The sequence below is a fragment of the Mustela putorius genome, unplaced genomic scaffold (genome assembly GCF_011764305.1).
Source record: "Mustela putorius furo isolate JIRA1106 unplaced genomic scaffold, ASM1176430v1.1 tig00000785_pilon_pilon_pilon, whole genome shotgun sequence".
NCBI classification, from domain to species: domain Eukaryota; kingdom Metazoa; phylum Chordata; class Mammalia; order Carnivora; family Mustelidae; genus Mustela; species Mustela putorius.
The window spans coordinates 7,992,692-8,136,870 of NW_025421480.1; the positions used below are offsets into that span (position 1 = coordinate 7,992,692).

Here is a 144,179-nt window from a genome sequence, read left to right on the forward strand (position 1 = left end):
GAGGCGCCTCCTGACGGCGCTCGGAAAGGACCCCCCCCCCCCCCGGCCTGTGGCTCTAGTGGAGAAAGGAGACACGCTCCAAATTCTTCCCCTTAGAACGCATGGACATAGGACAGGGACAGTCTTAAAAAATAAGTTGGGGGGAGGGCATGACATTGCAGATGACTGGGGCCTGAAGCGTGCCTTTAGCAGAAGTGGATCACGGCTCATTCATAACTTACCTACATCTTTGGTCCAACAAGTATTGGTTTCAGACATTGGGTTATGAAGACCAGTGAGATGCGTTTCTCTTTTTGGACTTAGCTGTTCCACATGTGGATTAAAGAAAGAGCCACAGACTTTGGCTACTGGAAAATTCATGTATACGTGAGTCAAATGTCTCCTGTGTCCTCCTCCCCAAGGGAAGCCCAATGGGGTTGGTGCCATGGGGATGATGAGGCTGCTTCCAGCCACACTCCTGACAGCTTTTGACTTGAGAAAGCTATGAATGAGCTCAAACCCCAGGATAGCTTCACAGTGAGTACGGCAAGTTATGTGCCTTTATAAGACGAGGAAGAGATTATGGCCTGAAAAACTTTAAGATAGGTTTAATCAGTCCTTCTCTCTATTCAAAAGTTGGCCCTGTAGACTTTGTCTAATTTCCAGAAATATCAACAGTGTTTTGGATTTAGATTTAATTGCTCTGCTCCCGCACCTCTGGGCATTTCTCCATTCTAGTACCTTTCCTATTGGTACTGTTTCCCCCCGTCAGTGCTGAGGTACTGCTCATTAATTGAGCCCAATTATCTAGAGAGCAGAGATTCAAGAAGAGCTCAGGGATGACGCTGGGTTTGACACAGTTTCTTGAATGGGTTCATTCATTGATGAATCCAGTGTTCCCAAACTTTATTCACTTGTGGTTTTTGTCATACCCATGTTACTGGTACAATTAGGTAATATTTCCTCTAATTTGACACCAAAATTCAGTTTCATCTTAAGCCGTTTTTGGGAAATCATGGGTTTGAGATACTAGACTTTTAAGTACATATTTTAAAAACTCAACTATGTAAATTAAAAAAAAATTATGAGCCACCTGACATAGTCTGCCACTCGGGCAATAGGGGATTAATAAACTAATGAAATTTTGGACTTGAAAGTCCTCTTTTGGCTTTTCTAATCCAATCAAGAGTTCCATGGAGGTTAAGAGATTTGGTCAAAGCCACCTGCCAAGGGGACAGTTAAGAACAGAACCTTGGGGAGGCACCTGGGTGGCTTAGTTGTTAAGCCTCTGCCTTCGGCTCAGGTCATGATCTCAGGGTCATGCTCCCAGGGTCTTGGGATTGTGCCCCACATCAGGCTCCCCATTCTGCAGGAAGCCTGCTTCCCCCTCTCCCACTCCTCCTGCTTGTGTTCCCTCTCTCATTGTGTCTCTGCCAAATAAATAGATCTTTAAAAAACAAACAAACAAACAAACAAACAAAAAGACAAGGGGCGCCTGGGTGGCTCAGTGGGTTAAAGCCTCTGCCTTCGGCTCAGGTCATGATCCCAGGGTCCTGGGATTGAGCCCCGCATCCGGGTCTCTGGTTGGCAGGGAGCCTGCTTCCTCCTCTCTCTCTGCCTGCCTCTCTGCCCACTTGTGATCTCTGTCTGTCAAATAAATAAAATCTTTAAAAAAAAAAAAAAAAGGACAGAACATTGGTCTGTAGTTTAATGTTGCAAATTTAGTACTTTTGTTGTCATGTTTGGTTGCAAACTGTGCCCCCAACCAGCTGATTAGCTATTTAAATATGGGAGTTTCCTCTAAATAAGATAATCTCAGGGTATAAATGGTATGAAAGTACTTCCTCTGCAGTAGCTAATGGGTCCAACTGCTTACGATCATGAATACTTTTCTTATTTGCCAAAGCAATAGCTGTCTCCAATTTTTAAAATACCAGAAAATTAGAAAAAAATAGGATTATATTGATAGAAAATTTTGATGATGGGGAAATGGTGGGGGAGCCGAAAAGAGGTCTTTGGGAACTCTGCTTAATTTTTTTGCTCAAAAAAATAGTCTGGGGAGGGGCACCTGGGTGGCTCAGTGGGTTAAGACTCTGCCTTCGGCTCAGGTCATGATCTCAGGATCCTGGGGTCGAGCCCCACATCCGACTCCTTGCTCAGCCGGGAGTCTGCTTCCCCTTCTCTCTGCTTGCCTCTCTGCCTCCTTGTGATCTCTCTCTGTCAAAAAAAATAAATAAAATCTTTAAAATAAATAAATGAAAATAAAGTCTATTAATAAAAACAAACAAAGAATGCTACTGAGGCTTAATTCTCTTAAAAAAAATTTTTTTTAATTTAGAGGCACTGGGATGGCTCAGTCAGTTAAGTGTCTATCTTTGAGTCAGGTCATGATCCCACAGTCCTGGGATAGAGCCCCATGTTGGACTCCTGGCTCAACAGGGAGTCTGCTTCTCCCTCTGCTTGTGCTTTCTCTCTGACTCTGTCAAATAAATAAATAAAATCTTAAAAAAAAAAAAGATTTTATTTATTTATTTTTTAAAGATTTTATTTATTTATTTGACAGAGATCACAAGTAGGCAGAGAGGCAGGCAGAGAGAGAGGAGGAAGCAGGCTCCCTGCTGAGCAGAGAGCCTGATGCAGGGCTCAATCCCAGGATCCTGGGATCATGACCTGAGCTGAAGGCGGAGGCTTTCACCCACTGAGCCACCCAGGTGCCCCAGTAAAAAAGATTTTATTTATTTATTTGAGAGAGAGAGACAGAGCCGAAGCAGGGGAAGGGGCAGAGGGAGAAGGACAAGCAGACTCCCTGCTCAGTAGGGAGCCCATTGCGACTTGGGGTCCCATCCTGGGACCCTGAGATCATGACCTGAGCCAAAATCAGATGCTTAATTGATTGAACCACCCGGGTGTCCCAAGGCTTAGCCCAGTTTAAAACTGGGATTATATGGGGCACCTGGGTAGCTCCATCAGTTGCAACCGACTTGATTTTGGCTCAGGCCATGATCTTGGAGTCATGAGTTCAAACCCCAAGTTGGTCTCACCCTGGGTGTGGAGCCTGATCAAGATTCTCTCTTTCCCTCTTCCTCTGCCCGCTACCCCTACTCACTCTCTCTAAAATAAACAAACAAATAATATAAAAATAAAGATTCATTTAAAAAAAACTGGCATTATATCTAACTGATATTATTCTTTTTTTTTAATTTTATTTATTTATTTAAAATTTCTTTTCAGCATTCCAGAATTCATTGCTAACTGATATTATTCTTGTTTGCTTTATTTTTTTTTCTTGTTTGCTTTAATGTGGGGTTTTGTTATGGACCATGAAGAAGTATTAATTGTCGGCATAGCTCAAGCTCGGTCAGATAAGAGTGTAACAGTCTTAGATGGCATTTAGGTGTATAGACCTTGGACTGGATATGAAATTTGCCTTTAACATTATCAATATCCTGATCCTAACATGTTTGATCATCAAATTCTATTTGTGTTGTCACTAGATACATGATATTTCATGGAAAAGATAATAATTATCTTCTTAAGACTTTAAAGCACACGTGTAATCAAGTGGGAAAGATGTTGTACCCATTTTAAAGACACAAAGGTACAGAGGTCTGGTAAATATTCCATAGCCATTCCAGCAGTAGATATTCCTGAATAACGTCAGAGGAAAAGAGAAATAGAATTCAGGATTCTAGAGCTCTGGCTTTCTCATTATGCTGTTCATTGTTAAAGTGATCATTTTTAAAAAAATAATTAACAGCGGGGGGCGCCTGGGTGGCTCAATGGTTTAAGCCTCTGCCTTCGGCTCGGGTCATGATCTCAGGGTTCTGGGATCGAGTCCCGCATCGGGCTCTCTGCTTAGCAGGGAGCCTGCTTCCCTCTCTCTCTCTGCCTGCCTCTCCATCTACTTGTGATTTCTCTCTGTCAAATAAATAAATAAAAATCTTTTTAAAAAATTAACAGAAAGAAACACAGGGCCAGAGTTTTGGGGCACTCACAGAGTGAAGACAAGGACATTAAAAAGACATATACATAGCCTTCATTCTGCGCAGTCATCATTATTTAAGATTCAGGGAGGGTTTTATGTTTGTGGGCATTAATTTTAAAAGTATTTATTATATTCTCCGATGGTTTTTTTTGGCACATTGTTGTGTGATTAGAGCAAATACAATACAAAGCCCTCTCCTCTATGAGATAACTATAATTAGTATTATGTTTCTAGTTAATATTCTACTCAGTTAAAGGTCAATGAATTCAAAGGCCTCAAGACCCATTCGAGGCACTGTAATAAAACCATCTAGTGAACAGATTTTGTCAGATTAAATTCACAATCTCCTGCTCTTCACATGGAGGTTTATTTCACCTCTTACCTCCTGGAGAAGGACACTGTCAGTCTAATCCAGTGACATCCTTTTCCCCTCCCCACAATGACACTTTTTTTTTTTTAAAGATTTTATTTATTTATTTATTTGACAGAGAGAGAGATTGCAAGTAGGCAGAGACAGGCAGGCAGAGAGAGGGGAAGCAGGCTCCCTGCCGAGCAGAGAGCCCGATGCGGGACTCGATCCCAGGACTCTGGGACCATGATCTGAGCGGAAGGCAGAGGCTTAACCCACTGAGCCACCCAGGAGCCCCACAATGACACACACTTCTCTGGTGTTCTGGATAATTAAGAATTGATCACACCTTACAGATACAAAGCACTATGGCCACAGCACGGGTATAATATACACTATACATCATTTGAAGGAGAAAGTAGCTGTGCTGGGTGAATATTACAGTTTGGTGGGTCAATAACTTAGTAAATTTGGGACAAATGAACCAACCAACAAACCAACCATGGGATGCCTGGGTGGCTCAGTCAGGTAAGCAGCTGACTTTGATTCACGTCATGATCTCAGGGTCCTGGGATGGAATCCCTCATTGGGCTCCCCACTCAGTGGGGAGGCTGCTTTCCTTCTCCCTCTGCCTTACCCTCCACTCATGCTGTCTCTGTCTCTCAAATAAATAAATCTCAAAAAAAAATTTAAATTCAAACAAAACCCAAACAAAAAACTGCTAGCTTCCAACTACCAGGTCAAAGGGTATCTCAGCAAACAGAGAGCAGGTATCAGCTGTCACGCTGATGAAATCCCCATTGTGCCTAACAGACTGTCCTGCACACAGTAGGCGCTTGTGTTTTCTACAGTGAGTGAATCTTCCTCCTCTAAGAATGGAGAGGAAAGGTAAGGTGAACAAGACGGTGCCCTTGGCCTACTTCCCGCTCCCCCCCACCCCCAGACATTTGGGCCAACTTTTCCGGCTTGGTGGGAAAGGGTTAGGAGTATGTGAGAAGACTTAAGTAGGACTAAAGGAGTAGTCAGCCATTACCCAGGTAGTCAGCCCTCCCTTGGTGCAGGCTGCACCTGTCCCCGCTTTCCTCGAGCGTGCGTGTGTGTGTGTGTGTGTGTGTGTGTGTGAGAGAGAGAGACAGAGACTTCCCTCCCACCCAAGCCTTCCTAAAAATAACTTCCTCTCTAACCTCTCTCCAGCTGCCACCATTCACTCCCCATCTCGCACCTTCCCTTACTTTCTTGAAAATATAGCTGACCTGAAAAAAGAAAAAAAGTATGAAGAAAACCCCAGCAAAATCTTAGAAAATTTTTTTAATCTTTGCAGGTTTGTCTTGTTTTGCTTAGTGGTAGAGTCTGTTGGGGGTGGGGGTTGTAGATCCCTGTTCGGGGACAGTTACTAGGGAAGGTGGGGGGACAGAGAAGCAGTTAGTTTCCAATTCACAAGAATGTTGAGTCTCAACTGAGTGTTATTTGCAGGTGTCTTAGTAAGTGACCGTCATCATAGGCCAGGCCTGTGCAGGCAAGGTGAGGCACAACACGGAGCCCATTTCTTCTCGATTCTCAGGCTGCCAATGGCATTGGAATTGTCAATAATCCAGAAGAGTAATACCATATACAGCAATTTAAAAGTCCGTATGTACATACATCTAGAACGATTTATTTATCCCTTAGGGTATTTTTCTTTTGTCCTGTGAGAGCCACACGGACTGGTGTTCATCTGTATCAGGTCTGGGAAGGAAAATGAATTATGGTAGTGGTGGCATGGAAACAGTGGGGGGAAGGAGAAGAGCTCCATGGGCCAGGCATACCCTCTTACCATCTCAGGGACTCCGAGTAGCGAACTTTATGAATCAGGAATCACGTCTCTAAAAAATTGCTAGGATTCCAGGGAGCCTATGCTATCCTGCTATCCCCACCTGTTAATTTCATTATCCTGTCTCTTTTCTCATAGATCAGCAGTGAAACCCTTAAAATTAAAAAAAAAAAAAAAAGTTTACACAATCGTATTTAAGGGTAGCAAGACGGAGGTGCTAGAGAGATGAGGATGTTCCGGTTCCCCCTGCCCCATTCGCAGACAAGGCCTCCTTCAAGAGAGGGGAGAGCAGGCCAGTCCCCGGGAGTTGGCAGAGGGAGGAAATGAAAAATCTGGGAAGATCAGGAGAGCCTTTGGGGCACAACAGTAGAACAGCGACCTTTCTTCTCAGAGAAGCAATTTGGGGTCTTCACCCCTGGGTCTCTTCATCTTTCATATGGGAATCATACCGGCCGCCTCCTTACAAGGGGATTGTGATGAGTAGGCACGATCGCCCCCGGAAACTGCTCAGAGAAGCTCCCAGAACGCCGTTAAGTACCTCTACTGGCCCGGGCGCCATTGAAGGCTCAGCCGGCCATGGTCAAAGAAATGAAATCAGGCCAGAAGGCAAGGGAGCTGTAGTGTGGCTTCATGTCCCAACTGGCCAGTCGTCTCCTTATGTCCCTCTAACCTCCACATAATCACGGGTGGGGAAACAGGTTCTGGAGGAGAAAGAACATGTCCAAAGTCAACTAGCTGATGGGTAGTGCAATTTGAGCCTGGGTCTGTTTAATCTCCTGTTAGCTTGATTCTTCTATGCTGCATTATCTCCTTATGTAAATGTTGACATAAGTGAAAGTTAATTTTCGAAGATTTATTTTTGGGAATAGGAACTGAAAAATCATTCCCAAGTCAATTACCAGTATCGTTCTGTGCTCTTTCTCTATTTTTCACACTTCTGGCGGCGGCGGCGGTGGTGGTGGTGGTGGGGAGAGGTTATGTGAGCAATCATAAACATTTCCTGACTCTCTGGGTCAGCTCCAGCATCCTTCACCCCTCCAGTCTTATTTTCAGTGAAGAAAGAACAGAGACTCCCCCAAAGTTGCTTATCTCTGAGGGTCCCTGAAAAGTGCTGCTTAGGACAGGAAATGTTTAAGTAATGAATTAAACAGTGACTTGCCTTGTCAGTGTGTGCTTTGAAGTGAAACAGAAAGAAACATGTGCTTTTGAGCAACACAGGGCCGGGAGCGTGAGTTTTCTCAATGCATTAAGAGCTGTGGTTTCACATAACATTTACTTTCTAGCTGCCCACAAGGGCTACAGCCCCAGCTTCTTGCTCGGGGTCTCCCTGAAAAGCCCGGAGTTGTTCTGACTCTCAAAAACGCTCTTGTCTGGGGGCAAGAAGTTAGCACAATTCTTCCTCCTTCTCCAGAGGCCTGAAATCGGATTCTGCCGGGAGGAGAGGAGGGACGAGAATTTGACCAGACCACTTGCAGGAAGAGTGAGTTTTTTCTCCTCTTCTGCCGTCAGAAGGCTAGGACCTCAAGTCTTTGTCCACGTGGGGGCAACGTGTAAGGCATTCTCGGGTTCCCTCGCAGTCCCTAAGAGTCTCTGCCCCGTCGTTTTGGTTGATGTTTTGCAGTGGTTAAAAAAAGAGTCGGGGAGGAAGGTGACTAATCCTGCCCAGGACTGTTGCCCTTCTCTAAATATTCACATTACTAAACAGGATATAACAATGGTCTAGTTATTAAGAAGTGGTAGAGCACAGGGGCTCTGGAATCAGAACTAGGTTCCTAGCCAGCTCCCTTGTTGACCGAGACCTTCAGCCGGCCATTAATGGGAAGATGTAGCTTTTTCATCTGTAAAAGAGGGATACCAGTATCAGCCTCACAAGGATGAAGAGATAATGTATACAAAGTAATTAGAAGAGGTATTTTTATTGCTGTAACTGTAATGAAACCAAACCGTTATTCTGTTGTATTCTGATAAGGTTTTCGTTTTGAGATCTTAGGGTAAGGCCATTCCCGTACAGGTAGGGCTAGTATCTTTTTTTTTTTTTTGGTAGGGCTAGTATCTTGAAGGGCTGGACGGTTTTTTGTTTTGGGGGCTTTTTCCATGATTTTTAAGTCATCTGTACACCCAATGTGGGGCTCAGACTCACGACCCTGAGATCAAGAGTCACAGACTCTTCCACAGACGCCCCAGGGCTGGACCTTCTTGATGTTAATCATCTAGGGAAGGGTTGTAACCTTTTTTAGGAAACCAGAATTAGACAAACCAGGGAAAGTAACTGCCTCCCTCTCACTTCCTGCGTCTAGAGCTCAAGGAGTTGAGATATGCTTAAAGCCACTTCTACTTGAGGTTTCAAAATGGGAAGGTGGAAACCAGGAAGGGGCCGCACACCTAAGATTCCAAGCTCTAGAATAAGGACTCCAGATGTCATGGGGGTGCAGGTTCTCAAACTGAAGGGTGTGAGGCCTGGAATCAGATTACCTCCTTGTTGTGTAGGAAAGCCCTGGAAAAGCAAACTCTCCCAGTGGAAGCTGAATTCTCAGGAAAGAAGCTGGAGTTTGACCGCAGAGGGGTCCTTCCTACATGGAAATGGGGGTTTATCTCAAAAAAAGTGGATTTCCTTTCAAGTTCTTAAGCTTTCAAAAGCTTGCAAGTTACATCTATGGGGTCTCATGAAAACTCCAAGATAGGGAGTTTGGACATTGCCATTTTTTCCTGAGTTAACAAGAGTTTTTGTTTTGTTTAAAAGATTTTATTTATTTGACGGAGAGGGAGAGAGCAGGAGTGAGGGGGGCAGGCAGAGGGAAACAGAGACGCAGACTCCCCACTGAGCAGAGCGCCTAGGACCCTGAGATCCTGCCCTGAGCTGAAGACAGACACTTAACTGACTGGGCCACCCAGGCACCTCATGAGTTAACAGCTTTATTTATTTATTTAACTTTATATTTTTAAAAGAATTTTATTTAGTTTAGAGATAAAGATCCAGATAAAGACAAGCAGGCTCACGCTGAGCACAGAGCCCCATTGGGGGGCTTGATCCCAGGACCCTAAGATCATGACCTGAGCAGAGACCAAGAGTCAGCTGCTTAACCAACTGAGCTACCCAGGTGCCCTGAGATAATGGAGTTTTAAAGAGATGAAATAAATGACTTGCCTAGGCTTGTGTCAGTCCACCGTAACCGCCAAGGAAAATCCAGTTTTTGTTTTTTCAATTATTCCTTATCCAAGGAGGTTTCAATTATTCCCAGAATAGTTAAGTAGATATGGGTGAAGATTTTTTGGCTATGATTTTGCCTTACTCACACAACTTACCCTTTCCATGTCAGCCACCTCTCAGGTAACTTGAGTCGATTGTATTAAGAAGAAATATCTGTGTTCCCTCACTAGCATGGAACTGGTGCCTGCATGAACAGATTTAACTCACTATAAATGCAAACCTGCAAAAGGACATAACCTGGCCCCATTGAATAATTAATCAAGCACGTCATTGTCTAAAATCATGCCCTTGTTTTGTTTTGAATAGGCTAGTAGTTTGATTTAGCCCCGAGATTGTATAATGTCTGAGTGGGACCAAAAATAATTTTCCAGTTTGGAATTTCAGACAAACTCAGAAAAATCACTCTGAGAATCGTAAGTGAAAGAGCGCTTGAGTGCTCAAAGCCATAGTTCAGAAACAAATTATATTCTAAAGGGAAAAATTGGCTGTGGTTAATTTGCTGTTGTTCAAAACAAACTAATAATATTTTAAAAGAATTAAAATCGTAATATAATCAAAAGTCAGTTTTCCACAACCAAAGACAAGTGGAAAGTCAAGTCAGATAGCATAAAGTAGGTAATTACTCGTTGGTATTGTGGGCCTCTATTTTGTCATTTGGATAACTACTTTTTTTCCATTTTGTGGAGTTTTCCAAAATAATGATACATTTTTATGTGTAATAAGCTAGTCAATTTAAAAATATGTATTAACCTCCTAATACGTGTCCCAAATTAGGTGATGTACTGTGAGTACATAAAAGATTTATACATCAGGCTTCTGTCTTCAAATCTAACTGGAGGGAGGGGTTAACACACACTGCTTTTTTACTCATCCCAATTTAGAGAAACAGTATGGTCTTAAATCTGCTGTAGAAATTAATGTGGTTTGGAATAATCTAAATAATCTTTTTTTTTTTAAGATTCTATTTATTTGACAGGCAGAGATCACAAGTAGGCAGAGAAGCAGGCAGAGAGGAAGCAGGCTCCCTGCTGAGCAGAGAGCCTGCAGGGCTCCATCCCAGAACCCTGAGATCATGACCTGAGCCGAAGGCAGAGGCTTTAACTTACTGAGCCTTCCAGGCGCCTCTAAATAATCATTTCTTAATAAGTCATTGGAAAGACTAACCCCAGTCTTTAATTTTTTAAAACATGTATTATTTCAGATGCAAGAATTTAAGAATTATTGTAGGCACAGGGGATACAGGGACAAATAAAGTGTTCCCTGTCCTCAAGAGCTTACAGTACAAGCAAATATACAAAGTCATTGCAAATCAATCGAAGAGGCTCTAGAATGCGAGTTCTGGACTCCTGTGAGGAAAAGCTTGACCCGGAAAGCTTCAAGGAGCAGGTGACCTTCAAGGAGGTCACTGACAACTGGGAGGGAGCAGCCCCAGTGTCTGTGGGAGGGTGAATGTTAGGGCAGGGAGGGGCTGGGGGAGGGCATTCCAGAAAAAGGAAACTGCAAACAGCCTATGAGAAGGCACAGTGGGTGAGAAGTCAACCCGAGCCCAAAGCTGAGGTTTTCCGACGTTTATTTCAAAGCCCTTCATTATCTATATGCAAAGAGGGCGTCTTTCAAAACAAACTACCAGACTATAATGACTACGAAATTTAAATATTATGTCAATGCTAATGATTACTTTCCCATATTCTGGGAAGTCCAGAATTAACTGTAAACAACCGTATTCGTTTTATGTAAGTACCTATTTTCTAACAGAAGCCATTTTGTGATGATTCAATAGTTTCTCATCAGTTTCAAAAAGAGAATGCTGGTCACAGCACCAAACGAGTACATTCTATAGAAAAAGGTTATTTTAATTAAGAACAGTTGGCTTCCGGGCTTACTGAGAAATCACAGGACCAGAATAAAAGGAGAATGTTAAGAAAATCATCACAGAGTAGTACCTTGTACTCTGAAGGTTTCAACATTTACAGTTAACAGTTCATACATTTTCACACAATATCCTTTAAACTAATAGGCAAACACTTAAAAATCATCCAAGATTAGCTTTAAAATCGTGTATTCGTTTGAATCACGTAATTCAAGAAAATTATTAAAAAAAAAAATTCTAGCAGAAGGAGCTGATCCTTAAACCCAGACAAAAATGGAACACCCTGCGACAGCTGCGAAGTTTCAGAAACGCGGCAGGTACAACTTCTCAGCAGTAACCTTAGCCGGAGGTCACGTCCAACCTCACGAGCTAGGACATTCAACGTCGGGGTCGAGGCGGCCCGCCGGGCCCGTCTCCGTTGCCATGAGACCCTTCCAGGCTGTGTCAGCCACTGCCGCCTTGGCGACGCGCGTGGGCCCCGCCGGCCCGGGTCGGGGTGCCGGCTGGGATGCCCCCCACCCCGAGCCCGCCCGGCCTCCCGGCCTCTCGGCCCCCGGGGCAGCCGCGAGGTCCGCCCCCGGCTCTCCGGCCGCGCTTTCAAATCCGTCGTACCCACGGGCGGGGAGGGAGCCGGGTCTGCGAGTCCCCACGCGGGGCGGGAGGAGGGAGAACGGGGCCCGTGGCTCGCTCACTCCCTCGACCCCCCAGGCCGGAGAAGGCAGCGCTCGGGCCGCGGGAGAGGGGCGGAAGGGGTGGGGGCGCGCGCGGGGGGAGGGGGAGCGGGAGGGAGAGGGGCGCGCGCGACGAGCCTCCCCTCCGCCCCCGCCCCGGGGGTCTCCCGCCCTCGGGGTTCGGAGCCGCCGGTGCCTCAGGCCAGACTCGCGCGGTGGCTGGAAGGGGCAAGGACGCCACGACCTAGGGTGACGCCAGGCATCTCCCGGGCGACGGCTCCGCAGCAAGATGGCGGACGATAAAGAAAGGGAAGGCACAGGTAAGACCGGGGCCCGCACCGGGGCGCGCCGGGCGGGGTGGGCCGCCCTCCAGCGGAGTCGGCCCCGCGGGGAGAAGGCCCACAGGGCAGGGGGCCACGGACGCGCCCTGCAGCCTGGCGCCCGCTGCCTCCCTGCCGACGCCTGAGCCCCGCCCCGTCCTCCTCCTTCCCTCCTCCCCCGTCTCCCCCCTTCCCCCTCCCCGGGAGCTCCGAGCCGCGGCTCCGGCGGCCGAGGCCGATAATGGCGTCCTTGTTCGCCGCCGGCACCCCGCCTCCACAGTTTCGCCCCGGCCTCTGTGCCGCAGGCGCCACACCGGCGGCTACCGGGCTGCGGGCACCCGGGGCGGCCCGGCTGTGGCCGCCCGCGCCCGGCGGACCCTCGGGCCGCACGGCAGCCCCGCCCGCCGGGAACACGCCCGCCGCCTCCATTTTGCCTGCTCGGTGGGGACGTGAGGGGGACGAGGGGGGACGGCGGGGGGACGGCCTTTCCGGCTCGCGGGCGCCCCCTCCGCGGCTGCGGCCTCCGAAGCGCGCGCCCGCGGGGGGCGGGTCGGAGCCCTGGCGCGCGGCCGCGTGAGGAGGGCGGGAGAGCTGCCCGCAGGCGGCGGCGCTGGGCGGCGGAAGCGCGGGCGGAACCCTGGGCGTCCACGTTGCGCCGCGACCCTTGACGTCGTGTCCGCGCCAGCCGGAGCCCCGGCCCCTTCCTCGGTTGCTCCGAGAGAACAGCCCGTGCGTGTGCGCCCGCGGGCACCCTCCTGGCAAAACCCCGGCCACCCGTCGAGGTCAGCATCTGGGAAATGAAATTACAGTTCGTCCTCGTTTCCTGGCTGGGGAGCTGCGAACACCGTGTCACGTGTCCCTTCCCTCAGCCTGCGGCCGAGTGTCATCAGGTTCACATTCACAAGTGCAGAAACCGGCCCTGAGCTAGTCAAGTCACTCGTGTGGCTCAAATCACAGAAAATCGGCGGAGAAACCGTGGAAACGGGGCCGAAGATCTGCCTGCCTGTGGATAAGAGGAATGCGATTTGGTTTATTTTTAGGACCGTCAAGTCTGAAGCCTCGGAAGTGTGTTCGAGATGTTACCTTTACGGAGAGGCCTCATTTTTTATTGCGCTGCTTTACAAGTAAAAGGGGCATCCGAAGAAAGTGATTCCTTTTTTTTTTTTTAAGACTGATTTTTAAAGGGTTTTATTTTTATTTTTTGGAGTTTATTTTTGTTTTTATAAGTAGTTTCTACACCCAGTGTGGGGCTCGAACTCCCCGACAGGAGATCAAGAGTCACATGCTCTTCGGACTAGGCCAGCCAGGTGTTGCTTTAAGACAAATTTTTAAAAACTGCCCCAGAAAACCACATGATTTCGTCGTTATTATTATTTACAAAAAAGTGGAACAAGATAAATTAACATGTTAATTACGGATGTTTATTTTTTTAAGGTTGATTAGGTCAGCAGAGAACGCACTGGATTGTGTCTCAAATCCAACTTTTTCTTTACTTTCTTAAAAAAAAAAAAGCTTTTCTGATGTTTCACTTTTCAGAAATACTTTTCTATTTAGAATAAATCCAGAGGAAGAAACAGTTCTGTCCATAACTATAAAGTAATGACAAAGGCTGGATGTCATTCATTCTGTTGACATATGTTGAATGCCTGTGGAGGGTGTTCTCCTTAAGTGAGGATTTTGAGGGAAAAAAACTTGACTTTCGAGAAAGGTGGGATCAGGGCACTGGGTGGCTCAGTTGCTCAAGCCGCTGCCTTAGGCTCATGTCATTGTGCCGGGGTCCTGGGATCCAGTCCTATGTGAGGCTCCCTGCTCAGTAGAGAGCCTGCTTCTTCCCCTTCCTCTGCCTCTGCCTGTGGCTCTGCCTACTTGTGCTCTCTCTCTGTCTCGCTGTCAAAGAAATAAATAAGATCTTTAAAAGAAAAAAAAAAGGTGAGATCAGTAGAGGAGATAAGACATGGGTGGAGGGGAGAGAGCAGTGAGCTGGGGACCAGACTGGATATTAAATCTCAACATTGGTTGAGAACCAGTGTTATATGGTATATCTTATTTATGCTTAACAGTTTTACAAGTTGATTGTAATTGCAGTTGGTAGGACATGATGAAATGACGCCATGTTGCCTGAGGGTAAACTAGCAACTCATTTGGCAGTTACCATCTTTGGACATAACTGCACTCCTGGATTTGATTCTCAGCCCTGAAGGTTGAGAAATTACATCTCACCAGTAATCATAATTGATCAAGGCTTTGGGGTTTCACTCAAGCGAACTAATTAATTTTAAATTGAGTAGGGGTATGCTGACACTTTAACCAGAAAGCTGATCTCAGCAATGTAGTATTTTGCTTTATGAGTATTAAGCTTTTGGGGAGGGTGAATTTATATTTCAAAAGGTCCTTGATGAGCGTGGAATCACACAAAAGAAAGGATAGTTTTGGAGCATATATCAAGTACCCTGTTAGCTTTAAGAGGAAAGGACCATTAAAAAATTTTTTTATTTACATTCAATTTGGTTAGCATATAGTGTATTATTAGCTTCAGGGGTAGAGTTCAATGATTCATCAGTTTCATAGGACACCGAGTACTCACTAGATACAATGAGCCCTCCTTAATGCCCATCACCCGGTATCCCATTCCCCCACACACCTTCCCTCTAGCAACCCTCAGTTTGTTCCCTCCAGTTAAGAGTCCCTTTTGGCTTGCCTTGCTCTGTTTTTTTCTTATTTTATTTTTCTTCCCTTCCCCTATGTTCATCTGTTTTATTTAAATTCCACATATGAGTGAATCATACGGTGTTTGTCTTTCTCTGGCTTATTTTGCTTAGCATGGTACCCTCTAGTTCCATCCATGTTGTTGCAAATTCAAGATTTCATTCTCTTTGATAGCTGAGTAATAATCCATTGTATATATATAATACCACATCTTTTTTTTTTTTTTAAGATTTTATTTATTTATTTGACAGAGATCACAAGTGGGCAGAGAGGCAAGCAGAGAGAGAGGAGGAAGCAGGCTCCCTGCCGATCAGAGAGCCTGATTCGGGGCTCAATCCCAGGACCCTGGGATCATGACCTGAGCTGAAGGCAGAGGCTTTAACCCACTGAGCCACCCAGGTGCCCCTAATACCACATCTTTATCCATTTATTTGTCAGTGGGCATCGGGGCTCTTTCCGTATTTTGGCTACTGCGGACATGGCTGCTATAAGAAAGGGGACCATTTTCTGATCTGTTACACTCAGTGTCTTGAGGAGGTTCCCAGCACATTGTAGGAGCACAATATTTACTGAATAGAGAATATTTGTATTAATTAAAGATGTTTATATTTTAGCTAAAACATTACTTGCTGTTAACTAAAAATCTATTCTGTACCCAAAACTACATACACTAGTTGTGTTTTTTTGGTTTTTTTTTTTCCCTCATTCTTACAAGTAAGCAATAAACTTCTATTACTTCTGGCTCAACGTATTTTTAAAAAGATATGTTTGTTTATTTCAGAGAGAAAGAGAGGGAAGGGGCAGAGAAAATCTCAAGCTGACTCCCCACACTGGGCTCGATCCCATGATCCATGAGGTCATTACCTGAGCTGATACCAAGAGTTGGTCCCTCAACTGATGATGAGCCTTCAAGGTACCCCTGAAAAAGTATTTTTTGAGAGCCAAAGTATTCACTGGCCTGTTTTTAAAAACAACAACTACAAAAATTCTCTATGTAGAAACATGCATATATTTTCTTTTTAAAGATTTTATTTACTTACTTGAGATAGCACTAGTGGACAGGAGGGTCAGAGGGAGAGGGAGAAGCAGACTCCCCGCTGAGCAGAGAGCCTGATGTAGGACTTGATCCCAGGACCATGAGATCATGACCTGAGCCAAAGGCAGACGCTTAACTGACTGAGCCACCCAGGTACCCCACCTTAACTGATTTTCATATATTTTAAATAATTTATCTTTAATCTTGAGAAACTTTCAGAGGAAGTTTAAGCTTCTAGATTTATATCCTATCCAGCTCTTCTTCAACATTTAGGAATTAATCTTCGTTAAAGTACAGAGGACATTGGTAACAAAAATTAACTATGACAGGCTATTATGTTCTATTTATAAGTTTCGTATAAGATTATGTACACTGAAGTTGTTCTGTTCCTTTGTAGCGTTTTTTGTGGTTTAACATATTTTATTATTTTTTTTCCTAGGGGCACATAGGTGGTTCAGTCAATTAAGCTCTTTTGGCTTAACGTCTTGACCCCAGGGTCTTAGGATTGAGTCCCGCCTCAGGCTCCTTGCTCAGCAGGGAGCCTGCTTCTCTCCCCTCTGCCTGCTGCTCTCTTTGTGTGTGCTCTCTGACAAATAAATAAATAAAATCTTTTAAAAAATAATTTATTTTTTCCTAGATTAAAAAATGTATGTAGTGGGCGCCTGGGTGGCTCAGTGAGTTAAAGGCTCTGTTTTTAGCTCAGGTCATGATCTTAAGGGTCCTGGGATCGAGTCCTGCATTGGGCTCTCTGCTCAGCAGGGAGCCTGCTTCCTCCTCTCTCTCTGCCTGCCTCTCTGCCTACTTGTGATCTCCATCTGCCAAATAAATAAATAAAATCTTAAAAAAAAAAAACCCACCTACGTAGTTATGTTAGCTAACAAAAAAAAGGAATTTATATTTTAGAATCAAGTTAATTTCAAAAAGCTAATTTTGTTTTACTGAAAGAATATTTGAAATGGGATAGCAAAAATTGTTTTTTGAAGTTCTATTATTTCTTTCAAGTTTGCTCAGCCAGAACACTTTTTTCCTTTTCCTTCTGTTTTGTTTTGTTTTGTTTAGAGAATCAACTCAATTGTCGATTCTTTGAATCTTTTAAACTTATTGTCTCTATCTCCTCGAGAATTTTACATAGGACTGCAAAGAACTTCTGTTTATAATTAGAATCATGTCTAGGAAACAAACTGCTTAGGAATAAAATCCGTTAACTTGGCAGGGCAAGGAGCTTTGGAAGGTATGTCAGTTTTTTCAGTAAGCCTCAGATATTTAAAGTTTGCTTTAGGATTTACTATTTTTGTATAAAAATATTGTTTCTTTGCATTGGTTGGTTAAGTGTCTCTAATTCAACTATCAACTCCTGAATGGTAGAGTTTTACAAGTTTTTGTTTATTTCTTTGTATTGTGCCTTTCCTCCGAAAACCCAACATTTGAAAATCTAAGGTAAGAAACAAACTACAGGTGGATATTACTTTTTAAAAAGGAAACTGTTAGTAGTGCAGGGTATACAATGGAGTAGTAGAAAAGTGGGGTAAGACCTCAATTTCCCCAAGCTCTGTCTGATCTTAGCCAAGATGCTAAGACCTCAGGAGCCTGTAGTTCCTCAAATGTAAAGTGGGAAGAATTTTACCTACTTCATAATGTTGTTGTAATGGAGATGGTGTGGTCTTACTCATCTTTATATCCCCAGGACCCACCGTGATGCCTGGCAGAAAAGAAATGCTGAATAAACAGGAAGAAAAGTACTTGGCACAGTCTAGGAAATTTGTAGCTATCGGTATATGTGTGGCATGGAATCTAGAAGTTAAGGAAAACTTAAATCTAAGTCTTACCAATTCTTGATCACACATGATGCATCATCCATGCCTATTTTGAGGACCATTTAGCAGTTTTCTCCTTGTTTTAGACAGATAACAATCGACATAGAGACTAACTGAAGAAGAAAAGTTACAATTTATTTCCTCTAATTTAGAATAAAACTTGGAGAAAAACTGGACTGAATTTTATCTTTGTACTTACCTATCAAAATCAGTGAAGAAAATTCGTATCTTAACAAGTCAAGTGGACAGTGAGGCACGTCACACCCCTTAGGATGACTACGGTAAAAAAATTAGCACTGGCAAGGTGTGGAGAGATTGGAGGTCCTGTGTGCTTGTTGATGGGCATGTGAAATGGTACAGCTACTGCGGAAAATAGTATCGCAGTTGTTCAAAAATTCAGATACTGAATTACCATATAGATCCAGCAACTCTACATCTGGCTTTATACCCAAAATAATTGAAAGCAGGAACTTGAATAAGTCTTTGCACACCCGTGTTCATAGCAGCATTATTCACAGTAGCCAAAAGGTAAAAGCAACTCAGGTGTCCATCAGTGGATGAATGGTTGCACAAAATGCAGTGTGATCATACCTGGCAATATTACCCATCTTTAAAAAGGGAAAAAATTCTGACTTAATGCTGCCACAAGGCTGAATCTTGAAGATACTATTGTAAGTGAATTTAACCAGTCGCAGAAGGACCAGTACTGTGTAATTCTGCTTACATGAGGTACGTAGATTTGTAGGAACAGAGAGTAGAATGGTGGTTGCCAGGGGGAAGGGGAAGAGGGAGCTTGTTAGTTAATGGAATAGAGCTTCAGTGTTTGCAAGATGAAAAGTTCTAGAGATGGGTTGTACAACAATGTGAATGTACCTAACACTACGGAACTGTATGGTGCTTGAGCTGGTTAATGTCTTAGTCTGTTTTATCATAATTTAAAACAGATGAAATGGAGATATTGAGTACATCCAAAATACTGTTAAGTGTGAGAGACTGCCCGGGAGCCTGTAGTCCTCGGAGATGCCACCTATTGGCCTGGGTTTTGCTTCCAGAAACCTGCCAGGTCATCTGGTAAAGAGCCAAGAAAGACCCCATGTTGCTCTAGCAGGGGGAGGGGGAAGGTAAACATTTTGAAGTCTCAGAGCATTCTGCATAACAAAGACCCACCCTTCTGGTGGAAAAGACTTTCCCAGAGCTTTGTGCTCCCCTGCCTGCATTTAACCAACTCGGGTCCCCTGTAGCAGTCCTATCTCGTCTGAGAGGGCAGAGAGAAGCCAAAAAACACTTGTGAAGGTCACAGCCCAAAGACAAGTCCAGTAAAAGACTGAAGTTTGATTATGAGGTAGAATGCTTTCCTTCGCTTAACTTGACCACCACATCACAGAGTTGTAGTACAGTAATCGTGGATTGCCGCTGAACTGTGTGTGGCGCACATTACTTCAGGACTCCTTAGAGGAATACAGCTGTGGCGAAGATTAAATACAGCCCTGTTCTTGGCCAAATTGTTATGAAGCCTCTTGACTGACTGTCTTAGGTCCTATAACTTGAGCGGTATGCCTGGCTTTCAACAAAAAATTAGAAGGCATGCAAAAGCAAAAACACCTTCGGAGACCAAGTAAGCATCAGAACTAAACTCAGGGGGCGCATGGGTGGCTCAGTGGGTTAAAGCCTCTGCCTTCGGCTCAGGTCATGATCCCAGGGTCCTGGGATCGAGCCCCAAGTTGGACTCTCTGCTTGGCGGAGAGCTTGCTTCCTCCTCTCTCTCTCTCTCTCTGCCTGCCTCTCTGCCTACTTGTGATCTCTGTCTGTCAAATAAATAAAATTAAATTAAAAAAAAAGAAATTTAAAAGAGCTAGGATTAATATGTTGAGGGCTCCGATGGAAAAAGGCAACATTCAAGAACAAATGCATACTGTAAGCAGAGACGCGGAATCAAAGGGAAATGTTAGAAATTGAATGCAGCGGAACAGAAGAATACCTTTGGTGGGTCCGTCAGCAGACTCAACGTTGAGGAAAGAATGACAGAATTTGATTATTTCAATAGAAACGTCTCAAACTGAAATACAAAGAGCAAAAAGAATGAAAAAAAACCCCAGCATGAGAGCTGTGGGACAGTTTCTTGAAGGTGTAAAAGACACAGTGGGAATACCAGAAGGAAGAGAATGAAAGAATGGAGCGGAAGAAATATTTGTAGTGGTAATGGACGAGTTTTCCCCCAAACATCCCAAGATACCAAAGTAGATCCAGGAAACTAAGAGAAGAAGACCAAGCAGGGTAAATACCAAAAAATATTGCCAGGGCATCTCCTAGTCAAACTGCAGAAAACCAAAGATGACAAGAAAATCTTGAAAGATGCCGGAGGAAAGCAGTCACCTTACCTGGATTTTGTCAGAAACCATGTGAGCCGGGTGAGAGTAAAGTGAAATCGTTGAGGCGTTGAAAGATGCGACCAAGTTATTTTTTTAAGTAATCGGTATTGAGGAAGGTACTATCCAAGGTCGCTAGCTCCGTCGTGAAGCAAGGGCTCCATTCAAGTCCGTCTCCAACACCAATGTCCTTAGTCTCTGTGTCTCACATAGAGAAGTCAAGTTGAAATTTATATAAGAAAGAAAAAATAATAATAAAAATAGAATTTACCCATCATCTCATTATCTAGAGCAGTACCCAGACTGCAGTGAGGTCAGAATCACCCAGAGGGTTTGTTGAAACATAGATTGCTAAGCTCTCAGGCCCGAATTTGTGTGAGAATTTGTGTCTCTAACAAGTCACCATAGGATGAGGATGCTGTTAAAAACCATTGATCCACAATCTAGAATAAAGTTTGCCATTTTAACGTATTTTTTTTCTCGGCAGATTTGTTTTTCGTTGGTTTCATATAGTTGGTATTGTATATAGTTTTATATCTAACTTTTCCACTTTAAGCACTATTAATGAGTGCTTTCTCATGCCCTAAGTGTCTCTCACACACATCGTGTTATAGCTGCGTGCATCGTTGTTTATGGAACATGTGAGTTAAGCTTTCCCCGACTATAGGCTGTTTCGATTGTTTCCACATTTCCCGTGCTGTAAATAATGCTGCAGTTAGTGTTGGTCCACAAAGATCTTTTGACCCAGCTTTGATCCCCATCCTCTTCCCGCTTTGGAAAAATAATTTCACTTAATCTCACCCCTGTTGGTTCTTACTAGGTACTAACACAGGGTGATCTAATTTCTAAATTCTGTGAGTGCCTTGTGATCCTCTTACACTAATTACATTAATTCTTTTTCAATTTTTTGTAATCAAAGGCACATAATTGCCAGAGTTCATGATCAGTATAAGACACATAGTTGCTTAGTTGTTTATCCTATTACAGTAGAAACTCCATGAAATCAAGAGACTTTGTTTCATTTACAGCTGAATGCCTGGAATTTGGGACAGTGTGGAGGTTATAGTAGTCCCTGTGAAAACATTGAATGAATGAGTGAACCAGGAGTAACACATGGAGTAAAGAAATGTAATGTCACCCTTCATGGTCTCATTATGGATAAATGTATTTTTCAGTTAACCTTTAAAAAACATTAAAAATAGCTCAGAGCTACCCCCATTAGGTTTGGAGAGGCACTCAGACTGGAAACATTTAATCTAACCTCATAAAAAACTAGAATGACACATCTGCTTCACCATGGTGATTGAGCACACATGTTTATTTTTATCCTTCTTGAAACCCAACTAGAATGACAGTGAAGGAATTAAAAAAGGCCTTAGACGTTACAAGGGCAGGGAGAGGGGGAGAGGAGATAGCAGTTTGTAAAAAGACATTAAGAGAAGAGAATAGAAAGATTAGGAGAGGGCATAATTTTTAAATGGGTGGACGGGTGGCCATTAGCCTAGCAGAAACAAAGGAAAGAAAAGTCTGTAGAGAAAGGAGCCAAAAAGGAACAAACCAAGTGGAGCTGTACAACCCTGTACAACCCTCAGGATTGACGCAGCAACCATCTGAAGGCGTGTGTGAGGCTAATTCTGGGTGGTTTGGATTGAAGTCCTAGGCAAGTGGTTGGGTCTCTCATTCCTTGGAAAAACTAGGTGATCCCTTCCCTTCCACCCATTCAGGAGACTCTGATTATTATTATATTTTTTTAGAGAGGTGGGGAGGGGCAAAGGGAAAGGGAGAGAGGAAATCTTAAGCAGGCTCCCTGCTCAGCACAGGGCCAGGCACGGGATCCGATCTCATGATCCTGAGATCATGACCTGAGCAGAAATCAAGATTCAGATATTTAACCAACTGGGCCAGCCAGGTGCCTCTCCCTGATGGCCTCAAATCAGAGAGACAGGTTTTAGGGATGCCAGCCCTGTGGATGGTAGTGGGTGATAGACCATCATTATTATTATTACCATGTTTGGTACAGTAGCTGAAATATTATTAAAATTGGTGTGAAACTCAAGTATTGTCACCTAGATAAAAATCTTTTGAGTAGGACCCAAGATAATAAACCTGAAAAGTGGTAGTATGTTGAGTAGGTTGTCCTACAGATGGGGATTTGAAATTCTCAGATTTGCGCTGATGATTACATTATAAGTAGTTCAAGTACTAGAAACTTCAAACGAAAAGTGAAAGGGAATCCAGAGTTTAAAAAACTTCAAGTGAAATCAGTAAATAAAATGAAATTTCATATGAAACTGGGATGTAATCAAATGCGAGGGAAGTTATCTCAAATATGGCCTCGGTTTCAATGACTTTGATCTGTTACAATTTGGCGACCCACTTCCGTAGCTAAACCAGAGATGCCCTAATCTAGAATGGTGGTACCTCTGACATCTTAAATTTTAGTCTCGGGCCTCTAGTCTCTCATCTAGAGCAGTCCATCAGTCTTTGTCTATCCCGGCCCTGCTTGCTTCAGAAGGAGTTTGGGTCGTCAGCATGACTTCATGATGTCATCTCTCTAATCCCCTCACCTACCTCCCTATTCACTCTGTAGCTCTTTTGTTTCGTATATGGGAGAGAAGATACAAGCCCTAAAATAGAAATTCTCTCAATTTCCTGACACATATATATTTATCTCTATCTACCAGATTGTGGAAGGCTCTGAAATGGTTTACTCCATTTCTCATACTGAAAATCTGGTTATCTGGTTATAAATCTTCTAAGACCCTATACTGTTTTCCCGTTGATTTAGGATGGACTAAACTTCAACAGAGCAGACTAGGATGTTTTGTTTCTCCAGGTCCGTTTCTGATCTCCTGTTTGGCACAACCCTTCGTGCATTCGACCCTTTGTCATAATGAACAGTTGGTTGTTCCCATCACAGCAGTGGTGGACCTGTGCACGTGTTTCCCCAGCATGGGCTTCATTTAACAAATTGTTGCTTCATGGTTAAGAATATGAAATCTAGTGGCACCTGGGTGGCTCAGTCGGTTGAGCGCACGACTCTTGATCTCAGCTCAGGTATTGGTCTCAGGGCCATGAGTTCAAGCCTGGTGTTGGGCTCCACCCTGGGTATGGAGCCTACTTAAAAGCAAACAAATGGGACATCTGAGTGGCTAAGTTGCTTGATTTTGGCTCAGGATGTGGTCTCATGGGTCATGGGATTGAGTCCAAAGTTGGGCTTTGCATTCTGTAGGGAGTCTGCTTGAGATTCTCTCTCTCTCCTCCTCTCCTTGCCCAGCTTGCGCTTTCTGTCTCTCAAAATGAATGGATAAATCTCTAAAAACAGGCAAAACCATGAAGTCTATAGTAAATCTTTACTGACTCAAATTCCAGCTCTGCCACTTAAGAGCTGGGTAACTTCAGGGTAGGTACTGATCTATTCTAATTTCTTTCTTTCTTTTTAAAAAATATTTTATTTATTTATTTGACAGAGATCACAAGTAGGCAGAGAGGCAGGCAGAGAGAGAGGAGAAAGCAGGCTCCCCACAGAGCAGAGAGCCCCATGTGGGGCTCGATCCCAGCACCCTGGGATCATGACCTGAGCTGAAGGCAGAGGCTTTAACCCACTGAGCCACCCAGGTGCCCTCTATTCTAATTTCTTCACAAGTCCACTGAATATAGTGGAACCTTCCTCATATGGTGGCAAAGCAGGTAGCAGAGAGCATCACGTGTTAGCAAGAGCAGTGCACAGGTTATCCGTCATTACCTGCCATGCCGGGCACTGTGCTCTACATTGGGGGAAGAATTAGATTAGAGATGATATTACTGTAGAGGAGAGAGCCATAAGAACATAATTATTTAACCACATTTTGGATAAGTACTTCCAAAAAGTTCAGGGTTTCAGAGGAGGGACACTTAATTTTTTCTTCAGGGGCATTGAGTGTAGCCCTCCCTCTTACTATTGTTCAGTGGAAGCAAAGCAAATTCAGAAGGCCGAAGCAGCAAAGGAGCCTGGCTTATCTGAGGCATTGAATGAGGGCCAGGGTAGCTGGAATGGAGTGACGTGGTGAGGAGTGATGGGAACTGAGGTTGGCAGAGTAAGCAGAGGTCAGGCCTGTTTGATGACCAAGTTGGAGGGGAGTGGTGCTGACCTCTATTAAAGAGGAAAAGGAAGCCATCGCAGCATTTTAAACAGGGAGATAACACATTCGGTTTATGTTTTTATAAACACATGAACAAATATTTTTGTTCAAGCCTGTTGTCTTGAACCAGGGGCTCCTGGGAGGCTCAGTCGGCTCCATGTCTGCCTTCAGCTCAGGTCATGATCCCAGAGTCCTGGGATCAAGCCCCATGTCAGGCTCCCTGATCAGTGGGGGAGTCTGCTTCTCCCTCTCCCTCTGCACCCTCCTGCCCCTGCTCCTGCTCTCTGTCTCTCTCAAATAAATAAATAAAATCTTAAAAAAAAAGCTGAAAATTTGCTAAATGAAAGCATGAATGAAAGCTAGTTGAGTAAATATGGTATGCAGTTTTAAGCCTGGTGTTTTAGTGGTACAGTGTCTTTGGATCAAGTTGATTATAAAATAAGAATTCATTAATAACTACTCCCTCCCCTCCTCCAAAAAAAGAAAAACCAAAAAAAAAAATACAAAACGAATTGGGTTCTTGACTTTTTAAAAACAGAGTATCTTTGGAATAGGTACTGGCGGTACTTGAGACAAACAGAACAATAGTGTTATTTGTACTTCTTGTTAATTAACCTTAGGGGCATTTCTTTACCTTCTTTGCTGTATGTTTTATGCAGTTCTCAAGGGAAGGATTCCTCTTGGGACTTATTATTTCATGTTAATTTCCTAGGAGGGGTTTTGAGCACCTGGTTAAATATTTAAATATGTATAAGATGTCTTGGGTTTAGGAAAGAACTAAGCTGTACTATTTGTTTAAAATTCCACTCTGTAGAGATGCCTGGCTGGCTCAGTCGTAAGAATGTGTGACACTTGATCTTGGGGTCATGAGTTCAAGCCCTACTTTGTTTAAACAAACAAAATGCTCTGCTCTATAACCGTAGGTGATGTGACTTTTATTTTGGTTATGACAGCTCCTTCTGTATTTATTATCATTAGTTTCTTCTTTTGAAATTAAGTGTAACTTTTTTTCTTTTTATGTTTTTTTTTTCTTAAAGATTTTATTTATTTATTTGACAGAGAGAGATGACAAGCAGGCAGAGAGGCAGGCAGAGAGGGGGGGGGGGAAGCAGGCTCCCCGCTGAGCAGAGAGCCCGATGTGGGGCTCGATCGCAGGATCCTGAGATCATGACCTGAGCTGAGGGCAGCAGCTTAACCCACCGAGCCACCCAGGCCCCCCTCTTTTTATGGTTTGATTTTAATTTGGTATGAGAGCTAATTTTTAGCCTTCGTGTTCCCATTGCTGAAAGGCAAATATAATGTCAAATTGTTGGGTTTGGTAGTATCTAATATGGAATTTTTTAAAATTAATTTTTAAACTTTAATTCCAGTATACTTAATATACAGTGTTGTATTGGATTCAGGTGTACAATATAGCGATTCAACACTTCCATACATCACCCTGTGCTCCATGTGAGTGAAATCATGGTATTTGTCTTTCTGACTTATTTTGTTTAGCGTCACATTCTCTAGCTCCATCTATGTTGTTGCAAATAGCAAGATTTCATGCTTTTTAATGGTAGAATAATGTTCCATTATATATACACACCATTGTATATACACACGCACCCACATCTTTATTCATTTATCGTTGGACACTTGGGCTACTTCTGTAGTTTGCCTATTATAAACAATGCTGCCGTAAACATAGGGGTGCATGTCTCCCTTGGAATTAGTGTTTCTGTATTATTTGGGTAAATACCCAGTAGTGTGATTGCTGTGTTGTAGGGTAGCTCTATTTTTAACTTTTTAAAGAGCACTGATACTGTTTTCCAGAGTGACTGCACGAGCCTGCATTCCCACCAGCAGCACGCAAGGGTTCCTTTTGCTCCACATCCTTGCCAACACCTGTTGTTTCTTGTGTTGTTAATTTTAGCTGTTCTGACAGATGTGGTCATTGTGGTTTTGATTTGCATTTCCCTGATGATGAATGATGTTGAGCATCTTTTCATAGGTCTGTTAGTCTTCTTTGGAGAAATATTTGTTCATGTGTTCAGCCCATATTTAATTGGATTCTATTTTTGGGGTGTTGAGTGGTATCAGTTCTTTATATATTTTGGATACTGTTTATCAGATATGTCATTTGCAAATATCTTTTCCCATTCACTAAGTTGTCTTTTAGTTTTGTTGATTGCTTCCTTCACAGTGCAGAAGCTTTTTATTTTGATGAAGTCCCAATAGTTTATTTTTGCTTTTGTTTCTTTTGCCTCAGGAGGCATAGCTAGAAAAATGTGGCTACAGCCAATGCCAGAGAAATTACTCCGTGTTCTCTTCTAGGATTTTTATGGTTTCTAGGTTTTATGGTTTACATTTAGGTCCTTAATCCATTCTGAGTTTATTTTTGTGTATGGTGGAAGAAGGTAGTCCGGTTTCATTCTTTTGCTTGCTGTCCAGTTTTCCCAACACCATTAGTTGGAGAAACTGTCTTTTTCCCATTGAATATTCTTTCCTCCTGTGTTGAAGATTAATTGACCATATAATTATGGTTTTATTTCTGGACTCTCTGTTCTGTTCCATTGATCTATGTGTCTGTTTTTGTGCCAATACCATACTATTTTGATAATGTCAGCGTTGTAATAACTTCAGAACTCAGATTGTGATAACCTCCAGTTTTGTTTTTCTTTTCCAAGATTGTTTTTGTTATGTGAGGGTCTTTTGTGGTTCCCTACAAATTTAAGGACTGTTTGTTCTAGTTCTGTGAAAAATGCTGTTGGTATTTGGATAGGGATTGCATTAAATATGTAGGCTGTTTTGCATATATAGACCCTTTAACAGTATTTGTTCTTCTAAAACATGGGCATGGAATATCTTTCCATTTTTTGTGTCCTCTTTAATTTTTTTCATCAGTGTTTTATAGTTTTCAGAGTACAGGTGAAACCCCTTTGGTTAGGTTTATTCGGTATCTTACTAGTTTGGGTGCATTGTAAATGGGATGGTTTTCTTAATTTCTCTTTCTGTTGCTTCTTTGGTAGTGTATAGAAAGGCAATAGATTTTTGCATATTGATCTTGTAGCCTGCAACTAAATTCATTTATGAGTTCTAGTAGTTTTCTGGTGGAGTCTTTAGGGTTTTCTTTATATAGAGGATTATGTCATCTGCAAATAGTGACAGCTTTACTTCTTCCTCACCAATTTGGATGCCTTTCATTTCTTTTTGTTGGGAGCACCTAATATGGGATTAAGGAGAAAAAGGAATTGCTATGTAATGATGTAACTTGCCTCTAACTGGAATTTCACCAAATAAAGTGCATTTTATATTATATTGATATATTTATTAATTTAGTTACATTTTTTATAGTAAACAAGTGTTCTGTGTGTTTGTGTAACCTAATGGAGTAGGAACAACTAAAAAATGTAAAGAGCGTTTTTTTAAAGATTTTATTCATTTATTTATTTGTTTATTTATTTGACAGAGAGAGAGAGATCAAAAGTAAGCAAAGAGTCAGGCAGAGAGAGAGGGAGAAGCAGGCTCCCCGCTGAGCAGAGAGCCCGATGTGGGGCTCGATCCCAGGATCCTGAGATCATGACCTGGGCCGAAGGCAGAGGCTTAACCCACTGAACCATCTAGGCACCCTTGTAAAGAACATATTTTTAAAGGAGTCTAAAATATACACTTTTATTTACTATTTGAAGAAAGATGATTTATTTAACCCAAAACAATAATACAGTATTAAAATATATATAGTGTTATATAGTAACTGCTATAATAATATATAGTATTTTAGTGAAATATCAACAGGTTCCAATATGGTTTATGATTTCATGGAAACTAATAATAATTCTGTGTGAAATTAAATATTTTGCCAGTTTTCTCTTTCTATATATGTTTCATGTGAATGAATAATAGAAAGCTTAGTTTCTCTCAGTTAAGGAATCAGTCCTATTTACAATTATACCATAACTCATAAGATACCTAGGAATAAACCTAACCAAAGAGGTAAAGGATTTGTACTCTAAAAACTACAGAACACTTATGAAGGAAATCGAAGAAGACACAATGAGATGGAAAAACATTCCATGCTCATGGATTGGAAGAATAAACATTTTTTAAAAAAATATTTTATTCATTTATTTGGAGAGTAAGAGTGAGTGAACATGAGCTGGGGGAGGGGCAGAGGGAAAGGCAGAAGGAGACTGTCCACTGATCAGGGATCCCAATTATGGGACTCAATCCCAGGACCCTGGGATCATGACTTGAGCTGAAGGCAGATGCTTAACCAAGGCCCCAAGAATAAACATTGTTAAAATGTCTGTGCTACCCAGAGCAATCTACACTTTCAATGCAATTTCTATCAAAATACCATTGATATCTTTCACAGAGCTGGAACAAACAATACTAAAATTTGTGTGGAACCAGAAAAGACTCCGAATAGCCAAGGGAATGTTGAAAAAGAAAACCAAAGCTGAGGGCACCACAATGCCTATATTATTACCAAACTGTGATCATCAAGACAGCATGGTACTGGCACAAAAACACACAGATCAATGGAACAGAATAGAGAGCCCAGATATGGACCCTCAACTCTATGGTCAACTAATCTTCAACAAAGCAGGAAAGAATATTCAATGGAAAAAAGACAATTCCTTCAGTAAATGGTACTGGGAAAATTGGACAGTCAAATGTAGAAAAATGAAACGACCATTTCCTTATACCATACACAAAGATAAATTTAAAATGGATGAAAGACCTAAATGTGAGATGGGAATCCATCAAAATCATAGAGGAGAACACAGGCAGGTAATAACCTCTTCAACCTTGGCTACAGCATCTTCTTGCTACGTATGTCTCCAAAGACAAGAGAAACAAAAGAAAAAATGAACTATTGGGACTTCATCAAGATAAAAAGCTTCTGCACAGCAAAGGAAACAGTCAACAAAACTAAAAGGCAACCTATGGAATGGGAGAAGATATTTGCAGATGACATCAGATAAAGGGCTGCTGTCTAAGATCTGTAAGGAACTTAACAAACTCAACACCCAAAAAACATAATCCAGTCAAGAAATGGGCAGAAGACACGAACAGACATTTTTCCAAAGAAGACCTACAAATGTCCAACAGACACATGAAAAAATGCTCCGTATCACTTGGCATCAGGGAAATACAAATCAAACCACAATGAGATATCACTTTACACCAGTTAGAATGGCTAAAGTTAACAAGACAAAAGCAACAAATTTTCCATGGAAGTGGAGAAAGGGGAACCTTCTTCCACTGCTGGTGGGTATGCAAGCTAGTGCAGCCACTCTGGAAAACAGTATGGATTTTCCTCAAGAAGTTAAAAATAGAGCTACCCTATGACCCAGCAATTGCACTACTGGGTATTTATTCCAAAGGTACCGATGTTCAGAAAGAAGGGGCAACTGCACTCCAATATTCATAGCAGCAATGTCCACAATAGCCAGACTGTGGAAAGAGCTGAGATGTCCTTCAGCAGATGAATGGATAAAGAAGATGTGGTTCATATAGACAACGGAATATTACTCAGTCATCAGAAAGGATGAATACCTACCATTTACATCAATGTGGATGAAACTGGAGGATATTATGCTAGGTGAAATAAGTCAGTCAGAAAAAGATAATTATAGAGTTTCACTCATGTGGAATATAAGAAATAGTGCAGAGGATTATAGGGGAAGGGAGCAAAAGCTGAAGGAAGAAATTAGGGAGAAAAACCATAGGAGTCTCTTGACTGTGTGACTCAAACTTCCCTTGCAGAAGGGGAGGTGGGTGGGGAGATGGGGTACTGAGTGATGGGCATTAAGGAGGGCATGTGATGCGATAAGCATCGCTGTTATATGTGACTGCTGAATTATTGAACACTGTTTCTGAAACTAATGATGTACTGTATGTGGGCTAATTGAATTTAAATTAAAAAAAAAAAAGAAAACTTAGTTTCTCTCAGTCAAATCTGTATACCTTACTTTTCCTGAGATACTGAGCAACTTTTCCAAATTAAAAAAACTTAGAAATTATGATGGGTAACTTTGATTGAATATTACTAGAGTTCCGATAGTACCTTTCAAAATAAACTTGTGAGATAAATATACAAATAAATAAATGAGATACTGTTTTTTTTTTACAGGTGAGAAAAACAGAATAGCTGAGCAGTTAGGTAATGTTTTCAAAAGGTTACAGTGCTAATAAGTGGTGGATCTGTTCTTTAAGCCCAGTCTGGCTCTAGAGTGTATGATCTTAACCACACTGTGCTGCAATTTGGAAACAGTGCCCAAATTTGTTAAAAGTAAGGTGTTAACAAAGTTTGTTTGTTTTTGTTTTTGTTTTTTTTTAAGATTAACTAAAGCCTATACTGTAGGGTGCCCGGGTGTCTCAGTCCGTTAAGCCAAGTAAAGTAGTTTTACCTGCTTGCACTCTTCTGAATCCAGCTTATTCCTAGTAAAAACAAAAAAACAAAAAAACAAAAAAAAACAGGGGCACCTGGCTGGCTCAGTTGGTGGAACGTGTGACTCTTGATCTTGGGGTCGTGAGTTTGAGCCCCACACTGGGCACAGAGATTACTTAAAACAAAACAAAACAAAAACAAATAGAACAGTGCCTGACAAATGAGGAGCACTGTTGTTGAGAACAGTGCTCAACAAATGTTATGTGTTATCGTAGTCACCTTCAATATTTTTCTTACCATGGACACCTGGGTGGCTTAGTCGTTAAGCATCTGCCTTCAGCTCAGGTCATGATCCCAGGGTGCTGGGATCAAGTCCCACATTGGGCTCCTTGCTGAGTGGGGAACTAGCTTCTCCCTCTGCCCTCTGTTCCCCCTGCTTGTGCTCTCTCTCTCTCGCTCTCACTCTCTCTGACAAATAAATGAATAAAATCTCTTTTTAAAGGCCTGTACTTTATTCAAGTTTCCTTTATTTTTACGTAATGTCCTTTTCCTGTTCCAAGATACCATTTGGGATACTATGATACAGTTAGTTGTCTCCCTAGGCTTCTCTTGGCAGTTTCTTAGACTCTTCTTGTTTTTGATTACCATTTTGACAGTTTTGAGGATTAGCGGTCCTTTAGAATGTCCCTCTATGGGAATTTGTTTAATGTTTTTTCTAATGATTAAATCAGGTTTATGGGATTTGGGGACGAAGATCACAGAGGTAAAGTGCCATTTCCCCTAACATTACATCTAGGTACAGACTCTCAGTTTATGCCACTGTTGATGTTTACGTGGATCATTTGGCTGAGGTAAGTGTTTGTCAGGTTTTTCCACTGTAAAGATACTCTTTTCCCTCCTTTTCATACTATAGCCTTTGGAATGAAGTCACCATGCAAAGCTCATACTGAAGGAGTGGGGAGTTATGCTCTGCCTCCTTGAGGGTAGAGAATTTAAATAAATTATTTGGAATCAATCTGCAAGAGATTTGTCTCTTCCATTTATTTGCCTACTTGATCATCTATATATGTCAGTATAGACTCATGGGTATTTATTTTATACTATGGGTTATAATCCAGTACTACTTTGTTCTGTTGCTCAGACTGTCCCAGTTTTGGCTATTGGGAGCTCTTTCAGTTGGCTCCTCTGTCCTTTTGATATAGTACCATCAATGTAATTTTTTTAAAAAGATTTATTTATGTATTTGAGAGAGATGGCCAGTGGATAAAGGGGCAGAGTGAGAGTGAGAGGGAATATCTCAAGCAGACTCTCCACTGAGCTCAGATCCCCATGTGGGGCTTGATCCCAGGAGCCTGAGATCATGACCTGAGCTGAAATCGAGAGTCAGGAGCTGAACCGGCTGAGCCACGAAGGCACCCCTGAATTGTTTGTTTTTCTTTTTCTTTCTTTCTTTCTTTTTTTTTTTTTTTTTAAGTATTTTCTTATTTTCTGGCAACAAGATACTCTGGGCTCATCCTTTTTATTTTTTGCCCTAGTCCTAGGACCAGCCATTTCTCAAAGAGCCTAGTTCCTTTTTTTTTGGAGAATGGTACTAGAAACCAACATGTGGTTACTAGGCTTGCTCACTGCTACAGGAATGTTACAGCTTCTAGGTGCTCTCTGCTGACCGATCAATAAAATACGTGTTCCCACTAACCTATGCCTATACATACATCTATAAAGATTTATCTCTGTAGTCATCAGTATTAACATTTAGCTGAACGTGAGTTCATAATGATATCTCCAGCTCCAGTCCACGATGACATGGATCATTCCAACCTACCATTGCTTAGCAGTAAATTTCCACTCTGGCAGTGAGAAACGTGGCTCCCACCACACACCTAACATTTACTTTATTGTTCAGTTCCAGTACCTATGCAGGGTCAAAATTGTTAACTCATACCCCTGTGGGAAACAGCATTATTAACTAGAACACAGTGCTTATGCACAGTTCCTTTTGCCTTTAGTCTTACATATCCCGCTCATTTCCAACGTTACTTAGGTCAGCGTTTCCCTCCGCCTTTTCCTTCAGTGAGATTGTTTCATACATTTTGTCATACAGGTATTTTCTTGGGACTTGGGATTGCTTGACCTCCTAAATGATTTTCATTTTAATTGGCATACCTTAAGGTTCACTCTTTGTTCTGTGGGTTCTAACAAATGCAATATCATATATCTATTCGGGTAGTAGAATATAGAATAGTTTCATCACCCTAAAAAATTCCATCATATATTCTGTTATCTTCTGCTTCACATCCTTGACAGCGACTCATCTTTTTCCTGCCTCCATAATGTTGATTTTCCAGAATGTCACATTATTGGACACCCAGGCTCCCCTAATTTTCAGTTCTTGAATGACATATGATGTTGAGCATCTTTTCATATGTTGATTTGTCATCTGTATATCTCCTCTGGTGAGGTTCTGTTCAGAACTTTTGCCCATTCCCCCACCCCAGCTTTAGTGAGGCATAGTTGACAAATAAAATGATAAGATATTTAAAGTGTACATTGAGATGATTTGATATATGTATGTATTGTGAAAGGATATTTCTCATCTAGTCAGTGAACACCATTACCCCTTAACATATGTGTGTGTGCACGTGTGGTGAGAATATCTATTTTTTCCCCCAAAGATTGATTTATTAGCGAGAAAGTGAGCGAGAGAGAGAGTGGGCTGAGGGACAGAGGGAGAGAGTGAGAAATCCTCAAGCAGACCCCCTGCTGTACATGGAGCCCCATGCGGGGCTTGTCCCCAGGATTCCAAGATCATGATCTGAGTCAAAATCAAGCGTCAGATACCTAACTGACTGAGCCACCCAGGTACCCTGAGAATGCCCATTTTTAACCTTGGGTTGTTAGTTTCCTTCTTGTTGAGTTAATAAAATAATTTTTAATGGATGATCTCTTTTTAGTATTAGTCTTCCTGGTAATCATTCTGGTTGCATCTATTGAGAGCTTGTTGACTGTGAACCAACTTTATGATTGGTTCCTTTTTTTAATGGTAATCCTTCTATGTGCATCATTACATTTATCTTCACAACAACTCTGTGAGGTATTGTTCTCAAAATAGACTAGTAAGAGGCAGGGCCTGTTTGGTCAGCATTATCCTATTATCTGCTGCTTAAACTTAATGTTCCAAGTTTCTGGAAAATTATGTAAATGTTTTAACATTGATTTAAAATCAGTAAACAGAAATCCATAAGGAAACTGTGTTTCTTCTTCACATTCGGTGTTTTTCAAGTCATTTTCATGTAGTTTATAGAAAAGAAAGAGTTTTTTCCCCCTCCTGGATTTCATGGTGCAGAATGTAAAGAAAGTTACGAACATTGTTAAAAATCGGTTAGTTTTCATAGAAGGCCATTCACATCTTGTGACTGTGTGTTTCAAAAACCATAGAAAAAACAGAGGTAGGAAAAGCTGATGGGGAACCGAAAACTGTAATAAGCTCTCTCCTAAACCATAGAATGTAGTTGACAGACATCTTTTTATAGACATGTCTGTGATTGTACACTTTTTTTAGGCTTGAAAATTTTTTCACCGAGGAAAACCTTTCTGTAATTTATAAAAGCTGTTTACAGTAAAATAGCAAACTATTACAAGACAGAAACCTACCCAGCTCACTTTGGAGCTCTCTTGGACCACATTTCCATAAAAGTGTAGACAACAGCCACAGTAGAACACAATGAAGCCTTTGTTTAGCGAGGAGATGTTTTTAAATACTACTTCTAAAATAATTTTTCAAACCTTGAATTCTTTATAATTTTGAGAAAGCGACAAAGGCAGATGAGAGAGGAAAGGAAAAGGAAAACTAACCTGATTTAGCAAAATTTGTTAAACAACTAGGATTACAGAAATCAAGGAATGAGTTTGACACAGTCCTTGAATTAGTTAATGGTTACCATGCAACCAATTACCCCCAAACCAGAAGCTTAAGCCACCAAACACTTACCATTTCACACAGTTTCCAGATGTAGCTTTAGTGGGTGATTCTGGCTCAGATTTTCTTACAAGTCTGGGGCTCACTGACATGGCTGTTGGCAGGAGGCCTCAGTTCCTTAATGGTTGTTGGCCAGAGGCCTCAATTTCTTGATACATGGGACTCTCCACAGGCCATTTAAATGCCCTTGCAACCTGGTATCTGGCAGAGAGAGTCAGCTGAGAGACACAAAGCTGGATACAGGTCAAGACAGAAGCCACAATATTTTGTATAACCTAATTTCAGAAGTGACATACCATTATTTTTGCCATATTTTATTGGTGACATAAACTAACACTGATATAATATTGAAGGTGACTGTGCAGTAGAGTGAATACCAAGAGGTCGGAGTCATTGGGAACCATCTAGGAGGCTAGCTAGCACGGTCTTCCCTCGGGCTCCCAATGATCCACTTCCCTCCCACATGCAGAGTACACCTACCGACTATCAAGGCCCACCAAAGACTCATCCCATTACAGTACGAGATAGAAGTCCAGAATGTCATGTCTAAATTGAGTCTTGGTGTGGATGAGGTTCCTTGGCTGCGGCTACTTAAGTATTGTCTCTTGATGGCTTCTCTCGAGCAGTAGACCTGTCAACCAGAGAGAGAAGTTACTTGCCACTTCCCACCCAATGTGCAATGGCAGTGTAGGTGAGGGATAACCTCCATAGACAATTCTACCAGAAAAGTGGAGGGTGGGGGGAATAGGAGGCACACAGGAGTTACTGGTGCATAAAAGCCAACTGGGCAAATGTTGGAAGGGTCTTGATCAGGACTTCATTCTACTGTTCACAAATGATTCTAGGTGGCTTTTAGCTCTACTGCCTGGGTTCTGTCTACCCTCTCTGTGCTTTATGAGAATTAGTATATGTTTTCAGCTGACCACTTTTCTAAACCTGTTTCCCGCTGATAGAATTTTGGGGAGTCCAAAGACTTTTTTTTTTTTTTTTTCATTTTGTACTGTGTATCCTCTGTCGGTCCAAGCTGGAGCTGTCTCTAGAAATATAATAATCTTAGAATCTTCTTGGGTCTCCTGTGAATCTTGTCCTTTAGACAAAAACCCATACCCAACTTTATTTGAGACAAGCCATTCTCTCCATTGGGCCTTTGCTCACACAGAAGCATGAAACCCTACTGCTTGATCAAAACGATCTGTGGGATACGCCTTCAAACTCTTGAAAAAAAAATTTTTTTTCCATTTTGCTTGGTGCCCCGAGACACTATGTTTGATCTTTCTGAGGTCTTAACAAAGGATTTTATAACCAAATACTCTGTTTCATGTTTAGACTGTGTTTTCCTGGCATCACCCCAAATTCGATCTTTGCCCAGAAGCCATTTCTTATCTTAGCATCTATTGCCATCTGGAGAGGCAGGGAATTTTCACAACTAGCAATTCCTGGCTCCTTTTTATTTAACAGGTTTTCCTTTGGGTTATCTTCCTCCTCTTGCATTTTATTACAGGCAGCCAAAAAGGACCAGGGAGCACCTTCAATACTTTTCCTAGAGATTCCTAGACCACTAGGTTCATTGGGTGTGTTTTCTACTCTCCATGTTAATAAGAATTTTTTCTGCAATTCATAAAAACGCTCCCCCTTTGTAGTTGCCACTGTGATTTTTCTCACTTGCCTTTAAGCTCTAACAGCCTACTCAAAGGCCAGCACTACCTGACTCCAAAGCGTCTCCTGAATTATTAGGGTTTGTTTTGGTAGCATCTCACTTGCAGATACCCAAATTCTGTACTATTACTGTTATCTATTAGTTATTAGAGATAGATATTTAATTATTAGAGATAGAGATAGAAGGGAACAGAGAGAGAGAGGTAGACAGTAAGACAAGAGCCTAACATCAAAAGTGATGTACCATTACATCTGCCATTTTCTATTGTCACATGATGAGCCCCAGTATAATGGGAAAGTTTGTTTGCCCTCTTCCTCCTGCCTTTAGGAATTCCGTAGTCCAGCAACTACTTATCAGTGCCTACAGGTTCCAAGCATCGTGTGAGACTATCATGTGCTGTTCACCTTGTATATACGCCCCTGAAAGGAGCTGCTACCTCCAGTTGAAGCTTAAAGAGATCAAATAGCTTATTGGAGAACTCACCAGAGAACATAGATTTTAACCTAAGTTTGGGGGGAATAAATGACTTGGGAGCCCGGGGCCTTGGGTAAGAGAGTGGATAAATATTTCATAGGATTATTGTTTTTGTTTTTAAGCATAAATTTTCTTCAGGATACTTATGTTCAGCTGTAGCTATGTGACTTCTCTTTCATATGGGGATGTCTTTGGCCAATTATATTTTCTTGTAGTTCCTTCTCCATGTGGCTCTGAACTACTTTAGCTGGCCTGTCCCATCCTTCTCCCGATGTTCTTCTCGTCACTTTCCATGGAGTCCTTTGGAACTTCAGATTTAGTCTAATTTGAACAAACTTCTTTACAAATACTCTTTCTAGAACATTCCCCTCATTTCTTTTTCTTATTTAACCCTGGCATTTCTTCTGGAACACCACTTCTTTTGGTGCCATCTTGAGTAAGGGCTGTTCATTTTCCCATGTCTTTTTGTCTTCATGTAATAAGTTGAATCAGCCCAGTTCTACTTCCAAATTACTGCTCGCCTATCTATCTATCTATCTATCTATCTATTTACTTAATTTTATTTTATTTTTGGATTATTTTTGTTTTTTTGTGGTTTTTTTTATTATTATTTTTTAGATAGCACAAGCCAAGAGAGGGGCAGACGGAGAGAGAGAGAGAGAGAATCTCAAGCAAATTTCACACCTAGTTCAGAGCCCAAAGCAGGACTCAATCTCATGAGCCTGAGATCATGACCTGAGCAGAAACCAAGAGTCTGACAGTTAACCAACCGAGCCACCCAGACACCCCTGCTCTTTCATTCTTATATAAAAATTCTTTTCCTTTGAAATTTACCCCATCTTACCCACCTCTCTTTGTCACTGTCATTTGTCATCTCCCTCTAACTTGCTCTTTGTTGAGCAAAGCTTTTGGTACTTCCTGAGCAGTTTTCTCTTCATCCCAAATTCCACCATCATTCTGGGTGGGTTCAGTGACCAGCTAGACCACTCATCCAACACACTAGTTTCATAATTCCTTGTTCTTTTCAACCTCAATGACCTTAAATCCCACTCCTTTTCAAGATCCTACTCTCCTGGCTAAATCTTATGAGCCACTTTGAAATCTTTGCTCTTCCTTTCCATCGATTGGCTATGATCTCCTAGATTTCAGGGGTGCTCTGCTTCCTTACATATAAAATCCTTGCTGTTGGGGCACCTGGGTGGCTCAGTTGGTTATGTGTTTGACTCTTGATGTTGGCTCAGGTCATGATCTCAGGCTTATGAGATCAAGCCCATGTTGGGCTCTGCACTGGGCATGGAGCCTGCTAAAGATCCTTTTTCTCCCTCTCCCTTTGCCCCTCCCCCCTAAAAAAGTAATAAAATACATGAATCTTACCAAGATCTCTAGTTTCCTTGATCCTTCTCCTTTCCCACTCACAGTTTATCAAGCAAAACTGATTCTAGCTAATGTAAGAAGAAAAGAACTTACCAGACAATAACAAGGAGCTCACAAAACAGGCAAGAACCAAGAAGGTTCAGCATTCTGTACTACAGCTAAAGTAATGCTATAAGGGCAGTCTAGTTACTATGCCACTGCTGGTACCACTGCCCCGGACCACTGCCACTAAATTCTTGCTGTTATTGCTTCCATCAGCCCCATAGGTAATTAAAATTGTCCCTCATTTTTATATTACCTCCTTAAGATTCAAAATCGTGCACAAGAACATCTGATTGGCTGAGCCTGGTTCACATGCCTGTTGCACCAGAAGACTGTGAGAGCGAAGATCTCGCCTCTTGAGCTTACTTAGTGAGAGGACATTGTATTCAGCTAACCTACCCAGCAGAGTCCACCCAAACAGGAAAAATATTTGGATCCTGAGTGCCACAGAAGTGAAGAATGAAAAGGAGAGGAAGGAAAAGAAGAGGAGTGTGTGGGGGGGAATGGAGGAAAGGGAAGAGGAGGAGGAAAAAGAGGAAGGGAAGACACCCATGGTTGTCTCCTTTAGCCCCTGCTGGCTTGGGGACAGGGTCGGGGGGTGCTGTCTGCTTAAAGCTGTCTGTTCCAATGTCCGCCTCCTTATTCTCAGTAGATGATCTTACATTGTATTTCAAAAATGGTAGCCGTACGGCCCAGACCTCTCAACTTGTTGCTTCTACCTTTAAAACATATCCTCTACACTCTCCTTTCCTGCTGTCCTTTTTATTTTAGTAAAAGAGCTGGCTGTTCCTGCTCTTGTTCAAGGCTAATTTTCTCATTTGTATTCATGATCTCATTCACGCTTGTCTTCTCCAGGACTTTTCTTCAGTAATTAAGACTTTCTTTCCTCTCTCTCTTTTTAAAAAATTTTTCTTTAAAGTAATCTCTACACCCAAAATAGGGCTCAAACCCATGACCCCGAGATCAAGAGTCATACGCTGCACTGATTGAGCCATCCACATGCCCCCCTGTCTCTTTGTTAAGATTACTAAATAATATCTATGCCAGAAATCTTTGAATGCTAGAGATATAAAGATGTATTTGATGCAGTTTTGAAGGAGTTAGTATTTAATAGGGAAAAATAGACACAAAGAGTTGGTTGCAGTGCAATTATTTGCTCATAATCAGAATTATTTGTGTAAGTCGTTTACTTTCTGGTTATCCTTTAGAGTGTTAACATCCCTTTGTTCTCTGCTGTGTCTTCAGCATCTGGTACCTAGTTGGTACTCAATAAATATTATTGCATGAACAACGAGAAGCAAGCACAGGGCTCAAGGATCCCAGAGGAGGGGTGGTTGACTCAGCCTAGAGTCAAGAGCAGTATCTTCAAGGTTTAAGGTCAGCAGGGAAGAGACGAGCGAAGAGTACCAGGCAGAGACAGGAGCAGGAACAAAGGAGGGACTGAAGAGGAGGTGGACGGCATGAGCCGTTAGGTGTTAAATAGTTCTTAACAGTTAACATTTATGGAGTGTTTACATACGCATTCTAAGTATTCTGTGATAAGGTATGATTCCCACTGTAGAGAAGAAGAATAACTTGGATTCTTAGGGGCCACTTAGCCTATAAACATTAGAGCAGGGATTTTGTTTGGGTTCTTTCTGGCTGCAAAGCCTGGTCTTAAATCTACCCTGTTCGACTCATGTGGTTCTCCAACTTGGCCAGTCATCAGATCTCCCGAGGGGCTCTGCCTGGCTCTGCCCGGGATACTGAATCCAAACTTCCAGGGGCAGAGCTTAGAGATCCCTAGTGTCATCAAGTTCTTGAGTGCTTGCCGGATGACTGGCCTGGTCCTGCCTCTGGTGTCCAGAGCCAAGTCACCGATCAGACCACGGCAATCTGGTGTTCCTCCGGGTCTTTGACCGCATCCTGTAGGGGTGGGGGCAGAGTCTGAAGGATTTTAGCTGGAAACTGACGTCTCAGATACCCAGGTTTGCACCCCACTTTGGCAGCAATGTGAAGGATAAAGTTGAGGGTACAGGTTGCAAGCAATAAGAACATTTATCTTTAGATTTCTGCCGCAACTGATCCTTCCTTTCTGCCCACAAATATTCTCAAATCTCTATTTTTTTCCTCATAGTCTTGCCAGTCTTTCAATTATGTGAGTTTCCTCTTTTTCCTTGCTAAATTCTTAAAAGAAACAGCTGTGCTCAATGGCAGGTTTCAGTCAGGTCAAGAAATACTGCTTCGTATGTTCTTCATTCTTGCCTCACCTTTAAAATGCAGCTTCCCTTCCGTTGTCCTCTGCTCTCTCTAAGGTCATCTTTCATTCAGTAAATACTGAATGTTATTTGCAAGCTGGTCCTTTCTCAGATTTTGGGTTGAAATGGGGTCCAAGAAAGGGATTAAGGGAATGAGAGTATGGGTCAGCGGCAGAGTAATCAGTCAACAAAGTGTCGTGTGCCAACCTGTGCGAGCCAGAGGCACGCACAGATGGCCCACACGCAGTTATAAGTCAGAGGATCCTCCATCTGAAGACGGATGGAGGATCTGATGGAAAATTACTTTGGTTTTCGATAGGCTGAGTTTGCGGAGAAGAGATTTGTAGTGGACATACGCACTGTCACTTGGCTGAGAACGGGTTACAAGCTAGACAAACAGATGTGGTCGGTCACAATGTGAAGTGGTAAGCCTCAGTGCCTTTTACGCATTAAATTCACAAAATGTTTCTATAATAATTTGTACCTTTGTAGTTGTTTATATCTTGAGTCAAAGTCTTCTGCTTATGATAAATATATCATGAGGGGTTTAGTTTATCTTGATGTACTATTGTTTAAAACGACACAAGGATTCAATCTGACTTTTAGATTTGGATCATAATTGTATAAGAACCTCTCAAATGGTTGCATTTTAGTAGACTAAAAAAGTACTCTTTTTTGGTATATTTTATGTACTCCTTCCCCTCATTTTCTGTTTTCTTTCTTTCTTTCTTTAAATATTTTTATTTACTTATTTGACACAGAGCGAGGGAGCACAAGCAGGGGGCGCAGCAGGCAGGCAGGCGGGGAGGAGGAGGAGGAGGAGCGGAGGGAGAAGCAGGCTCCCCGCCGAGCAAGGAGCCCGACGTGGGGCTCGATCCCAGGACCCTGGGATCCTGACCTGAGCCGAAGTCAGGCTTCACCGACTGAGCCACCCAGGTGCCCCTCTGTTTTTCTGTTTTCAATTCAAGCTATATGTCCCTCATTTTATTTTTTTCTGCTCATGCTATTTTTCTTTTTATTGCTTTATTCCCCACTAAGTTGTCTCAATAAAGAATGAACATCAACCTATTTTGTTTTTTAAAGTTTTGCATCAAATTTTTACTGCTTTTGGTTCGTTTGTTGTCGTTATTGTTACGAAATGTTTCCTGAAGCTGGGTAAGCAGAAATAACACTCAGACTTGTTTGCAAACCTTCCTCTCTGGGTAGGACTCATCAGTATCATTGCATGACCTTTAAGTTGTAAGACCCTACGAGGGGAACATATTGAAAATAGGCCATAAAACTGGCCATAGTTGGGGCAGTTATCTAAAGTAGGAAGCAAAAATTTAGGATGCCCAAGTCCTGTTTTATTATGTGCCATTTATTTAATGTGAAGTTGAACAATTTTTTGTGTCTTTTTTTTACAGCTATATACAAGTATTAGGAAACTTATAAACATTTCAGAGATTCAAAACTTTTTATGAAGAATTACATATATATCAATCTTAAATATCAACTCTATTATATATGATATCTATAATCCAAGCAATTTTTTCAAAGCAATGAGAAGCAGCATAATGTAGTTAAAAGAAGCTATGTGGACTTGTGCTTGAATCTTCAATATCCCCCTTGCTAGGTACTTTTCAAGTCACTTATCTGACTTTCTAAGCCTCAGTCACCTCATCTGTAAGGCTATTAACAGCTAGTCCAGATGATTTTTGTGAGAAAGAAAACAGCGGCTCCCATCTAATGAACATTTCTATGAGCCACAGTCAGGGTATGCCTTGTCTCTCTTATCCTCACAGAGACTTGCAAGGTAGCTGCTAGTATTATTATCATTGTTATTATTATCACAGCATTATATGTTGATGAGGCAACTAAGACTTAGGGAGATTCGGTAATTTTGCTAAAACTACCAAAATTACCAGATTTGATCATTTCCTAAGAGTTTGAGTATTGAAGGTGCCTGGGTGGCCCAGTCAGGTAGAAATCAGGCTCTTGATCTCAACGCAGGTCTTGATCTCCGGTCACAGGGTTGAGAGTTTAAGTCCTGTGTTGGGCTCCATGCTGGCTGGGGAGCCTACTTTAAAAAAAAAAAAAAGAGTTTGAGGATTCAATCCATTTTGATTTTGGTTTTGTATTGTTTGGAGGGATGCAATCAGTTTTGTCCAACTTTAGAAATTTTTTTTTTTAAATATTAATCACATTAAAATGTTTTTATTTATTTCTCAGGGAGAGAGAGCACAAACAGGGGGAGCAGCAGGCAGAGAGAGAGGCAGAAGGGGAAGCACACTTCCCATTGAACAAGAGGCCCAACATGGGGCTCCATCCCAGGACACCAGGATCATGACCTGAGCCGAAGGCAGCTGTTTAACTGACTGAGCCACCCAGATATCCCCAGAATTTTAATTTTTAAATGAAATCATCACAGATGTCACACTGAACCTTGTGTCTGACCTACAGTACAAGTATTACACTGGTTTTTCAAACCTGTTTCCCACACTCGGTAATGCAAATGAAGCTGATAGCCATCTTTCCCATCTTAGGATACAAAGTAAAGGTAATCTCCAAGTTACAAGTTCTCAACATAATAAAAATAGCCTATGTTTTTAAGTTATTGCCAAGTACTATGCATGAAGCACTTTACACGTGATATTTGATGCTCGCAGGGGCCTTATAGTATAGGGACTGTCATTAGCATCATTTGACAGATAGGAGACTCAGGCCCAGAGAGATCGAGTAACTTGCCCAAGATCACACAGCACCCAGCAAAGCTGGGATCTGAGCAGGGAGTGCCGAGCATATGGGCCACATTATTTCTATATGTTTTGTAGACCACAGTGCCTAGTGGCTGCTCAACAAATATTTGTTAGTTGAGTAAAGGAATGAATGAACTAATGAATGAAGCAAGCGCGACCTCTCCTTTACCCTTCTCCCACCAGGCCTTCCGTTGGTTACTGACTTACTGGTACCACCGTGGGATATGATCCGAGCTACTGTTTCTTCCCCATGATCCTCTTCCTTCTGTCCGCTCAAGAATTATGTAGTGGCTGTACCCAAGCTCTCACATATGGCCAGATACGGTGGTTTGGTCTCTTGTTGAGGGGCTTGGGGGAAGGAGGCTGGAAGCTTGCCCTGGGCTCTTGTGGGCCGTGCGTTGTGGGTGTTCACACCGTGGAGTGTCCCTGTGGTTTTTTCATTTATTTCCTTATTATTTGATCATATAACAAATTTTATTGAACACTAAGTACTTGCTTTGTGTCTGCTTGGGTGCTTAGGATGCTAGGTGTCCTAGTGATACGAGAGTGTTGAGAGCAGATGAGGTCTCTGACTATTGAATTGAGGGTCTAATAAGGGAGGGGAAGGAAACAGTCAAGCAATTCGGACGCTTTGGGAAGCGGAGGGTGCAGGGGGATGCGGTCGTCTCCTCAGGATCGCTGTAGGAATCCCCCAATGGGCTCTGCCTCCCACTGAGTTGCCTTCATAGCAGCAAGAGGGAGCTTCCTTGTTTATAAATCTTGCTAGATACTCACTGCTTTTTTTTTTTTTTTTTTTTAATTTACTTGACAGAGATCACAAGTAGGCAGAGAGGCAGGCAGGGAGAGGGGGAAGCAGGCTCCCCACTGAGCAGAGAGCCCGATGCGGGGCTCGATCCCAGGACCCTGGGATTATGACCCGGGCCGAAGGCAGAGGCTTTAACCCACTGAGCCACCCAGGTGCTCCAATATTCCCTGCTTTATAAATCTTCAGTTGATATCTGTTGCCCTTAGGATAAAATTCAAATTCCTTTAATGTGTCTCACACAAAAAAAGTTCCCATCCCTACCTTGCATTTATAGCTACCTCTCAGTATAAAAATGTTTAGGAGCTCAAGCTTGAACTTTTCCTCGTGTTTTTTAGTTTCTTTTTTGGAAACTGCATTGTAGTACAGTTATGTACTATTGTACAATTTTGCTTTTTATAATTTTGAATTATTTTTTAAGGAAGAGAAAAAATGGATCAGGTTAATGTAAAGGATATATAATTTTTAAGATTTATTTATTTGGGAGAGAGAGAGCATATAAGCAGGGAGAGGGGCATAAGGAGAGGAAGAAAGAAAATCCTCAAGCAGACTCCCCGCTGAGCACCGAGCCCCATGACCTTGAGATCACAGCCTGTGCCAAAATCTAGAGCAGGCTGCTTAACTGACTGAGCCACCCACGTGCCTGTAAAGGGTATAATTTTTAAAAGCACATTTAAGAATTAGTACCTTGCAAGCACCGCCCCCCCAAGAATGTTGTGGGGGGTCCACAATAATCAAAAAGCCTTCCTGCTTATTAACACTCTCAAAAAATACTTTTAAGATTCTAATTTTATCAAAATAGATAAAACTTCAGTCAGTATACTTAAAAATTTATAAGATTGTCTGAAATGAGGCTTGTATCACCGTGGTTCTTTCATAAGCGTGCTTGCTAACCGGTGTTTCTGGTATAATTTCACCATCTGACCATCTTATAAAAGTGCTTATTTTCACATATGGTCATTCCATTTTCTGCTAAATGGGTATTCTATAAAAGGTAACATTTTCTAGAGCACCTGCTGAACATGACATTTCTGTGAAATTTAATAATGTTATTGCTAATATTCTCCCCCAGGCTTGGCAAAATTGCATATACCTTACTGAAACCTTACATACTCATTTCCACTGTACTAAATTTGTGATACTCATACTGAATTAGATGTGACCATGAATTAAATAGACAGAATTACTTGGGTTTTCAACCAGTTATTTTCTCCTATATGTGAAGGTTGTAGTTTAAACATATTCAGTGGCAAAAAATTATTTCCAGAGCACATTTATTAATTATGGCTTTATTTCTATCAATATGGATCGCTATAGGAATACTTATACTTAACAAGAGTTAAGTATAAATAAGACTGTGCTTTGTGAAAAGTGACAGAGTATGGATTTTTAAAAATTTGTTAAGACTTCAGTAAATGTCATTAATGGTGATTATAGTCAATACAGTGCTTCCTTTTTTTTTTTTAAGATTTTATTTATTTATTTGACAAAGACAGACACAGCGACAGAGGGAACACAGCCCACATTGGGCTTCTTGCTCAGCGGGGAGCCTGCTTCTCCCTCTCCCTCTGCCTGCTGCTCCCCCTGCTTGTGCTCTCTCTGTCAAATAAATAAAATCTTTAAAAAAAATGAATATACACAGGCTTTTTTTTTTTTTCCCCATGATGAAAAATGTAGTTAAAGAAGTCAGGGGCAGTTAAAAATCAAAGACAGAAACACTAGCCAGAAAAGGGGAAAACAGTGCTTTAGTTTGCTTTGGCTTAACTACCTGCAACTTTCTCAGGTATTGAACCGATCTTGCTTGAGTTCCTGGGGTCAATCCCATTTGGTCAGAGTGGACAATCCCTTTTATATGTGGCTGCATTTGGTACACCAGTATCATGTTGAAGATTTTTGTGTTTATACTTAGAAGAGATACTGGCCTGTAGTTTTCTTCTGATGTCTTTCTTTGCTTGGATCGGGGCGATATTGACATCATAATAGATGATTTGGTTTCTGCCTCTTCATTTTTGGAAGAGTTTGTAAAGTATTCAGGTTAGTTTTTCCTTAATCTATGCACTTTAGGTGTGGCTCCGTATATATATTTGCAGCTTAAACTTATGATTTGCAGCATATGGCCCCAAAATGTATTCTACATGGTAAGTAGCATGTAGGAGACAGGGTCTACAATATGGTATGTAACTTTCTCTTTCTGTGTTGGAAAGGTAGAGTAGAATGCACGTACAGAATTCTGATGAGATTATTTTTCTCAATTTTCTGGTTCATTGCAGGGTACCTAAGAACTGCTTACAAGCCGTTGTACAGCAATTTTTATTCAGAGCTGATATCTTTTGGCTGCACGTATATTAACAGATGATAGAAGGGCATGAAATCATGGCACTGTATTTACCAGACAGAATTACTTGGTAAATAATTACACTCTCTCTCCTATACTAAGGCTTTTGAGTATATTTCTACCACTAAATTCCTGCAATCCACACAGGTTTTCTAGTTAAGCAATCTGGTTTGGAAAGGTTAAGATTGGGAAAGGGAATTATCATAGACAGGGTTGAGAAACTTTGGGCTATTCATGCTTTAAAACAAGCATTATATCACTACAATTTTTTTTTTTTTTAATATCACTACAGAATTTTAAGCAAACGTTTTCATGTTGGGCTTACTTGCCAGGGAAGTGAATGTCTGGAAATCTACCACTGAGCTGCTGAGATGCTGCCAAATAAAATGTTTATTTTACAGGGATGTGTTCGATTTAATGCCAGTGTATATTGCCATAATAAAAAGGATTGCTTGGCCACTCTGCCCTAACAATAGGTAAAAAGCTGAACGCATTGGAAGAGTAACAACTCTTCTTGCATCTGTGAGAGAGGAGAAGACACAGGGCCAGATAGGCGATTACAAAGAGTCCAGGGCATAGACTCCTAAGTAGAAGCTGCTGTGGGATCGAGTCCAGGGTTAGGGAAACCGGAACTGTAAGTGATGAGCTACTGAAGATGCAATGTGGACAAGTCACAGGGGGACCCCACAATTTTATGAGTTCGACCAGGTTCCTAGAGTAAATATCAGAGAAAAATCCCCTTGTGCTTTCAGTAAGAGGAGGGAAAAAGGAATCATTTTGGAATCCCCCAGAGCACTCCCTTCTTAACACAAAGAAACTAGTTAACAAGAACCTAACTTGCTGGGGTGTTATCAGAGCTTAAACTGACCTGGGGGAAGGGAAGTCCCCAACTCAACTCACTCTAGCCATCTCATCCCATTGTCCCACCTAAAGGGAGAGAAAACAACAGAGAAACACTTGTGAAGCTCCTAGTCCAAAGGCGTAGGCTCACTAAAAGACCAAGACTGAACCGCAGGACTTCTAGAACTCTCCCCCTACTCCCACACCTTACTGCTACATTACTAAAGTCCTACCTATTGCAGTTCCTTTTACCTGGTACACCATGTCCTGCTATAAAGAAAAAATTCAAGGCATCCTAAAAGGCAAAAAACAACACTGGAAGAGGCAGAACAAACATCAGAATCAGATGTGGGCAGGGATGTTGGAATTATCATTCACAGAATATTTTGAAAAACCAATTAATACACTAAGGGCTCTAATGCATGCGAGAACAGGTGGGCCATGTAAGTTGAGAGATGGAAATCCTAAGAATCAAAAAGAAGTACTGGAGGTCAAAAACATTGCAGCAGAAATGAAGAATGACTTCAGTGACCTTAGTAGTCGACACAAGGAAAGAAGAACCTCCGGCTTGAGGATGTATCAATAAAAACTTTAAAAAGTAAAAAGAAAAAAGAGAATAGTGACTCAAAAATATCAGAAAAAAAATCAGAACAAGGACAGTGGAGCAACTACAAAAGGTGTAACCTACACATAATGGGAATATCACAAGGAGAAGAAAGAAGGGAACAGAAAAAATACTTAAAACTGATGACTGAGAATTTCCCCTAAATAATGTCAGACACCGAACCACAGATTCAGGGAAGTTAGGGAATACCAAGCAGGCTAACTCCCCAAAAACTATCCCTAGGCATATAATTTTTAAACTACAGAAAATAAAAAATAATGAAAAAATCCTGGAATAAACCGGAGGTAAAAACCACTTCACTCATAGAGGAACAAAGATAAGAATTACGTACACCTTCTCCTCAGAAACCATGCAAGCAAAAAGAGAGTTGAGTGAAATATTTAGTGTTCAGAGAGATCCCCCACCAACATAGACGTCTTTATCCTAAGAAATTAGGCTTCAAATAAATGAAAGAGAAATAGTCTTTCTCAGACAAAAATCAAAGGAACTTGTTTTCAGTAGATCTGCATTGCAGGAAATGTTTTAAACAAGCTGTATAAAGAGAAGGAAAATGAGATAGGTCAGAAACTGGGGTCTATTCTATATAAAAGGAAGAGCACTGAAGAAAAATAAAGTAAAAATATAACATTTTTCTTATTCTTAACTGAAAATAGATACAGTTCAAAATTATAGCAACAATGTATTTGATTATGTATGCTTATGTATGTGTCTTAAATATGTATATATATGTATGTTTATATTTGCCTATATAAAGATGAAATGAATGACAGCAATGATATATGGGATAGGAGGGAGAAATTTGGATTATTTTATTATTATAAGGTACTCACCTGTGAAGTGGTAGTTTATTTGAAAGTGGACTTGGGTTAGTTGTAAATGTATATTGCATACTCTAGGCAACCACTAAGAAGAATTTTTAAAAAAAGAAGCATAATGTGTATGCTATCAAAGGACAGAACATGGAATCATATGAAATGCTCACTAAAACCCACAAAAGATGGGAAAAGAGTGGAAGACAAAAATAGGAACAAAGAACAGGGCAACAAATAGAAAACAGAAAATATGGTAGCGCTCAACATGATTATATCAATAATCACTTTGAATGTCAGTGGTCTAAGTGTACCAATTAAAAGAGATTGTCAAGGTGTATCAAAAACCAAGAATTATATGTTGTCTTCAAGAAACCCACTTTAAATAGAAAGACACATATAGATTAAAGGCAAATAGATGGGGGAAATATATCATGCTAACAGGAATCCAAAGAAATTGGGAGTGGGGTTATGTCAATTTCAGACAGAGGAAACTGGAAAGCAAATTATCAGGGATAAAGAAGCACATTACATTAATGATAACGGGGTCAATTCTCCAGGAAAACATAATAATCCTTAACATGTATGTGCCTAAAAAGAGTGTCAAACTGCATGAGGCAACAACTAATAGAACTGCAAGGAAAATAGATGATTTGGGGCACCCGGGTGGCTCAGTTAAGCATTCCACTCCTGGTTTTGGCTCAGACCATGATCTCAGGCCTTGAGTGGGACTCTGTGTTCAGCTGGGAGTCTGCCTGAAGATTCTCTCCTGCCCCTCTCCTGCACTTGCTCTCTCTCATGCCCTCTGTCTCTCTAAAAAAAATAAATCTTTTTTTTTTTTAAGATTTTATTTATTTATTTGACAGACAGATTACAAGCAGGCAGAGAGGCAGGCAGAGAGAGAGAGGAGGAAGCAGGGTCCCTGCTGAGCAGAGAGCCCGATGTGGGGCTCGATCCCAGGACTCTGGGATCATGACCTGAGCCGAAGGCAGAGGTTTAACCCCCTGAGCCACCCAGGCGCCCCTAAAAAAAATAAATCTTAAAGAAAAAAAAAACCCACCTCTCAGTAAGCTAGGAATAGAGGAAAATTTCTTCCACTTGATAAAGAATATCTACAAAAATGTACAGTTAACATCATACTTAATGGTGAGAAACTCAGGGCTTTCCCACAAAGATCAGGAACAAGGTGAGCATCCACCTCTCATTCCTCCTTTTCAACATGGCACGGTATGTATTAGTGCTACGGTCTGAGTGTTTGGGGTCCCCCCAATTCATATGTTGAAATCCCATCCCCCAAAAGGGATATTAGGAAATGGGGGCCTTTGGGAACTGACTGGGTCATATGAGCGTGGAGCCCTCATGAATGGGGTTAGTGCTCTTATACGGGACACCCTAGGGAGCTCTCTTGCCCCTTCCACCACACGGGGATACAGTGAGAAGCGTGTAACCTGGACAAGAGCATTCGTCACCAGACCATGTGGGCCACCTGATCTCTGACTTCCTACTTCTGGAACTGTGAGAAACACATTTCTGTTGTATGTGGCATTTTGTTTCACAGCCCAGACTAAGACAACTAGACCAAAAAAGAAAAATAAAAGGTAAACAGATTGGGAAGGAAGAAATAAAATGGATTGCCTTCACACGTAAAATGTATTATTGGGATTCTTCTGAAGCAGTTGGCAAATTTTTTTTTTCATTTTTCAGTAACTTTTTTTAAAAGACATATACACTACTTATTAGAATAAAGGAAATATTTCCTTCTGTAATTACCTTCTTTAAGAATTATAATATCCCTCTCCTCTTTATTATAGCAGCTTTATTGATACACAATTCACATGCACAGTTTTTTGAAGTGTGCATCCAGAGGTTTTTAGTCTAATAGGTGTATGTATGTAGCTATTCCCCATTGTCAATTTTATTTTATTCATTCTTTTTTTTTTTTTTTTTGAGAGAGAGAGAGAGAAAGTGCAGGCATGCACGTGTGCACACACACAAGCGTGGGAGGGGCAGAAGTAGAGGGAGAGAGAATCTTAAGCAGCTTCTACATCCAGTGTGGAGCTGATCTGGGGTTTGATCTCGATCCTGAGATCATGACCTGAGCCAAAACCAGTTGTGTTGTATGCTTAACTGACTGAGCCACCCAGGCTCCCCACCACTGTCAATTTTAGAACAATTTCATTAGAGAGGTTAGTTTTTAACTTTTATTCTTCTTTTTTTTTAATTAAGATATATATAATGTATTATTTGTTTCAGGGCTACAGGTGACTCCTCAGTCTTACACCATTCACAGCGTTCTCCATAGCACACGCCCTCCCCAGTGCCCCTCCCCCAGCCACTGCATCCCTCCCTCTCCCCTCCAGCAAAACCCTCAGTTTGTTTCCTGAGCTTGAGAGTCTCTCATGGTTTGTCTCTCCAGTTTTGTCTTGTTTCATTTTTTCCTCCTTCCCCTTTGATCCTCTGTTTTGTTTCTCAAATTCTTCCTATCAGTGAGATCATATAATTGGTTTTCTCTGATTGATGTCATTGCAAATGGCAACATATCATTTTTTGATGGCTGCATAGTATTCCTGTGTGTGTGTGTGTGTGTGTGTGTGTGTGTGTGTGTGTGTGTATGCCACATCTTTATCCTTTCTTCTGTTGATGGACATCTAGGCTCTTAACTTTCACTCTTTATACCCTTTTTAAAACCATTTTAACCATTTTCAAGTGTGTAGTTCAGGGGCATTAAGTCCATACCCAGTGCTGTGCAGCCATCACCATCATCTATTTGCAGAACTTTTCATCATTCTCAACTCCCCATGAGACAGTAACTTCCCATTCTTCTCAGCTCCTGGCAACCAACACTCTACTTTATGTCTCTGTGAGTTTGATGATTCTGAGTACTTCCTGGAAGTGGGCTCATTCATTATTTGTCCTTCTGGATCTTGCTTATTTCATTTCGCTTAATGCCTTTAAGATTCATCCATGTCATAGCATGTCAGAATTTCCTTCCTTTTTAAAGGCTGAGTAATATTTCACTGTGTATGAGTGTGTGTGTGTAAAAACATTTTGTTTATGCATCCATCTGTCAATGGACTTTTGAGTTGTTTCCACCTTTGAGCTATTGTGAATAATGCCTCTGTGACTATTGGCATACAAGTATACAAGTTCTTTTGGGTGTATACCCAGAAGTAGAATTGCTAGATCATATAGTAATTTGACTTTCAGTTTTTTAAGGAACTTCCATACTGTTTTCCACAGTGGCTGTACTGTTTTACATTCTCAGCAGTAATATACAAGGTTTCCAGTTTTTCCACATCCTCACCAGTACTTGTTATTTTTCATTTTTATGATAATAGCCATTCTCATGGTTGTGAAATGGCATCTCATTATGGTTTCGATTTGCATTTATCTAATGACTAGTGATATTGAATATCTTTTCATGAACTTAGGAGCCATTTGTGTAACTTCTCTTGAGAAATGTCTGTTGAATTTTTTTGCGTATTGTTAAACTGGGTTGTTTGTTTTAGTTGTTTAGTTATAGGAGTACTTTATACAGTCTGGATGTTAATCCCTTACCAGATATATGCTTTCCAAACATTTTCTACCATCTGTGGGTTCTCTTTTCACTTTCGATAGCATCTTTGATTCACAAAATTTCTAACTTTGATGACATCCAGCTTATGAATTTTTTTGGTTGTTGCCTATGACTTTGGAGGTCATATCCATTGCCAAATCCAATATGATGAAGATTTTTCCCTGCTTTCTTCTAAAATCTTATAGTTTGAGCTCTTCTGTTTAGGTCTTTGATTCCTTTTGAGTTCATTTTTGTGTCTGGGGCAAGATAAGGATCCAACTTCACTCTTTTGTATGCATATACAGGTTCCCCAGTACTGTTTATTGAAAAGACTGTCCTTTCTGCATTCAGTATTCTTGGCACCCTTTTCAAAAATCAGTTGACCATATGTGAGGGTTTATTTCTGTGCTTTCTATTTTTTTGCATTAGTCTATATGTCTCTCTTTTTGCCAGTATATTTGGTTACTATAACTTTGTAGTAAGTTTTGAAATCAGGAAGTATGAGTCCTTTAACTTTCTTCTTCTTTTTCAAGATTGTTGGGTCCTTTGAGATTCCATATGAATTTTAGGATGGGTTTTGTTTCTGAAAAACAAAACAAAACAAAAAACCACCACTGGAATCTTGACAAAGATTACTGAATGTGTAAATTGCTCTGGTAGTATATTAATTTTTCTAGAATTGTAACAAAATGCCATAAATTGCATGGCTTAAACAACAGAAGTTTATTGTCTAACTGTTCTGGAGGCTAGAAGTGTTAGGGTTGGGTCCCTTCTGAAAGTTGTAATAAAGAGTGCTTTCTCATTCTTCTCTCTCTCTCTCTCTTTTTTTTTAAAGATTTTATTTACTTATTTGACAGACAGAGATCATAAGTAGGCAGAGATGCAGGCAGAGAGAGAGGAGGAAGCAGGCTCCCCGCTCAGCAGAGAGCCGATGCAGGGCTCAATCCCTGGGATCATGACCTGAGTGGAAGGCAGAGGCTTTAACCCCCTGAGCCACCCAGGCGCCCCTCCCATGCTTCTCTCTTATCTTATGGTAGGTTGCTGGCCAGTTTTGCTGCATCACTCTGATATCTGTATTCATCTCCAAATGGTGTTTCTGCTCTGTATCTGTCCCTCTGTCCACATGTCCCCTTTTTATAAGGACACTAGTTTTATTTTTAGTGACCCACCCTGCTTCCGTATGACTTTATCATGTTGATAATTACAATTGCAATGGCCCTGTTCCAAATAAGATCACATTATGGGTGTAGAGGGTTAGGACTTCAACATATAAATTTTGGATACCACAATCCAGGTTTCCAGTAAGTAGCTTAACTTACCAATATTAAGTCTTCCAGTCCATGGACATAGGACATCTTTCTACTTATTTATGTCTTTAATTTTTTCCAGCAAAGTTTTGTAGTTTTTAGCACACAGGTCTTTCACTTCCTTGGTTATATTTATTCCTACATATTTTATTCTTTTCATTGCTACTGTAAACAGAATTTAAAAAAAAATTTTTTTTAAGATTTTATATATTTGACAGATCACAAGTAGGCAGAGAGAGAGAGGGGAGGAAGCAGGCTCCCTGCTAAGCAGAGAGCCTGATGCGGGGCTCGATCCCAGGACCCTGAGATCATGACCTGAGCTGAAGGCAGAGGCTTTAACCCACTGAGCCACCCAGGCGCCCGCAGAATTATTTTTTAAATTTTCTTTTCAGATTGTGTATTGTTATCAATAGAAATGCAACTGATTTTTAAGTGTTGGTTTTATGTCCTGCACCACTGTTCATTTCCTTTATTAGCTTCTGATAGTTTTTCTCATGATATCTTAGGGTTTTCTATATGTCATTATGTCATAAACAAACAGATCATTTTACTTCTTCCTTTACAATTTGGATTTCTTTTATTTCTTTTTCTTGCCTAGATCCTCTGACTACAACAATTAGTCCTGTGTTGGACAGAAGTGGTTAAAGAGGACATCCTTGTTTTGTTCCTGATCTTAGGGGAAAAGCTTTGTCTTTCGTCATTGAATATGATACTAGCTCTGGGTTTTTCATATATGACGTGTATCGGGTTGAGGAGTTTGTCTTCTATCCGTGGTTTTCTGATTATTGTTATTATTATTAGATGCTGAATTTTGCCAAATACTTTCTCTGTTTCAGCTCTAATAATTATGTGGGCTTTCCTCCTTCATTCTGTTTTTGCTTGTTTTGGGGTTTTTTTTTAAGTATGTTTGACACAAAATATTACATTCGTTTCAGGTGTACAGCGTAGTGATTAAACAAGTCCACGTATCCTACTATGTTCATCCCAGCTGTGGCTACCAGCTGTCACCAGACAATGCTGTCATGACCCCACTGAATATATTCCCTATCCGATAGGTTTTAGTCCCATGACTTACTCATTCCATAAGTGGAAGCCGGTATCTCCCACTCCCCCTCACCAATTTTGCCCACCCCCCTCCCTTCTGGCGCCCATCCATTTGTTCTCTATATTTATAGGTCTTATTCCACTTTTAGTTAGTTTATTCATTTCTTTTGCTTTTTAGATTCCACATATAAGTGAAATCATATGGTATTTGTCTCTGTCTGACTTGTTTCACTTAGCGTAATACCCTCTAGATCCATCCTTGTCACAAATGGCTAGATCTCATCCTTTTTATGGCTGAGTGATATTCCATCCATATATATGATGAAAAAAATATATATGTATATATATTCACGTCTTGGCTATTGTAAATAATAATGTCATATACATAAGGGGTGCATGCATCTTTTTGAATTAGTGTCTTTGTTTTCTTTGGGTAAGTACCCAGTAGTGGAATTACTACAGTAATGTGGTGTATAACTTTGATTGATTTTGGTATGTTGAACCAATCTTGCACTCCTGGAATAAATCCCTCTTGATTATTTTAATATGTTAGTGAATTTATCACCCACTACATTTTACTGTGTCTTATTTTCTATAGTACCTTAATTCTTTCCTTGCCAGTATCTTAGCAAACAGATCATTCTCTTGTTATACAAATTGTTCTATAATGTCATAAACCATTAAACAACACCCAGTTCCATTATGTGAAGGAAATAATATAACTCTGGTAATAATACCCAATAAAACACCAGAAAGGGAAAACTATGGAATGTCTCTGTGCATACAAGGCATGGATTATCTCATTTCCAATGATTAACTACTTAGGAAGCATTTATTGAACTTCTAGTGGGTTCCAGGCACTGTCAAAGTTATTCTGAAGGTGTTTACAAGTATGAAAGGGGAAACAAATAAATTGCTGCCTACCATAGAGTTCAGTACAGTACTATGATAGAAATGTCCATCAGTGCTACGTAATTACATTAGAGGGTATTTTCCTGAAAAAGAGGATGAAGTTAGCCTTGAAAATATTGTGTTACTCTTAAACTGCCTTGAATGGTGGGTCCTGGAGTTAGCCAGGATAAAGAAGAGTTTCATACAGAAGGACTGTCTAGAAAGCGACACTGTGAAAAAGCATAATGATTGGAAAACTACAAAGATTTCCAAATGGGAGATCTGTACAAGAAAGTGTTACAAAATGACATTTTTGAGATAGGTGGGGCCCAGTTCATAAAGCATTTTGTGGGTTTGGTTAAGGAGTCTGAGTGTATTTTTTTAAGACCCCGGGAACCACTGAAAGATTGTAGAGCCACATGAGCACATTTTTATTTTAGGAGATCATCCTAACGAAGTGCGGACTGTGATTTGAAGGGTGGGAGGGGGAGGGAGGGAGGCGGAAGGCAGAAGGACAGGAAGTGACTGTGCTAATCCCCGCCGGAAGTGGGGAGGGTCTGTACTTGAGCTTCCGCAGCAGCCGGAAGTGGGGAGGGTCTGTCTGTACTTGAGCTTCCGCAGCGGCCGGAAGTGGGGAGGGTCTGTCTGTACTTGAGCTTCCGCAGCGACGGGAGGAGAGAGACACATTTCAGAAGTGCTTCATACAAGAATGAGCGGCTGTTGGTGATCAAGAAGGACTGTAAGGTTGGGTTGTTGGAAACGGAATGAGTTGGGGTGTGAAGTTTGAAGGGCAACGACCAGAGAATCAACGGAAGACGGCAACGAGAAGGAGGCGGTGGTGGTTGTCCTGAAGGAATGAAGCTTCATGAAGTGGTAGTTTTTAACGGGGTAGAGCAAAGAAGCTCTCAGGCAAGCCTAGCACGTCGGCGTCTTGGAAGACCTTGCATTGCCTGGTCTCTTCAAACTACTTTCATGGTGGGAAGGAGAGGAATTTAGGGAAGGATAGGGAGACTGTCTCACTTTGGAAGAGACCTAAATAAATAGATAGATAGATAGATAGATAGACCAAAGCCAAAGCCCAAGTGTGGTAGACAAACGTTGATTAGAGTTTAGGTTGAAAAAAACTCTTAAGAGACAATTCTGATACAGTTGGAAAAGTTTGAAAATGGAATAATTGTTAGATCTTAGTGAATTTTTGTTAACTTCAGAGAATGTCACAGTTATACTGGGAATATGTAGGAGAATATTCTTATTTTTAGGAGATGCATGCTGAAGCATTTAGGGACGAAGTATTGTAATGTTTACTATTTATTTAGGGACAGAGACAGAAGGAGGTTTACCAAATGGCAAAATATTAACAATAGTTCAGTGGCGGTGCTGGGCATAGAGCTGTTTACAGTACTAAGCTTTCAACTTTTGTGGGTTTTTTTTTTTAAGTTCCTATTTTAATTCCAGTTAGTTAACGTACAGTGTTAGTTTCAGGTGTACAGTATACTGATTCTCCACTTCCACACATCACCTGGTGCTCATCCGACAGGTGCACTCCTGAAGCCCCGTCACCTGCATCACCCATCCCCCTACCTAAAGCTTGCGCTTTTTCTCAACGTTTGAAATTTTTCTTAATTAAAAGACTTGGAAAAAATAGGACAGGTTAGGAGTAGGGGACTGTGAGCAGCAATGGGGAGCTAAATGTTAATATTCCTTAAATCTGAGATCGTTGATGGGGAGAATGAGTGGTACATTCTTAAGTCCGCAGGGTAGCGATTCTCAACCTTTGTCACTTCCAAACAGGAGCATGGAAAATAATATTTGTATGGTGCACTGGGGTAACAACTGAGGCATCCACATGGGGCTTATTGAAAAAAAAATCATTGCATTTCCTGTATGATTTTTATTTTAATTTTTTTAAGGTTTTATTTATTTATTTGAGAGAGAGAGAGCACATGAACATGGGGGGGAAGAGTTAGAAGCAGGCTCCCACTGAGCAGGGAGCCCGACATGGGGCTCAGTTCCAGGACCCTGGGATCATGACCTGAGCCAAAGGCAGACACTTAACTGATTGAGCCACTCAGGTGCACTTCCTGTATGATTTTTAAAAGAAAATAAAATAGTATTAGGAAATTTGTAAGTGATGAATTTATATATATATATATATATATAAGTTCCAAATGTATTTAAAAATTTGTAACGAAGAACTTTAAGTGTGGGGCTTGAATTCAGGACCCAGAGATCAAGAATTGCCTGCTCTACCAACTGAACCAGCCAGGAGCCCCCCAGAATATTGTTTAATATCAGATTTTATGCTTCAGTTTTTGAGTCTACCACCAACAAAAAGCTTTGTTCATACAAAAGTGTAACTTTTGTATATTCTCAACTATTAAACTATTAAAACTGTTCTCAACTATTAAAAAATAATAACAGTTGAAATTATATTTAGATGGGGGCTCCTGGGTGGCTCAGTCAGTTAAGCATCTGCCTTTGGCTCAGGTCGTGATCCCAGGGTCCTGGGATCGAGCCCCACATCAGGCTCCCTGTCCAGTGGGAAGTCTGCTTCTCCCTCCCCGACTCCCCATGCTTGTGTTCCCTCTCTTGCTGTCTGTCTCTCTCAAATAAATAAAATCTTTAAAAAAGAAATTATAGAATCTAAAAATGTATACTTTAATTGACAAATACAATGTAGAAAATTTTGTAATAATGCAAGTTGTTTTCTAACTCGTTTGAACTTTCTCCTATCAATTTATTACAAAGTAATGATGAAGATTTACTTTATAAAACAGGTATGTGTTGTAAGAGGCATGTAGCAAGTTACTAAAAGAGCAGGTCAGCTGCAGAGGGACAGAAGTAGACTATTTATGTGAAGATAAAGATGTGGGGCTGCTACCTACAGCCATGACACCCCTCAGTCCCTGATCACACACTGGGTTGCACAGTGTGCTCCTTGGACAACTGGAACATGAACTTCTCCAGCATCCCTCCAGTCCTTTGTCCTTGGTGGACGGCAGTGCATTTGGTATATGGCTCCGGTGGGAGCCCATGTGATAGATCACCTTCTTGGCAATGTGGGGCAGTGGGCGTCTGATGGCATTTGTGGTGCTTGCCACCTGTACAGACCGAGGGCCACGCCCTCATATCCTGCACTCCTCTAAGCCTCCTTCTGGGAAGCCTTGAAACAGATCCTCTCAGCTGCGTGACCTCATCCGGCCACAGTGAAAGCTGAGAAGATCAGTATTTTTGGTGCCTCTGTCATCCATTCACATCTTGCTAATGTCCAGTAGGTGAGGATTCCTGATTAGGGAAGTCCCAGATTTCAATTAAGGCATGAATTATTCCTGGCAGATGGTAGCTGGAAAAAGAGATTGCATGATCGAGTGCCTTTGGGAAATGCCGTGTCAAGTAAGTGGAGGTATCTTTGCTGTAGGACATCCTGAAGACTTCAGTGCGAGAGCACACATCCAGGAGGAGACTTACTTACAGTGTTCAAAGTTGCCCAGAAATGTTAATCATTGGAGTCTTTTATCGAGAAGCCTTTTGAAGAATAGGTGTGAGACAGAGCACACTGCAAAAAAGGTAGAAAATACCGGAGAGGGTGGTGAAATTTGTTCCCCGTTCTTAATATGCAAAGTTAGATGGAGAAGGAAGGAAGCTGCCTCCCGCTGTGATACATGTTTGGGGACACAAGTCAGCACAAGGTTTGCTGGCCAAAGACTGGTGCTCGAATCTATTTAGTAGTAATGTTTTTAAAAACCAAAAATTACTATTACCACTGTATGCATTGAAGTGACTTTGGTAGTCAGTCAATGCTATGAGTCATGAAGAGGAAATAAAAAGTATAAATTTTGGAAGGAAGAGACAAAATGTGTTATCAGGAAATGTAAATTGACAAAGAAGCAATTTTTTTAAAAAAGGTTTTATTTATTTATTTGATGGAGAGAGAGAGATCACAAGTAGGCAGAGAGGCAGGCAGAAGGGGAGGGGGAAACAGGTTCCCCACTGAGCAGAGAGCCCAGGACCCTGGGATCATAACCTGATCCGAAGGCAGAGGCTTAACCCACTGAGCCACCCAGGCACCCAAGAGTTAAATGTATTTTTAAATTTTAGAAAAAAATATAATTGAGTTTTCACCTAATTTCCAGGAAAAGCATGATTTTCTCCCTCCTCCTTGGTCCTTTCAAAGTGTAAATTCTTTTCCTTTTCCTTTTCCTCTCCTTTCTTTTCCTTTCTTTCTAATTGTAATTGAAATGTTTTCTTCACACCCTTTGAACTGTCTTGCATACACACTGGGGTGCAGATATCTTTTATGTAGATGCAGATTAAAAGTTAGAATAGTTCTCCTCCAAAGAATTTTTGGATAGTATCAAAATCACTTGTACTTGACTTAGGGATGTGACACCAGTACAATATAGAGTAAATTTTACACGAGAACTGTGTTCAGGTGTAGGGTAGGCTGCCTGAGGCGGGGGTGGGGTGGGGAGTGGGTAGTGAGTGGGGGGCTCTCTGTGGCGCAGGGCTCATTGGTCGAAAGCTAAAGAACCGCACATCGCGCATGTCGTAGGAAGAATTCACAACTCGGATCAGGAGTTGGACTGAACCTCCAGCATTCCTCCTGAGCTTCTAACCCAGGAACAGATAGGGCGAGGGATGAGGGCAAGTGTGCGCAGCTTCTGTGGCCTCTCTGGGTGGGTCACTGTCCCAGGACCTCCACATGGAAGGTCCGCAAAAGGGAAGTTTCAGAAAGTTGAAGGATAAGAAGAAAACTCCTTGATGTGACTACGTAAAAATAAGAGATAATACACTTTTTAAATGACCTTAAAATTAAACAACGTCATGATAAAAAAAACCCTCCACAAAGTAGGTTTAGAGGGAACATACCTCCACATCATAAAGTCCATCTGTGCAAAACCACTGCTAATATCCTAAATATGGGGAAACGGAGTGCTTTTCCTGTATGGTCAGGAGCAAGACAGATATGTCCACTTTCACCACTGTTGTTTGATACAGAACTGGAAGTCCTAGCCACAGCAATCAGATAGCAAAAAGAAAGAAAGGCGTCCAAATCAGAAAGGGAGAAGGGAAATATTCCCTATTTGCAGGTGACACGATACTCTATGTAGAAAATCCAAATGACTCCACCCAAAAACTGCTAGAACTGCTAAGTTCAGTAAAGTCGCAAGACACAAAATCAATGTGCCGAAATGTGTTGCATTTCTATACACCAATAAGGAAGCAGCAGAAAGAGGAATTAAGAAAACAACCCCATTTACCGTGCACCCAAACCAGTAAGATACCCAGGACTAACCAAAGAGGTGAAAAATCTGTCCTCTGAAAACTATAAAACACCGATGAAAGAAATTGAAGGCGACACAAAGAAATGGAAAGACATTCTATACTCACGGATTGGAAGAACAAATATTGTGAAAGTGTCTGTACTGCCAAAGCAATCTACACCTTTAATGCAATCCCTATGAAAATACCAACAACATTTTCTCACGCAGCTAAAACAAACAGTCCTAAACTTTGTGTGGAACCACAAAAGACCCGGAATAGCCAAAACAATCTTGAAAAGGAAAAGCAAAGCTGGAGGCATCACCGTTCTGGACTAGGAATCATACTACAAAGTTGTAGAGATGAGAAAACAGAATGGTACTGGCACAAACACAGACACATAGATCAATGGAACAGAACAGAAAACCCAGAAATGAACCCACAACTGTAAGGTCAATTAGTCTTCAGCAAAGCATGAAAGAATATCCAATGGGAAAAGACAAATGATATTGGGAAAACTGGACAGCAGCATGCAGAGAAATGAAACTGGACCACTTTCTCATGCAAAAAAAAAAAGGAAATGGATTAAAGACCTAAATGTGAGGCCTGAAAACCAGAAGAATCCCAGAGGAGGATACAGGCAGTAACCTCTTTGACATTGGTTGTAGCAACTTCCTTCTAGATATGTCTCCTGAGACAAGGGAAACAAAAGCAAAAATAAACTATTGGGACTTCATCAAAATAAAAAGCTTCTGCCCAGAGAAAGAAACAGTGAACAGATCTAAAAGGCAGGCTACGGAATGGGAGAAGATATTTGCAAATGACAAATAATTTCACTCTTATGTGGAACTTAAGAAATAAACAAGAAAAGGGAAAATTAAAAAAAAAAAAAAAGAAAGCCAAACCAAGAAACAGACTCTTAACTATAGGGAACAAACTGTTACCCAAGGGGAGGTGGGGTGCGGGATGGGGAAACAGGTGATGGGATTACGGAGGACACCTGTTGCGATGAGCGCTGGGTGTCGTGTGACAATGTTGAATCACTATATTGTATTCCTGAAGCTAATTTATTACACTGCATATTAACTAACTGGAATTTGAGTAAACACTTAAAAAAATAAATAAAATGACCTTAAGTTTAAAAAGCAGACATCAGCTTTGTGTGCTGGCCGTGTTAAAACCAGTGAGATTTTCCCAAGACAATATTACGACTAGTTAGAACTTCCCCAGTACCCTACACAAATTCCACTATATTCAACTCTTTGTATTTCAATGAGATAATAGGACAAACTCACAAAGATGAATTGGGCAAGATTGTGCACTAAAGAATAATTATAGCAGAGGAAAATTGGAGACAACAAAAATGTCTACAATTAGAGGCTTGGCTAAGTAAATTATGGCAGAACTCTATAATGGAATACCAAGCAGTCACTAAAAATGGTGCTGTGATCGATATTCTTTTGAGAATGAAAAATGCTCTCAATTTACTGTTGAATGAAAATTAGATTAGGAGACAACAGTAACAGTAGCTAACCCTGGATGGTAGGATTCAAAGTGGTTTTTACTTAATCTAAACTCTTCCTGCATATCCTTTTCTTTTTCTCCAGTAATCATGTATCATATTGGTGATCAGCAGGATATGAAACTGGTTTTATTTAAAAAAAAAAAGAAACGCAAACAACTGACTTGAAAAATTGTTTGCAGTAATTATGACACGGGGTTAAGTCATTGCTTAAAGAGCACATACATCAGGGCGCCTGGGTAGTTCAGTCGTTAAGCGAGTGCCTTTGGCTCAGGGATCACGACCTAGGATCAAGCTCCACATCCAGCTTCCTGCTCAGTGGGAAGCCTGATTCTCCCTCTCCCACCTCCCCTGCTTGTAGTCCCTCTTTCACTGTCTCTCTTTCTCTCAAATAAATAAATAAAATCTTAAAAAAAAAAAAAAAGAGCGCATACAAACTGCTAAGAAAAAAATGGAAGATCCTAGTAGGAGTGAGCAGAGAGCAAGAACCAGCTGGCTCACATCGTAGAAAGCAGATCACATACAAGCGTTTGGATCATCATTCAGAGTCACTTGGAATCAAGGAAGTATAAATTTAAATAGTGAGATAATTATTTTTTTGCTTATTAAATTAGCAACAGTGGTTCAATGCCATATATATATTTTTAATTTATTTGACAGGCAGAGATCACAAGTAGGCAGAGAGGCAGGCAGAGAGAGAGAGAGGGAAGCAGGCTCCCCGCTGAGCAGAGACCCAATGTGGGGCTCCATCTCAGGACTCTGGGATCATGACCTGAGCCGAAGGCAGAGGCTTAACCCAATGAGCCACCCAGGCACCCCTGCCATATTTCTAATGATAAAAATTAATATCAATAAATTGTGGTGTATCCCTTTGGTGCTGTTAAAAATTGAAGGTTATGTAGGTTATGTTGTAGCCTGGAAGAGTATAACATTTGAGTGAAGAGATGAAGAGTTAAGGTTTTTAAACTGATGAGTACTAGCAGTTATGTGGGGGGGGGGGGATAGAGTGTGGGAGAGAACAGGATCCCTCTAGTGAGAAAAATCTGGTTCAGTCTAGTTCTGCTGCTTGGCAACTCTGCTCTGAGCTTTATAATTTTTTTTAAATTTAATTTTATTTATTTGACAGACAAAGGTCACAGGCAGAGAGGCAGGCAGAGAGAGAGAAGGAGGAAGCAGGCTCCACACTGAGCAGAGAGCCCAATGTGGGGCTTGATCCCAGAGCCCTGAGACCATGACCTGAGCTGAGGGCAGAGGCCCAACCCACTGAGCCACCCAGCTGCCCCTGAGCTTTATTCTTTATTTGTTTTCTTTTGTTTGTGTTTTTTGAGAGAGAGAGAGAGCCTGAGTGAGGGGAGGATCAGAGGGAGAGGGAGAGAGAGAATCCCAAAGAGACTCCAAGCACAGTGTGCAGAGCTCGAGGGAGGCCTCGATCCCAGGACTCCAAGATCGTGAGCTAAGCTGACATCAAGAGTCTGGTGCTCGGGGCACCTGGGTGGCTCAGTGGGTTAAAGCCTCTGCCTTCAGCTTGGGTCATGTTCCCAGGGTCCTGGGATCGAGCCCCACATCGGGCTCTCTGCTCAGTGGGGAGCCTGCTTCCTCCTCTCTCTCTGCCTGCCTCTCTGCCTACTTGTGATCTCTGTCTGTCAAATAAATTAAAAAAAAAAAAAAACTTTATGAAAAAAAAGAGTCTGGTGCTCAACCAACTGAGCCGTCCAGGCACCCCAGACCTCTGTGAACTTTGACTGATACATACCTTTCTGGTTATAAATGTAGATACAGCATCTGGCACAGAATCTGGTACATAATGTCTCATTCAGTAAGGTTTTGTTGAGTGAATGAGTGGTAGCTCCTAAGTGATACATGTAAAAGGTTGTGTATGAAGAAAGATTGGAGGAAAATATAGCCAAGTGATTAGTGGTTCTGTTAGGGTAATGGGAATATGAAAAGCTTTTCCTGTTTTCTATAATTTGATGGTATTGTATTTATAATCAAAAAGAGTATATGAACTTTATCTCTTTCTTTATGGGTGTCCTATGTTATTATTTGAAAAATAAATTTTAAGACTTGATTGCATTATTTTTTCTTTTACTCCACTCAGCCAAACACCTTGGAGTCAACCTCAAGAGCTTTCTTTTCCTCTGCGTCTAACATCAAACCTATCAGCAAGTCTTGTCGGCTCTGCGCTTTCGATTATATCCGGAATCCTATCATTTCTCACCATCTTCGACTGCTTCCGCCACCATCCCTGCCACCATTCGACTCTCCCCAGGACACCGCAGTGACTGGTGTCTCCTTAGATCCTTGTCCCTTTCTGGGATATTCTTAAGATTATAGCTGAGGTGACTATAAAAGCCAGGCCATGTCACGTCACTGCCTAGAACCCTCCAGTGGTTCATCCTCTCATTTAAAGTAAATGACAGAACCTTTAAAGCACTATCAGAGATCATGTAGAACCTGGCTCTACCCCAAAATTCACACTTCTCTGACTTTATTTCCTACCATTCTGCCTCTGCTGTTCTATTTGGCTAAAAACTCCTGCAGATATTCATAAAGCTGGCTCTTTCCCAGGTGCAAAAATCATCGTATTACTAAGGAGGTTTTCCAGTACCAACCCCCCCCACCCCTTTCTCAAGACCCCTCCCCCAGACGCTCTGTGTCTTACCTGCTTTATTTTTTCCAGCACCATTTGACTGACAGTGTAGTTTTACCAAATATGTATAAACTTATATATCTCTCCCAATAAAAACAGCTCCGTGGAGGTAGGCATTTTTGCCTGTTTTGTTCCTTGCTATAATGTTAGCACTTAGAATAATGTCTAGAACCTAGTAGAGACTCAATAGATATTTATTGACTAAATGACTTTTTAGATTCTTTCTTTCTTTCTTTTTTTTTTTTTTTTGAAGATTTTTATTTGACAAAGAGAAACAGCCAGAGAGGAAACACAAGCAAGGGGAGTGGGAGAGGGAGAAGCAAGCTTCCCACTGAATGCAGAGCCTGATCCGGGGCTCGGGCCTAGGACACTGGGATCATGAGCTGAGCCAAAGGCAGATGCTTAACAACTGAGCCACCCAGGCTCCTCTTTGTAGTTGTTTCTCATAAGTAAATCTTAGTCTCAAAACTAGTTTGAAAGCCTTTTGAGAGACTGTCTCGTGTTGCTTTTGCCTAGCTCCTACCCCAAGGTCAGCCCTCCTTAAGTGCACAGGCAGACACACCAGTGAGCCACAACCTATCCATGGAGCTGGATTCCTTCTGCCTCTTGGGCTGGGACTCTGTCCAGACTACTTGAGACAGAAGATAGGCTGTGTTGGAAAGCATTCTGTGTCTTGATCCACGTGGTGGCCCCAGGACTATGGACATTGTGTACTCAAGAGCACTGCGCCTCTGGTACTGTGTTGTTTGTGACTCGTGCCTCGGGAAATGAATGTTCGTTCATTCCTAGCTTAGTGGTTGAAATTTTTGTTTTTGCATTCAAAGATAGAGTAAACACTTTTTATTACTTTGTCTTTTGCAGAGCTAGTCGTAGCAGAATATCACAGAAAAATCAAGGAGGCTTTTGAAGTGTTTGACCACGAGGCGAATAATACAGTGGATGTGAGGTTTGGCAATGTTTTCTTTGTCTTAATTCTAAATTGTTGATGCAACTCATACAGTAGAAGAGGCCTCCTGTCTTTTTTTCAGTCCTTGGATTTATTATGCTATCTATGTATCTATCTATCCTTGATTTGAGAGAGTGTGGATGGGTCTGTAGGGGGGTAGGGGTGGAGGGAGAGAATCTTCAAGCAGACTCCCTGCTGAGTGCAGTGCCCAATGTGGGGCTCCATCCCTCAACCCATGAGATCATGACCTGAGTCGAAACCAAGAGTTGGACTCTGAACCAATGGAGCTACCCAGGCACACCACCTATTATGCTATTTAAATTTTTTATTTTCCGTGTTCTGTGAAAGGTCTTTACTAACTATTCTTCAGATCAATCCTGTTTCTTATTCTTTATAGTCTGGGAAAAGAATATCCACATTGTCCACTTCAACCGTAGGCTGTCAGTTCTGCGGGGGAGGTGAACTCGGCTGGAGCATTAGTGCTAGAGACTTAGCTGGTGCTTAGTAAATAGTTGTTGACCGAATGAACAGAATTTGCTTTTAAAATAAATAAGTATAGGGCACCTGGGTGGAGCAGTCTGTTGAGCCTCGGACTCTTGGTTTCAACTCGGGTTGTGATCTCAGGGTTGTGAGATCGAGCCCCGTGCTGGGCTCGGCACTTAGAGATTCTCTCCTTCTCCCTCTGCCCCTTTTGCTTGTGCGCTCTCTCTCTCTCTCTCTCAAATAAACAAATCTTTAACAAATAAAATAACTAAGTATGTATTATCAAGCCGTGAATTAGAAAGATTAATAATGCTTAAACGATGATGTGTTCCCCAAGTAAAATAACAAAAAAGAACCCAAACAAAAGAACATAAGAGATGAGAGAGCCATGAATACTGGTAAGTCAGGAGCAAAGGAGACGGAATGGTTTGAGACCAGAAAGAAAAAAAAAAAGGCAGAGGGAGACTCTCCGGGAGAACAAAGAAGCTGTAGGGTCCACACACTGTAGGGTCACGTTCCGGAGCGGCTGTGAAGCCATTCTTCCAGGAGAGCGAGCGCAGCGGTCCCATCCGGCAGGCCTGTGGCCTCCGCACACAGCGGCCAGCCTGGCTGCGGGAAGGGACAGGGAAGGACAGTCGGAGGCTCACGCGCAGGTGCCCTCGCTTCTAGGACTAGGCCAGGCTCCAAGTGCTTTAACCCGAGCTACGCTGGAGGAGCAGCCCGCGCTGTTATTGTATTTGCGACAGGTTGTCACTACACACATCGTTTCGTTTTTTCTTACATCTGGAGGCACCAGGTGTGACTGCAGGAGAGGGACGGAGAGGCGCGTCCAGTTCATGCTTTGTACCAGCACCTTGCGAAGCTGAGTTTTGCACCTCGTCTGTGTTTATGGGCCTTACAACAGGGGGTGAGGCTGAGAATTACCTTCTAGAACCGTCGCCGTAGTCAGCCCAAGTGAGCCTTGGCTCCGCTGTTGCCTCGGACATGTGCGGGTCACATGCTGGTCTCCAGGTGCTCGGGCCACAGCGCAGGTGGCCTGAGTGACCCCGGAGTGGGAGCTCCTGGGAGGAGAGTGACCGGGTTGGACCCGTCGCTGGGGCCAGGAGCTCACGTCCATGACCTCATCTTCGTCTTTTTACTTGTGTGCTAAGAGTTGGCATCTCCAGTGTCTGGAAACATAGAAAAGGTTTGCTCAAGGTCCTATCAGGGTTTTAAGATTCTAGGCCTCTGCCTGCTCCCTCCTCGCCCCCCTCGACCGCTCCCCCTTCGCAGGAGGCACCCCTGGACCTGTCTCCGGCCTTTGGGCCTCCTGACAGAAGCAGTGAAAAGAAAGCCTCCCAACCCTCTTAGAGCACTGATGCCAGGTCTTTTCTGGGTAAAAGGGCTAATTTAGGAAAAACAGACATGCTTGTGGGATGCGTCTTTCTCCCACTGAATGGGAGAAAATTTTGAAAATTTAAACATTTTACTGCGGCCCCAAGGGAAAGTATGTATTTTTACAATGTAAATGGTCTACTTCATTATGTAAAGAAGGTTACAAAGAAAACTGGCATTATTTTTCTCACTCAACGATTAATGCTATGCATATTCGAATAGTAGCAAGAGGGATGGATGTAGCTTCCTAATCTTTATTCCTTCTGTTAATTCTGAAGTTCATCACGAGTGTTCTCATGCAGCTGGTGTCATTACCACGTGCCCTGCATGGGACAGAGAAGCCAAGTGACTTGCCCAGGAGGGCACAAGGGCTGAGCAGCAGACGCGGTGCTCAGAGTAGTTCCTTCTGTTTGGGCAGCTGCCCCGTGGCCCCAGACGAGACCCTGGGAACGCAGGGATGGATGAGATCTGGTCCTGCCTTCCCCACTGGCCACTCCTTATTGTGAAAACAATTAATCCAGCTAGAATTTATTTTAGCACGTGATTAAAAGTGAAAGTTTAAATATAGACTTTTTTCCCCCGAAATTGCTAAAGTTTATTTTATTTACATCATGAATTGTTACACCTACTTTATAATATGCTGCATTTTCTATAACTGAATCTAACTTGAGCTGTGTATTCTAATCTATGGCTTTACCTTTCAGTCTTCTATTAGGTCAGTCTAATCCTAATTGTTGTTTTTTTTTTTAAAGATTTTATTTATTTATTCGACAGACAGAGATTACAAGTAGGCAGAGAAGCAGGCAGAGAGAGAGGAAGAAGCAGGCTCCCTGCTGAGCAGAGAGCCTGATGTGGGGCTCAATCCCAGGATCCTGGGATCATGACCTGAGCCGAAGGCAGAGGCTTTAACCCACTGAGCCACCCAGGAGCCCCAATCCTAATTGTTATAAATTTAAAATGTGCTTTAATATCTGATAGAACTGAGTTCTTTATTACTCTTCTTTTTAAATATTTTTAATTAATTGAAAAAAAAACCCAAGACATGGAAATAACCCAGTTGTTCATCAACAGATGAATGGATTAAGAAGTTGTGATGTACAGATATAGGTTTGTGTATCTCTATCTCATAATGGAATGTTACTCAGTCGTAAAAACGAGGAAATCCCGCTGTTCGTGACAACATGGTTCAGTCCTGAGGGATATGCTACGTGAAATAAATCAGAGAAAGACAAACCCCCTGTGATTTCATGTATATGTGGAATCTAAACACAGACAATGAAAAAAACGAACTCGGAAGAAGAGATCAGACTTGCGGTTACTCAGGTGCGGAGGGCGGGGAGGAGTCCTTGGAGGAGGACTGGGAGGAGCCTGGTGGAAAGGAGCGATGTTCAGTTATGAGCCGAGAACTGGGGATGTGCTGTGAAACGGGAAGACGACCGCTAGTGGTGCCCTATGGGCTCCAGGGAAGCTGGGAGGAAAGTAAACCCCAAGAGTTCTCAGCATGAGGAGACCTTTTCTTTCCTTTTCGTGTGTGTGTGTGTGTGTGTGTGTGTGTGTGTAAGAAGATATGTCGGTTGAACTCTTGTGGTCATCATGTCCCAACATCGATAAATCAGACCGTCTTGCTGTATGGCCTTCAACTTACACAGCGATTGATCCACGTCAAATTTTTTCTTAAGAAAACTGGGGAGAGAAAAAGAATCGAAGGCAGAATTCCACATAAAGAGCGGTGTCGAGAAGCGGATGCAGTGAGAGTCCAGAGACAGAGATAATGGCTGGGTTTGGGCAGGAGAGAGCTGTTCCTGGAGAAGCTTCTAGCACATTTGGCTGTGTCTTCCCTACCCTGTAGGTAAGGCGCTGTTTTCCTTGTAGGACAGACCCGGGCCCCCTTACAGATGAGTTTTGAGGCTACTCTCCCTTCTCCCTACCTCTGCTTTGCACAAATTGAAAGATCGAATTTGAAACTGTACCACTATGTAAAACATCACAAAATGGGTCCCTGCGGCTGTCCTCCTGGCTCTGAGGGCCGACCCTGGGGTCCAGAATCAGACTGCCTGGGCTCCACTCCTGGTTCTCTGAGGAACTTACTTTTCTCCTTCACCTCATAGAAAGGACCCTTTCAGGGGTCTGGGAAGTCAAAACTATTTTTATAATAAATCTAAGTCAGTATTTGCTATTTTCATTCTCGTTTTTTCTCAAGTATATATTGGAGTATTTGAAAAGCTACATGATGTGTGATATCCCAACAGATTGGATGCCGAACCCGATAGGAAAATCCAGCTGTCTTCTGCTAAGCCAGACATTACAGAGATTTGCAAACATGTAAAATGGTGCCGTTCCTCTAATTAAATTTGTTCTTGTGAAAAATAGTTATTTTTCATAAAATTATGTTATTAACATACACTTGTAATGAATTTATTGTTTTTCTAAATGAAAAATTTAAATATTTAAAAAAGATTTCTAAGTGAATATTTTAAAATTTTTTGAGTTCTAATATGGCAAATACAGATAAATACAACTCGCAGAAAGAAAGGCTTTCTGAGGATCTCTGTCATGTTTAAGACTGCAAAAGGAGTTCTGAGACCCCAAAATATGAGAACCAGTGTTGTCAGTGGACATTTTTAAAGCTCTTAAAACAATATCAGCTCAGAAAAAACTAGCTTGGGATTTAAAACTTAGAACAAATTAGGTATTAGCAGTGGTAGTAGTACACTTTATATTCTTGAAGTAAACAATTTAGAGTTGTTTTTCCTCGATTTTCTCTGGATTAGTAATTATACATAACAAGCCTCTCATAAGAATTTTTTACATAGCGGCGCCTGGATGGCTCAGTGGGTTAAAGCCTCTCTGCCTTCCGCTCAGGTCATGATCCCAGGGTCCTGGGATTGAGCCCCGCATGGGGCCCTCTGCTCAGCAGGGAGCCTGCTTCCTCCTCTCTCTCTGCCTGCCTCTCTGCCTTCTTGTGACCTCTCTCTGTCAAATTAACAAATAAAATCTTAAAAAAAAAGAAGAATTTTTTACATATTTCTGTGCATTCTGTTTTGATCTTTTAACTTTTGAAGCAGTTCATTTTCCTTGTTGAATAGTGTTTGCAACTTGGCATCTTGAAAAACATCGAGGCAGGTTTTTAAAAAAATAACACTAACTGGGGGCATTTTAGTGTTGCCTCATATAAAACCTAGAACATAATACATTTTTAAAAAAATATCTTATTTATTTATTTGAGAGAGATAGAGAGAGCAAGCATGAGAGGGGAGAAGATCAGAGGGAGAAGCAGACTCCCCATGGAGCTGGGAGCCCGATGTGGGACTCGATCCCGGGACTTTGGGATCATGACCTGAGCCAAAGGCAGTGGCTTAACCAACTGAGCCACCCAGGCGCACCGAACATAATACATTTTGACTTACGTACATTTTCCTGCTCTGTGTTGAGATTTCAATCAATACAGCTGATTGAAAATGAAGTTTTTGAATAGATAATATATAGACCCAGGATAAGATCCTTAAGGTACAAAAAGTAGTATTGGATACATCTTTTTGCCTCTAACTCATGGCTATCCAGTTCCTCTGTTTTCTTTTTAAGATTTTAGTTGTTTGTTTATTTATTTATTTGAGAGAGAGAACAGTGGGGGCAAGGGGTGAGGGGAAGAGGGAAGGACAAACAGATTCCATGCTGAACGTGGAACCTGACGTGAACTCCCTCTCAGGACCCTGAGGTCGTGACCTGAGCTGAAACCAAGAACCAGACGCTTAACTGACTGAGCCACACAGGCAGCTATCCTCTTTTTAAAGGCAAGAGTTGTTACAGGTTTTTTCCAGAGAAAGTCTATGCAAATGCGTGTGTGCGCGCACGCACTTGTGTTTTATTGTGGTAAGTATATACAACATAAAATTTAACATTTTAGCCATTTTTAAGTGTGTAGTTTAGTGACTTTAAGTATATTGACTTTACTACCATCCATCTCCATATTTTTGCTGAAGTTGCTATATTGACAGGGTGTTCTCTTACTTCATTTTATGAGTGTGCCTGTTTCCCTACAATCTCAAACAAAGTTAATTATCAACCTTTAGGATTTTTGCTGATGTGTTATGTGAAAAATAGAAACTCAGTGTTAATTTTCATTTCTCTAATTATGGACATCTTTCTGTATGTCTAAAAGTGATTTGTATTTCCTTTTGTTTGAACTGACAGTTCATGGCCTTTCCCATTTTTTATTGAATTGTTTACCTTTTTATATATTAAAGATCTTAGCCATAGTGCGTGAAATGTATGCCATCTGTCTTTTGACTATTTTTACTTTCTGGTGTTCAGAAACTTAAAAAAAAATGGTTAAATTACAGACCATTTGAGTATGAATTTGGAAACAAACCAAAGTCATCAGAGTGGTTTTAATAGAATAAATTTAAGTTAACCTAAATAAAGCTAGTATGGTAAAAAGGAAAAAAAAAAAAACCCACAACATTCCACAAAGAATGTCTCTAAAGGAGTGAATTAATTTTTCCATGTAGATGATGAATTTAATTTGAATGCCACTCAAATCTGAATCACAAACCAATCTAGTTTTTTGTAATGTATGTTCTTTCATCTTTGACTCTTAACGATAAAAGTATACTAGAAGTTGGTAGAGCCAGTTGTTGGCTCTATGATTGATTTTTTTTTTTACCTTATTACAATATTATTGACTAATTCCCTATGCTGTTCTTTTCATTTGTTATTTATTTCATAGCTGGAAGTCGTACCTCTTAATCTTCTTTATCTATTTCATCCACCCTCCCTCCTCCTCCTCTCTGGCAGCCTCCAGTCTGTTCCCTGAATTTAAGGGTCTGTCTGGTTTTTGTGTGTTTGTTCATTTCCTTTGCTTTTTAGATTCCATATATAAGTGAAATCATATGGTATTTGTCTTTCTCTGTCTGACTCATCTCACTTAGCATAATACCCTCGGGTCTATCCATGTTGTTGCGAATGGAGAGATTTCATTCTTTTTTATGGCAAAGGAATGTTCCGGGCTGTGTGTGTGTGTGTGTGTGTGTGTATCACATCTTCTCTATCCATTCATCTGTGTTCATCTATCGATGGACACTTGTGTTGCTTCCATATTTTGGCTGTCGTAAAAAATGCTGCAGTAAATATGGGAGTGCATCTATCTTTTTGAATTAGTGTTTTGTTGTCTTGGGATAAATACCCAGTAGTGAAACTGTTGGAACATATGGTATTTCTATTTTTAATTTTTTTGAAGGCCTCCATTATTGTTGTCTACGGGGGTTGTACCAATTTATATTCCTACCAACACTGCACGAGGGTTCCCTTTTCTCTCTCTCTTTTTTTCCCTTTTCTCTTCTTTTTTGCCCACACTTGTTATTTTTTGTCTTTTTGGGACTAGCCATTCTGATTGGTGTGAGGTGGTATTTCATTATGGTTTTGATTTGCATTTCCCTGAGCACCTCTTCATGTGCATGTTGGCCATCTGGATGTCTTCCAGGGGAAAAAACATCTAGTCAGGCCCTCTGCCCATTTTAATCAGATTATCTGGGTTTCTTGTTTGTTTGTTTTATGTGTGTATGTGTTCCATTGTATAAACACTCTATATATTTTGGATATTAACCCCTTATTGGCTATATCTTCTGTTATTCGCTAGATTGCCTTTCTGTTTTTGTTGATGGTTTCCTTTACTGTGAGAAAGCTTTTTGTTTTGGTGTAGTCGCAATGGTTTATTTTTGCTTTTGCTTCCCTTGCCAGAGGAGACAGATCTACAAAAATGTTGCTAAGGGCAATGTCCAAGAGATGACTGCCTCTGTTTTCTTCTGGGAAGAAAGGTTTAATGGTTTCGAATCTTACATTTAGGTCTAATCCATTTTGAGGGGGCTTTTCTTGAGTCGGTGTAAGAAAGCGGTCCAGTTTCATCTTTTTTTGCATGTAGCTGTCCAGTTTTCCCAATGCAATTTATTGAAAAGACTGTCTTCTCTCAATTGCATAGTCTTGCATCTCTATCCTATTCTACTGATGCATGTGTTTGTTTTTGTGCCAGTACCATACTGTTTTGATTACTATGCTTAGATTTTTGTGTACCACCTCTTTTTATTCATTTTCCTCATTCCTGCATCACTTAAACCACAGGAGTGTCAAGAGTAGCAAATGAAGAAACATGAAAGCATTTCGAAAAGTATAGGAGGTCAGATCAAGTTATATATGTTTTTAACACTCCTTTCTCATTAACTCTGGAATGAATTAATCCTCAAGAATTTGGTGAACCAAGATGATGTAGGTCCAATCCTGGAATAAACATGCTGGTCATCCCCTTTCCCCAGCTACATCCATTTGCGCCCTTGCTATGTTTCAGTGCCTTTGCAGAGTGACGTGATTGGTATTCTAGACTATTCTATATTTCCTTTACTCTTACCTCCACTGTAGGAAATTTTCCCCAATATTTTCTAGTTGTTTTCTTCACCTTTGGGCAAACTTTTTGCAGCCCAGCAGCCCCCGGTGTCCTGCTAATGCGGCGAGTCTCTTTTCCAGTGCTTCCACCTCAACTCAGCACGACTCTCTGAGGCACACAACATCCACTGTTCATCTTGTACGCTGATAAGGGGACTTGAGTTTCTTAAGCAGTTGGTAGGAACTCAGAGTGTATTAGGTCTTGTCTAAAATTCAGTAAGAAGTAGGTAGTAAGAACCTCTTTGTGATGGATTAGGGATCACTCTTCCAAAGAAGACTGGAGATACCATAAATATGATTTCTACCTCTTCAGATTTAATGCTATGTTTGAAGATAAGTTAATAGCAACCCTTCACAATACGTTTAATCAGGTAGTGAAAAACAATTATTACTTGAGAAAGCTTGAGACTCAAAAGAGCTTTGAAAAACGGTGCAGGTCAATAGATCTGTATCTGTGCACTGGAAAAACAGTGTTAAAGAGGAATGGGATTGTTGGACCCATGGACTACTTTGTAGGGAATTAATCATAAAAACTGAGGTCCATTTATACATAGTTCACGCATATGAGCAAAATGACTGATGAATTAGAATAGAGGATAACTTGGATAAATTTCAAGAGCAACGTTGAGTTAAAAATAATTACAGAAGGAAGCATATGTTCTGATACAATATATATAAATTTTAAACCTACAAAATAATGGTGTCTTTTGTTTGTGAATACAATGACATGCATGGAAATGATAAATATTATCCCCAGAATAGTGGTGTCATCTGAAGACAGAGGGGGACGGAATGGAGAGTGGGAAGTGGGGCTTTAGCTGTTTTCTGCCATGTTTTATTGTTCAGGAAAAAATCTGGAACAGATGTGGCAAAAGGTTAATATTGGTTAAATCTCAATATTGGATATATGGCTGTTATATTTTTTCTGTACTTTTTCTGTAATATTTCACAATTATTTGTAAAAATAAATATTTTTTTCTCAAGAGTGGTTTATACATTGTCTTTTCATCATCTCACTTTCCAGTTGCTTTGTAAAAAATAGGTTTGCTTATGGAGATCTGGGTGGCTCAGTCACTTGAGGGTGTTGACCGACTCTTGATTTTGGCTCAGATCTTGTTCTCAGAGTCCAGGGATCAAGCACTGAGTTTGTGTGTGTGTGTGTGTGTGTTTGGGTGGGGAGTGTCCCTGCTCACCGGGGTGTCTGCTTGTCTCTCTCTCCCTTTGCCCCTCCCCCAGCCCACCAGTGCATGCGGTCTCTCTCTCTCTCTAAAATAAATAAATCTTTAAAAAATTGGTTTGCTTATAACAACCCTCTTGATGAACTGTGATTATAACTGTGATTAAATAATCTCTTAAAGTTTAAAAAAATCACCCCAAATCCTGCCTCCTGAAAGCACAGTTGTTCATGTTACACAAGTGTAGCTCTAGATGTTTTTCTTACCCATGTGTAATAAGGTACACGGCTAGAAGGGTGGGGAGTTGATGCAAAAGGAAGGAGGAGGAATGGGAAGACAGGACAAAAGAAAACATGTGGAAGAAAAAAATCTAGAATATAATCTCTTTGAGGGAGGACCTTCTGTCTGTTTTGCTCTCTGCTGTATTTTAGCATCTAGAACAGTGTTTGCTGCATGGTAGGTCCACGGTATACATACATTTATTAATGCATGAAGGAGGAGACTATCCTGTAGAAATAAGATCACAATACCCATTCTTTAAAAAAATAAAAAGTATCAGTTTAATTTTACTTGAATTAACAAAAGAAAAAAATAAATTTAAAGTGAAGAAATTGTGGAATCTCACAGGTTTCCTGGTGATGAGCAACATTATTTTAAGTTCAGAGAAGATAATGAGGAAAACATGAAGAGTTTGTAAAATGAAAAATTTTGTAATTTGTGAGGTGAAAAATACAATTTTTATGGGTGTCTGGGTGGCTCAGTTGTTTGAGTGACTGACTCTTAATCTTTGGCTCAGGTTGATGTCAGGGTCCTGGGATCAAGCCCCACGTGGAGCTCTGCGCTCAGCAAGAAGTCTGCTTCGGGATTCTCTCTCTCCCCTGTTGCCCCTTCCCTGCTTGCTTGTTTTTTTTTTTCTCTCTCTCTCTCTCAAAATAAGTAAATCTTTAAAAAAAACACATTTTTTTAAACATAGATAATGTATTTACATGGTTAAAAATTCAAAGAGAACAGAGTACAGAGAAAAGTCTAACTCCCTTCCACCAGCCACTCAGGACCCCTCCAAAGTACTCGTTACTCAAGTACTAATTCCTAGGGATCACTCCAGAAATATTCTGTGTATATGTACACATTATTTTCTTACCCCACCCTTACATTTTTTCCTCAAATGGTTGCATGCTTTCGTTGCATGGTACTCTTCCCTTGGGATGGAATCAAGCCTGTGCTGAAGTTCATTTTAATGACGTCTCAGTAGCGTTCCGGAGTCCAGAATGGATGTAGCTTTCCAGTTTATTCTTTTTTTCCCCCAGTTTATTCTTGGTCTATGTGCATAAGTGCACTAAGTTTTAGTGTATTGGAGGGCATCAGAAAGCCCCTTAAACCATACCCCGGGCTTTATAAACGGGAGCCAAATAGGATACACGTGACAGACGAATAACTCCTGGAGTCCGACTACTCTGTTGGGACACTTAACTTGCTGTGTGATAAAGAGGATGTTTTCTGTATTTAATAGCTTCGGAGGCCGACTCACTTGACTCTGGATTATAGCTAGCTGTCTGTTGTGTTTACCGTATTGTCTGGATCCGGGGCGAATTTTGGTGTACGGCTGTGAACATCGGGAGCCAGAGGCTGGGGACCGGTGGTCTCAGAGTGTGCTTCCTGGGGCCTCTGGGTGGCTATCTTCCGTGATTTCCAGGTTCATATTCCCACAGCCTCAACCTGGTCTCCTTAACATAGGAAATACAATATAATGCAAATAAAATAAAATAATGACGGAGCAGCATGCTGATACACAGTGTCATAGGCTTTCTGGTGTCGGCCCATGGAGAGAGATCATATTTGATTAAGTTTTCATCTCCGCTTAAAGCAATTGTGCCCAGAGAAGGAGGTCAAACGGCACAAAGCAGCACAACCTGTACGTTAGGGAACTCTCACAAGGATTGCTCTCTATCTGGTACAGTTACCCCCAAATCCTGATGAGGGCGTATTAGGCCATTTCAACCCAATATATAGGCCAATAGTGCTACTAATTCTCCTCGTCCCTGGCAGTGCTAGTGATTCACACCACGGTGGTTGACTGTGGTAGAGATTGGGTAGTCTAATTTTATTATTCTTCCTGAGCGTATAGCTAAGCTCAAATTCGTGCATTCCCTTGAAGATAGAGGGAGGCTGGGAAGTAGGGTTTAGCCAGAGTTCTGGCTGGTGGGATGTAGGTGGCAATGATGTGCGTCACTTTTAGACCTGCTGCTTAAAAACCTATCACGTATGGTCCTCCGTATTTTCTCCCCTTCCGGCTGGACGCATACAAGCCGAGTGACGCTGGAAGCCGTGTGTTGAAATTGACGGAACCGCAGGATGGAGGGAGCTGGGCCCCCGGAATGAGTCTTTGGAGCAAAGCCATTCTTCGATCAGGAAGACTCATTTTGGATTTAAAAGAAGCCACTTCCGTAAGTGCAGTGAGCCACTGGCTGCTGGCGTTGGTTGTAGTGCTGTTCGTTGTCCTTGCAGAGCGGCATTATTGAATTTTCTCCTCTGGAACCCAAGGAAGCATTTGGGGACCCTAGATATCTAACAGGCTATGTCCTAGGTTGTGGCTCGTTGAAGAGGGCTGATGGGGACTAGGAGAACAGCCTTCATTGTTTGCTACTCCTGACAAGCATGATGTAAAAAACGTCTCCCTTTATGACTGACCCTACAAACCGCAAGCTGTGGAGAGCAGATATATTTGTGGTTGCATAAAAAAGCCTGGGAATTGTTTGCAATTGCCCGAGCTCTCGTTGGGGGGCAGTGAGGAGGGCATTGAGGGTTAGTAACCAGTGCTTCTGTGTCACACCCAGTGCAAGGGACTCCGTCCCGACCACAGTTCATTGTGGTCATGGAATCCAGCGTCCTACAAGTTGTACCCAGAGGGAGTGGCAGAAACCTCATCCGTTTCATCTGTAGATATGGCCAGATGTCTAAATCTGGTCTTTCCTTGGGGGAGGTGAGAAAGACGGGACTGTTCTGGACGCTATTCTAGTGGTTGTGAAAGGGAGATTCGATTACGGGAGCAGGGTCCCAAGGAGCATGGGAATTCATGCTCCTTGGGACTTTGAGGGTCTTTGGGGGAGTCTTTGAGGGACTCTTGAGGGACTCCGAAACCAGTGTTTGGAAGTGTCACTGCGTAATGCCAAGATGAAACCAGGCCAGAAGCCAGGCTGCACGTGCTGTAATTCAAGTCGGCTTCTGGTTAATTTAAAGGCCTGGTAGGTACACCAGCTCCTAACTCGAAGTCGCCTTCTGTTTCATTTTCTGAATTACTGAAATGTGACACTCAAATGTCTGATTGTTGTTGTTGTTGCTGCTGTTTCTTCCCTGAAAACTACCGGTGCATTTTGTAATGGTTTCCAACCTTTTCACTGGGAACTCATTTTGGCCATCTTTCCTTTGCTCACCCAACTCTGGAAGTATTTTTGTTTTTCACTAAGAGCTTCTTTCTCTTGCCTCTCCCGAGTTACAAGCATATTGAAGACAAAATGTACTGAATGTTTGGGTTCATTGTTGTGCACAACATGGTCTTTTTCTATATTCAGTGCCAATGATATTAGCAGAGACTATGTTACTCATTTGTGTTGTTATTGGAAATGAGTGTGTAAAGGTGAGTTGGGCTGTGCAGGGAGCGGTCCTGTTTGTGCCCTGCGAAGCCTGGATGCCGTTACCTACGCAGACAGCAGAAATCCTCAACTCAGAGAGGTAACTAATGGATTTGGGCTTTTAGAAAGAAAATGTAACTCTGGGAGGGTAGGTAGGTTGACACGTAGACCAGATCCATGGTTTCCAATTCTGAGGCCACACTGGAATCACCCGGGACTGTCTAAAAAAAAGCCCCCCACCAAGAGAATGAGCAAAGACTTGAACAGGGACTTCAGCACCCTCCAGTGACATGAAATCTTTCAGTAGCAGCTACGGACAAGGGTATGGGGCAAGAGGGATTCCCATGCTCTGCTCAAAGGAATCTTAATTAGAGGTTGGGGGGAAAATGGCTAACTCTGTGTGTGTGTGTGTGTGTGTGCGTGTGTGTGTGTGTATGCGTGTGGTGGCCTTACAGAGCTGCCCCATCACCCAGAGGGCCCAAGACCGCACACGGGAGAGCCAAGGACTGCAGCTCTCCAAGCCCTGAGAGCTCTCCATCCTAAGAGACCCAGCGGCTCTCCTGAATCCACGGCCTAAGGCAAACCGGAAACAGGAAGTCTGCACAGGGGCAGGCCTGGATGGTCTGAGTGCCTAGCCGTGCATTCACAAGTGAGTCAGCTTCCCTTGGCATTCACCCTGATCTCTGTATTGTGCTGAGTCCTCCTCTCCCTGAGGCAGTGAATGTGGAATGCACGGGTCACCTTGGCTGGGGGGAAAAAGGTACCATGAATTGGATGGAAAGGTTTTCATTGTCATTGCAAAATATCCCACTACATACATATCTTTCACGTGGTGATGCAACATGGGGGCTTAAGTGGGTATGAGAAGAATAAATGAAAGAAGATGGGATTGGGAGGGAGACAAACCATAAGTGACTCTTAATCTCACAAAACAAACTGAGGGTTGCTGGGGGGAGGGGGTTTGGGAGAAGGGGGTGGGATTATGGACATTGGGGAGGGTATGTGCTTTGGTGAGTGCTGTGAAGTGTGTAAACCTGGTGATTCACAGACCTGTACCCCTGGGGATAAAAATATATGTTTATAAAAAATAAAAAATTAATAAAAAAAAAAGAAAAAAAGGAATAAAGGTGGGTAATATGCTGAAAAAACAACAACAACAACAACAAAAAAGCTCTGACCCAGTAAAACCCCCGGCTAATAACCTGTCATTGTCTTTCTCTTCATAGCTGAGAATCTTGGTACGAAGGAGAGTTTGTTTTGATTGAGAACCTTGCCTCTGTTCATTCTTCATGTGCAATTGGTAATTTGACTTCTACCTCCAACCCCATTCCCATTCAAACTGTGGTCTCCTGAGGTCACCAGTTGTCTCTTCCCTTGTCTTCCCTGAGTTCACCTGCTGTTTTCATCCAACATCTCCAGTTCTTCCTTCTCGGCTCCTTTTGGGGACAACTGGGCCTCTAGATGACATATTAATGTCCCCAGAGGCTCATCCCCATCCCTCTTTTCACTTTATGCCCTGTCCTGGGAAATCTCATCCACATCCACATCTGGAGCTCAATCTGGAAAAAAAAAAATTAAGAATCTAGAACAACTCTAGGTCAAAGGGGAAATTTTAGGACAATGAAATTGAAAACTTCTGGAAAGTAACCATAATGGAAATGAGATATGGAAATGGAAATGGCATTAGAATCCATGAGGTACAACCAAATCAAAATTCATGAATGCCTTTATCAAGCAAAATGAACACATAAGAGGATGAACAGGATATTCAGTTCAAAAAACTAGGGAAGAAGAGTGAGCTGAGAGAGACCAGAAGACAGGGGTTGGTGAAGATAAAAGCATAATGGCCCCAGGAAACAGTAGGAACTAATAAATAAAATGAAAGCCTGGTTCCTTGTGAAAAGTTAAAAAAAAAAAAAGTCAAGTCACTGGCATTTTTGGTTTCTTTGAGAAAAGCACAAAAAGTCACCAATGACTGGGGTGAAATAACAGTCAAAACAGAGAAAATTTAAACATCATGAGAGTAGTTTGTACAAGTCTGTGCAAGCAAATTTGAAAATCTAGCTGTAAAGGGCAGCTTTCTAGTAGAATATGAGTTTGTCAAAACTCATATATGTGGATTGGAACACTTATTACCAGTAAGCTGGCAATACTCTCCAAATCAACAGATTCAGCATAATCCCTATCAAAATCCCAGCTGCCTTTTAAATTTTTTAAGATTTTATTTATTTATTTGTTAGGCAGAGATCACAAGTAGGCAGAGAGGCAGGCAGAGAGAGGGGGGAAGTAGGCTCCCCACTGAGCAGAGAGCCCCATGCTGGGCTCCATCCCAGGACCCTGAGATCATGACCCAAGCCGAAGGTAGAGGCTTAACCTGCTGAGCCACTCAGATGCCCCTAAATTTTTTTTTCAGTAATTGGCAAGCTGATCCTAAAATTTGTACGGAATTGCAAGGGACCTGGAATAGCCACAAACATTCTCAAAAAGGAACAAAGTCGAACTTACACTTGCCAATTTCAGTATTTAAACAAAGCTATAGCTGGGGTGCCTAGGGGCCTCAGTGGTTGAGCATCTGCCTTTGGCTCAGGTCATAATCCCAGGGCCCTGGGATGGAGCCCTGCATCGGGCTCACTGCTGAATGGGAAGCCTGCTTCTCCCTCTCCAGCTCCCCCTGCTTGTGTTCCTTCTCTTGCTATCTCTCGCTGTCAAATAAACAAATAAAATCTTAAAAAAAAAAATCCTGAAAATAAATAAATAAGCAAAACTAGGGTAATCAAGACTCTGTGATACCGGCATAATGGCATGAGGCTACCCATGTCCTTCAGTGCAACAAAGTTGAGAGTTTGGAAATAAACCTTTACATTTATGGTCAACTGCTCTTCAACAAAGTTGGCAAGTCAAATCCAATGGAGAAATAATAGTCTTTTCACCAAATGGTGCTAAGACAGCTGGGTATATCCAAGCAAATAAATGAAGTTGGTCACCTGCCACATACCATATGCAAAAATTATCTCAAAGTTAGATAAGAGATTACATGTAGGACCTAAAACTGTAAAACTCTACAAGAACACCGGGTGTAAGTCTTTGTAACCAAAGAGTAGGCAGTGGTTTCTTAAATATGACACAGGACATCAAGCACAGGTCATCAAGGGAGAAAAATAGATAGATTGGACTAAATCAAAATTAAAAAGTCATTTTTTACTGTAAAGAAAATAAGTCAGAAGGGGAGAAAACATTTGCAAATCATATATCAGCATCCAGAATTTACAGAGAGCTCTTAATAAGTCAGTAATAAAAACACAAATAGCCCAATTAAAAAGTGTGTAAAAGATTTGAATAGACATTTCTCCAAAGAACATATTTCGTGGCCAACATGCACATGAAAATATGCCAAACATCGTCAGTTGTTAGGGGAACACAAATCAAAACCATAAAGAAACACTACTTCAGATCCCCTAGAGTGGCTATAATTTTTTTTTTTAAGATTTTATTTATTTATTTGACAGAGAGAAACCACAAGTAGATGGAGAGGCAGGCAGAGAGAGAGAGAGAGAGGGAAGCAGGCTCCCTGCTGAGCAGAGAGCCCGATGCGGGACTCGATCCCAGGACCCTGAGATCATGACCTGAGCCGAAGGCAGCGGCTTAACCCACTGAGCCACCCAGGCGCCCTATAATTTTTTTTTAATGTAAAATAAAAAATGTTCGTGAGGATGTGGAGAAATTAGAGCCCTCATATGCTGCTGGTGGGAATGTAAAATGATGCAGCCCATTTCAGAAGCAGTTTTGTAGTTCCTCAAGAAGTTAAACAAAACAGAGTTACTCTGTGACCCAGAAATTTTATTCCTAGGCAGGTACCCAAGAGAAATGAAAAATTATGTTCACACAAAAACTTGCACATGAATGTTCATAGCAACATTATTCCTAATAGCCAAAAAGGAGAAACTCAAGTGTCCATCCACTGATGAATGAATAAACAGAATGTGGTCTATCTAAACACTGGAATGTTCTTCAGCAAAGGAGAATGAAAGAACTGGCCCACGCCGCGCAACAAGGAGAGTGAACCCGGGAGACATTATGCCAAGTGGAAGACACCAAACACAGAAGGCCACGGTGGTATGACGCTTCTGGGAAGTGTCCACAGTTGGCATCCATGGTGGGGGGCAGTAGTTAGTGATCCCAAGGAGGTGAGGGGAGGGCGAATGAGAAGGGACTAACAGGTCCGGGATCCTTTCTGGGGTGACAGACCTGTTCTAGGATTAGGTCGTGGTAGTGGCTGCTTACCATGTGAGTTTCCTAAAAACCACCGAGTTATACACTTAAAGCTAATTGACAAAAAAAAAACAAAGCAAAACAAATGAACAAAATCTGGATCCCCGTGAAAATAGAACATCTAAACATACTCACTTCGACAGAATCGATAGGGAAGTTTTCAGACAGCTCTCTCACTGAAAGCCTTCCATCCAGATGCTTTCATAGGAGAATTCTATCAAACCTGAAAAAAACTTTTGTACCAAGTTCTTCTCGAAAATAAGAAATGAAGGCAAACTTCCAAATTCTTTTTCAGAGATAACTATAATACAGATAACAATAACTTAATTTTAAAAATCCTCCAGAACAATCTTACTTTATGAATAGATTATAAGTTATTAGATATTATTCATTATTATGAATAGATTAAAAGTGATTAGACTAGATTAGATTAGATATGAATAGATTATAAGTGAAATGCCGGCAACAAAATGCAGGGTCGTATTAAAGCAAAATGGGATTTATTCCAGGAGTGAAAGAACAGTGCTATGCTGGGAGGTGTATTAATATATTTAATTATATTCATAGATCTGAGAGGAAATATCATAGGATCATCTCTATAGACACTTAGGCATTCGACCGAATTCGATACACACTCATAATTTTAAAGACTCAATACATCAGATTCTGCAGAGAAACAGAAGCAATTAGAATTGTCTGTATCATCTATACCTACATCTGTATCTGCATCTGTATCTATATATTTATATGTAGAGTGAGGGGATAAGGCGATTTATTATAGGGATCGGCTCACACAATTATGGAAGCTAAGAAGTCCCATGACTACTGTGTGTAAGCTGGAGAACCAGGAGAGCCATTGATGTAATTCAGGCTCAGTCTGAAAGCCAGAGGATCAGGGGAGCTGATGGTGTAAATCTGAGTCCAAAAGCCGGAGAAGCAGGAGCACCGGTGTCCCAGGGCAGGAGATTGGTATCTCAGTTCAAGCAAAGTCAGTAAATCTGCCCTTCTTCCACCCTTTTTTTCCTGCTCAGGCCTCCGTTGGATGAGATGATGACCACCTGCTTGGGTGAGGGCGGTCTTCTTATCTTCTTAGCCTGCCATTCAAATGCTAATCGCGTCTGGAGACAGCCTCACAGACACACCTAGAAATAATATTTTACCAGCTGTGAGGGCATCCCTGAAGCCCAACCAAACTGACATATAAAATCAACCATCACACTCAATAAAGTAGATCTGAAAATATGTATATCTTCACGTGAAATATCTCTGCCTAAAATCCAATTTCTTAATGGGGAAGGACAATCAACATTTCTGTTAAAATCAGGAACAAAATGAGAATATCCGTACTTGCCATTATTATTTAGAATTTTTTTAAGTAGACTCCATGCTCAGCATGGGGCCCAACACGAGGTTTGAACTCACAGCCCCGAGGGCAAGACCTGAGCTGAGATCAAGAGTGGGACGTTTAACTGAGCCAACCAGGCCCCCCAAATTTAGTATTAGAGGTTTTAGCTAACACAATTAGACAAGTCATACTTGCCTCCATACGTATGGAGGCATAAATATTGGGCATGACATAGTAGAAGGTAGAAAAGAGAGAAGAGAGAATGACAACTATCCCTATTTGCAGACCTGAAATCTCTAGAAAACCCAAGAGACCCAATGGAAAAATTACCTCAGGGAAAAAAAAAAGTCCAATAAAGTAGTAGGAAAAAAAACTAATACACAGAAATCAAGAGCCTTCAACTATATAACGGCCAGTCAAGTGATATAAAACAGAAGAAAAGACCCATTTATAAGCTAAAATTTACAGACATAAATATAACAAAAAAATTTACAAATGCTAGCTTAGGAAAACCTGAAAGATACAAAAATAGAGTTGAACAAATGGAGAGACATACCATGTTTGTGGGAAAGGAAGACTTGAACTCATAAAGATGTCAAGTAATCCTAAATCAACTTACAAATTCAACACAGTCACAGTTAAAATACCAGTAGATCTTTCCTGCAGCTACACAAGTGAATTTCATGTTCATATAAAAATAAATAAGCAAGAATAGCCAGGAAATTGCTGATAAAAAAGAGAAAGGAGGTTAGTTTAGCTTTAATTGATAGTAAGACATTACAGATCCTTTACAATGAAGAGAGTGTGGCATAAAAGACAATGAAATAGAACAGAAAATCCAGAAATATCCCAAGTGCGTATGGACAGTTCACTTATGGAATGGGGGAAGAAGTCAGTTAAGTGTCAGACTCTTGATTTGGGCTCAGGTTGTGATCTCCGCGTCGTGAGATCGAGCCTCACTTTGGGTTCTGGGCTCAGTGCTCACCACAGAGTCTGAGAATCTCTTTCCCTCTGCCCCTCCCCCATGTGCTCTGAGACTGACCCACTCAGCCACATCACAAAAATTTCAAGTAAAAGTACCTTCACAGAAAAGAAGAGATGAGTGACAATCTGAGAAAACGTTATATTGCAAAACGGCTAATATCTCTGTGGTGTAAAAGTGGTAAGTCTTTAAAAATATCTGATTAACCAGAACTCTCCATTCTTTGACCACAGAGGAAAAAAAAGCATTAATTGTTATTTTAAAATAGCTTTTTATTTGAAAAATTTTAAATAAATGTTATTTTAAAACTTAATCTCAGTGTTTCTAAAAACATTTTATTTTGAAATTAATTTTAGAGTTCCAGAAACACCAAAAATAGTGCTGGGCATTCCTGCGTATGCTTTTGCCCACCTTCTCCTGATGGTCAAGCCCTAACCAGATGTCGCACAATTACGGAAGCAAAGATCTGGGACTCTCACCGGCTTTCTTACTCTTTCTGTTCTCTGCCAACACAGAATCCTGGTTGCATTTAGTTGTCGGGGTCAGTCCTCCAACTTGTGACAGTTCCCCCGTGTTTCCCTTTTGTCACCTGGATACATGTGAATCAAAAGTCCTGCTCAGTGATTTTGTAGAACGCCCTTCAGTTTGGGCTTATCCAGGTGTTCCCATGCACAGATCGAAGTAATGCATTCTGGGCAGGAATGCCAGAGGAATGATTTTGTATTCTTCTCAGAGGAGCAGGTCAGGGGCACTTGATGTGGTTAGGTTTCATGACTGGTGATGTCAACCTTGTTCACTTGCTTAATTTTCCCACCGAGGGGGAAAATATAGTGGGTTCCCCACTATAAGGTTTTTATTTTTCCCTTTGTAACTAGTAAACATCTTGGGGCAGATACTACAAGACTCTGCAGAATTTCCTTCTCCTTAAACTTTGCCCACTGGTTTTAGCATTCATTGATTGATCTTATTCGTAACAAGGATTACTGTCGTGTTTGCCAAATGGTGTTTCGGTGTTGTTTTTTAAAAAGAAGACTCCAGGACAGTGAGCTTTTTGTTGGTTTTGTTTGGACAGTGAGCAGCCATCTGGCAGTGTAGAACTTGCAATGACTTAGCCCTTTCACAACAATGGAAAAATGTTTTTGTTAATGAATCTTGTAAACATTTATTAAGCCCTTATTATAATCAAAAGGTCCACGAGAAGTATTCAAAAGCCATGTTTGTTCTGTTCCACATCTGGGTCTTTTTCTCTGCCACTACTTTTCACCTCAAATCCCATTAACCACCATGATTTGTCCTAAGAAGATGTTACTGCCAAAAGTCCTAAGCGACAGACTCTGAGGAGTCGGACAGTAGAACCAACTTCCAGCTTTGCTCCTTAGGCTAGTTATGCTGCTGGAGAGTGAGTCAAATGCCTTCTCCAAGTTCTAGTTTCCTTATATTTAAAATGGGGACTATAACACGGATTGATGTGAGAATTAAATGAAAGTTCTTTTTTAATTGAAAGGCATTTCTCAATCTCTAAAGTGTTCTACAAAGTCATGTATTATTCAACAGATGTATAGTGAGTCCCTATCAAGTGTGAGTCTGTTTTAAGTGTCAGAATGTAGCAGTGAAGGGTCGTCTCTGTCCACATGGAGCTTTTATTTTATTTTATTTTATTTTTTAAGAAAGAGAACGGGAAGGGGGAAGGGAGAGGGAGAGAGGATCTTAAGCAGACTCCCCGCTGAGCATGGAGCCTGGCCTGGGGCTCGACCCCACAACCCTGAGCTCATCACCTGAACCAAAATCAAGAGTTGGCTGCTTCACTGACGGAGCCCCCTGGGGCTCACATTTGAGGGAAGAAGCAGACAATATCCCAGCAGACAGATTTCAGATAGTAACAAGTGCTCTCAGGGAAATAAAACAGGGCAGTGTCGCACATTGCTGGGAGGAAGGTAGAAGATGACATGTTAGCGAATGAGGGCGTGGTGATGTGGGATGAAACAGTGTAGACCTCTGGTCAGGGCAAGCTTCTCCGGAGGCCATTTTTGGGTTAAGATCTTTAAGATTCGAAGGAGCCAGCCCGTGAAGAACTGGGGAGCAAACATAGAGGTCCTCTGAAGGGGCCGGGGTTAGTGTTGCGAGATCAGCTCAGGAGGGTGGGGGAGCCAGGTGGGTGGCTGGGGGCCCGGCTGCGAGCCCAAGTCAGGGCGGCCGGCAGGTCCGGCTCAGGCAGAGCCTCCCAGACATCAGTGCAGTGGGGAGCCACCGGAATGTTCTAGGCAGGGGAGTGCCGTACTATAATTTCCATTTTTTAAAAGATTGTTCTGACTGCTAAGAGAGGGAATGCAGGTGGCTGGTGGGAGCCGAAGCCGTGACTATATAAGGGTGACTTCCGTCCGGGTGAGAAGTGGTGGCCGCGAAAGGTGGTGGTGGACACGGGGAGAAGGCGGCCGTCTGCGAGCCCAGGGGAGAGGCCTCAGAAGAAAGCCGCCCTGCCGCCATCTCCATCCTGGACTTCGGCCTCCAGAGCTGTGAGCAAATAAGTCTCTGTGCGTCAGTCCCCGAAGGCTGTGGCCATTCGTTGTGGCTGCCCCAGTGGACTCACGCAGTTATAGTAACGATGATGGTGGCCGTCATTTCTTCATGGTATTTCCCACTGCCTGAGGCTCGCACATAGACCTGTGTACGTGCACGCTTTCTCCCGCACTTGGTTGCCTAGGACAAGAGTAAAGATGCCCCTGAATTACTTATTTATTATCTGTGTAATGTCTGGTATCTTATAGAGACTTTTCCCTGAGATACACCGAAATCTGAATTCTTCACTTGGGGGCTGCACACTCTAGCACATAGGAGGCAGGAGAAATAATAATAATAATAAGTTAGAATAATAATAATAATAGAATAATAATAATAATAACAGGTTAGAACCCAGAGCTTTTTGGAAAGCATCTTTCAGCAGTGGAAAAATGATCCGCACTTGGTTAGAGAGACCTTCAGGAAAATAAGCACCCCCCCGCCTTTTTTTTTGAGTAGAGTCTTTGTCTGAATAAGGAGGTTTAGCCATTATTTTGGTTTCTTCATGGCTTTGCAAAAGAAGGTCAGTCTCCGACAACGCCCTCTGCCAGGTCAAGGTCCTCCTTTTGTTGTCTGCTGCCCGGCAAATGGTACCTGGCCTGTGGTAGGGTTGGGCAAATATTTATGAAATAAATGAAAAACATTTTCAAATCCAGCTTTTGTTCCTTCTTAGACATTTTTGAATTGCTTTCAACATTCTCTCATACTTAGCTGAATATCAGCTGTCCCGTAGAGGAGGTAAAGAACTTGGCCTTCTCTTCTCTCTCTCAGAATTGCGTCCCTTGTCACGGGCACGGTTTTGACCTTAGACTGCCTTTAAACGGAGGACTCTCCGCCGAGCTCCGTGGCACGGGCGCCACCTCGTGTCAGAACCGTGATACTGCACCCGCGGATTCAAGGAAGATGCCTCTACTGGGCGACTTTATTGTGACGCTTGTGTTCTGAACCGATTTTGTCCCCGTGTTTATCACGTTATCGATAGTGCGAGCGCGAAGCCGATTGTTAGTATCGAACCATAAAGACTTCTGGCGTTGGTTCGCAAACACTCGCTCCGGCAAAGGGGACGGCTCTGCAGATGCTACAGACTTTATGTGAAATGGTGTAATTGAGGCGTCAGCAATTTAAAAAAGGAAAATCCCATGAACTTGATTTAGAAGAAGAAAAATTTTCCCGAGGAGAAGTGTGTGTGTGTGTGTTGTTGTTGTTGTTGTTGCTGTTTTTTACAAGGAATGTATTTCATTTCCATTCTGTGAACGCGAGTGGGCTGTCCGGAGGGGAGCCTGTCCAGGAACCTGGGGGCCAGGAGCTGTCAGCGCAGGGGAATCCGCTCTGCAGCCAAACCACAGCTCACCAGAGCCGATGGTTACGTTTTCAGGAATTCTGCAAGCTGGGTGACTGATTTCTGTAAAACGTAAATTGCACGAACTTAGGAGGCAATCGTATTAAAAACCCAAGGCGCTCGCTGGGGCAGCACTCACAGTGACACCAGACCCGCGCCCAGATTAGCTTGACCCCTCCCTGCACGAGGACGACGTGCAAGACTCACGCAGTGACCGACACGTTTTCAGTCTGTTCTGTATAAAATGCAACACGAATGTGTTTATGAACAATGAAAAGGTACTAAATACTCAAAGGTGACCACTTCTAACTGCAGGTCAATGTATTTGACTTTATGCTTGCCAGGCAGTGAGTACGCGTGTGCCGGGGCCAGGCAGGTGCGTGTCGGGGACCCCTGGGGGTCTCTCTTCCCAAACCCTCCCCCAGCGGCTGTGCTTGCACAGCTTCAAGTTGGCCTCCGGGTGGGGGACGGTGTAGACTCGGTGGAAACGCAGATGCTGCTCGTCAGGGCTTCTCCCTTCTGGGGAGCCGGTCGGTACGAGCCCACCCACCACTGTACGCAGATGAGTTTCTTTCTGGCTTTTCCCTGAACTTTCTTCCAAAAACGCTTTGGAAGGAAGTATTAAAATCCAAAAACTCTTTTAGTTTTATTTCACTACATTGATTTCAGGAAGTTCCTAACTGGTTGCTTTAAAAGGCGACTTAAATAATTGTAAATACTTTAATGATTTTAAAATGTTACAATCGTCGTAAAAGTTAGTTTACTATTTTTTTTAGATTTTATTTTATTTATTTATTTTTAAGATTTTGTTTATTTACTTGATAGAGAGAAGAATCACAAGTAGGCAGAGAGGCAGGCAGAGTGGGGGGGTGGGAAGCAGGCTCCCCACTGAGCAGAGAGCCAGATTCATGGCTGGATCCCAGGACCCTGAGATCATCCCCTGAGCCGAAATCCAGAGTCAGATGCTTAATTGGCCGAGACACCCAGGCACCCCTTAAACGTTACTTTAAAATAATTTTCAATCATTTCACTTGATTCAAAATCCCATTTAGTAGACGTGAAATAGCTCAATCAGTCCTAATGTGGGTAATTGTGTTGCTTTATTTCATAATTTTGTTTTAATGTCCCAGTGCTCTACTCTCTTTGTTATTTCTTATTATTGAACTTCTTTAGTTTTCATCGTGAAGTCTTGGGATTTCCATTCCTTGTCTCTGAAATCTACAGTTTGCCTCCTGCTTCCCTTCCCTTTTTCTCCTTCCGAGACCCCTGCCCCTTTGTCAGGAACTCTACCCCTCACCGGTTTTCTGGCTTTGGGTCTTCCTTGCCCCTCCCCCCTCTCTGTTTTTTCTTAGCTCAGTTTAGAAGCCTCACGAGTCCTGAGGCTGACGGGTTAGCTATGTGGTGTCTTCCTTTCTGGCCAGGACCTCAGCCCCATCCTGGCACCATCTGGGGTGCTGGAGGCCCACGTGACGCCTCCACCTGCAGTCCTGGTTGCCTGGCACCAGAACCCTAGCCAGAGCAGCTCTTGGGATCGTGGGCTGACCGTGCCTCTGGTCTTGTATTTTGAAATGCGTAAGAACAAGAGGAGCTCAGAGGCGGCTTTGCTTCTCTAATTTCCCTCCCCTGCCTCCTCTTGTCCTGCCCCCGCCCGGAGTGGGTCACCATGCAGCCCTCCTCACTGTGGGGTCAGGGACGAACCGGGCTCCAGCTTCTCCAGATACTTTTACCTGTTCTGAAGCCAAAATGATAGGCAGTATATGCCTAATGGTTTTAAATAGTTTATATGAGGCAGGATTTCTGTTATTCTTATCACCTTGGTTTTCATTCTCAGTGTGCTTATCTTTTTTTTTTTTTTAAAGATTTTATTTATTTATTTGACAGAGATCACAAGTAGGCAGAGAGGCAGGCAGAGAGAGAGAGGAGGAAGCAGGCTCCCTGCTCAGCAGGGAGCCTGATGTGGGGCTCGATCCCAGGACCCTGGGGTCATGACCTGAGCCGAAGGCAGAGGCTTTAACCCACCGAGCCACCCAGGCACCCCTTGTTTGTTTTTAAAGTACATTTATTTTTTAGTAATCTCTGCACCTAGGGTGGGACTCGAATTCATTACCCCAAGATCACAAGTCAAGCCCTCTTCCAACTAAGCCAGCCAGGTGCCCACTCTTGTATGTTTTGTTTTGTTTTAAATGAAAACTTTTTATTTAAAAAATTTTACACTTACAGACAAGAGATGCACCAAACAAGAGATGCACCAATTGTGAACATTTTGCCACATTTGCTTTTGCTTGTGTTCTCTCTTTCTAAAACACACACACATTTTATTATTATTTCAATTTTGCTGGGCTATTTGAAAGTAAGCTGTGGACATTATGACTCCCCCCCCCAATACTCCAGTGTATGCCTTCTAAGAACTAGAACCTTCACTGACATAAGCCACAGGTGTGTGTGTGCGTGTTTGAATATAATGGAATCGGAGCAGCTGGGGAGAACTTAAAGAGGTCATTTGGCTCCTTCCCCTGCCTCTTGCAGATAAATGCCTACAGTAAATGACTGTTTTCCAGGAGTGATAAACCCAGATTTCCACAGGGACCAGGCCTGTGACACTTCTGAGGACGCGTACTGGTGGCCCACCTAGAGAACATAACCTGATCTGCCGGCCAAGTCTGTCCCTCAGGTCATCAGTTTTGAGCCCTGGATCTGTCCTCACGGCTCCCACGGGGTGGAGCTTCTGGTGTTCTTGGGCAGCACCTTGTTACACTCAAGTTCACCTGGAAGTCTCCGGAAATCCTCGGCCAGGTTTCTTGGAGGTGGAGCTGCACAGGGGTGAGGGTGGGGTCCCACGGCCACGACTTCCTAGGATTCTGGGGAAGTTGCCTAACCCGGTGCTCCTGTTTTCCTCCTCGGTAGACTCAAAGCAGGCGCCTTCCTCCCCGGGCGGGCGGTCGTCAGGTGTAAGCAGGTAAGGATATTTGAAGCGCTGAGGGCAGAGCCAAACCCTTGCCCAGCTACTTGCGGCCGCGCCGCCCTGCAGCCTGCCGGTGGGCATGCGGTGAGAGTGAGCTGCGGGGCGATTCCCGGAGGAGCTGTGGGTTCCCAGCCAGGTCAGTTAGTCTGCTGACTGTCTGTCTTGCTGTCCTGCGTCCGGGTCCGACCCGCGGCTCGGGCCTCCTGCTCCTGGGGGAGCCGCTGCTGGAATGCTGTGTGGCCCCGGGCAAGTTGCTGAATGTCCCGGGTTGTCTCCTTGTGTGTGGGATGGAGAGAACACGGTGCCGCCCCCCAACAAGGGGCTGCCGCAAGGAGTGAAGAGGTCCGTGGGGACAGAGTTTGAGCACAGAGAGTGCTGGCCAGGAGCGGGGGTGGGGGTGCCCCTCCAGAGCTGCCACCTTCCCCAGCTGTGCTCTCTGTGCCTGCTCCTCAAGTCCGTGTCCCCAACCTACCCCCCCACCGGCACCCCGCGGGCACGACTGCAAAAGCAGGGGGAGCTGCAGGCTCCCCACTGAGCAAGGAGTCCAATGCGGGACTCGATCCTAGGACTCTGGGATCGTGACCTGAGCCGAGGGCATCCTCTTAACTGACTGAGCCACCCAGGCTCCCCTCTGGGAACAGTTTTAACAGTGAGGTCATGTTGCAACCGGGGGTCCTGGTCGGGGGGCCGTGGCAGGCAGAGAGGATGGAGAGGCTCCCAGAGGCAGGACAGACTGACTGACTGGCAGAGAGCTGGGCATGGCCGGTCTGCGGCGGCTGGGCCTGGAGCTGGGCCTGGAGTGGACGGGTGGGCAGTGGGCTGACTGCTGCAAGAGGAGGAAGTCAGAGCAAGGGCTGGGGCGTGACCGAAGCGGGGAGCGTGCTTGGGGTGTGGTGAGGCACCTATTAGGAATGTCTCCAACCTGAGGAAGGAAGGTAGCTGAACATTTTAGGGCAAAAGAGGAAGCAACTGGTAAAGGACAGGATGAAGATGCTGAGCTGGAGGCACGTGTGTCCAGAACAAGAACCGAGACTGAGGGGCTTACAAGTACACTTAGCAAGGTGAGCGCTCAGTGGTGTCTATAACCGGTGGGAAGAAAGAGCCAAGACTGCAGCTCCAAGACACCAAGAGGGGTCAGCTTTCTTAAGGAAGGGAGTTTTTTGTGTCTTAGAGGCTGAGAGGGACAAGAAGGGAGGGACGTCCGGACTTCTAGCATGTACACGGGCAGGGTCTGTCACGGCAGTGCCCCCACCAAGGCTGTGCCTCCCTCCCCGATTCATAGAGGAAGCCCGAACCCCACGCTGTTTGGAGGTGGGCCTCTGGGAAGTGATGAGGTTTAGGTGTGATCTTGAGAGTGGCACCCCACGATGGATTAGGGCCCTTCAAAAAGAAGACAGAGACCCAGAGTGGGCTCACCGTCTGCCGTGTGAGGACACAGAGAACGGGGCCGTCGCAAGCCGGGGTTCTCAGCAGACACGGACCCTGACGACGTCTTGGCCTTGGACTCGGCAGCCTCTGCAACTGTGCGCAACGGTGCAAGGCTTTCCTCCGCCCAGGCTGTGGCGTGGAGCTCTGCTGCCCGCGCTGCCCCGGCAGGTGGGTGGGGGGTGGTCAGCGGTGGTGCCCAAACCAGCGGCGTCTGTTCGGGGACATAGCGGTGCGTCTCAGGGCTCTTCCGCTGAGATGATGTGCGCATGTGGTTTAGAGCTCGAGGCAAGAGGTGGCAGATGGGTAGAGTGAGCAGAGTGGAAAGTTAAGGGGCCCCGAATCTAGGATGGGGCAAATGGCCATTTTGAAGGGTTGACGGAGAATACGGAGCAGCCGGGTGTAGAGGAAATGACCGCTAGACGCAGCTCGCGGGCCGGGTTGTAGGGGTGCAGGCGCGTTCTTGAGTTCTGTGTCGCTCTTTAGGTCACTGTGGACTCGTCCGCCGTAGAAGCTTTGCCTTTTCCTCTTAAGTCAATCAGGCCTTCATGTTTTAGGGGTAGAGGAAGAAGCAGCTTGGTTCTAGCTGGATTCACTCAGAAAAGGCAAAGAGGGCGAGTGGTCCTTCAAAGGGGAACTGAAGGGGAGAGAGAGAACTTCCTAGGCAGAAGGAAGGACCTGCCACCCTCTGACTCAGAGCAGCCTGCTGCTGCTGCTGGTGGGACCTGGGCGGGTGGGGGCGGCTGTGCGCACACTGAGCACCGAGCACCAGCACCCGCACACTGAGCACCGAGCACCAGCACCCACACACTGAGCACAGAGCACCAGCACCCGCACACTGAGCACCAGCACCAGCACCCCCGCCCCCGGGGAGCCAGGCCCATCCACCGCCACGTGCGCTCCCCTCTCTCTGGTCCTACAGAAACTTCCTTGACCCCGTGTCCCCTCCAGTCATCACTTCCTCCCTCTCACGTCAGCATCCACCCCCCCGGACCCAGGACAATCTGGTTTCTGCACTGCCTTCGACAGCAGCTTCCCTCATCAAAAAAATCACCACTGATTCCTTTCCTAAACCCAAAGGGCACTTCTCAGAACTCGCTGGAAGTCTCAGCAGCACCTGACACAAGATGCCGCCCACTTTTCCCCATGTCTTTCCTCACTCCCTGGACACGGCCCTCGGAGGATCCGTGGAGTTCTCGCCTAGTGCTCTGGCACCTCCCCTCTGTGTTTAAGGCCGGCCCTTGGACCCCTGGGTCAGGGCCGGGCTCTGGAAGCTTCTTCACTGGACCCTTGGCTGGTCTCTTCCCGCCAGCACATTCTTCTCAGGGGAGCCCTTGTGCTGCTGTGGCTTTGTTCCCAGAGCTGTCCCTGGCCAGACCTTCTTCCGAATCACAGTGTGGCAGGTGTCCTGTCTCAGGGGAGGTCGGGCCCTACCCCCAGCTAGCGCTGTAGCCCTTCCCCTGTCCTGGGCTCAGTTCACTCTGGTTTGCAGTTTCTCAGACAGGCACCGGGGGCGTGGATGACCTTGCTGACCCGCGCAGAGCAATTCTTCTCTCGCCGCACCTCTCTCCTCACACGCTGACTCTGATGCCAGCGGTTCCTCGCCATTTCCAGTAAGAGGGGGTACTAGTAATGTTCTAGTACTGTTAAAACAGGGAAAATTAATTGTAACACTGTGTTTTATACAACCCCATTGTCTAAAATAGAGTCATTTCAACGTGTCAGTTGAAAAATGATCAGTGAGATATTTGACATTTTTTTTGTATTCGGTTTTTTGAAATCTGTGTGTATTTTACACTTACAGCCTGTTTTCACTTGGACTGATCACATGCCCGGTGGTTGCTGGTCAGATGGAGGTGGGGGCCACTGTCCCACACACGTGCCTGCAAGAGCTTCTGGTCCCCGTCATGCAGGGGATGCTTCTCTGATGCACATAGACCTAGAAGGTTACAGAGGGTCTAGATCTGTGAATACTGACCAAGTCATGCTTTCGTCTGTGCCTCATTAACCCTTGGTTCTAACGTGCACAGTAGGGGTCTGATGTTCAATGATCTATTTACTACACTGCTGTTCGCCGGATTCATGGGACATCTTTGGGGACTTCTTGGAAGTGGCGTCTTACAGGATGCTTCAGCGTCTCGTCCACCTGCACGTTCACGTCCTGCCTTCATGAGGGACGGGGGCGTGGAAAGCAGTGCATGGGTGTCAGGACTGCGGCGGTCCGGCAGGCAGGGAACAGGAAGCCATGAAAAGCAGTGCACGGGTGTCAGGACTGCGGTGGTCCAGCAGGCAGGGAGCAGGAAGCCATGACATGTTCACCGGGCCCTCATTTATGATGAAGGGAGACCAATAAATGAAAATTAATCCCATTCTCCGCAGTTACTGACTTTCGGTTTTCCTATTGATACGTATCCTTCAGCCTCTGTAAGTGAAGAACCCGGACGTTCTTCTTTAAAAGGTTTTCTCAGTAAAATAGTGACTGAATATACACCACCGATACTATCCAGAATGGTAAAGAAATGAATTCAGTGAATATTTGTGAAATTAAGTACACATCCCGGTACTGCAACTTTAATTTTAGTAATTTTAAGTGGAAATATTTGATAATCTATTGCAAACCCGGTCTTAGCATCTAGAGAATACCGAATGTAATTCATACTCTTCTTAGGCTATTTGCTGAATTAAATTACATTATTACAGGGGTCAGGGGAGTAACTAATATTTATGGGGAGCTACTCAAGAGCTATGTTTTGTATTATGGTAGTTCGTATTATTTTACTCTGAGGCTATGCCCAGCCCCCTTCTAAGTATTTGAAGGAAGATGCTGTGTTTTCCCCACCAGGTCCGCCTCCGTAGCCAGAGATTAGCCTGCCTGGCCTTGAGCTGGGATCTGACTCTAGCAATCAGACACTAGAGGCCACGCTTCTAAGTACTCTGCCACGAATGTGCACTTCAGCACAGACCTCTGTCCCCATTTTACAGATGCAGAAACTGAGGTGCAAAAGAGTTAACTAACTTAAAACTTGCCTAGTAAGTGGCTGGCATTTCTTTTTCCTACCCCACCCCCCTTTCTGTTTTCTAGAACTTCCTGGGTTTTGGCTCAGGCAGGGCTTGCATTTGCTAATCAATACAAGCACTTATTTCTTCTCCCTTTGGTTTGCTTGGCTGCCTTTTCCTTTTCCTGGAAAGTATATCTTGTCCTCACAAGGCTTGCGTATCGAGTGCACTGTTTGCTGGGCGACCTCCGCCCTGAAGTTTCGAGGGACACCGGGCATGCTTTTCCAAGTTTGTATTCTGAAACTTCTGACCATTTTTCCTTGCAGAGAGATCGGAACAATCATCAGGTCACTAGGCTGCTGCCCGAGTGAAGGAGAGCTCCATGACCTGATTGCAGAGGTGAGTTGGGGGGGGCTCTCTGCTCCCCCTTGCTCCTTGTAGCTAAAAACCCTTACCTGCAACTGGGCAGGTCCTAAACTAATGCGTGTGCTTGGCGAAGACATTGGGGCTGCTTTGCGGATTGGCCCGGCAAACGTTCTGAAACAATATCAGATCTGCAAGAAATGGCTTTGACGCAACAATGGAACGGCTCAAGTAAGGAGCCCGCCTTAGACATTATCTACACTCTTTAAAATGGATTATGAAGACGGATACCTGGGGGGCTCAGTCCAGTTAAACATCAGACTCTTGGTTTTGGCTCAGGTCCTCATCGCAGGGTCATGGGATCGAGCCCCGCGTTGGGCTCTGGACTCTGGACTCTGCAGGGAATCTTCTGGTCCCCCGCCCTCTGGCCCTCCCCCTTCTCATCCTCTCTTTCTCTCTCTCTCAAATAAATAAATAAAATCTTTAAAAAAATAAAATTAGTTGGAGAAAGGCCAACAGATTCAGGGGACTAACTCTCTGCCGAGAGAACACTGACAGGTGAAAAAGGAATGGATTGAAGAAAGTCATCTCAGAGGGGAGAGAGGGAAGTAGAGACCAGAGAAAATCTATGTTTATTGGTGGAGAATAAAACTAACTTTTAGAACAAGTAGTACACATATAATAATAATAGATAAGATAATAAGATAGTAAAATAATAAGAACGAACCTGACATTGATTGAACCGTCCAAGAATTGTAAAAATGGTTATTTGTAAGAGTGTAGATGAGTGTCTGGAGAGAATGATCCCATAAAGCAGTGAGATCGGAGAGCTTCATGCCCTGTTTGGTTTTCCAGAAAAGTGTCTGGTCTCACGTCATGCAGCTTTTGGTTCGACAAAGCAGAAGCCCGAAGGGGACAAAGCTACCTGGGCCCCCACCAGGAGATGAATCTGTTCAGAACTGCTAATCTAAGCGTGTGGGTTTAGATGGAGGCCAGGCTTCAAGCAGGAGGAGACAGGAGGCAGGCAAGGAAGTGGGATTTGGTAGAGTTTTGTGCCTAATTGGGCATCGACTCGAGATGAGTCACCTAACCTCTGTGTCAGTTTTTCCACGATGATCCTCCCTCAAAGAGAAATGAAATGATGTATTAGAAGACGTGTTTTAAATCCTAAAGCACTATATAGAGTTACGGAGTAGAAGACGGAAAGATGGCTCTGTTGCCTGTGTATTAGCATCTCTGTAACTAAAAGGCAGGACCGATTTTTCATTAGCATTTAAAACTATTCAGTAAAGCACAGAATATTTACATTGTTTTTCCATTTTGGGGTCCAATAAAGCTATTTTTACTCAGAGGAGAAAAACCTTATTTTTTTCCTGAGTTGGTCCTTATTTTAAAAAAAGGTGTTGGGGCACCTGGGTGGCTCAGTTGCTTAAGCGGCTGCCTTCGGCTCAGGTCATGATCCCAGAGTCCTGGGATCGAGCCCTACATCAGGCTCCCTGCTCAGCAGAGAGCCTGCTTCTCCCTCTTCCTCTGCCTGCTGCTCTGCCTACTTGTGGTCTCTCTCTATCTCTCTAATAAGTAAATAAAATCTTTAAAAATAAAAAAGGTGTTGATCACTGCTTGACATTGTTTATCAACAAAGCTAGAATTTGTGCTAGGGAAAGAGGAAAGTTGGTGCTGTGGAGCAGACAGGAGCAGGAAGGTGAATTTACAGTGAAATCGTAATTAGTGCATATAATTCAGTAGGGTAAGTGGAGAAGCAAGGAAAAATGCCTCTGGAAGGATAGAAAAGTAGAACCTGTAGAGCCCAATTCCTTCTGTCTGTTTTAATCAGCCATCCACAACCTCTGGGCCAAACCCCGCCCACCACCTGTTTTTATAAAGTTTTATCGAAACACAGCCAAACTCATTTATTTACATCTTGTCTCTGGCTGTGTTCTCACTACAAGAGTGAAGTTGAGTCCTTGTGATAGACAGAAACTCTATGGTTTCCGTATAGTTACTGTCTGGTCCTTGGCAGAAGAAGTTTGCCAACTCTTGATCTGAAAGTTTTTCTGGCAAAGTAGAACAAACACCGCATCTCAGGTATCTGAATCCCAAAGCCACCACTTAACAGCTGTGCGGGCTTGGCCGAGTAGCTGAACCTTTTAAAGCCTGGTTTCCGCAGCCACAGGAGGAATGCAACAACAGCAAATTGTTTCTTTATGAGGATTAAATGTGGTAACTGTGAGGATTCACGTGTTACTTGGTGCGCACCCAAGGCATATTTGGTTTTGCTTGCTCTGTAGGTGGCTGTCTACCAGAGTGACGCCGCGGGTTTGGGCAGTTGATCATAGTAAGTGCTTGGGTCCCAACGTTTTACTTTGTCTTTGGCCCTTCCTTAGGTATATTGATGCAACCTTGGAAAATTACACACATTTAGAGCAGCTGGATCAATAGAGATCACTGCGCTGTCGAAGCCCTATACACATTTTGCTTTACGCACATAAATTGTCCTTGTGTATAATTTATTCAAATTAGAGCGATATGCATAAGAACTTTGGGGTATGACTCTCTTTTTTGTGGTTTCCCAAATGACTGAGGGGAACAAAGCACATAGATATTTATAGGTATTGAATACATCTAGAAAATCAAAGCTCGAGGGATGAATGTCCCATTGCTGAGTGCTCTGCGGTAGTTTCAGAAATGAAACGATTTCTTCTTTTTTTGCTTTAAAATGCAATAATGTGACAATGCTCTAAAATTCAATAAAACATCAAAACCTCTGAGCAGGTGTCTAGTCACCATTTGCTTGAGTTTTAGTCCAAGTACTAACCCTCAGCCCCTCACTTGGGAAGAGTGGTATGAAATCTGACGTTGCTCTTGAAATAGATCATTTAAAATCACTCAGCATTGATCCTACCACTTCATATTCTACAATTACCAACTTGCCCCAGATAATCTTGGCACATTTGGAATATCACGAAACTCGACAGCTGTGACAGGGGTTAATACCCACATTTTATTGACAGACAGGTTACCAAACAATTCTTCCTTTACTAAGAAGGCCTGTCCTTCCAGGATCTTCTGTGTGGGAGCCGGGAGCACAGGACAGTGTCTCAGTACCAGTGGGAAGGGCGTGGAGAGGTCAAGAGCCTTTGAAGGTCAAACCTAAGTGGAATCGTGGAGAATTTAAAGTATTTGGAAAGGAGAACTAAAAGAACTTAGGAAAATAAGACCTATGTGAGTGAGATTTTGACATTATACAGTGATTTTTTTTTTAAGTTCAATTCATCAGAAAGGTATAAAGATTTTAAATGTCTGTGTACCTAATAACAGAGCTTCAATGGACATGAAGCAAAAATGGGCAGATGAAAGGAAAAACAGATAACTCCTTTATCATAGAAGAACTTCTAACAACCTTCTCTAAATAACTGATAGAACAACTACATAAAATGTCAGCAAAGACGTAGAAGATCAACCGTCAGTCACTGTGGCCTATTTATAGGACATACACCCACAGATGCAAAATACGTGTTCTAAGTATACATGGATACTTCAATAGGATGGATTAAGTGCTGGACCATAAAACAAGTCTCAGTAAATTTTAAAAAATTAAAATCATATAGGACATGTTCTCTGATTTTAAAGAATTAAGGGGCACCTGGGTGATTCAGTCAGTTAAGTGTCTGACTCTTGATTCCAGCTCAAGTCATGATCTCAAGTTCATGAGATTGAGCCCCATGTCGGTCTCAGTGCTCAGTGTGGAGCCTGCCTAAGACTCTCTCTCTCCCTCTCCCTCTGTCTCTCCCCACTGTTTCTGCTCTCTTTTTCTCTCTAAAAAAGTAAATTAAAAAAATTTTAAAAATTAAAGAAGTGATCAAGTCAGCAATCAATTGAGAATAAGATAATTAGGAAATCCTCACATATTTGAAATTAAGCAACCTACTTTAAAAAAAAAATTATTTATTTGACAGAGATCACAAGTACGCAAAGAGGCAGGCAGAGAGAGAGGAAGGGAAGCAGGCTCCCTGCTGAGCAGAGGGCCTGATGTGGGGCTCAATCCCAGGACCCTGGGATTGTGACCTGAGCCGAAGGCAGAGGCTTTTTAACCCACTGAGCCACCCAGGCTAAGCCACCTAAGCAGCCTACTTCTAAATAATTTACAAATCAAAGAAGAAATCACAGGGGGAATTATTTTTCCCTGAATGTTCATAAAAATACAGGATGTCAAACTTTGTGGGATACAGGTAAGCAGTGCTTAGAGACCCATTTAAAACTTTAAATGTTTATACTAGAAAAGAAAAAAAAAAAAGACCTAAAATTAATTATCTAAATTCTCATCTTAACAAGCTGGAAAAAAAAAAAAGAGCAACATAAACCCAGGATAAATGGAAGAAAGAAAATTATGAAGAGCAAAAATCAGTGAAATAGAAAATAGAGAAAATCACTGAAAGCAAAAAACTAGTCTTTTCCAATAAAATTGATAAACCTCTAGCTAAGGTGATCAAGACATATCACCAACTTCAAGATTAAAGGAGGGTTTATCATTATCCTTCAGACATTTTAAAAGCTAATAAAGGAACAACTTCATGCTAATAAGGGGCAACTTAGATGAAATGACAAATTCCCCGAGACACACAAATTACCAAAACTGACCCAAGAAAATCTGGAGAATTTGAATAGCTCCATATCAATGATGAAAATTAAATTTATAACTAATAACTTTCCCGTAAAGGAAACTAGAAGTTCAGATGGCTTTTCTAGCAAATTCTCTCAAATATTTATGGCAGAAATAGTACCAGTTCTACACAAAACTTGTTTTGGAAATGTCACAGGAGATAACACTTTCCAGTCAAGCATTACTCTAATATTCAAACCAGGCAATCCTATTATAAAAAAGAACAGACCTTACTGACATAGTTGTAAAACATCCTCATAAGATTTTACCAAATCAATTTCAGCAACATGTTAAAAAGAATAATACATTATGAGCAAGTGGAGTTTATTTCAGGAATTGAAGGTTGGCTCACGTCAATCAATGTGCTTTGTTATTTATTACATCAACAGAACAGAGTAGATAACCCATATGATCATTTCAGTAAATATAAGAAAAGCTTTTGAAAAAAATTCAATATCCATCGAAGAGAAAAATACTCAGCAAATGAGGAATAAAAGGAATTTGTCAAGCTGCTCAAGGGCAGCTACAAAAATTCAAGCCTAAACTCATACTCAGTGTTTTCTATCTAAAATCATGAACAAGGCACAGATGCCTGCATTCACCACTCCCATTCACCATTTACTTGAAATTCTAGCTGGTACAATAAGGTAAGAAAAAATAATAAAAGATATGCAGTTTGGAAAAGAAAAACTGAAACTCTTTCTGTTTCAGACAAGATTTTTCATGTAGGAAATCCAGAGAGATTTACCAAAAAGTTGCTAGAACTAATATGTGAATTTAGCCAGATCACAGGCTACAAGGTCAACATGAAAAAATAAATTGTATTCTATACTTAGAAATCAACAATAAGAAAAATGAAATTAAGTAAATGCCATTTAAAGAGCATAAAAGTAGAATAATGAATAAATTTAACAAAATGAAGGCAAAACTTAACCAAAAGAGCAAACACTATAGAGAGAAATTAAGAGTTAAACAGATAGATATATATGTTTGTGGATTACAAAATAACATTAAGAGGGCAGTTCTTTGATTAATAGATTAAGTACATTCTCAATCAAAATCATAAGAGGCTTTTTTGAAGAAGTTTATGAGCTGATTCAGAAATTTGCATGGAAAAACAAAGGAGCTAGAATAAACAGAATAATTTTGGAAAATCAAGGCCAGGGCGGACTGTTACGACCTGATTGCAAGATTTACCATGACACCACAGTAATCTTGACAGTGTGACATTTGTGTACTGAGAGACCTATAACCAATGGAACAAACCAGAGGATCCAGACATAGAAGCACACTTCTGTCTTCAACAGAGGGGCCAAAGTAACACAACAAAGAAAGGATCATCATTTCTATAAATCTGAATAGAAAGAAAACAAACTTCAGCACTCTTTTACTCCACACATAAAGTGGATCATAGACCTGAATAGATGAGCTAAAACGATAAACTTCTGGAAGAAGGCAGAGAGAAAACCATGTGATGTTGGGTTAGCCAAACATTTCTTAGGTAAGACACAAAAAGCATGAACCATTAAAAAAAAAAATCACAACAAATAATGATTTCCTTCATCAATATTAGAAAATTTTACCCAAAATGACACAGTTAAAAACCAAACAAACAAATGCAGATCAAAGATTGGGGGAAAATATTTGCAAATAATTTATTTGACATTGTATCCAGAATACAGTAACATCTATTTTAACTAATATTAGGAAGGCAACAACCCGATTTTTAAGCTGGCCAAAGATTTAAATAGACATTTCACAAAGGAGAATGTATTAATGGCCAAAAAGCACATAAGAAATGATGAACATCTCTACCCACTGGGGAGCTGAAAGTGTTACTACACAACCATGAGAATGGCTACAGTTTTAAATTCTGAAATATTAAACGCTGGTAAGGATTTAGAACAGCTATAATTCACACATCACTGGTGGAAATATCACTTTGGAAAATGGTGCCAGTGTCTTATAATGATAAACATACACTTATTCTACAACCTGGCAATCCCACTGATAACTATTTATCCAAGAAAAATGAAAGTCTACGCCCACGTGAGATTTGTAACCAAATGTTCTTGATAGCGCTAATCATAATAGCCCCAAACTGAAAATAACCCAAATGTCCATTGACTGGGGAATGGATAGATAAATACTTTGGACCACTACTCTACTCAGTGATAAAAAGGAACAAAATACAATACACACGTGACATGGATGAATTTCATCAAGAACGTGTTGAGCAAGAGAAGTCAGACGTGGGACTTCTGGGAAGATGGCAGAGTAGGAGGACCTCAAGCTAAGCTTGTCTCGCAGATACGAGGTAACACGCGTATCTGTGTAAACAACTCAGAAAATGACCCAAAGACGGTAGAACAGACTCTCCTTAGCTGGACAGCAGAGGCCACACCCAAGAGGGTAGGAAGGGTGGATACCTTGTCGAGAGCCAAATGGAGCTGTGGGACTGACCCTGGGGAGGGAGCAGACCCCACCCTCGGGAGCCCAGGTACGGGGACCCAGGTGAGGAAGATGAATCCCCATAGCATGGCGTTTTGAAAACCGGAGATTGTAAAATTGGACTTGAAAAAGATCATCCGTTGTACTCTGTACTGACTCTGAACCCTGCCTTCAGATGAAAAGCTGACCCCTTCTCACCGCTTCCATACCCACCACCTTGGTCCAAGCCACTGTCCCATCTCCCTGAACTATCATGGCGGCCTTTGAACTCTCTGCTCCTGCACTTGGGCCCCTGCAGTCTACTCTTCACACGATGGGCAAAAGGATGCTTTTAAAAGAGGTTAAATCAGAGCTCACCACTCCGCTCCTCAGAACCGTGCTGCTGAGGTGCCCAACTCACTCAGGAGAAAAACCCAAAGTAGTGTCACTTACCACAGCTGACAGGGCCCTAACTGGTCAGGCCTATCACTTACTGCCATTGTCCCTGATCACATACTGGCTTCCCGGCTGGCTCCCACTATGTCCCGCTTACTTCTCTCCAAGTCTCTGTTCTTTACACCTGCTCTGGGCTGCTCGTCCTCCGAGTACCCACAGCACTTGGAGACCTGATGTTCTAGATCTGGGCCAGAATGAGTCCTAATGTGGCAAGAAAGCATCTCAGAGATGACATTGCCGTCCTGAACTGCCCCATGTCTCACCTGTGTCTGTGACTCTCTATCCTTGGAGGTTTGATACTAGGTAAGATCTCTGATTCTGGCCAATCTGATTTGACAGTGCAAACCTTTGTGTTTTGTCTGTAGTGTTCAACATAATCTGTAATTACCAATTTACTTCTGTCTTAAAACTTGCTTCTGTCATAAAAAAAAAAAAAAAACAAAAAAACCCAAAAACTCTTGGAAGGCATGGAGTTTACACTTTGTACGTCAGCACTGAGAACAAAGACTGACATATTGGGGTTCAAGGACCTGCTCTACCATTTCCTGTGGGCCCAAGCAGTATTCTGGTTCTAATTACGTTTCTTACGCTGTCTCTTCTTGCTCTTGCGAAAACTAGTATCAGAATAGTGGAAAATTCATGCTTGCAAAGCACCGCAGACAGAAATGAGAGAAGAGTTTTACAATAGGTCTGATTCATGCACTCAAAAATCCTGTTTCCAGCAAATAAAAGTAATTAAAAACCATTTGTGAGCTGGTAATCATTCATTCATCAAATAATTATCAAGCATTTACCATGTGCCAGGTACCAGGCATTCAGAGACACAAGGAAACTGAAAAAGCAAACAAACAAACATCCTATTTTGGCTCAAGATAGTCAAAATTGTGAACATCAAATATTTAAATACATAGGCATTTAAATATTTAGGATTGCATTCAGTCCTGTTCATTCAGCAGAATGAAGAAACTCACCCACAAATGAACGTCCAGTTGCATTTTCTGTGGTCAGTGATTTAATGGTAAATGAATGGTGGTGAGAAGCCTCCATGTGGTCAGTACTGCTTGGTAGCCGGCCAAAACAAAATAATGGTTCTACTGAGTCATTTCATCTTGGATGAAAAATGTCAGACCACACCAGACATAACCACAAGTCCCAAAGATCCCAAATCACAGTTTCTCGGTATTTTTAATTGGTTAAGTAGTCTCAGAGATTTTGTCTTTGAAACGCCAGAAAGAACTGCCTAATTAGTAGAACAACATCGGTATTACCCACATGCTTTGTCCATCCGTCTGAACTGTAACTGCGTCATCCTGGTTCCAGAGGAGCCCTGAGATGTCACAGCATTCAGAATCCAACTGTGCCAAGCTTCTTAGAAGAATGGGAGGGACAGTGTGGGGGTGATTACGTTCTGATATTGAAGTAGCTGGTGATGTGACGTATTGTTGTCTGTTACTTTTCCTCAGTACTCCTGCGTTGGAGAAGGTGGGAGGAGGGAGCAGGTTGTTCTAATTTGTGCTAATATTCAATGCTATCAAAGAACTGTAGACCGATTGGGGCGCCTTGGTGGCTCAGTCGGTTAGGTGGCTTGATTTAGGTTAGGTGACTCTTGATTTAGGCTCAGGTGGTGATCTCGGGGTCCTGGGATTGAGCTCTGCACTCAGCAGGGAGTCTGCTTGTCCCTCTCCCTCTGCGCCTCCTCTCTCACTCAAATAAATAAAATCTTTTTAAAAATAAAGAAAGAAATAAGCACTGTAGATCAAGAGGTACTTTGGAGATTGCTACTAGCCGAGACTTCTGATGCAAATAGGTAAGTGGGGGGAGGGGTGTTGAGGAGATTGTGTTGTACAAGGAAAATATCTGTAATTAGAAGAAAACCACTAAATGGTGCCAAAGCAGTGATTAGTAGCAGGAAATAAAACCCAGAGAAATCTGTAAAACTGGCTTTCCCTTTCTTACATAAATACATAGTACTTATGAATGAATGTATTTCATAATTTTATGTAAAATAGCCATAACAGGAGACTAATAAAAGTTTTTATCTCAAATTTTTATTATAATAAAGTAATATATATAGGAAATTTTTAGGGAAATAGAGAAAAATCCTTTCCAATAATGCATCATCATAATGTGATCATTGTAATATTTTAGTGCACTTCCTTCCATATTCTTTTCCTGTGCATGTTTTCAACTTGACCATAATCTTATCGTATAGTTAGTTTAGCGGGAAGCTCTTGATTTCTTCCCCCACAAGAGGATAAAATAGGGAAATTAATGGCTTGATTGCCACCGATTCCCCCATAGCTTCAAGGTGTAGAAACTCACATTTGGAGGGGACGTTATCAGTGGTCTGGTTTAGTCACCTGTTGATTCTTAGCATCTCTGATGGTCCAGCCAAGAGATGATTCAAACTTTTTTTGATATTATAGTGATAAGAAACCTGAAAAACCTGAAAAAAATCACACATCTTTATTTTTTTAGAACAGCCTCTGAAATGTTTGTAGTAAATAAATTTTCTAAAGTAGGTGACTTTTTAAATTTCCCATTTGGGGGTACCTGGGTGTCTCCGTCAATTAGGCATTGGACTCTTGATTTAGGCTCAGGTCACGATCTCAGGGTCCTGAGATCGAGCCCCCTGTCTGGCTCTGCACTGCGTGTGGAGTCTGCTTAAGATTCTCTCTCCCTTTCCCTCTGCCTGTCCTTTCTCATGCTTGCTCTCTCTCTCTCTCTGAAAAAAAAAAAAAAATTCTTCATTTGTTAAGGTAATTTTTGGGGGCAAATTCCAATGAACCTTTGTTATTATTTTATTCCATCCAAGATGGAGAAATAGTTTCTAAATTGTCCTGTTTTCATTTTGAAACATGACTTACGCCAAAATTTGAATGTGTTATTTAGAGTCTAACTTGAAATATCTCATGGCTTTTTTTTTTTTTAAACTGCAAACAGGTAAAAAATGTTATGTCTATCTTATTTGGTGACCTGGAACTAGTTGAAATGTAGGTGCTTTATAAACCATCTTAACTACTGATATTATCTGGTGTTTGTGAAGCATGAAATAGTTCAATCTCTTGACTGAGGGTTGTGTCACTGGGGAGAAATGAATTTTCACTGTGTGTTTTATTGCATCTACTCAGTGACTTTGGCATTAAAATAAATAATGCTTTAATGAGAAAAAGGATGGCCTGATGATTTCCCTGTGAGATTGGAGGTAAAGACCTCTGGGCCGTGGTCCCATCAAAACGCCTGACCCAATCATGGACAAGGTGGGCACTTCACCTCCCTGTGCCCGACTTCCTGCAGAAGCCAAAAACAGATTAAGAAAATGGAGTTTTGCCAAAGTGGACTGAGAAACAGTACTTGCCTCAGGCTTTGAGACTTAGATATATGTTGATCTTTTGAGAAATCCCACACCGTGTGCATTTACTAAGCCTTCTTCATGCCAGGAAGCGGGGGGAGGGGCAAGAGACTGGGGGGGGGTCTGCTGCCGAGGCTACTTGCCAATTATTACCTCCTTTGCAGCACCTTATCTCTCCTGGTGGCTGAAGAAAGCGAGACCATAACTTATTTTGCCTTGCTCCTGTTGGCGGTAACCAGATCTATTGGTCTGGCTTGGTTTTGTCTTCTGAAGAGGAGGGATGTGTTTGGTGGCTGGTTGGTACGACCCCCCCACCCCCATCAGTCAGTCCAAAGAGGCACCAAGGGAGCCAGCGGAGGGGGAGGGCATGCCCTGTCCTCTAGGCCGGGGGCGGGGCCAGGCACAAGGTGTTAGATCTGTCCGGAAAGGGAGTACGTTCTCCCCACGCGGGAAGTGGCATTTGCAGACAGATGGCAGGACCAGACTTCTGTACAAGCAAGTTAGGGCCCCCCGGGTGAGTCAAGGAGGTTGTGTTGGAGATTTCAGCCCCAGAGATTGATTCTTTTAGGAGGAGGTGTGATAGAGATAGAGAGAGAGATAGAGAACCAGGCGTGTGTGCGCTGTTGCTAGAAAGCATCATAATCGTAGCAAGAGACTCGCGGTTCACGGGACCTCGTGTCCCGTCACACGTGAACTTCACAGCGGCTGTGGCGCGTAGACCTGCTGCTCTCCCTGTCACAGAGGAGGATGCGAGGGGGGCAGGTTAGTTAAACGGTTCTTTGTCTCACATTGTGACTGTATTGGGGTATTTTTCCATGAGAAAGGCAACGCCTATTTTTTTTTTTTTTTAATTCCCCAATACAGAAGAGAAGTGGGTGTTCCCAGGGCTTGCTGGAGTGGAGAAATGGCCACGAATTCTCAGTCTTTTCCAACATGTCCGCTATTACCTGGGTGTTTCTTGAGTTCATTTCATTATTAGTCGTTAATTAAGTTTTCTCTCAGGGAAAGCAGGTCTGAGCTGCATTCTTTTCTGTGTATCAACTCTTGTAAAATTAGTTCTGAATTTCCAGTATCTTTGTTAATCTCCAGTTGGTGAGTGTAGAGACATAAGCTTGATAGCGATTCAAAGTCTTTGGGTTACAGTGAGTCGTGCACGCTTAAAATATATATGTGTGCGTATATATGTACATATATGTATGTGTATGCCTCTGTGTGTATGTGTGTGTGTATGTGTACCTGTGTGTGTTTGGTTGGGCTGCTATAACGGAGTACCACTAACAATAGCTTGAACAATAGGAATTGATGAACTGACATTTCTGGAGGTTAGAAGTACAAAGTCAAGGCATGGGCGGGGTTGGTTCCTTCTGGTGTCTGTGAGGGAAGGATCTGTTCCAGGCCTTTCTCCATGACTTGTAGACAGCTGTCTTCATGCTCACATGGCTTTCTCCCTGTGTTCATGTCTGTGTTCAAATTCCCCCTTTTTATAAGGATGCCAGTCATATTGGATTTGGGCCCACCCTACTGACCTCATTTTAACTTGATCACGTCTGTAAATTCCCTCTCTTCAAATAAATCACATTCTGAGGTACTGGGGGTTGGGACATCAATATATGAATTTGGGGAGGATGCACTCAACCCATAACTCACTCTCTCTCCCTATATCTATGTATATATCCCCCTTCTACACATACACACACATAAACACACATGCGAATATAGTTCGATATGTGCTATATTTCTATTAAATCTTAATGACATATTTTCATTAAAATGACATATTTTAATATGTGGGCCTAATAATCATAGAGCCATTGTTGCATAACATTTCTGGCAAGTAGTGTTTTTGTCTAGTCTTACTATGGCCTCATAAAGTTGACTAATTTGTCTGCAGCAGAAATAATAGAATCACATCTTATCCTTCCCTGTCTCCAGTCTTGTTTCCAGATGCTCAGAATCTTGTCTCCTTGTGATGATAGAGGAATTACCATATTTTTAAAATGACTTTTTAAAAAAAGATTTTATTTTTTTGTCAAAGAGAGAAGAGAGCACAAGCAGGGGGAGCAGCAGGCAGAGGGAGAACCTGACGCAGGACTTGATCCCAGGCCTCTGAGATCGTGACCCAAACCAAAGGCAGATGCTTAACCATGTGTCCCTAAAAATGACTTTTAGAAAAACAAATGGAATCCAAATAGAGCGTGGAGTTTAGTAGATTCTAATGTATCTATATCACTTAATTAATTGTGACAACAAACAATAAAGTTGTACCATGGTGATCTAAGGGTTAACAACAGAGAAAACTGGGTAGGTGGTATGGTGGGAATTCTGCACTGTCTTTGCAACTTTTCTTTTTCTTTCTTTTTTTTTTTTTTTACAACTTTTCTAAATCTAAATCTGAATCTAGAACTATTCTAAAATAAAATGGTTATTTTTTTTTAAGATTTTATTTATTTATTTGACAGACAGAGATCACAAGTAGGCAGAGAGGCAGGCAGAGAGAGAGGAGGAAGCAGGCTCCTGGCCAAGCAGGGAACCCAATGCAGGACTCGATCAGAGGACCTGGGTTCATGACCTGAGCTGAAGGCAGAGGCTTTAACCCACTGAGCCACCCAGGCGCCCCTAAAATGGTTATTTTTTCTTAAGATTTTATTTATGATAGAGAGAGAAAGCACAAGTCAGGCAGGGAGGCAGAGCGAGAGGGAGAAACAGACTCCCCACTGAGCAGGACACCCCACTCCACTGGATGCCAGGACCCTGGGATCATGAGCTGAATGAAGACAGATGCTTAACCAACTGAGCCACCCAGGCCCCCCAAAAGGTTAAATACTAAGAAACCTTTTATGATATAAAATATTTTTACGTATATATTAAACAGGTTACTAACATGGTAGCAAGAATGGTCATATAGTTTTATTGTTTTTATGCCATTGCATATCTTTTCATACAGAGGAAGGAATTAGATGTGGCCTCTAGAGGACAGTGTTGGGTCATAGAAAGATTTTCAGGTCTGCCTGAGATGAAGATGGATTTACTTATTTTTCTTCTTCCTTTGTAACCACAAGCCTTCTGTGGATTCATTATTCCTCTTTGACTTTCAAAAAAGTCAGAAAGCATGTATGCCTCCTCAGCTATCCTGATAGCTGGAGATCTGCTTTCACTTGCTGTTTTTGTGCCGTTCAGGCTCTTCACAAACAGACGGGGCCAGAATGCTTGCCATTTTCACCCCTGCGTTCAGAGCACTGGGGGCTCGTGGAAGTCCTGTGGGAGCCCGGGGACCACTACGGGGCACACACGACATGCTGCGAATTTTCGCATGGTGGAGAGAGTGCTAGAGAGGTGACTTCCCTTTGGAAACACTACAGACCTTTTGTAGATGGATGAAGATGCTCATAAAACACCGGGGGGGGGGGTTCGATTTCTCAAGGTCAAGACTGTTTGCTCTGCAGTGATTTGTTGGGGGTGGGGGTGAGGGTAGAGAAGGAAACAAACCATTCGTCTAGCTTCCGAAACCCATTTCTGGAGTCATCAGCATAGAAACTCTCCATTTTAATTTAAAAATTATCCCTCAACGATGAAATCTGTTACACTGAAAAGAAATTAAATAAAAATAAAAATAAAAATTATCCCTTCAAAGGTCATCTCATGGGATTGACATTTTATTTTTAAGAGGCTCCAGGGATAGGTAGGTTACAGAGTGTGACTCAAGCACATCAGGGCTGGATGAACATTAATTTGCAAAATCTTGCCTTGTACATAGAGACGGCCGAAACAATGGTTCGAGGATTGATGGGCTCAGAGATTGTGGAGGACCATTCTGTCATTCGATGGATGACAATTTCTCTCCATAGTGGAGTCTGAGGGCTCCCCTTATGCTAGGTGAGAACATCCAATATAAACACTGAAAAAGAGTCATTTGGACAACAGCATGTTCCACTTAGCGGCAACTTACAGATTTCTTGTTTTTTTCTCAAAGAATAAATCTGCTAAAAGGTCCACTGTTGAATTGGGATAGATGAGCCTTTTAATAGAAACTTTGAAAGGGAGTGGAAATTTACAGCTCCTTGTAAATAGCCTGACATGAACGTTCAGATCAATAGTGTTTTATTCGGCCACACCATCGAAGCTGAACCAAAGGGCAGGAGTCTCTCCTGTTCATCTAATAGTGCTCAGTAGCAAAATTTCTTTCTCAGGTCTAGTGTTCTCTTATTTAGTGGTAGTATAACAAAACTTAACTGTGTAGGCGTTTAGTAACTATCACAGTGATTTGATAGGTATTTTGGTCCTTGAGATATGATTGGTTCTCTAACCTCGTCCCCCACCTTAAAACATTTATTTATTTATTTGAGAGAGAGAGAGAGAGAAAGAGCTTGAGAGGGGAGAAGGTCAGAGGGAGAAGCAGACTCCCCGTGGAGCTGGGAGGCCAATGTGGTACTCGATCCCGGGACTCTGGGATCATGACCTGAGCCGAAGGCAGCCGCCCAACCAACTGAGCCACCTGGGTGCCCTCGAACCAGGTCCCTTATCCCATGTTCCTTATCACAGGAGAGCGTCACTCCATCCCATTTGTGCAAGTCCGAATCCTTGACCGCTCTCTTTCTCATTCTTGCCCAGAAGAGATGCAGCACCAGGTTCTATTGCCTTTTCTTTTTTAAGGTTTATAATTTTTTTTGAGAGAGAGAGAGAGAAAGACAGTATGCGCACATGACCAGGTGGAGGGGCAGGGGAAAGGGAGAGAGAGAGAGAGAAAATCTCCGACAGACTCCCCATTGAGCGTGGAGCCCCACACAGGGCCCAATCTCATGATGCTGAGATACAGTCTGAGCCGAAGCCAGGAGTCAGACGCTTAACTCTAAGCCATCCAGGCACCCTTGGGTCCGATTGCTTTTACTTCTTAAATATTTCTTGAAACTGTCCGCTTCTCCCTCATGGCCACTGCTCTAATCCAGGCTCCCTCACAGCTGCCGAGCCCACTGCAGAAGCCACCTCACCCACAAACAGTGTGATCTTTTACACACACACCTACCAGACCTTCAGGGATCTCCTGATGTTCTTAGGATAACAGCCAAAGTCACTTTCGTGGACCAAAAGACACTGCAAGGTCTTGGTGTCTTTCTCTCCTTCCAGCCTCATCTGGAAACAGTCTCCTCCTGGCTCGCTATGCACACCCTCCTCCCAGGCTTCTGGCCTCCAAGGGCACTCAGGCTCCTCTACCTGGGTTCTTGTCCCTACTGGCTTCTACGCACATTTTGTAAATCAGCTCCAGTGCCTTTCCTGATCTGGCCTAGAACTTTCCTTCGTTCTACACTCTGATAGACCCATGTGCTGTCACTTCACTGTGTTTATAATTAGACACTCAGCTCTGTTGTTTTTTGGTTTATCTGTGTCTCTACTACCAAATAAAAACTGTGAGCAGAGATCAGGCCCCAAAATGTTCATTATCAAATCCCTAGCACTTGGCTTAAGGAAATGGTGTTGCTCAATACACTTGAAGTAATCAGTGGCTATTTTTTACTGAGTGTTTAGGTAGAGGAAGAAGAACCCACCGGATACATTCGATATGAGAAGTTTCTTCCAGTGATGACCGAAGTACTGCTGGAAAGAAGGTAAGAAAGTACATGTAATTGTCAAGTTGAAGCAGTGATGAGAATTATGTTGATTTCAAAACACTTGGCTTTTTCACTCTGTGTATTATACTCAGCCAAATATTTATCCTGGGATCGCTTCCCTCTGACTTTTCGCTATACTTCTGAACTTCCAGGTGAAGTGTGCTTAGAAATATCAACCACGGGGCGTCTGGGTGGCTCAGTGGGTGAAAGCCTCTGCCTTCGGCTTAGGTCATGATCCCAGCGTCCTGGGATCGAGCCCCGATCAGGCTCTCTGCTCAGTGGGGAGCCTGTTTCCTCCTCTCTCTCTCTCTCTCTGCCTGCCTCTCTCTCTGTCAAATAAATAGATAAAAATCTTAAAAAAAAATCAACCATGTTTGTATTAATCTCATAAACAAAGTGTGATCACAGAGCACAAAGGCCACACAAGGCACAAATCAACAACGTATTTATTATCTTCTATTGTGAGCTCTCAGTGAGAATTCACCCTAATTCTTTTTCTAAGGAACGTGTAGTGTTAGTTTACCACAGTTGGTTTATTATAGAAACTTCGTTTCCAAATATTTTCATAATGATGAGAAAGGCTAATAGATATCTTCATGTAGGCCAGTGAATTTGAACTCAGTATCTTCTGTGGGTGTGGAGTGCTTTCAACTTCCAGAAATTTCTTTAACTTCTAGAAATCCAAACATGTTTCAATGAGGGAAGTTATTATCCTTGCATATCAGTAGGCTTTATTTCATTTTATGTGATCATTTATTGTGTAGAGACTGAGCTAAATACTGTGGTGTTTCTCCTTTTACCGCATGATTAGATACAGACCAATTCCAGAAGATACCCTTCTTCGAGCGTTTGAGGTGTGTAAGCTCCAGATTTTACATATATTTATATGAAAAATTCATCCTGTAGAACTTATTCACCAAGCAAAAAATAGAATATCTACCCTTCTTTTCTCTTAGGTGTTAGATCCATCTAAACGTGGATTTCTGACTAGGGAAGAACTGATCAAGTATATGACTGAAGAAGGTACGAGGCATTTATTATGCATTTTATAACTGTGACTTATTTAAGTGATTAATAATTTAACAACAATTATGGAAAAACTCTAGGAACACCTTTAAATCAATCATTCAGTTTCAAAGAGTTATTTATGGTTCCTATTATTTTGGTATTGGAGTGGTTTCTGTTTTGCGGGGTAAGTGGACAAAGGGTAGGTTAAAGAAAGATTGACTTTTGCCTTATAGCATTTTACAACATATAAAGATTCTGCTGTAAATTGAAGTCACTGCATTCAGTTAGAGTATTTTTCAGAATAAAAGCTATGCCACTTGGAAAACATGAGCTGTCAATCAGTAGAAATCAATGCCTATTACTAGATTGAAGATTTGAATTGGATTATATAAAAATTCCTTTTTGAAGAGCTTTTCAGCTGATGAACTTACAGATAATACAGCCTCCATTGAATGGAATCCACACAAAAACTTACAGCTTTTTCTGCTGGTGGAACTCTGTATTCGCTTTGACCTTGACCTATAGACGCACACACGGAGCCGTCGTATTGGCTGAGCTCTCTGGGCTCTCTGGGCCGCCATGTTTCCTGGAGGCGCTCGCTCTCTGCTTTGCCTGATGTGTTTGTTTTCCCTGAATGTCAGTGGCCTACTGGGCGTTCTCTTGAAACTGTGCCCCTCTTGGTCACCTCCCCAGTCTCCATCCTCTGTTCAGTTCACTGGTTTCCAGATCGAGCCCAGTGTGATTCAGAGTCATGATCGCTTGAGGCGGAATCAAAAGTGCAGCTAATTGTGAGGAAGGGAGACGAACACCGCGTCCACCTGCGTCGCTGGCTGACCACGTTGGCCTCACCCACCGCGATGTGGGGCTACGGACAACGAGGGCAAGAGTGACATGGCCGTCACAGCCGCCACCAAGCTCTGGGACGCTGTAACAAATGTCTTAGGGGTTCACTTTGATGGGAAGGGAATGGCTTTCAAAGCGCCAGCCTCTTAATCCTACAGATTAATTAAGGGGAGTGAATCCTGGATTATATGAGGCAATGTGAATTTAGTCAAAATGGCCAGAAAGAGCTCATTGTCGTTAATAGGGTGACCTGCCGTGTGGCGGTGGGAGGCACTAAGGGCAGTGGGAGGGACTCAAAGCTCCATTTCTCCAGGATGTTAGACTGGGGGAATCAAAGGTGACGGGAGACAATTCACAGCACAAGACAGTGGGTTCTCGGGACGGTAGGCTTCATGTGGGTGAGTTACTGGGAGCAGGGCTGAAGTCTTACACGTTCCAGCGCCCGTCCGGTCTGTCTCAGCAAGTCTGTGTTGAATGAATGAATGAATGAATGAATGAGCAGATGAGCGAAGAATATGTGAAGGGGTCGATGGAGAGAGACGCCCTTGATCACACGGTGTGAACAGTAGCAGGGAGCCGGGGTGAGTGTGATACTGTGATATCCTGGAGTCTGTGAGGGGAGAGGACCCAGAGGTCTCGCTGGCAGCCAGCAAGAGACAAATCTGGGGATGTGTGTGGACGGGCCCATTGAAGCCTGGGCCCGGGGGGCTGGAAGTCTCCATGTGGGCACCGCAGATGCCTTGTAGGGTGCTGGGCCCATGGGCCTCATGGTGCAGGAGGGGGTGTTGGACAGAAAGAAGTGATAGCCACAGCAGGACCGTGTGCAGCAGGACCCATGGGTCTCGGTGAGTCACGGAGTGCGGGGGACAGAGGTGGACACTGGGGCTGGAGTGACGGGTCTTTGACCTTGGTGATGGGATCGAGGTGATGCTGCTGACTGACAGAGAAATCAGGAGCGGGCTGCCGTGGATACAGCGTGGCTGTTCACCATCTCCACACATTCTTAGGTTGGGATGATGCCTTCTGAATGCCCAGGATGTCACATGATGAAGGTGGCAAATCATATGGACTCAGATTCCTACAAGTTGTCCAGGCGTGTGTATGGTGTCAGACAGTATTTAGGAACAGGGAAGATCTCAAAAAAAAATTTTTTTTTTAAACAAACGCACATTACCACCCACATGCCATGCAGCGTTCTAAGTGATCTTTCAATAATAACATTTCTCGTGCTCATAACGACCGCATTCAGTAGGCACTGTTATTATCACTTCATTTTACAGACAGGAGTACTGAGGCTCAGAGAGTCGAAGTGACTCGCCCAGCTTTTAAACCCAGGCAGTCCACCTCCCAGGACTGTGCTCTTAATCATTAAGCTAGTCTCCTTCCAACCTTAATCAAATACTGCATATCTCCTTCCTTGCCCAAGGAAGCGGCGTGGCTGCCTTCTGGATTTTACTGTGAGCAAGGCCTTGTTCTGAGCAGTCGAGTGTGGTCCCTGAGTTCATGGACCTTGAGCTGGATGGCAGCATCCAGATCCCAGCTCTGCCCCTCTCTGGCAGCGGAGGAAGCAGCCTTGCATCTGTGTGCTGGTGTCCTCTGCTCCTTCTTTTTCTTTTTAAGATTTATTTATTTATTTGAGAGAGAGAGCAGCAGCGGGGGTGGGGGAGCAGGGGGAGAGGGAGAAGCAGACTCTCCACTGAGCAGGGAGACCGATGTGGGTCTTCTGTGGGACTCGATCTTACGACCCCGAGATCTTGACCTGAGCTGAAATCAGGAGTCGGATGCTTAACAGGCTGAGCCTCCCAGGTGCCCCTGGTGTCCTCTTCTGTAAGTGGAGTAGCAGTTCTTTCTTCTAATGAGGTTGCTGGGCTGTTAACTTAGTGAACGTATCTGAAGCACACACAGGTCAGTATCTGGAACACAGCCATTCTCAAGAAATGCTTGTTACTAACATACTTTTAAGGACTTCCGTGGTGCCCATCAGAATTCACTGGCAGTGGATTTAGCCGGGTATAAGAGAGAGTCAGAATCGTCTCCGTAGGCTCTGCAGGCATTCTTTTCTTAGGATGTAAGGACGGTTTCAAGGACTCGACACACTCCCCTTGTTTGATCATCTGTCATCGTTGTCATCACGATCCCATGTGAATAACTGCTGTGGTACGAGCTGACTTCCAGCCTAGAAAGGATTGTTCATGGGGCAGGTGGCAAGCTCAGAAGGTGAGCGATCCACAGACCTTGGTAACTCACCTGCTCAGAGAAGACTCTTTGGGGGGAAAGCGGCGATTTGGATGTTTCTGTATTTTTACTTCATATCAGGACAAAATTCTTTTTTATGTGCTTGGTGGTATTTCCAACATTCTTCTGGAGTTTGCTTCTCATCTTGGTGAAACCGATGTCCGCGATGATCCTCCGCTGCTCTCTGAATCCGGCGAAAGCCACAGATTTTCTGGGCCGCTTCTGGTTCCGTTTGACAGCAACACTAGGCCAAAGCTGTGACAAAGAGGGCCGTCTAGACAGGGCGGAAAAATGGCATCTGTCCCTGGGCTCAGCTGGCGTCATGAAGCGGCCAGACCTGGTTAGGGGATATTCGGAGATACGGTGGTTGCTGTTCGAGCCTCCGCCCTTCAGCAATTTTGCATCGAGACCGGGCAGTCCCATCCTCACACCCTTGCGAACATAATGATAAGACGCCCTAGAAAACTGGGACTTTGGGTGAATCCTTAGGCAATCCCAATACCCTTAATTCAAAGAACCAGCCTTGTTCAGGATGTCTTAATGTTCTCCTGCTGGGTTGGCTCAACTGATCGATTTCATAGCTTGTTTGAGCTACAACATCCACAAGGTAAACAAGTCCCAAACCTGCCAGGGGCACAGCAGCCCGCTCTTGGGATCTCCGGACTGGGTTGACACACTGACCCCAGGGCCCGGGGAGGGGAGCCAGCAGCCCAGCGGGGACCTGGGCAGCTCCAGGGCAATGAAGTTGGCTGAGAGAAGGAGAAAGAAAATGATCAGAAGATTGTCAGTGATGGAAACTCTCTTCTTGTCCTTCCCAGGTGAGCCTTTTTCTCAGGAAGAAATGGAAGAAATGCTGTCTGCTGCCGTTGACCCAGAATCGAATTCCATTCATTACAAGGACTACATAGCCATGATGGTGGTGGACGAGAGCTAGGCACCCTGGAGACTCATCAAAAGGACGGCTGTAGAGATGGCCTGTCCTCGTTAATTTCACATTGTATAATTAATGCCCAGTGACAACTACTTTGCAATACTTTAGATTGTAAAGATGAACACAAATTTATTTGGTGTGTTTAGCTTTATGGAATGACCAATGGCTAATTATTTTAAAGCTTATTCTTAAAAACATTTTAACATTATCTGTGGATTGTTGTGGATTGTCTACAATAAAACCCCAGTGACCTTCAAATCCATTATGCTGACAAAATGAAGAACGACCAGAATGACCCCAGGTTGGGCATAGAAGGATCTTGGGAGGGGGCAGAGTGAGCACAAAGTGAGGGCCAGTATCAGCGTGCCGAAACAAGCAACAAACAACGAGCCTTCTGCATCGGGATGGGAGGGGGTTGTTGAAAGGAATATTAATAGTTAACCCCTTACGAGTGTCGTTTACAAATCTCATCTGAAATGTTAGTAACTTAGTGTGACAATGTAAGTGTGCTGATTCAGTGTGTTCCATTTGCAGAGCAGGTAACGGAGTTGAGGTCATGGACTCTATAGAGACAAGAAGACTGAATGGAAATTGACAACGTAAGGGAGTGACCGTAGTCTTCCGGTCTTTCAAATTCTTAGCTATTCTCATTGAATTTAAATTGAAAAATAAACAACAAAAAAAGAATTCTTAGCTGTTCAGAATAATTGCCATGAGAATATTGTTCTGAATACTGAATAAGAATATTGAGAAATTGTGTGGTACGCATGAGCGACAGCAGTGGGAAAAGCAGAATGAAGTCTGAGCACAGGGAATCCCAACGGAGAAAGACCCAGGGACTCAAAGGCAGAGGGGAAACAAGGTGAAGGAAAATGAATAATCTCCCATAACCTGTGTATTCTGTCGTGCGCACACGGCGATCCCTGTTTGAAGGTGCTTCCTCCCCAGCATTTGATGTTGCTTATGATGCTTCCTTCCAGGCGTGCAGGACGGGGGCTGCTACTGGAGAGGTGATTTGTCACTGTTTGTTCCTTGGTTCATGAAACACTTCCTGAGTATTATCAGGTCCTGTGTTAGGAACTGGCGCTGCGAGGGGGCTCTAACTCCTTGAGGCCACAGTTCTGCAAGTCAGTCAGCAACCCCATTTCAGGCTAGGGCACATTCAGGGTGCTGTGGAAGTGCAAAAGAGGGGCAGCTCACTCGGCCTGGGGGGTGGGTTTGGGGCGAGAAAACCGTCTATTGAGCAGAAAGGACCTCCCAGATCAGGCGACACTGACCAAGGTGAGTAGTTCACTAAGCTGGTGATGGGACCCGGGGGTTTCCACGGGGGAGCAGCAAGTACAGACACCCCGGGGGTGTCATGAAACAGGGAGCACTCTGGGAATGGAAGGTAATGTAGATGTGGGGAACACAGTGAGAGATGAAACTGGGGTGGTACACAGGAGCTGTACCATTGAGGATATCGGGTTGGTCATACAGTTGGGTTTTCTTGTTGGAATCTGGACTTTTTCTAAAGATCACAGAGAAAGATCCTTTGTAAATCATGTGGAAAATGATCTCGAAGAGTCGAGACCAGAAGCAGGGAGACCAGGTGGTAAGGGAGCTGGTTGGTGGAAGGGGGTAGGTTGGGAAGAGTCCAGCAGGTGGCCAGGGGGTGGACGGTAGAGCCATTTATTTAGCGAAGAAATCAAGAAGCAGGTCAGGGTCGGTGGGCAAAATGGGGAGTTTGGTGGTGGACATCCTGGGATCAGGGAGCCAGTGAGGTACCCAGGGGAGACAGCCGATCAGTTGGAGCAGTAGGAGGAAGATCTGGCAAGAGAGAAGGATTGTGGAGGTTCCAACATGTAAGTAGTAGTTAAGGGGAAAAGAAGAGTGTCAACAGGCTGGGGGGGACATCAGCATTTAAGGACGGGCAGGGGAGGAGGAGCCCACAAGGGGCAGGGAGGAGAGGACCCCAAGGAGAAGACAGGGGCCGTAGAAAGGGCAGGTGAGTTGAAGACGGAAGATGTCCACCAGCTGGGGCAACCGAGCTCACTGGTGGCTTCTGAGGAGCCAGTTTGGTGAGTGAGGGCCAGAAAGCTGAGGGACCGGGCTGGAGAGAGCTGGCAAGGCGGAGGAGCTATTTGCAGGAGAGTGGACACCCGCGGGTGTTTGTGCTCTTCCTGGAGGAAGCAGGAGGGGCCGGATTGCAGAGCAAGGAAAGGGTTGCCTTGGGACGGCTTGGAGCACTGAACCAGCTTGGACAGCTCCTTCCCAGTGGCCTCTCTCATGTTTGCACGAGGAAGAAGGTGGTGGGTTCTAGAGCAGGAGATGAGCAAACCGTGTAAGGATTTTCAGGGACTCCCGGAGGTTTGTGTCCAATAACCCAGGCTCAAGAGCAAACACGGCGGGTTGCTGTGTTGGCTCAGGGTTCGGGTTTTGTCAGCTGGGATGGAAGGAACCGAAGGTCAAGGCACTTGGGTCCAGCAGCACGTGGGGGTAGTGATGGCCCTTGGAGCCCGCGTGCTAGGGTCAGAGGCAGAGAGGAGAGCTATCAGACTGAAGGACAGGGGTCTGGGGACCTCCACTACAGCGACCAGTATAGCCAGAAGGGAGGCAGTGACGGGCTCCCCTGCCATTCCCGGGTAATATCCCAGGCTGCTGGAAGTTTGACTTCACCCTGTCCTTAGGGTCATTCCATTTACAAATAGCAAACATGGATGCGGGCAAGGAATCATCACTTACGGGAGGTATAGTGATGGGACCCAAGATGAAACCCAAGTGCAGGGTTGGCTTAGCCACGTGTGCGAGAGTCACTTTCCAGATGAGGGTCTGAGCCCCATACCTTTAGGTCAGGGCAGAGCAGCGTGGGGAGGGGGCGTGGTGACCCCTAAGAACACTCGACCCCTCGGGGACACACTGCAGCCACTGAGGTTGGTGGCAGGGACATGACAGGTCCTTGAAGGCGGCGCCTCCAAGGGCTCCTCGTTGGGCAGCATGGACCAGCCCCAGCATGCTGCGGTGACGCGTGTGCTGGTGCCCAGGGCGGAGACCCAGGTGTGGACTTGTTTAGACACACAAGTGTCTCCAGGTTCTCTTCTAGAAGGCTGTTGCCCTGCATGACCCTGGCGCCCGAGAAGCACAGTTTGGTGAGTTAACCCCGACATCTTCATCATCTTTCTGAGGACCGGTGCTCCCTTAGAAGGAGGATCAGGTAGTCCCTTCTAGAATTCTCCTGAAAGTTCTGACTGATGTCCAGCTGCATAGCCTATCTCAAGGAAATTCTGGTAGTCATAAGAGTTAGCTCTTTGGAATCTGATTCATTTATCTTTAGCAGAAATTTGTGTGTGTTTTTTTTAAGGCCCCCAAAAAGGAGCAACACAGACGTCCCACAGAAATCTGGTTTTATCCCCCAGTTCCAGAATAAATGTGGGAGTCACAAAGGGAACATTTGTCTTTCTACTCAAACCATTTCGGTTCATATTTTACCTCTCTCTCCACTTAGCCCCAGCCTCTGACTTCAACCACAAGAGCATTTTCCTGGCAAGAGGGGTGCTTGGTCTCTCGGGCAGGGTCTGCTTTTCCTTGTGACCCTGGCTTCTGGAGCTCCTGCCCCACCCCCCAGCTCTGCAGGGCTTTGCCCTGTGTTGCCCGTGACTCACTCTGGTCAGGTGCCCCCTCCTGTGCACCCCACCTGGAAAACAGAGCCCACCTCAGCTTCTCCCGCCTTCCCAAGTGTCCAAGTGCCAGATGCTAAGAGGCAAAGAGAACGTTCAACACAGTTGGCTGGCTCGGGATTTCCACTGGCGGGACTATTTTCTGTGGCATGTGATACATCGAGATCTTTCTCTCTTCCTTCCAACTTTACCTCCTTCACCTTTTCTAGTTGTTTTTGGATGAGAGAGCACTTTTTCCTACAGCCACTTCCCTGTAAAGGGTCAGTGTCACTATGTTGCCTCTTCTGGGCACTTTAAAGAAGCCAAGAGCCCCCTGGTCACATACCCCCCCAACCTCATGCTGGATGGGGCGGCCATGTGTGTCTGCAAGTTGGGTCAGCAATCTCTGGCATCAGAACACCTGGGAGAGGTGTGTATTAGAAATCTGGGGGGGGGGCGCCGCCTAGGTGGCTCAGTTAGTTGAACAACTGCCTTCGGCTCAGGTCATGATCTTGGACTTCCGGGATCGAGTCCCGCATTGGGCTCCCAGCTCCTTGGCGAGTCAGCTTCTCCCTCTGACCTTCTCCTCTCTCATGCTCTCTCTCACTCATTCTCTCTCAAATAAATAAATAAAATCTTAAAAAAAAAAAAAAGATCCGGGCTCCTGGGTCCCATCAGGCCCCCAGACCGAATCTCCGGGACAGTATTAGATTGCGCAGTCAAGTGTGGGGTTTGGAGCTGGGCTTTGCCACAGACTGACAAGGCAGTGGGTGCAGACATTTAATACTATTGGGTCTCTGTGTCCCAATTTATGAAGTGGGAAGAAGACCAACCTTGTAGGACTGGTAGGAAAATCAAATGAATAATGAAGGTGAAAATTCTTTAAAGGGTATAAGGCATGGCACAAATTTTATTTATAGGAAACCAGCCTGGGTAGGGCGGAATGAGTGAAGGAGGGAGAGGAGAGAGGGGAGGAGAGGAGGAAGTGGTCCACTGCCTGGCTGGGCAAGTAGGTAATCATGTATTTAATCTACGGGCCGAGGGTAGAGAGCCACCTCAGTCACTGCTGGTAGAGATAACAGGAGATTTGCTATCCTGGTGCTGCTAATTATAAGCTCTTAAGCTAACTACTAGATTGTGAAATTAGGGGGTTTTAGGCAGCACTTGGTCTTTCTTTTTCTGAAAACTGCAGTAAAAAAAACCCAACAGTATAAAATGAACCATCTTAATCATTGTCAAGTGTACAGTTCAGTAGTGCTGAGTGTATGTACGTTCTTGTGAAACAGATCTCCAGAACCTTTTTGTCTTGCAAATCAGAAATTTTATACCCGTTAAACAACACCCCTTTCCCCACTGCCACTAGCAAATACCATTCTGCTTTGTTTCTGTGCGTTTGATGACTACGAGTTAGATACCGCTTGTAAGTTGAATCACACATTATTTGTCTCTTTGTGACGGGCTGATTTCACTCCGCATCCTGTCCTCAAGGTTCATGCATGTTGGAGCAGGTGTCGGGATCTCCTGCCTTTCAAAGGCAGGCTGAGACTCCGTCGCACATGCATACCATGTTTTGCTCCTCCATCCGTTTACCGGTGGGCATCCAAAGTGCTTTCACCTCGTGGGGCACCGGCATGGCTCTGTCGGTTGGTGTCTGACTCTTGGTTTTGGTGCAGGTCATGATCTCAGGGTCATGATCTCAGGCCCCATGTGGAGCCCCAGATCTGTCTCCCTGGTCAGCAGGGAGTCTGTTTGAAGATTCTCCGTCTGCCCCTCCCCCCACTAGTGTGCTCACACTTTCTCTCTCTATAAATAAATAAAAACTCTTTTAAAAAGTGGTACTTGTAAATGTATGGGTCCTGTCTGAAGGAGGCTGTGCGGGGTTAGACACCACATTGCAATTGCTTTCACTTCCTGGCTCTGGTGAGGAAAACCACCATGAACGTGAGTGTATCTCTCTCTCTCAGACCCTGCTTTCGATTATCTTGGATAAATACCCAGAAGTGGGATTGCTGGATCTTTCTTCTTTTTTTAAAAATTCGCTAGCAGCCATAGTGCTTTTAAAGTGGCATAAATTATTCACCTTGCCCCCTGGAGAAAACTCCCCTTCATTTGAGGAAGCAGTGTTTTATTTTGATCAAAAACATTCATGGGGCACCTGAGTGGTTCAGTCGGTTAAGCCTCTGCCTTCGGCTCAGGTCATAATCTCAGGGTTCTGGGATCAAGCCCCGCTTCGGGTTCCTACTCAGCGGAAAGCCTGCATCTCTCTCTGTCGCTCAAATAAATAAAATCTTATTTAAAACCCCCCCAAATTAGGGTTTTTCTGATCTGAATAATTAGTTTTTATTCTTTTTTTTTTTAAATTTGATTTATTTGAGAGAGAGCATGACCATGGGGAGGGGCAGAAGGAGAGAGAGAAGCAAACTTTCCCCTGAGGAGGGGAGCCAGTGCAGGGCTGGATCCCAGGACCCTGGAATCATGATCTGAGCTGGAGGCAGACGCTTACCTGACTGAGCCACCCGGGCACCCCTGGACACTTTAAATATCTTGCCAGCTGTGGTGGCTCTACTCAGAGCCCAAGGCATGATGTCCAAAGGGGGCAGAGTTTGTTGTTAGTGAGAATGATGGTAAACTGATTTGCCGACTGGTCTTCTTGATGATATACAGTCTTTTTTTAGTCACTTTTCACAAAATCAGATGAGACCTTGTCACTTAGCTGACACAGAGCTCTGCCATTTTCTTGGAACTTGCTTCTGCTAACAACACTCCTGCTATTTTCCATTCCAGGCCACTTTGTGGGAAACTTTCTAAGCCTCCTGTCCGTTTAGGGAGGCTCGTTTTGTTAAAACCAAGGTAACATTTGTGAATGCTCTGCTTCACTGGGCAGCCATATATTTAGTAAAGGGCGAGAGTGTGTAGGGGCCCGAGCCACCCCAGGCTGCCCTTAGGACACCTGCCTGCCTTCCTGACATGTGCCTCCTAACACCTGGGCCCAGTGACCGATGCAATGCATGCTGGTCAGATCTGATTCTAATTTTGACAATCTCCAGTGGAAAGGGTCTTTTGAGAAAGCAATGTAAAATGTAAAATCCTCTAAAAATCGGTATAGTATTTTTAAAGCGATGCAGAGCTATTAAAAAGAAACTGGAAAATACCAGGAAGCAAAAAGAAAAGAAAACCGACGACTATGTATTCTTTTTTTCAAAAAAATTTATTTATATATTTTTTGGGAGGAGAGAGAGAGCGCGCACAAGTAGGGAGAGCAGCAGGCAGAGGAAGAAGCAGGGCTCCGGCAGAGCAAGGAGCCCGATGCGGGACTCGATTCCAGGACCCTGGGATCATGACCTGAGCCAAAGGCAGAGGCTTAACTGACTGAGCCACCCAGGTGTCCCAAGACTACATAGTACCAAGACTATGTAGCTTTATAGAGCTTCTTCAAAGTATCCCTGTGGAGTCGATTGGTTGGGGTTCTTGACTGTAAGGATGGAAACAAGTCTGCTTAACTGGAGCAAGAGGGGCTTATTCACTGGGAGGCAGAGGTGCTCACAGAGCCCACGGGAGCCGGGGAAGGAGGCTCAGGGCAGAGAAGAGCCAAGAGGGCTTTCTGGGGGCAAAGAAGCTAGGGGCAAGATATAGCAACCACCTCCTAACCGGCACAGCCCGTCATAGGGGAGTGACCTCTCACAGGCTCAGGTTAGAGTCCCAGGAGGGAGAGCGGGGTTGGGGGGTGGGAGCTGAGGACTTCCTCCTTCCAGGCATCCACGGAAGGCAGGCATCATCCCAGAGATCATTCAACCACTGGCTACCCCCGCCCCCACCCAGGGGAGGAGAACTAAACCCAGCACAAATTTATGGCAAGGTTCCTATGACGCGATCTGTACTTCAATACACCCTGAACAATTTTTCTGCGTTCATGTATCTTTACCCAAAATATAAATTTAATCACAGAATAGTATCTAATTGTTGGGATCTGTTGTAATTTATTTAACTAGTTCCTTGTTCCCGGTCATCTAAATAATTCCTAATTTTTCTCTATTATGATAAATTGTTATGAACATCTAGGTAGTTAAATCTTAATTATTGGCTTAGAATACAGTCCTGGAAATGGAATGGTTGAGTCATCTTTAAAGAGCCGGGGATATCTGTATTTAGAAGCCTATTGTTAAGAATGTACTTTCAAGCTATTCTAGTGAAACCCTCAGTGATTTGGGGGCTTTTAATAGTGCCAATTTGATAGGCAAAAATAGTATCTATTGATTTTTTCAATGTCTGCATTCCATTGATGACTTGAACTTTCTAAAGGCCCATGACAATGTGTGCAGAAGGATTCCGCTGGATTAGCTCCAGGAGGCACCCAATTTGAGCCCTCGCAGACAGTTTCCAGCCAGACAGAAACAAGAACCGCCCTCATCCTCTGCCCCGGCTGCTGTGAGATGGAGCCCACAAAGCACATCATTACGCAGAATCCCAATTCAAGGGGCCCCTGGGTGGCTCAGGTCATGATCTTGGGGTCCTAGGATCGAGTCCTGCATCAGGCTCTCTGCTCAGTGGGGAGCCTGCTTCTCCCTCTTTCCCTCTTTCTCTGCCCCTCCCCTGCTCATGCTCTCTCTTTCTATCTCAAATAAATAAATAAAAATCTTAAAAAAAAATCCCAATTCTTTGGGATTTCATTCTAAACAGTTACATTTCATTCTAAACAGTTACCACTTGGAGGAGGTCATGAGGAAGAACATCCCACAGTCAGACAGAACAGTTGGCAATAATGTCCCACTTGTTCAAGCAAAGAAATAGGAGCTGGGGAAATAAACATGCCAGTAAGACAGGAAGAGTGATCACCGAAGCCAGAACGAGGGTCTAAGTGGCCCTCTGCTCTACTACCAGCTTCTTGAGATATAATTGTAGTTCCTAACACAATTCATCTGCTCATTCAGTCAACGTTTATTGAATTCCCAGTATGCTCCAGACAGATCTGGACAGAGATGCCACAATGAATGAGACACAGTCCTTGTCCTTGAGAGGTTTCCATCTTATGGACTAGACCTCAAGACAAGCTGTTACACCAGGCAGTAAGTGTTCTGCATTGGAACAAGGGTTTTGGGATTTTTAGAGCAGAAAGCAGCCAGCTCTGTGTGTAGGACTCCCAGAGGGCTTCATAGAAGGAGATGACAGGATGAATCACAAGACGTTTCTGGGCTCCTGTAGGTTTTGCTGCTAGTACTGAGTGGGAGAGAATGTTCTGGAATGAGATGGCTTGAAGATCATGCTAAAATAGCTTTCCAGCATGGCTTAGGGGAAACAATGGACCTGCTTCTGGGCTTCCACCTGTGCCAGGTGCAGGATAGGTGACCTGGGAGAGGTCATTGGATGGGTCTCTACCTCAGTTGCCCAGCTATAATATAGCAGTCATCATATTTACCTTGTAGAGATCCTCTGAGCATAAAGGGCTTGATATGTATTTGTCACTACAAAGTGCTCAGTCAATATCTGTTGAGTGACCAATAGAAATATGCTCTTTCATAGTAAGTCTTTGAGAATTACGTAATGAGGTTGAGTTCAGGTCCTTGGAGTATTTCTGGGAATCAGGAAGGCTGTTTTCCTAAACTAGTGACTTCAGGAATTTTATGAAAAAAGGCAGACATGTCATTTTAACTTCATTCATTCCATAAACATTTCTTCAGTGATACTCTGTGCTCGAAACTGCTCTAGTGAACAAAATCAAGTCCTTACCCTTATGGAATTTGGCTTCTAGGCAAGGAGACAACAAGAAGTCAATCAATCTATATGTCACATAGGGATAAACACTGCAGAGAACAAGACAAGGATAAGAGCGTGTTAGGGCACCCTTCCAGTCAGGGCGATATGGGATGTCCTCTCCAAGGAGGTGACACTTGCACAGTGAGTGAAAAAAATGAAGGAACATTGGGGAAGAGAATTCAATACAGAGAGGACAGCAAGTGCCAAGGGTTTGATGGCCTGGAGGAACAGAAAGAAGGCCGCTGAGGCCGAGGTAGACTGGGTAAGAAGAGGGAGGCAGGAGTTAGGGATGGAGAGGGAGGCAGAACATCCCAGAACATGAAGGGCTGCATAGTCTGGGAAAGAACTTTGGCTATCTGCTGACAGTGAAGAGAAGCCACCAAATGGTGTGAAACCAGTTCACGGCCTGTCGCATGGGATTTGGCCTCTCGGACAAGGGTGTCCCTGGTAGATGAGGTGAGAAGTGGTTGACATCGATCCATTTGGGAGGTAGAACCAAAAGGATTTCCTGATGGATTCGATGTGAGCGGAGAAAGAGAAGAATGTCAGGGAAGACAACAGGGATTTGGCCCGAGGGACAAGGTGCCATCCGTCAAGGTTTGAGCTATGGCTGGAAGAGTCAGTGTTTGGTGACTTAAAGCTGTGAGGTTGGGTGGGATCACCTAAGGAGGGCGGCGGGATAGAGAAGAGGAGGGCTCTGGGGTCTACACCTGGGGGCAATCCAAAAATTGAAGATGGGGAAGAGGAGAAAGACACAGAGGAAACGTAGTGTCGATAAGATCCCGGATCCCCCTGCGTCTCCACCCACCCGTACCACTGAAGGCTTCCGTCTGTGTAGACCCTCACCCAGGTCTTTCTTTTCAATGGGCCATCAGATTCCCTGAAATGATTTGGACTCACCTAGATTGAAAAATACTGCAGGTGTTTTGTGTCCAACTCCACAACAGCTCTAAACTTTTTACTTGCATGAGAAATCCAAGCATATCCCCTCTTGTCACATCCTTAGTGAACTATCACGAACCCCCGAATTTCCCAGTGTCTTTTAAACACTCAGGATCTTTAACCCTGAATGAAAGAGGTCAAGATTAATCAGGCCCAATTAACACTGTTGGGGGCTTCATTAGAAATTATAAGGGCTAGAGCTTGATGAGCCAATGTGGTGGCCATTAACAAAAATTGCGTGTCTAAAGATAAGTGCAAAGAGACTTGGGGTTTGTAGTGTTTCAATATCAGGAAGGAATTAACGGGCAAGCTGACCCTCAGGCATGGAAGATGCCCGTCACATTCTGGTAGCTTTGTTTTTCTAAACCAAGTCTGACTTTCAGGTGCCTCCTGTCCAGTCATATCACAAAAAGCCCTCAGTTTACCTGTGCCACATAAGAATCTGGGCATTTGTACGCTACCTCTAAAACCCACGATATTTACCACAACATGACCATTGTTTCTCCTCACCTAGCACCACCTGAGAAGTCCTATCATCTTCTCTGGTTGCTGTATGGGGAACTCGAATGGCTCTTCTGAAGAAACAAGGGGGAAATTGAGCACCTTCTCTAAACATGGGGCTCTCTCCACACGATGGGTGTTAAGACCACAGTGAAGTGTAGAAGAAATCGATCTATAGAGGAGGGGACATTCCTTCCCCCCTGCACATCTGCCCTCCTCTGCCCTTCCCCGTCCCCAAGCCCAGAGACCCCACCTGCTCTCTCCAGACGGCTGAACCGCTGGCTTGTCTGTGTGAAGGCTTTTGAAAGCAAAGCCTTTTGCCCCTGCCCTATTTGCAAAGGAAGCCCCGGTTCTCCGGGACTCAAAGCACAGCCTGCCCCCAGGAAGGGGTGGGTGGGGAGGAGAAGAGAAGGAATCACTTTTAATTTTTTTGGTCTCTTTTAACAGCAGTAAGAATAATAAGAATAATAACAAAATAGTAACTCCATAAATTATCCCACCAGGTTGCAATATACATGTTTTTTTTTTGTAAAATTGCTCTATTACTGAGAGTTCAGTGAGCAACGTACAGCGAACCCCCACTTCCATCTTCCTGAACAGCTGTCACCTGTCAAGACCAATCCTGACTCCATCTTCAGACATTGTCCTCACACTTGTTATTCTCCTCCGGATCCAAGATATCATCTCACCTCACCCATAATATTTTCAGCATGCATTTTTTACAAGATTTTTTTTTTTTAAATTCATTTGAGAGAGAGAGAGAAGAGAAAATGAGCAAGAGCATGAGGAGGGGAGGGGCAGAGGGAGACAGAAAGGCAGACTCTCCACTGAGCAGGGAGCCTGATGCGGGACTTGATCCCAGGACCCCGAGATCATGACTTGACCTGAGCCAAAGGCAGACACTTAACTGACTGAGCCACCCGGGTACCCCCTCTGCATGCACATTTACAAGATAAAGATTCTTTAAAAAACATAACCACAATACTCTGATTACCCCTAAAAAATAAAAATTGCTTAATGTTATCAAATACCCAGCCAGTGTTCAAATGATCAATTTTCCCATAAATGTAATGAGACGCTTCGAAAAAAATAACAGTTTGAATTAGAAGTCAACAAAGATTGACTGTATTGTGTTTGGCTGATACATAAGGTTTCCTTTAACATATAATTTTTGTCTCCAACCTTTCTCCCCTATCTGCACCGCCCCCGAATAATTATTAAAGAAACCATGTTTGTCCTGTTGAGTTTCCCCGAGGCTGAATTTGGCTGGCTGCCTCCCCACGGTCTATGCAGTTGAAATGCCTTCCTCTGTCCTCTCTAATCCATAAATTGGCCATTGCATCTAGGCTTGATCAAATTCTGGTTTGAGTTTTTGGGGATATAAGATTACTTTATAGATGTTGTGTTCTTTCATCAAGAAGTGAGTGATACCAAAGCACTTGGGTGGCTCAGTGGGTTAAGCCTCTGCCTTCGGCTCAGGTCATGATCTCAGGGTCTTGGGATGGAGCCCTGCATCAGGCTCTCTGCTCAGCAGGGAGCCTGCTTCCCTCTCTCTGCCTGCCTCTCTGCCTACTTGTGATCTCTGTCAAGTAAATAAATAAAACCTTTAAGAAAAAAAAAAAAAGAAGTGAGTGACACACCATGTTATCTGGGCATCAGTGCCGTTATTGATGAACGCTAGGTTTATTAATACACGAGATGCTGTCTATGTCTATCCTTCCTCCTTCCTTTCTTAGTCGCAATTCTTGTTTAAAGGAAACTATTTCTCATCTACTATTTGGTTTCCCAGTCTTACAAGAAAAAGCATAAATGTTAGGAGGGTTTAAAAAAAAAATTTTATTTAACAATTTTGAAAATAATGATTTAGTTTCCTAGCATTCTCTAACAGTGACCAATTTTTGTTTGTTCACGTTTTAGCATTGTCGTAAACTTATGTGTGTCCATCGTAAACTTACGTGGGTTTGGTGTGTTTCCCTCCATTGCAGTTCTTCTTACTGATGCTGGCAGTTACCAGTCCTTGCTTGGTGGAAACCTCTTCAGGTTGGCTTCCAGGAGCGTCCTGGGTTTAGAGTATGAGATGTTTTAGGCTGGTGTCGTTCAGTATTTAATTTTTAATGATGTGTTGTCGATCCTTGGTGACCTGAAATTGGGGCCAACACTGGACCTTTCCAGATAATGCGCTAATAGGCAGTAAGCAGAGAAAGAGGTTTGGTTGGTCTAGACACCTGCTTTCCACCATGGCTCTACACAGAAGTGCGCAGACACAAACCCACTGGTCACACAGGGATCAGAGAATCTCCAGGAAGGTTTATGAGCAACCTCATGTCTCCTGACTCAAATCCAGACCTGGAGCCTGCAGCCAATAAGGAGGCCTCCTATTCAGCTCAAGAGTCTTTGGGGGGCACTGGAATTTAGAGGGGTGCTTTGATGGAGGGGGTGAGCAGAAAGCCTAACAGGTAGAGAGCAAACGAGTTTATGTTATTCTGGAACTGCCTTCACAAGACACTGATCACCCGTTTGGGTGATTCAAAAAGGACCTTCTAGTAAGAAATGTCAACACAAAAAGAATTGGATCAAAGGACCCCCATGTATCCATCACTCGCTGTCAGCCAGTCTTGCCCTATCTAGTCCACGTCTACCCTCCCCACTGCTGGATTATCTCCGAACCAATTCCAGACATCACATCCTTCCTTCTGGAAAGGCTTTGGTACTCTCTCTAGCAGGTAGGGACCCCCTTCCCCTTTTTTGCACACAGCCATGAAGCCATTATTGTAACTAAAAAAATTAGGAATGTTTCTTTAATGTTGTCTGATAACATGGTCGTTGCTCAAATGTTCACTGTTGTCTCATAAATGTCTTTTTATTGTCGGTTTATTCCAGTCGGTCCCCAACAAATCCACCACTGCATGTGGCTGATGTGTCTTTCAACCTCTAACAGTCCCCTCCCCTTCCGTTCTTGCTGTTTATTTGTTGAAAAGCCTGGCCACTGGTTCTATAGGATTTTCAACATTTTGGGTTTGTCTGATTGCTTTTTTGTGGTAGCGTTTGATGTGTTTTTCTATTCCCTGTACTTCCTGTCCACCAATGGTTAAATCTAGAGGCTTGATCAAGTTCAAGGTCAGTTTGGTTTAGTTTTTGCTTCTTATGAGTTCATTGGAGGTGGGGTATTTTTATGGCCTTCTCTAGGGAGGCACACGCTGTCAGAATTGTCTGTCCATCCCTTGCTCGGAAAAACCTGCCATCAGATCCAGTGACTAAGAAGTTCCCCATCACCCTTTCCCTAATACTTGCCTAGAAACATTATTTATTAGGAGTTGCAAAATGGTGGTTTTTCAAAATGTTGTTATTCCTTCTGTGCTGGAATTCTCTGTTAAGGATAATTTTCCTTGGAGGCGTCTGGGTGGCTCAGTCAGTTACATCTGCCTTTGGCTCAGGTCATGATCATGAGGTCCTGAGTTCAAACTCCTCATGCTGAGCAGGGACCCTTCACCCTCTCTCTGATGCTACTCTTGCTCATGCTCTCTCTCCCTGTGTGTCTTAAATAAATAACTACTTTTTTTTAAAAAAAAGATAATCTTCCTTCCTGGACTGTTTGGCTTCTTTGAAATGAAGTTCGAACAGCAAGGCAGTTTGCTCGGTTCATTAATTTTTCAAAAGAAATGTTTCTTGATGTCTTTTAAAATCCTGCATTTTATTTTTAGAATTGTGTGCATGACAAGTGGGGTTTGAAATTGCCTGTGCCCCTTTTGGGAAGTATGGGCCCCCACTTGTTGGGTGTCCTAGCCAAAGCAGCGCTGGGTACCGTTCTGCTTACCTGATCATTTTCGGGTGATTGATAAGGTTTGCGGTAGGGGTAACTCTGCTATTTTTGTCACAGCGAATCTATCTTTTTTCCTGTGGGTGGAAGTGAGGTGTTTGGACTTGGCTTGATTTAATAAAGCTGTTGCAGATTGACAAGCAGGTTTCAAACATCGTAAGCCTATAAAGAAAAGGATGATTTAGAGTAGTTATTTATGTCAATGTTAATAGCACAGCAAGAATTCATAACAATCCTGAATGTGATTCTTCCCTAGCTCAACACATAGAAATAACCAACTAACACATATATTTTAGAATATTTTGATATTTAACATATTTAAATGATATATTCAAAGTAATGTATATTTTATAATAAGAAAACCACCCACAGCTCAGATGTGCATCTTTTTGGTTCTGTGTCTTCCATTTTCAATCTGGCCATCTGACAACACACATTGCTTATACCACGCAGTGTGGAGTTGTAAGCCAGAGAAAAACCTAGTAAATTTCTGCAATAATTGGGAGGGACCAGACAGTTGCAAAATTCCTTGAATGTAGAAATCGGGAATTCATATGGCCTAGGACATAGAATTACTTCCAAACAGTTGTAACCTAACTTCAAAGAAAGGTTGCATTTTTTTTTAAAAAGATTTTATTTATTTATTTGACAGATCACAAGCAGGCAGAGAGGCAGGCAGAGAGGGGAGTGGGAGAAGCAGGCTCCCCGCTGAACAGAGAGCCCGACTCGGGACTCCATCCCAGGACTCCAGGATCATGACCTGAGCTGAAGGCAGCGGCTTAACCGACTGAGCCAGCCAGGTGCCCCAAAAGGTTGCATTTTTAACCCCCAATGGAATTGCCTGGGTACATCGCTAACATCAAGGGCTCGGGTCCTAGGAGCAACATAGCAATCGTGGGCATGAACGGGCGGACACCAGCACTGACACTGAGAAAAGGAGAAACCACGGGCCCGAAACGTAGACCTGGGGCCCCATCAGCAGAGGTTAAAGACCGTGCCCGGTGGAGGGGAATCAGGGAGTGGTTCCAGGGACAGAGAGACAGACAGACACACACACACGGAGACACACACACACGGAGACTGTGAGGCCTACAGGGCTCCTTGCAGAGGTCAGCTAAAGTGTTTTATAGGCAGGAAAAATGATGTGTGTGCGTGCAGGTAACAGACGGCTCAGTGCCATGGGGGGGTCATGCCCCGCACCCAGAGAGGCACACCGCACCCCATCACTGACCTCCTGTAATAAAAACGAAATCAAAGGCTGCTCCAGATGTTGGCATCTCTTCTCCAAGTTCCTGCCCCGCCCCTGGGCCTCTGTCTTGTCTGATCTGAGGACCTGGCTCGCATTGGACAGGCTTGCACGCTCTCAGCAACACCTTGGCAAGGGCAAAACCACTCCTCCAAGCCCCAGGCCCACACATGCCGCTGCCGCCTCCACACTGCCCCCTCCTGGCCCACAGGCCTTAGTTCCTGGCCGGGCCGGGCAGCTTTGTGGGGGCTGGCTCCAGGGCAGGGTCCAGAGTGGCCCTGAGGCCCTGAGTCCAGACACCTGCTGCCAGCAGCATTTCCATCACCCCCACAGCCTCCCCACCCCCGGCCCCCGAGTGCTCCCTCATCTCAGAGCTGGCCTGCATGGTTACCGTCCATCTCTCCGAGCCTCCTGCTCCGGTCCCTCCGCCGCCTCCCCACCTGTCTCCCTCTGTCCTTTGTTCTCCTTCCTTTTCTCTTTATCCACCTGTTGATTTCTCTCCAGACCCGATCTCACTCAGGTCTACCCCTCTTTTTAGGGACACCTGCCTTCCCTAGGACTCACGTCCCCCAGGCCTGGTCTCTTCCTGCCCGTCACCGCTGGCCTCTGTCCAGCCCTCCCGCCCTCGGTGTGGGGCTCCTGGCCGGCCTTCTGCCCTCCGCTCCCTCTGCAGCCGCTGACCAGCTCACCGTGTGGCTCCCAGTTGCCAGTGCCAGCCTTAGCCTGTGTGAGTTCACAGCAGCGTCTCACATTTGCTGGATTCAAAGACGCGCACTTTCCAGAACCCCTCACCTATCTCAATCCCCACCCTTCAGTGTTCCTGCCCCCAGGATTCCAGCCTTGGCTTTCCTTGAAACAACAACTCCCCTTACCCACTGCCCAACCCCTGGTAGCCACCATTCTCCTATCTGTTTCTATAGGTTTGGCTACTCTAGGACCTTCCTTATATGTGGAATCATACAGAATCAGTATTTTTATGACTGGGGTATTTCACTTAACACAATGTCCCTGGGGGTCATCTATGTTGAAGCGTGTGATGAGATTTCTTCCCTTTATACGGCTGAATAATACTCCATTCTACGCCCAGACCACACTGTGTCTATCCATTCATGTGTTGATGGATACTTGGTTGCTGCCACCTCTTGGCTCTTGTGGAAAGCGCTGCTTCGAACATGGCCGTGCAAATGTTTCCTCAAGATCCTTTCAGTGCTTTTGGGTGTATACCCAGAAGTGGGACGGCTGGCTCGTGTTCTATGTGTAATTTTTTGAGGAACCACCATATTGTTTTCCATAATGGTTACACCATTTTATAATCCCATCAATAGTGAGTAGGCATTTCAATTTTTCTATGTTTTTTAAAAAACATTTTATTTATTTACTTAGAGCACGCGCAGGGGGAGGGGCAAAGGGAGAGGGAAAGAGACTCTCAAGCAGACTCCATGCTTAGCACAGAGCCCGACACGGGGCTCCATCTCACGACCCTGAGATCATGACCTGAGCCGAAATCAAGAGTGGGACGCAAGTGACGGAGCCACCCAGGCACCCCCAATTTTTCTGTTTCTGCCAAGACCTATTATTTTCTGGGGTTTTTTTGATAGTAGCCATCCTGCCACGTATTTTGATTTGTCTTTCTCTGATGATTAGTGACGTCTGCCATTTTCTCATACGCTTGTTGGCCATGTGTATATCCTCGTTTGTAGAAATGTCTATTCAAGTCCTTTGCCCATTTTTAAATTGGGTTATTTGATTTTGTTGTTGTTGACTTGTAGTTCTTTATATAGTCTGCATAGTAACCCCTTATCAGGTATCAGATCTGCAAATATTTTCGCCTGTTTTGTAGGTTGTCTTTTCCACTTTGTTGATTTTGATGCACAAAAGTTTTCAAGCTGGATCGAGCTTCACTTGTCTGTGCTCTTGTTGCTTGTGCTGGGCGTGTTTATAGAACATGTCTGAGTCCCACAGCTCACCGGCTCACGCCGCAGAAGGGCAATAAGACCCAGTGCCACCATCTTTGTTCCTTACAAGGCTGTAGAATTGGGGGTTCCTAGTTTTTAGTGTGGACTTGTCCTCCCTAAAATTGGGGGGGGGCTTCTTACTGGGCAGAAACTTCCCCCAGGTCCGCTGTAATCGACCAGCTTATAGATTGTTGAGAAAAGGACACTTTTCCTTTTTAATACAACAGCAGCCTATAACCACATGCACAAACTTCTAAGAGCCCATTGACATGGTGTACTTAACCTGTGAATAAACATATCCTAGGAAAACAAAGATCAAAATAATGCACACTTCGCTGCTAAAAATTTACTTTGCCATTTACTTTTTGGCCAAAGGGGAGAACGGGAAAGAATAGTGAAGGCAGTAAAAAGTCAGTGGAGAGACAGCCCTCCCCTTCTTCTTCATCCGGGTCCTGGGTGTTCATTGGTGCTTGTGTGGACTGAGTGGAGATGACCAAGTGTGTACGGGCAGTTGGTGCTGGGAACCCAGGGTGACCTGCACAGGACGTCAGCGCCCAAGCCTCTGCCCACCTGCTGACTGCAGGGTGACATGTTTGTAAGAGAAAAGTCTGGCTCACCACCCCCTCAATCCTCCACAAGCCATCTGCAGAAAAGAGGGAGCTAAGCACAGTCTCTTTACAGGGCACATGGATTCTTCCAGGGCTGCAAAAATCAATAACTAATGAAGGCTACATGAATATCTTCGTTGCATGGTATCTGTGGATCTTGGCTCTTTCTTACCTCTTGAAATGTTTCCAGTGCCTACTATGTTCGTCTTTCTTCTGTTCACTTTCATAAAAGACAGCTTTTTTCTTCTGACTTTGAAATTCCCTGTGTAAACAGCATAACATCTTTCGTACCTGAGTCCGTCCAAGGGAAAACAACCCAACAGCTGGGAGACTTCTCGAAAACCCTCTGGTTGCCATCAGCGAATCTGAAAGAATGCGTATGACCCTATTACTCTAAGTATTTCCTTTGAGGTTACCTTTACCATTATTGGGGTTAAAAGAGGTATCTGTACCTAAGGGAGAGAAGTTACTGAAAATTTTACTATATTTGTGTGTTTCTATGTTTAGAGAAATATGTAAAAGTAGATATGTGACTTTAAACCTTTTCATTTATTTTACTGTAGTGAAATACACACAAAACAGAATTTATCATTTTAACCATTTTGTGCACATGGTTCTGTGGCATTAAGCCCATTCACATTGTTGTGCAACTGTCCCTACCACCCATTTCCAGAAGTTTCTCCTTCCACACTGTAGATCTGTACCCATTAAACAACTCCCTGTTCCCTCTTTATACTTTTTTTGAGAATGATTTTTATTTTTTTAAAGATTTTGTTTACTTATTTGAGAGAGAGCAGAAGCAGGGGAGCAGCAAGCAGAGGGAGAGGGAGAAGCAGGCTTCCTGCTAAGCAGGGAGCCCGACGCAGGGCTCAATCCCAAGACCCTGGGATCATGACCTGAGCGGAAGGCAGATGCTTAAAGACTGAGCCACCCAGGAGCCCCTAAAATGACTTATAATAAAAGCTTTTATTTTGAAAAACAGGATATGTTTTACCTCGACCCACAAATAATGTTTGCTCATTCTGTTGTGCTTCCAACTTTATTTTTCCTATGAAGTTGTTCTCCCACAAAAGCTCATTGCAGTCTCTTTCAACTGAGTCAGTCAAATGAGACACATTTGAAATGCCAATTTTATGAGATTTCAAGGTAATCTTCGACAGGGTTTCAGAGAAAGTGAGTAGGGTTTTCTCTAGAATGACTCTCAGTGTTCTTAACCCCATCTGTTGAGATGGATCACAGATTTTGTCCATTGTGTGAGCTATATCTTTGTATTTCTTCATTCCCTTTCATTTTCATTTTATTCTTTTTCTTTTTGTTGGGGGGTGGATAAAATCTATTGTTGGCACTTTTTTAAAGAATTTTAATTCCAGTGTAGTTAACATGCAGTGTTACATCTGTGTCCAGCGGACTACACCGTGGTTCAGCCCTTCCGTATATCGGTCAGTATCTACCAAGATAATCATCCTCTTAGTTTTCCAGTTTTCTTATATTTGCTTCAGTGCCGTGTCTAAGGCCCATTGTTGTCTCTGCACTGTACTGCGCACCATAGAAAACATCAAAGTTGAAAATGTGGTTACCACTTGGAACAGTAACGTGGTTATGGGGAAAAATGCAGTAGAACTAGGACATTCATTTAGAGCTGGCTACAGAAAACGTGATTTCCAGTGTAAAATTAATATGCCACTTATGAACCTATGATATGAAATCAGAGCTGAAATCTGGAAATAGATTAGATTAATAATGATGATGATGATATTAACACTTAACAGTCATGAAGCACTTACGTAATGTGCCAAACAGCACACCAGTTCATCCCCCACATGATCCAGCGTAAGCCTCACAAAAACTCTACAGTAAGTTACTGTCAGTGTCTCATTTTACAGTGGAAAGAGCTGACGCACACAGAGACTCAGGGCAAGGTGCTGGGGGCGTGGTGAAAGGGAGATCGGGTTGTTACGGGAACCGAGGGTGACATTCCCCATCACTGTGCGGACAACCGTTGGAACACCGTTACGTCATTCAGAATGTCTGGTCCGGAGCTAAAGGAGTCGATTGTGTGAGGTTAGATTTTGTTTTTTGTTGAAATGAAAATCAAAAGGGAGCATTGAGGAGACCATCTGAATTTTATAACGGCCTCTCGTATCGCGGCTCTCATTGGTTTGCAGGCCGGGGTTCTCTCTAAAAAAGCCTTCCTAGGCTGCCTCCAGATCCCTTCTTGGATGCCTTTCCCTGTAGGACACCACCGTGCCAAGCTCCGTGGTTCACCAGATGCTGGTTTCTGCCGTTCTTCATGTCAGGCTGAGGACTTGTCCCAGAGGAAATCCAGTGATGCCTGAAGAGCCTGCCTGATTGATGGTATGGTCAGTTTTTTTCATTTCTTAAGAATGTACTAAAGGGAGATACTATCAATCAGCCGATGTAAATTATTATTTTTTAACAAACTATTGCCCACTCTTGAGCTGTGAGGAAGGAGAGTTCCTTGATGTTCCCCCCAGAGATGCAGGGGTGTGCTCTCAAGGCAGGACCTGGTGATAGCTGGTCCCCCACGTCCCTAACCACCTCCCCACCAGCCACTTAGAGTCTCTTTGTCTTAAACCATCGATGTCAAGATAAATGTTGTCAACATAGCCTAAAGGCTGGTCTTATAGAAAATATTTGATCAACTAACTACACAGAGGAACTATAATAAAATCCTGGCTCTTTAGCTCCTTATGGGCTGTGTGGTTACAAAATATTTTGTTTTTATCTCCCTTCTTGTGGCTAATACTTATAAAGCCAGTAATAATTTTATCTGAAATTCAGAAATGATCAGTGTAAGAGCCCCGAAGCCCTGTAAAGAAAATTACTGTTTTTCTTTCCTCCAATATTGAGAAGCTCCCAAACACATCCAGTGTCAAGCAATTTGTGGCCGGTGTGTTGTTACTGCATCTGGCTTCCTTCTGTCGCCAAGTGACAAGAGCGGAACTAAAGCAGGTCCCTTTAGTTTTAAATCGGCCTCGGATGGGAAGGAACGGAGCCCAGGCAGGGGGATGGGGATGCAAGCAAAAGCCACAGGGACAGGGCATGAAAATTACAAAAATCTGAATATGTTTGAAAACTCTGGGAAGGCCATGTTTGTTCCATTTTTGCATTATATTGGCATCAGAGCTATCCTCGAGGCAGAGACATCCCAGTTGTGCCGTGAGCCATAGATGAGAAGGCAGTTCGACTGAACTAAGCCACCTACGATGCATTTTTGCAGACGGAAAAGGCAGACCAGTCTCTTCCAGGAAGCCCTGAATAAATCTGGGAGAGAAGGAGCCGGGAACACTGTGGGCTGGGCTGCTGGGGAAGCCAGGGGTGCTTGCGAGGTTTCCGGAGTGCCCTCGAGGTTCACCGTGCCGCCTCTGCAGAACGGGGAGAGAGCTTCCAGGGCTCTTGAGGAACTCAGGAAGCCCCTGCCGCAGGAAGAAGCTCGGTGCTGTGCGGTCGTGATCATCAGGGTCCGGCACTTTGATTTCTAGCAGATACGGTGCAAAGGGGAAACCGTGCCTGCCTGGGTCGACTGGCAAGCTCCCCAGCTTGGAGACGGGCGTGACTCAGCCACCTGATGAGCAACTGGGCAGAGGTGGCGGAGAACTGGGCGTGCTCCGGTTACCCGCGGCTGTGAGGTGTAGGCAGAGCCCAGCGCACGCCTCTGGCTGCGACGTGGAGGTGGGAGCCTGCTACCACGCTAGGTCCTTTGCTCTCCCCGGGATCTGCTGGGAGCAAGAAGAGAAATGAAGGCCAGGCTGACAGCGGATTGCAGCGAGTCCTTCAAATTACCGGCAAAGTGAATGAATGAGTAAATACACAATGGGAATTCTGGACCAAAGCGTAGCCATGACTTTTAGGTAAAAGAATGTCTCCGTCCTGTTGTGTTTCATGATTATAGCCAACCACACATTTAAATGTAACACCAGGGGCTCTCTCAGCCCCAAGGTCCTCCATCAGAAAACAGCACACGCGAAATCGAAGAGCTGATTTCTTTTTCGGAATAAAAGTGACCATGATGAGTGAGGAACTGATCTGGTGTGCCAGAGACTCTGGGGAGGCTGGGGGCCATTTAGTTAAGGAAACAAGATTGATCGTGAATGTCAAAATCAGAAATGATCTAATTCACTTCTCGAATGAATTAAAGGGCACTTGGTACAAAATTCAAACGGCGTAAAGGCTCCCGGAATGAGCATGAATCCTTCTTTTTAAACTTGTCCCCCCACCACTCCGTTCCCACCACACCCGCTCCGCATTCGCCCGTTCTCTGGAGTTCTGTGCAAGTGTGTGGGTGGGGCGCCTACTGTATGCAACCGTATGTGTCACGCTTTCCCACTAAACAACAGAGCCTGCACACCCAGTTCCTAAGTATCGTGAATACCTGCCTTGTTCTCTATCTGCCTCGCACTCTGTGACACGAAGGCTCCGTATTTCCTTTCAGCAGTCCCCCTTTAAGCAGCGTTGACTTCTTTTCCGACCTTTCAGTAAATCCCAATTCTCTTGCTGTGGATGTTCCGGCCCCTAGGTAACTAGACCCCAGCTTTGTCGATATTTTCATTTGCCTCATAGGTTTTTGGCCGCACCCCGGCCCCTCCCACCCTGGGGTTTCGTCCCTGTGTGACTGGTGTCAGGGACATGCCATTGGCAGTGATGACCAAGGCCCCAGGGGAGCACCTGTCTCCACGATCAGCCCGAGCTGGTGGGGGATGTGTTGAGTTAGAGAGGTCCATTGGACATCCAAGTGGAAACTTCTAGAAAAGAGCCAAACTGAGGGGTGTGTGGGGGTTGGGGGGCGGTGGGGGAGTCAGGGAGTCTGGCAGCCCTTCGGAAATGGTCAGTCAGAGCCTGGGTGAGGGAGAAGACGTGAGGACCGAGGGCTGGCCCCAGGTACCGGGAGGGGGCTGGGAGGGAGGTGGGGCCCCGGGGGGTGCCGCTGGGTGCGGAGGGCTGTGGGCAGCAAGGGCTGACCAGTCAGGCCGGGGTGCTGGGGCCGGGCCTCAGGCCGGAGCCCGCCATCAGGATGGGCCCCTCCTTCTACCTATGGCATCACTGGGAGGGGGGAGCGAGCCGACGCGGAGGGGTTGGCAGCTGACGCTTCCTGTCCTGCGCCACAAGGCCCTAGAGAGCCCTTGTCTGAAAATGATGAACCAAGAAATGGCAGGAATGGTAGCATCAGCGCATTAAGAAAAATGGAGGCAGACATTTCAGGACGGTCCAAATGGTTGCCCTGGAGGACAGGGCGCCGGCGGGCAGTGCAGGGGTGCGGCCTGGGACCTAAAGAGACGCCTCTGGGTACTCTGAGCCGGCACCCTGTTGGAGCGGGGAGGGAGGCGGTTTCTTCCCTAAGGAAAGTCTGAAAGACAAAAACAGTGGGCATTTGTGCACAACCCTCCCATGCACTCCCCTACCACACCCCTACACACCGCCCCCCTACCCCCCATCACGTGCATCAGGCACCACACCCCCCACAACTCCCCACACCACACACATCACAAACACACACACACCAGTCCCAACACACAGACACACACATCCCCCTCCCCCACACATTCCCCACATACACCACATACCACACACCACAGACCGCACACACACACCACACACCAGCCCCAACACACATATACACACATATCCTACACCCTCCCACATACACCACACACAGATGTCCCCACTACACAGAAACACACACACCACACATCATACAACACACCAGTCTCAACACATACACACACACACACACACACACCACATACCACACCACAACAGGCCTTCCCTGGGCCTCAGGAGCTGATGGCCCACAGAGGATGTGGGAGGCTGCCTGAGGGTAGATGGGTGCCAAGACTCTGTAGGGCGTCTTGGCGCTCTGATGGGCGCCAAGACGCGATGGGCAGCTCTTTGCTTATTTTCTGTGGCTTTTGCTCCCAGCGAGAGGTTCTGGCTCTCACAGGGAAGTGTGAGAGCCCCCGGCATTCATCCTGGGGGCTCCTGAGGTGTTGCAGAGGTTTTCCTGGTCGGAGGAAGGGAGGCTGGGTGCAGTGACACCCCTGAGCCAGAAAGAACGAGAAAGAAAAGAGAAAGGGAACCGCCCTGGGCTGAATGTCGGGGTCCCCACCAGCTCAGAGGGGGGCATGGACTATCCCCCCCACCCCACACACACTCGACTCCCTCAAGGCTCAAGGACGCAGGGCCTTCCGGAGGCTCATCACCAGGTGGCGCCCTCAGGACACAGCCGTGCCCTGACAGGAAGATCCACCCTGTGAGAACCCGAGAAGCTGGCGGGGCTGTCGCCCCCATGCAGGACCTCTAGCTTCCAGACTCTGAGGGAGAAACGTTTGCTGGGGTGGTTGGCTATGGCGGCCCACACAGGGGCGGAGACCACGAGACAGGGGGTCAAGTGAACGGAGATGAAATAATTTTAAAAGGCAGGTGGGGAGAGGATAGGGCATGGTGGTGGGGGGCCTCTAGCGTGTGTGTGTGTGTGTGTGAGTGTGTGTGAGTGTGTGTGTGTGTAGGGCCGCGCCGGAAGAGAGGAGGCTGCTTGGAGAACTGGGTTTGGCTGTTATTCTGTGGACTGATGAGGTGACTTCATGTGTTGGCTTCCCGGGCCTGCCCTAACAGCCACAAACCTGACGGCTGGAAATGGCACAGCTCCGGAGCCTTGAAGTCCAAACTCAAGGTGTCGCCAGAGCCATGCTTCCTCCAAAGGCTCTCGGAGGCTCCTGCCTGCCTCTCCCAGCATCTGGTGGCCCCAGGAGCTCCTCCTGGCAGCAGTGTCTGTCCCTCCCTTCCGGGGGCCTGTCCCCACGCTTCCTTGTGCGGGTGGGTCTCAGAGCTCCCCTTCCCTTATAAGGACACCTGTCAGGGCTCCCCTCAAGGTCAAGATGGTTTCATCTCCAGATCCTTAATTACATCTGCCAAAACCCTATTTCCAAATCAGGTCACGTCCACAGAGGGGAGTCACGTGCACACACAGGGGCACATCAGGACTTGGACATGTCTCTCTGGGGGCACAGTGCACCCGCTACAATTATTTACGTGGTTTTGACTTAGACACAGGGCGTTCTCTAGAGGGAGAGTTTCTCAGGAGTATTGCACAAAATCTAAAGTTCTCTTTTGTTTTTTTATTTTGCTTTGCAAATAATAAGTAAATCAAATGAATGGG

At 43.5% G+C, this 144,179-nt stretch overlaps 1 protein-coding gene across 3 annotated transcripts; it reads left to right on the forward strand.

The window, feature by feature from the left end:
• The first annotated feature begins 10,858 nt into the window (after positions 1 to 10,858).
• Positions 10,859 to 118,808, forward strand: EFCAB2 (EF-hand calcium binding domain 2). 3 transcript variants are annotated; one of them, XM_004756806.3, is made up of 7 exons: positions 11,488 to 12,192; positions 65,617 to 65,701; positions 96,996 to 97,068; positions 113,451 to 113,530; positions 114,345 to 114,387; positions 114,490 to 114,556; positions 118,438 to 118,808. In XM_004756806.3, the coding sequence occupies exons 1-7, from the start codon at positions 12,162 to 12,164 to the stop codon at positions 118,551 to 118,553; spliced, it is 495 nt and encodes a 164-aa protein (XP_004756863.1). In that variant the 5' UTR covers positions 11,488 to 12,161; the 3' UTR covers positions 118,554 to 118,808. The 3 variants fall into 3 exon arrangements, 1 of the variants encoding a protein (XP_004756863.1); XR_006607990.1 differs by lacking the exons at positions 65,617 to 65,701; positions 96,996 to 97,068; positions 113,451 to 113,530; ... (1 more) ...; positions 114,490 to 114,556; positions 118,438 to 118,808 and adding an exon at positions 64,204 to 64,956 and having other exon boundaries at positions 10,859 to 12,192; XR_006607989.1 differs by lacking the exons at positions 65,617 to 65,701; positions 96,996 to 97,068; positions 113,451 to 113,530; ... (1 more) ...; positions 114,490 to 114,556; positions 118,438 to 118,808 and adding an exon at positions 40,694 to 41,069 and having other exon boundaries at positions 10,859 to 12,192.
• The last annotated feature ends 25,371 nt before the right edge of the window (positions 118,809 to 144,179 follow it).

What these genes read in the sequence shown, in the direction of transcription:
- EFCAB2 (XM_004756806.3), top strand. Translation starts at nt 12,162, where the DNA reads ATGGCGGACGATAAAGAAAGGGAAGGCACAG. An exon ending in CCCTTCTTCGAGCGTTTGAG is followed by an intron (nt 114,388 to 114,489) that starts GTGTGTAAGCTC and finishes CTTTTCTCTTAG; the next exon opens with GTGTTAGATCCATCTAAACG. An exon ending in CAAGTATATGACTGAAGAAG is followed by an intron (nt 114,557 to 118,437) that starts GTACGAGGCATT and finishes TGTCCTTCCCAG; the next exon opens with GTGAGCCTTTTTCTCAGGAA.